The sequence below is a fragment of the Rhinoderma darwinii genome, chromosome 6, assembly GCF_050947455.1.
Source record: "Rhinoderma darwinii isolate aRhiDar2 chromosome 6, aRhiDar2.hap1, whole genome shotgun sequence".
NCBI classification, from domain to species: Eukaryota; Metazoa; Chordata; class Amphibia; order Anura; family Rhinodermatidae; genus Rhinoderma; species Rhinoderma darwinii.
The window spans coordinates 50,303,251-50,447,429 of NC_134692.1; the positions used below are offsets into that span (position 1 = coordinate 50,303,251).

At 42.0% G+C, this 144,179-nt stretch overlaps 2 protein-coding genes across 3 annotated transcripts in view; one reads left to right on the forward strand and one right to left on the reverse strand.

Moving 5' to 3' along the window:
* Positions 1–5,573: 5,573 nt before the first annotated feature.
* On the forward strand, positions 5,574–108,600 carry TSPEAR (thrombospondin type laminin G domain and EAR repeats). Its single transcript, XM_075831198.1, has 12 exons — positions 5,574–5,667; positions 52,950–53,167; positions 54,719–54,957; positions 57,129–57,219; positions 59,580–59,739; positions 61,669–61,800; positions 67,365–67,597; positions 88,177–88,363; positions 92,025–92,254; positions 105,268–105,458; positions 107,054–107,155; positions 108,447–108,600. Exons 1-12 carry the CDS (start codon positions 5,574–5,576, stop codon positions 108,598–108,600), a joined length of 2,031 nt encoding a protein of 676 aa, XP_075687313.1.
* Positions 108,601–130,234: 21,634 nt separating this feature from the next.
* The window catches only part of LRRC3 (leucine rich repeat containing 3), a 27,412-nt gene continuing 13,467 nt past the window's right edge, over positions 130,235–144,179 (reverse strand). For both annotated transcript variants that reach the window (XM_075831199.1, XM_075831201.1), the window contains exon 2: positions 130,235–132,144. In XM_075831199.1, coding sequence (XP_075687314.1) covers positions 131,214–132,041 — 828 coding nt within the window. In that variant the 5' untranslated portion in view covers positions 132,042–132,144 and the 3' untranslated portion in view covers positions 130,235–131,213. The remainder of the gene's footprint in view (positions 132,145–144,179) is intronic.

Consider the following 144,179-nt stretch of genomic DNA (forward strand, 5'->3'; position numbering starts at 1 on the left):
AAGCACCCCTGGGATGAGGTCTATGTAGTCCTAAATTACATATATTACATGTATTTTCATATATATTTTTTGTCAATAATGGCATTGGATTCCAGCAGAGGGAAGTAGGTAAACCTTCTACAAAACAAGGGTTCTACTACTTCCCTCTGCTGTGAACTATTCCCATTCTTTGGCCCAAAAAAATATAGAGGGAAACATGAAGCAAAAATTATAAAGTTATACTGCTGGGGAATAGCTTTCTAACATGCCCCTCACAAAACTATCTGTCTTAGCATTGTGTATAAAAATACCTTATAATACAGCGCAAGTTTTATGTAAATTACCAGAGAAGATGTGGGTGGTCGCAGTCTCCTAAGGGGGCATGTAGTCCTGGCATGATTGACGTCCCACAGGCAAGGATACGTTACTGCAAGGCAGTTCTGTCAGCATCTGGAGCATGCACAAGGAAGTGAGGTGTACTGGGATCAGCTTCATCAGCGCAAGCCGTAGTGTGAGGACTGTCGTAGGGTGTATTCACACGCTGAATGGGTTTTTTTTCCTGCCGCATGTGCATGAATTTCTACAAGCACCATTCAGATGAATGAAACATTCACAGAAAGATGGCTATAAATTACGGTATATACTGTTTACTCACTTCACTTGTTACAATGAAACCAGTAGAACAAAAAGTCAAATATGTTAGATTCCTACAACTTGAGATCTATTGTGCAAGCTTGGCAGTGAGTTACGTTATTTTTAAAGCAAACACTTCAGCTCTATTTATTTTCCTCTCCTACTTACAAAGTGCTAAAAAGTTGAATTTAGGGCAAATCCACAGTTAAATGGTATCCAAAAATAATATTAAGCACAAACATGTCCATCTTTACCACAATTCCACCAAAAAATCACAGGATCACTAGAGCAGTTTCTTATTAGAGTATCTTACTATAAGCAAATCATCCAAGGAGCTTCTAAAATAACATGTTCTGCATGAATTGGAAGGAGTTTTTCTCAGATCCCAAGCTCTTAAAGTCTAATACGCTGTATCTCAAAACTCTTAGCAACTTTGTGCATTAAGAACAAAAAGTATCCATTCTCAAAAAGATGAAAAAAATAATCCTTCTCTCTTTGAGTCACTTTTGTTTGTTCCTTCTCTCATATTTACATTCTTGGACACTAATCCTTCTAGGATCATCTTGTAATACTCCGAGTTAGGACTTATTCAGATGAACGTGGTGAAACTCGGACGTGAAAAACTATAGTTTTTCACGTCCGTGTTGCCCCCGTGCAGGTCCCGTTTTCATGGATCCCCATAGACTTGAGTCTATGGAGGGATCTGTGAAAACAGATGAAAATAGGACATGTTCTATTTTGCAATGGACCCTTCACATGGTCCGTTGAAACAACGACTGTGTGAACGGCCCAATTGAAATACACGTTCGTCTGAATAAGGCCTAAGTCTCAACTCTGTTTATTAAGGAATTTGGTCCTTATCAGACACGATGGCTCACATTTGCCAAAAGTTGAAGCTAGACTACTTCATTGACATATTTTGCGACTGCCTAAACTCTTTTTGAATATAGGCATGACATTGAACTTACATTGTATGATAGATGTGAGATGATCTGACATCTGTTGACTTGACTTGAAGGGCAGTGGTGAATTTATTTTCTCTTCTCTATTATTTGATCTCTTCTACTCACAAAGAAAATTATTCTGATATTAGAAGTTTAACCCGTTAGTGACCGCCAATATGCCTTTTCACGGCGGCCACTAGCGGGCTATATTGTTATGCATACGCCTTTTCACTGCGCTGCATCAGGATAAATTATCGGCGCCGTGAAGGAAAAAAACTCCCTGCTCGGAGCAACGCTGCTTGAGCGGACGGATCGAAATCCGACCGTTTTACCCCTTAGTTGCTCCGCACAAATGCGAGCGCCGCATCTAAGTGGTTTTGGAAGGAGGGGGCTCCCTCTCTCACCCCACTAGTACCCTGCATGTGATCGCTAGAGGTATGACCTAGCAGATGCCTGTCAGTTTTACACTGACAGGCATAATACACTGCAATACAGAAGTATTGCAGTGTATTATAAAAGCAATCAAATGATTGCATAGGAAAGTCCCCTAGTGGGACAAAAAAAAAGTTGAAAAAAGTTAAATAAATAAAAACCCCAAAGAAAATAAATTTTAAAACCCACTTTTTCCCTTTTACGTAATGCTTTATTATGGAAAAAAAAAAAAGCAAAAAAGCTACACATATTTGGTATCGCCGCGTCTATAACGACCCCAACTATAAAACTATTATGTTATTTAATCTGCTCGGCGAACATTGTAAAAAATTAAATAAAAAACAATGCCAAAATTGCTGTTTTCTGTGCATCCTGCCTTCAAAAAGATGTGATTAAAAAAGTCGCATGTACTTCAAAATAGTACCTATAAAAACTACAAGTTGTCCCACAAAAAATTGTAACAACCCGCTGAATAAAGTTATTATGTTATTTATACCACACGGTAAACGGCATAAATTAAGGACGCAAAAAAAGAGTGGTGAAACTGCTGGTCTTTTTTCTATTACCCAAAAAGAAGTTAATAAAAGTTAATCAATAAATGATATGTACCCCAAAATGGTGCTATTAAAAAAACACAACTTGTCCCGCAAGTAAACAAGTCCTTATACAGCTATGTCGATGCAAAAATAAAAAAAGTTATAGCTCTTGCGACGATGGAAAAACGTAAAAAATATCTTGGTCAAGGTTTAAAATAGGCGTGTCATTAAGGGGTTAATGCTTACATATAATTCCTTATTACATATGTGTATTGTAGCTTCACATTTGGCTTACAAACTGTGCTTTAAGTTGTAATATGTCCTTATCATTGCTGATATAGTTAACCATTTCACTTTTCAGAGGATTTTTCAGGATTAAATGCTTGTTTTCTGTGATTCGTTTTGTTATCGACTTAGTATTAACCAGTATAACATGTGATCCGTTTCCTTTTACCGACCATGCTGACCTGAAACAGAGTCTCATACATATATGGGTAAGTCTAAATCTCATAAGCTGTTAATGTTTGACTTGAGAAGTGCGTGGTCAGATAGCAATGGAAATGTCGGCATTTCTTAAGTTGCTGGAGTAGGACTTCATGGCTCAGTGGGTCAACAAACATATCCGAGCTTTTCATCTCCCCTGCAGCCTGTATATAACCTGTTTGATATGGCATTAACTCTTTAACCGACTTGGCTTGCTACTGTATCTTAAAAGCTAAAATATACAAGAAACTTAATATTTCAGTATAATACACCAAGAATAAGTTTGCATAGCTAGAGATGATGCTACCGACATACTGCATACTACATGGCTCCATAGTGTCAATTGGGATAATGTTCATGTATGTAACATGTGATAGCTCATTGCAAGTATTCACAACATTCATAATGGCCAATACTGTATTCTATTCAAATGCGATGCTCATAGTACAACACAACAGTATACAATGGAATAAATATATAGAATCAAGAAGATGCTATCCATACTACATGCAATTCCATCTCCATAGTCACATATAGGTGAATATGTAATAATGCTCATATTTGTATTCTGAACAGTTATTTTACATTGATCTTTCTAGATGAGGGTATTAGCTTGAAACAGATGAATGTCAATTAACTTTTTTATTAATTTAAATCTGTATTCTATTATTTATGAGGAAGATAAATTATGGTAAGCAAATAATTGAATATTTATTTGAGGACATATCCATATTTCCTATTAAAACTTATAGTGCAGACTCACTAAAAATGACAATATTGGTACGCCCTAAGCATCTTGATGACCCATAGGTTAAATAAGTCAAACCTAGGAATAAAACAATTTATCCCTAGAGCGCATGATGTGTAATAAGAACAAAGAATAACTTGAATCAATCAATAAATCAATAGCAATATTCTGATCACATGGTGTAAATCACAGTAAAGTCACATATGGCAATATTCTGATCACATGAAGAAGGATTTATTAAGCCTGTAGGTTCATATACACATCTCTTAATAAATCTGTCGCACCTTTCTGTTGGCCGTGCAGTAATTGTCGAGTAACAACTGGGGACGAAGTGGCGGGCCCCATCCCTCTCCTCCCCCGCTCGAACATAAAATAAAAAAAGGACTCACCGCTCCGCTTCTCCCCCCCAGATCTTCTTAGGCTCCCACATCAGGCCACAGCGCATACAAAGTTCTGATGTTGAGCAGCATTAGGACATTATATGTGATGCAAACATGCAGCACACAATGTCCAGCGTCAGGATGATGACTGCTGCGTCACATATAAGACCCTGATTCTGCCCGTCGTTAGGACCTTGTATTCACCTCGGCCTGATGTAGGAGCCTGAGAAGTTTGGGGAAGGCGGGGCGGAGAAGCATATCGGTGAGGTGAGTCACAGGGTAAAATCTACGCAAATTAGGAGCTTGCCAAGATTTCCGCTGTACTTTACACCAGATTCTGTTGTAAACCATAATACATTTGTTGGGCCACAGGTGGCCATGCCCCTGTTCACTGAGTCACACCCATTTTTGTTGAAAAGCGTTGAAAGTTACGTAAACAGCCCGAAAGTCACATTTTGTCCCGCAAATTGCGACTTTTGAGTTGTTTGTGAGTTTTCTATGCCAGAAAACTGCTAAACAAAATTTGAGAAATTCCCCCCAGGGTGTGAATCACAGCAAAGTCACATTTAAGTAAGTCTAAAGCTAGGATTAGATTGGATTAGATTTAGGAAATACTGATGAGAAGCAACGTGTGTTTATCATACTGGAAACAAACAGATGTTAATAATAATTCATGGTCACATTTAAGATACAATTGTTACACCACTAAGATCACTGAATAGAGAACATAACTTCCATTCTGGTGCGATGTGATCTACATAGCTATCCCTTAGCACGGCATCACTGTATAATCCTATGCCTTTGTTGCTAAAGGAAAATGTACATTCCATTCATGTACCTATAGACTGGCCGTAACACAGACTCAGGTGCACTGCTTCTTTCTTGCTCCGCCTTTGTTAGTAATATATTCTTTGTAAGGGCAGAGTCATTTACAGTGGGAAATTCCTTCACCTGGGGAGGGCAGGGCAAAAGATGAAAGATCCTAGAGAGGAGAAAATGACTGGGAACTCATTTAAATGTCTGGATATTTGGCATGTGCCTGGAAACTCACCTGCTCATCCCTCAGACGCAGAGAGGCTCACCTGTTGTATCCTGATCAAACAGCTGTCTCTGCAACACCTATACATTACATTCGTTTGTCCTCTCTAGACTATCGAAAGACTTTCATAGCAGCAAAAGAAGGTGAATCCAGGGATGATACTCTATATCAAGGCATAGTTCTGTTGCTGTAAACTTGAGCAGTATGACACAATTTCTTGATACTGTGCATGTACAGTGGTAGTGCCGAATCATCATGAAGTAAATTTAACCAAGGAAGGTGCCAACTTTGATGGGCCATGAAGACTCGGATGCTACCCCCTAATTAAAGAGTTGGCTAAGCTAGTGAAGGAGATTTGTAAAAGTTGTACATGGACCCCAAGTTTAAGAAAGTCCACTGATGTCTGCCTTGCTGCTGGTCTGTTTTTGGGTTGTCTTTAGTGGGACTCAGATTATTCTAACCATCGGTGTGAAATCATGGACACCATGTACAGGTAAGAACATCAAGTTTTTCTATTTCAATGTTGTATGAATTTGGCTTCTCTGCTATTTATTTCATCTTTAAACATTGTAATTGCCATGAGATTCAGCTGAAGTTTTTAATGTTAGATTTGACAACTACGCATTACTTGTGCTCGCTAAGTGGAGAAAGACCAACACCACAAGGGTGCTAAAAGCAACATCATATTAATAAAAAGTCTGAAATGTCACATTGATAAAAAGTGCTCTAAGTTTTCAGCTCAGTGGCTCGCTACACGGTCGAAAGAGCTTAAGGAAGTAATTGCTATGCCTTATAATATAACATTTCTATAAGGGCATGTTACATATATATATTTTATCCTGAATTTCATTTTCTGGGAAACAGTTCAGTAGTAGTAGTAGTAGTAAAGTAGTATAGTAGCAAACATGAAGCAACTGCAACAAAATATGTAACATAAATTGTACTGTAAATATAGATGTTTGGCCCATAAGTAGCGCCCATGTATATTCTTCTCACCTCATAACATTGTAAGGGTATGTTCACACGAGGTCAACTGTCTCGTACTGAAAACATGATTATAGTACGGGACAGTTGTCCGGCAGCGAGGCAGGGACTCCTAGCGTCATACATAACTGAAAAATAATAAAAGTTATGGCATTTGGAAGGCGAGGAGGAAAACACGAAAATTAAAAACCAAAAAACGCCTGCGGTGCTAAGGGGTCAAGAACTTTACGCCAGTTCTCAGGTGTGAAAAAAAAATCACAAATTCTGCACAATAATATGCAACTTTTTGCCATTTTCCACTGAATAAGTCACTTAAAAAAATAAGTGGGGCTCGGTAATTCATGCCAAAGCACAGCTGCCGTAGATTTCAGTTTGTAGTGTACTGGCAGATGAAAATACAACAAATTTAATAATAGGTGTGCTTGAGAAAGTCCCAGTTGTATGGGGCAAAAACATCGCAAAAGGCCCCATGCTCACGACCATAGTTTTCATCAAATTGCAGATCCATTCATTTCTATTGGTTACGTACACCTTTCAGTATATTTACGTATGTGTGTCCGTGCCGTAGTAATGATCCGCAAAATATAGCATATGTCCTATTTTCAGGTGGATCCGGAGCCGTCCGTAATTGCAGAAGCATTGCTATACAACGCCAGGGGATTCCCCAAGATTCCTCCCTGGTCTTTTTTGCGGATCAGTAAATACCTATGCACTAAGAACTATAATTACGGATACCGTCCTGTATTTGTGGATGACTTGCAGATGACTACGGATCCGTACTTGCGGACAGTAAAAACCCTTAGGGTATGTGCACACACACTAATTACGTCCGTAACATACGGACGTATTTCGGCCGCAAGTTCCGGACCGAACACAGTGCAGGGAGCCGGGCTCCTAGCATCATACTTATGTACGATGCTAGGAGTCCCTGCCTCGCTGCCAGACAACTGTCCCGTACTGTAATCATGTTTTCAGTACGTGACAGTTGTCCTGCAGCGAGGCAGGGACTCCTAGCGTCGTATATAACTATGATGCTAGGAGCCCGGCTCCCTGCACTGTGTTCGGTCCGGGACTTGCGGCCGAAATACGTCCGTCAATTACGGACGTAATGACCTCGTGTGAACATACCCTAACTGTCATTAGATACATTTTTTAAACAGTTGCAAATATAATCTGTACATGTGAATATTCTATCCCTTTATGAGACCTCTTTACCTGATGTAGCTACTTCACGTTGCCTTGTTATAGGGAGCGAGCTGTCAGACAATCCGTAAAAGGCTGGTAATTCAGCAAAAATTCAGAGCCAAACTTGTCAGGATATCACTATTCATTTCACAAAGTGAACAAAACTTAGGCACTTGATGCTTCCACCCAGGGGCGTAACTAGGAAAGACTGGGCCCCATAGCAAACTTTTGACTGGGGCCCCCCCTCTGCTGGGAATCACACAACCCCCCCCCCCTTGTAGATAGTGCCTCCCTATAGATTCCACCACACAGCGCCCCCCTATAGATAGCACCATACACAGCCCCCTGCAGATAACGCCATACAGCCCCCCTGTAGATAACGCCATACAGACTCCCTCTGTAGATAACGCCATACAGACCCCCCCTGTAGATAACGCCATACAGCCCCCCCTGTAGATAACGCCATACAGAACCCCTCTGTAGATAACGCCATATAGCCCCCCCCCCCCAAAAAAACGGCCTATAGTTTGTCCTACAAAAGACATGCATCCCCTATCCACAGGATAGGGGATACATGTGTGATCGCTGGCAGCGATAAGGAGAACGGGGGACCGAAAGTCCCCCGAAGTTCTCCATGACTAACCTCGGACTTCCGGCGTCTGCGCAGTTCAATAAAAATGAAAGGAGCGCTAGTCACGCATGCGCACAAGCGCGACCGGCGCTCCATTCATTTCTACGGAGCTGCCGACACAGACCCCGGAAGTCTGAGGTTTGTCATGGAGAACTTAGGGGGGACTTTTGGTCCCCTGTTCTCCTCATCCCTGCCAGCGATCACACATGTATCCCCTATCCTGTGGATAGGGGATACATGTCTTATGTAGGAACAACCCCTTCAGTGGCGTCGCGCTGTAGCAGCCATAGCGGCTGCTAGCGGAGCCTGCGGCCATGGGAGGGGGCCGTGCCGGCGGGTGGCACGGGCCCCCTCATGCTGCAGGCTCTGTAGAAGTCGCTACGGCTGCTATAGCGGTAGTTACGCCACTGCGTATAGGTTTGTACGGCGTAAAACTACAGCTCCCAGCATGGCCTGAACAATGATAAGGATATGCTGGGAGATGCGGTTTCACAAAAAAAATCCTATCACCATCATCTCGCTGCAGATCATACAGTGACTACATTACTGATTAGAGGCAGAATAAACATTTACATTAAGTGACTCACCGGTGACGTCTCAGATTGTAGTTCTTTTCTTCTCCCTCCGGTTCAGACATCTATGATGGATTTCTCCCGGCCATGACCCATTTCTGCAGTTTTCCGTTCAGATGTCTTCAGCTTCTCACTTTTAAAACATTTCTGCTCCTATAAACAAAGTTAAAATTCTCAACACATCTAAATATAACTGTCACAAACACACAACATGCCCCCTGTAGATAGTGACCTACATAGAAGCCCCTATAGATAGTGCCCACATATGGTGTGATGGCAGGAAGGAGGTGAAGGGAAAGTGAGCCCTAATCTACCCACCGCCCTGTCCCTGCCTACTTGCAACGACCCGCCCTAGGCGACGAGGTACAACTGGGCGGCGGTCCCTACGCTGTCTAAGTGCACAGGAAAACAAACAGGGAACACGCAAGGGAAGGGGCAGTAGCCACGGAACGCCACGAGGAAACGGAGCAGCGAACGAACAGTCAGGACCAGGACGAAGTGAGTAACCCGAGCGGGCACGGAGACAGAAGCAAGCCAGGGGCAAAGCAAAGCAAAGCAAGTCAAGTCAAGGAGAACTGCAGCAAGGCAGAAGCACGGCAGAAGCAGGCTGGAGCAAGCAGCAGTGGGGCCAGGAATCCAAAAGAATAACAAGCAATGAGGAAGAGAAAACTGCAGGTATAAATGGACAGGGGGCGGAGCTAACTCTGACTGACCAGGCCGCGATAGGCTCTCCCACTCCTGAGCCTGCCACCCCGATTGGTGGGAGCCGGTGTCAGTCTAAGAGGTCTGGCCTCAGGTGTCGACTGATTAACCCTGGGAGTCTCCACAGACGTAGTGCCTGGCAGATCCTTTACAGTACTCCCCCTTTTATGAGGGGCCACCGGACCCTTACTAAGAGGACCCGGTTTAGTGGGGAAGAGAAGGTGGAACCTCCTGACCAATACCCCAGCGTGAACATCTCGAGCAGGTACCCAAGTCCTCTCCTCCGGCCCGTATCCTCTCCAATGGACCAGGTACTGGAGGGAGCCCTGGATCATCCTACTGTCCACAATCTTGGCCACCTCGAATTCCACCCCCTCAGGGGTGAGAACGGGAACAGGAGGTTTCCTAGAGGGGGACCAGGACGGGGAGCAGCGTTTAAGGAGGGAAGCATGAAAGACGTCGTGTATGCGGAAGGATGGGGGCAGCTCCAGACGGAAGGATACAGGGTTGAGGACTTCAATGACCTTATAAGGCCCAATAAATCGGGGAGCAAACTTCCTGGACGGGACCTTAAGGCGCAAGTTCCTGGACGACAACCAGACCAAATCCCCGACGACAAACCGGGGGTTAGCAGAACGTCTACTATCCGCCTGAATCTTTTGTGCGCTCTGGGACGCCTCTAGGTTCTTCTGAACCTGGGCCCAGACAGTGCACAGTTCCCGATGAACATCCTCTACCTCAGGATTATTGGAACAACCAGGGGAGACGGAGGAGAACCTTGGGTTAAACCCGAAATTACAGAAAAACGGGGAGACCCCTGACGAGTTACTGACCCGGTTATTCAGGGAAAATTCAGCAAGGGGAAGGAATGAGACCCAATCGAATTGACAGTCAGAGATGAAACACCTTAAATATTGTTCCAGGGATTGGTTGGTCCTTTCCGTTTGGCCGTTAGTTTCGGGATGGAAGGCGGAGGAGAAGGACAGATCAATCTCCAACTTTTTACAAAAGGCTCTCCAAAATAAGGAAACAAATTGTACCCCTCTGTCCGAAACGATATTGACTGGGGCCCCATGGAGACGCAGGATGTGTTTCACAAACAAAGAAGCTAACGTCTTGGCGTTAGGTAGCTTCTTAAGGGGCACAAAGTGGCACATCTTGCTGAAGCGGTCGACTACCACCCACACCACCGACTTGCCCTGAGATGGAGGCAAATCGGTGATAAAATCCATGGAGATATGGGTCCAAGGTCTCTGGGGAATGGGCAAGGGACGTAGTAGGCCCGCAGGTCGGGACCTAGGGGTTTTGGACCTAGCGCAAACCTCACAAGCGGCGACGTAAGCCCTAACATCTTTAGGCAACCCAGGCCACCAATAGTTTCTGGTAATGAGGTGTTTGGTGCCCAAGATGCCAGGATGACCAGATAGAGCGGAGTCATGGTTTTCCCTGAGTACCCTCAGCCGGTATTGCAGGGGAACAAACAGTTTGTCCCCAGGGACGTTCCCGGGAGCTGCACCCTGATCAGCCGCGATATCAGAAGCTAAATCAGAATCCGTGGCAGAGACGATTATACCAGGGGGTAAAATACAAGCGGGATCCTTCTCGGAAGGAGGATTGGCCATGAAACTACGTGACAGAGCATCAGCCTTAATATTCTTGGACCCAGCCCTATAGGTAACCAAGAAATTAAATCTGGTAAAGAATAGTGCCCACCGAGCTTGTCTAGGATTAAGCCTCCGGGCCGATTCTAGGAAAACCAGATTCTTGTGATCCGTAAGGACCGTTACCTGGTGTCTGGCCCCCTCCAGGAAGTGCCGCCACTCCTCAAAAGCCCATTTAATGGCTAGAAGTTCGCGGTTGCCAATATCATAGTTACTCTCCGTGGGCGAAAACTTCCTAGAGAAGTAAGCACAGGGGCGGAGATGGGTGAGGGAGCTGGTACCCTGGGACAAGACGGCCCCCACTCCCACCTCGGAAGCGTCAACCTCCACAATAAATGGCTCCTCTTGGTTGGGCTGAATCAGCACGGGGGCCGAGATAAAGCACTTCTTGAGAGTCTCAAAGGCCTGGACGGCCTCAGGGGGCCAATGGAGGACATCAGCACCCTTGCGGGTAAGGTCCGTAAGAGGCTTAGCGACGACCGAGAAGTTGGCAATAAATCTCCTGTAATAGTTGGCGAACCCTAAAAAACACTGTAACGCCTTAAGGGAGGCAGGTTGGACCCATTCCGCCACAGCCTGAACCTTGGCAGGGTCCATGCGGAATTCATGAGGAGTGAGGATTTGCCCTAAAAATGGTATCTCCTGTACCCCAAAGACACATTTTTCAGTCTTAGCAAACAGATTATTCTCCCGAAGGACCTGGAGCACCTTCCTGACATGCTCCACGTGGGAGGACCAGTCCTTGGAAAACACCAGTATGTCATCAAGGTACACAACAAGAAAATTACCCAGGTACTCTCTCAGGATTTCATTAATAAAATTCTGGAAGACAGCAGGGGCGTTACACAACCCAAAGGGCATGACCAGGTATTCGAAATGACCCTCGGGTGTGTTGAACGCAGTTTTCCACTCATCCCCCTCTTTGATGCGGATAAGGTTATATGCCCCCCGTAGATCGAACTTAGAAAACCATTGGGCTCCCTGAACCTGATTAAAAAGATCCGGAATCAAAGGAAGTGGGTACTGGTTCCTTACAGTGACCTTATTCAGGTTACGATAATCAATGCACGGCCTAAGACCACCATCCTTCTTCCCCACGAAGAAGAAGCCAGCACCTACAGGAGAAGTCGAGGGGCGAATGAAACCCTTGGCCAGGCATTCCTGGATATACACCCTCATGGCTTCACGTTCAGGACATGAAAGATTAAATATCCTACCTTTAGGAAGCTTGGCACCAGGCACCAAATCGATAGCGCAATCGTAATCTCTATGGGGGGGCAACACCTCGGAGGCCTCCTTAGAAAACACATCGGCGAAGTCCTGAACGAACTCAGGAAGCGTGTTTACCTCCTCCCGGGGAGAAATAGAGTTAACAGAAAGACATGACATAAGACATTCATTACCCCATTTGGTGAGATCCCCAGTATTCCAATCAAACGTGGGATTATGCAACTGCAACCAGGGAAGGCCTAAAACCAGATCAGACGATAATCCCTGCATTACCAGTACAGAGCACTGCTCCAAATGCATGGAGCCAACCAGGAGTTCAAAAACAGGAGTATGCTGAGTAAAATAACCATTAGCAAGGGGAGTAGAGTCGATTCCTACTACAGGGATAGGATAAGGTAAATCAATACAAGGCATCTTTAGAGACATAGCAAATTCCACAGACATGATATTAGCAGATGAGCCAGAATCCACGAAAGCACTGCCCGTGGCAGACCGGCCAGCAAACGAGACCTGAAAGGGAAGCAAAATTTTATTGCGTTTCACATTAACGGGAAATACCTGTGCGCCCAAGTGACCTCCCCGATGATCACTTAGGCGCGGAAGTTTTCCGGCTTCTTATTCTTGCGCCTGGGACAGGTGTTCAGTAGATGCTTGTCGTCCCCACAGTAGAAGCAGAGACCGTTCATTCTGCGATACTCCCTACGTTGTCGAGGGGACATGGAGACCCCGAGTTGCATAGGTACCTCCGAGTCCTCCGTGGAGGGGCGAGGAGGCGGGACCTCGGGGGGGGATCGCAGAAAAGTCAGAGGGGAGCACACTGAAGCGTTCTAGCTGACGTTCCCTGAGACGTCGGTCAAGTCGTACTGCTAGGGCCATAACCTGGTCAAGAGAGTCAGACGAGGGGTAGCTAACCAGCAGATCCTTCAGGGCGTCAGATAATCCTAACCTAAACTGGCACCTTAGGGCCGGATCGTTCCACTGAGAAGCTACGCACCACTTCCTAAAATCAGAACAGTATTCCTCAACCGGTCTCCTACCCTGACGTAAGGTCACCAACTGACTCTCGGCTAAAGCAGTCCTGTCAGTCTCGTCGTAAATGAGTCCGAGGGCAGAGAAAAAACGATCAACAGAGGAAAGTTCAGGGGCGTCAGGAGCCAAGGAGAAGGCCCACTCTTGGGGCCCTTCCTGGAGTCGGGATATGATGATACCCACCCGCTGGTTCTCGGAACCTGAGGAGTGGGGCTTAAGGCGGAAATATAGTCTGCAACTCTCCCGGAAGGAGAGAAACGTCTTACGGTCCCCTGAAAACCGGTCAGGTAACTTGAGGTCGGGTTCTAGAGGTGAGGTGGTGCGCCCAACCCTTTGGGCCAGGGCCTGGACCTGTAGGGAGAGGCCCTGCATCTGCTGGGTCAGGGTCTCAAGGGGGTCCATGATAGCGACAGCGTAGGAGAAATGGTAGACTAGGTAAGGGCTTGTTATTCTGTGATGGCAGGAAGGAGGTGAAGGGAAAGTGAGCCCTAATCTACCCACCGCCCTGTCCCTGCCTACTTGCAACGACCCGCCCTAGGCGACGAGGTACAACTGGGCGGCGGTCCCTACGCTGTCTAAGTGCACAGGAAAACAAACAGGGAACACGCAAGGGAAGGGGCAGTAGCCACGGAACGCCACGAGGAAACGGAGCAGCGAACGAACAGTCAGGACCAGGACGAAGTGAGTAACCCGAGCGGGCACGGAGACAGAAGCAAGCCAGGGGCAAAGCAAAGCAAAGCAAGTCAAGTCAAGGAGAACTGCAGCAAGGCAGAAGCACGGCAGAAGCAGGCTGGAGCAAGCAGCAGTGGGGCCAGGAATCCAAAAGAATAACAAGCAATGAGGAAGAGAAAACTGCAGGTATAAATGGACAGGGGGCGGAGCTAACTCTGACTGACCAGGCCGCGATAGGCTCTCCCACTCCTGAGCCTGCCACCCCGATTGGTGGGAGCCGGTGTCAGTCTAAGAGGTCTGGCCTCAGGTGTCGACTGATTAACCCTGGGAGTCTCCACAGACGTAGTGCCTGGCAGATCCTTTACATATGGACTCCAGAGCTGCAAGGCAATAGTGCTAACCACTGAGCCACCGTGCTGCCCTACATATAGCTTCCCCTATAGTTAGTGCTCCACGTATAGCCCACCTCTGTATATAGTGTCTCACATATAGCTCCCCCTGTATATAGTGTCCCACATATAGCCCACCCCTGTAGACTGTGCACTACATATAGCCACCCTGTTGCTAGTGCCCCACAGGTAACCCACCCCTGTATATAGTGTCCCACATATAGACCCCCCTGTATATAGTGCCCCACAGGTAACCCACCCCTGTATATAGTGTCCCACATATAGACCCCCCTGTATATAGTGGCCCACATATAGACCCCCCTGTATATAGTGGCCCACATATAGACCCCCACCTGTATATAGTGGCCCACATATAGAGCCCCCTGTATATAATGGCCCACATATAGAGCCCCCTGTATATAGTGGCCCCCACCCCCACATATAGACCCCCCTGTATATAATGGCCCACATATAGAGCCCCCTGTATATAATGGCCCACACAACCACATATAGACCCCCCTGTAGCTACTACCCCACATATAGACCCCCCTGTAGCTACTGCCCCACATATAGACCCCCCTGTAGCTACTGCCCCACATATAGACCCCCCTGTAGCTACTGCCCCACATATAGACCCCCTATATATAATAGCCCACATAAAGATGACCCCCCCCCCCCACTATAGATAATGCCATTCACATTTTTATGAGGGGAAAAAAAAAAACTTGACATACTCACATTCGCCGGTTCCCACGCTGTTCACTGGCGATGCAGACATGCTCTCTTCTGAGCATGTCTGCAGGAGCTGAACGAGCGTCCTCCAATGACGCCGATTGGCGGGGCAGAATGACTTGCCCCGCCAATCAGCACCTTCCAAGCATGGAAGCGGCGCGATGATGTCATCGCGCCGCTAGCCAATCAGTGTCATTGTAAGGCACTGGATGGTCAGGCACGGAACATGCCCGGCCATTCAGTGCTAATACATGTATTTGGCTGCCGCTAGCACTGGGGCCCCCTCCGGTGCTAGCGACACCTACAGGCATGAGAGGGCCTGTGTAAGGCTCGGCGTCGCGGGCCCCACAGTAGCGGCGCTACCGCTGTAGTAGCCATAACGGCTGCTAGCGGCGCCACCGGGCCCCCTCAAGCCCCGGGCCCCGTAGCAGCCGCTACTGCTGCTACCGCGGTAGTTACGCCACTGCTTCCACCTTAAAGTTGAAGGATAATGATAGTGTTCACACCCGTGAATCAGGCTACTATACAATTGCCGGGGAATACAATATATGATAATTATGAGGACTAGCAAAAAGATCATAGAAAGTTTATCATTTTACATCAAGTAAAGAAAGAAGAGGAAATTTTGCTGTGTAAGCTGATGAACTGTCTGTTACTGAAATGTTTTAAGCTAGATGTTTTTTTTTTTTATAAAGACTAGTCACCTTTGTGGTTTTTGTAGATAATTTTATAATACCCTACTTTGTAATTTAAAGCAATTAAAAACACAAAGGATTTACCATTGTATTTTAGATTAGAAGCGTATTCATCAAATCCAGTCCTCAAGTACCCCCAACAGGTCATGGATTGTAAACTTCCTTAGGGGCGTTGTGCAGATGTTCTACTTGTATACTGTTAACACTTTAAGTCCTCACGCTTTGAAATAATTTATGAAAAAGTGTCCGCTCTGACTGGCTGTAAACACAGGAGGCAGAGAAAAAGGGAATGGTTCAGTCCTGTGTCTTGTCATATGAACACAGGAGTGAGCTGGGAGCTGTTAGGGTATGTGCACACAACCTCTTTTCAGACGTAATGGAGGCGTTTTACGCCTCGAATTACGCCTGAAAAGACGGCTCAAATACATCGGCAAACATTTGCCCATTACTTTCAGTGGGTTTGACGATGTACTGTGCCGACGACCTGTCATTTTACGCGTCGCTGTCAAAAGACGGCGCGTAAAATTACAGCCTCGTCAAAAGAAGTTCAGGACACTTCTTGGGACGTTTTTGGAGCCGTTTTCTCATAAACTCCAATGAAAACAGCTCCAAAAACGGCCGTAAAAAACGCAGTGAAAACAACGCGAAAAATGCAGCGAAAAACGAGAGTTGCATAAAAAACGTCTGAAAATCAGGGGCTGTTTTCAAGGGAAAACAGCTCCTGAGTTTCAGATGTTTTTTAAGCCACTCGCAATTTCGCTACGTTTTTCGCTACATTTTTCTCTGCATTTTTTATGGTCGTTTTTGGAGCTGTTCGGGCGTTTACGGTCAGACAAATGTCAGAAAATAGGCCGTGTGAACATACCCTTATATAGAACTCTATGTGAGCAGATCTGTGCTCACAGCTGCAGGTACAGTGCTACATATATAGAAGTCTATGGGGTAATGTATATAGACTGGCGCTTCATTCAATATTTCATAATCTAAAGAGCGCTGAAGTACTGGAGAGCCCGCCTCGTAGTAAATTCGGCGCATCTCTGGCTCTCCGTGACTCAGAAAAGGAAATCTAGACCAGCAATGAGCTGTCGTAGATTTTGCTATAACATACGCCAGTATGTTATTCGGAAACACAGTGTATTTTTTAGATTGCGGGTGGTCCCACCCCCTCACGCTAAACTCTGACAACTATTTTAGAAAGTGAAGGAAGCAGGGTAAAATGACAAAAAGTCGGAAAATATTGTGCAAATATGGCATGCACCATAATTTGCAACTTTTATTGACGCAATACTGGTGTACAGCCATTGATAAATTCCCCCTATGTAACTTCTGCCTGAATGCTGCATGTGTAGGTTGGGGCAAAAGACTGAGCGTATCCTGCCATATGTTCCCATATGTTCTCTGCAACAGAAAATCTGCAGCGGAATCTAAAATAAAAGTAGGTTCAGTCACAGAAATCTGCAGCAAAAAGTACATAAGGACTGCACATATTTCTTTGGAAACGCTGCCGTATTTTTACAGTGGTTTTAAATGCAGATTTAGAAAGTTTTATGTGCAACCGCGAATATCCGGTGACTTTTGCTGCAACTCCGCTGTGCAAACACCAGTGTTTACGCTGTGCGAGAACCCGGCCTTATAGTCATTCAGAAAGGACACATTTTTTATAAATGTATATTAGAAGTTTGAGTACTAACACTACAATACATTTTTGAGAACTGCTGGTTCCTGTACAACCCCTCTAATATTGCACAGGTAGTTGTCGTGTGTGATCTTTTCATGGGTACACTCACACTCTCTTTTTTGAGGATTGGCTTCAATGGTTAGATGTTACATTGTAGTAAATAGGATTTGGAAAATTTGTCAAATAATTTGTGGTTTATAGACCATATTCAGTTTTTTTAAAACCACACCCTGCCCTATTCCTTGTGGTTTCCTTGTGTCCTTGTTGTTTTTTTCTGCATTAATTTTAATGGACTGTTTTTGTCAGGGGTTGTCCGATCAGGTATATGGACATTGCAGACATGCTGCTGAACATCCTCCTTCAGCCAGAACAGAGAGCTGTTGCAAAGAGCAGCTTTCAATCTTGAGGACTTGGCGCGACCATGTATTACATGGGTGCTCATTCAATTGTATAAGTATCACGCAGTGGTGTAGCTATAGGGGTGGCAACGGCCGCAGTTGCAACCGGGCCCCTAAGCCTTTGTCCCGATTCCAACTGTATCTGCATCATCAGAATCTCCTCCACTCGTCCTGGGAACGGGGATAGGTAAGTAATTATTTTATTATTTTTATATTAGGCACATATGGGGACATTATACTGAGCATGGGAGGGGCTGATATGGTGGCAGCTATGGGAGCATTATACTGTATGGGGGCATTATACTGTGTGGGAGTATTATACTGTATGGGGCAGCTATGGGTGGCAATATACTTTGGGGGCAGCTATGGGGGCATTATAGTGTGGGGCATCTATGGGGAGCATTATACTGTGGTGGTCAGCTATGGGGGCATTATATTGTGTGGGGTCAGCTATGGGGGATTATACTTTGTGGGGGGCAGCTATGGGGAGCATTATACTGTGTAAGCACAGCTATGGGGAGCATTATACTGTGTAGGGGCAGCTATGGGGAGCATTATACTGTGTAGGGGCAGCTATGGGGAGCATTATACTGTGTGGAGGCAGTATACTGTGGAGGCAGCTATGGGGGGCATTATACTGTCGGGGCATCCATGGGGGATGTTGGGCAAGGCGGCTGGACATAGGCGGTGGTGTTTCAGAGGGGTAGGGGGGTCCAAGTTGAATTCTTGCACCAGGGCCCATGAGCCTTTAGCTACGCCCCTGGTATCAAGTAATACCACATTTTTCCCTGCAGGTTCCCCTGATGCTTAAATCTGATTACTGAGGTTTCCAGCATATAAGCCCCCATGACCAGCTCATTGTTAGGATGGCTGCCACATGAAAAAACGTTGTCTTGAATGGACAAACAACTTTTGTGTTTGTTTCCCATTGTTTGTCTGATGATAACTCAGTATAGATTCCTGCCACACAACAATTCTTACATGTGAATGTACCCTAAAGGAAATCCCTAAACTATGAACTGTTGGGGAGTAATTGTGGACAATACTAGAGTGATAACTGAACTAATGCCCAATCTTCCGCCGGAGAGACAGCCCTTCTATCCCATTCCCCTCCCAAAATGTCTTACATTGCTTGGATATGACATCCAAAATTGTGGCTTGTGCAATCTTGTGGCCTGTAGTAACCTAGAATGCTCTTCTCAGTAAAACATAACTTGTAGGTGACGTTTTGGCCATACAATGGCCTCTCTCAAGCCCATACAGTCAAGGCGACATTTCGTCGCCTTATCTGTATCTGGAAATTGATATGCAATAAAGGATGTTTTATGCAAACCGAACTGGTGCAGTGGAAATAATCTCTACTGAATCTATATTGCTGGGAGTCCGTGTAGCCTGGAGCCACTTTTTATGCACGGTGCAATACTTGAGTGGTGCATTAGAACCAATCCTGCATTCCTGAAGGAGCTTTATGAGATTAGAAAAAAGCGTATGCTGCTCTTGTCCATGGGCTGGATACCGTATTGGAGCTCAGCCCTATTCACCATGCACAGCCCACGGAAAAGAGTGGCTTTTTTTAATCTCATGCAACCCACATACAACTATTTTGACAATTGTGATCGATGCTGCCAGAGGTAATATTCCATGCAATTCTTCCTTATTAAACGGATTGAACAATAATGCTGGTGTTAAAATGGGACTTGGAAATTTTAAATAGTAAATCTACAAAATAGCCATTGCTTAGTATGTACTATGTCTATGATCCGGAGCAAATCTGAGGCTATATTTGTGCTGCAGAGTTTCTATGAATTTATAAACTGATAAAGGTCGCTTGGAATAACACATAAAGTTATGTCATAATGAAAATTAGATACAATCTATAAGGTGCCATTCTCACTTTTTGGAAAAATGCATTTCATAATAGTCATTAATTACACCTATTTTTCTTTTCTTATTTTTGGTGGGTGCTAATGTGATATAAAACAAGTTTCGAATTATACTTAAGGGCCTCATTCACATCAGCGTTAGGGTTTCGTTGATGTGTTCCCTAAGACTTTCCATCAGAGGAACCTATCAACGGAAAGGCAAACGGAAACCAAATCTTCCGTTTGCATTACCATTGATTTCAAAAGTAATGCTTCCGTTGCAAATGGTTTCCGTTTGTCTTAGTTCCGTAAGTTTTCTGTTTTTCTGGCGGAAACAATAGCGCAGTCAAATGCTATTTCCCGGCCATCTAAAAGAAACAAATGGATTTTATTTCTCAGGTTTTTTTGTTCCAACCCCATGAAAACACACGTGCCAACATAGATAGTGCCACAGTGCCAACTGTAGATATTGCCCACGTAGATAGTGCCACAGTGCCCACTGTAGATAGTGCCCACATTGATAGTGCCACAGTGACTACTGTAAATAGTGCCCACATAGTGCCACATTGCCCACTGTAGATAGTGCCCACATAGATAGTGTCACAGTGTCCATGTAGATAGTGCCACACTGCCCACTGTAGATAGTGCCCACATGGATAGTGCCATGGTGACTGTAAATAGTGCCCAAATAGTGCCACAGTGCGCACTGCAGATAGTGCCCACATATAGTGCCGCAGTGCCCACTGTAGATAGTGCCAACATAGATAGGACCACAGTGCCCACTGTAGATATTGCTCACCTAGATAGTGCCACAGTGCCCGCATAGTTAGTGCCACAGTGCCAACTGTAGATAATGCCCACATAGATAGTGTCACAGTGCCAATGAAGATAGTGCCACACACAGTCTCCATGTAGATAGCGCTACAGTCTCAAGCCTGGGAAAGGGGGCGGACCCCTGAAACGTCGACCAGCGTAGCAAGATGCCAATCCTCTATCTTCGTGAAGTCTCCACACAGGATCCATAACCCATGGACTGAAATCCATTTGGAACCTTTATGGACTTTTCTGGCACCTTGGGTGAAGTTTAATTATTTATATCTTACTGATGTTGAATGAATTGTTTTTGATACAATAAGAAAAACCTTTTTGCAAAGAAAATAGAAAGTGTTACGTGCTTTATTCTATTGCTTCATGGATCTTAGAATTTGAAAGCTTCTCTTCTAGCACGCCAAACCCACCAAGCCACGATTAATAAAGGGTAAAAGTATTTATTATTGTCCCTGTAGATAGTGCCCAAATAGTGCCACAGTGCTAATGTAGATAGTGTCACCCCCTGTAAATAGCACCCCCCCTAAATAGAGCACCATATACCCTCTGTAGATAGCGCCATACACCCCTCTGTAGATAGCGCCACACTCACATGTCTCCGTTCTTGTGCCGTCCATTTCTCCAGCGGTGCGGGCCTGGTCAGAAGAGACGCAGGTGGCGCGATGATGTAATTGCACCGCCTGCATCACAAAAAGTGCCGAATTGTGGGGAAGGGAAGGGAATGCTTACCTTGCCTAGCCAGAACTGACAATTGATTCCGCGTCCTAAGGATGCAAATACAATTGAGTCCCCTTGTGAGGTCCAGGGAGGCAACCAATTAGTTTTTAATGGCCGTAACACAGATGACTTTCTGAAAACAGACGTTAAAGTGTAACTAAAGGTTTAACCAACTTCTGACATGTCATAGTGACATGTCAGAAGTTTTGATTGGTGGAGGTCCGAGCACTGAGACCCCCACCAATTGCTAAACGAAGCAGCTGAAGCGCTCGTGTGAGCGCTCAGCCGCTTCGTGTCTGTTCGGCTATTTCTGTAAATAAATGTATCGGCGTACGGGCTCATAGACTTTCTATTGAGTCCGTACTCTGATGCATTCATTTCCGGAAAAAGCCAAAGGGTATGTGCACACACACTAATTACGTCCGTAATTAACGGACGTATTTCGGCCGCAAGTACCGGACCGAACTCAGTGCAGGGAGCCGGGCTCCTATCATCATACTTATGTACGATGCTAGGAGTCCCTGCCTCGCTGCAGGACAACTGTCCCGTACTGAAAACATGATTACAGTACGGGACAGTTGTCCTGCAGCGAGGCAGGGACTCCTAGCATCGTACATAAGTATGATGCTAGGAGCCCGGCTCCCTGCACTGTGTTCGGTCCGGTACTTGCGGCCGAAATACGTCCGTTAATTACGGACGTAATTAGTGTGTGTGCACATACCCAAACAGACACGAAGTTGCTGAGCGCTCACACGAGCACTTCAGCTGTTTGTTTTAGCGATTAGTGGGGGTCTCAGTGCTCGGTCCCCCACCAATCCAAACTTCTGACATGTCACTATGACTTTTAATAATTGCCCTATACTAAGGAACTGCCACTTAAGCAAATCTCTAATACATTTGTGCAAGTTAACCAATGCTGTTGCTTAAAGAACATTTACATGGTTTAACGACTTCCTTGTATTTCTCGGAGCTTGTTTAACCTATTATATTGGAGATTAATGATTTACTGTAGTTGGAAGCATTCAACTTGCCAAACATGCTCCTAAATGAAGTACAATTATTCATGTCATTGTGCAACTCCCTGTTAGAATTGCCTTGTTACTTCTAAGTACTGGGAGTTGTTCTACTATCAGTGTCATACCTCAGAATTTACTGGGGAGAACCTATAGAGATAAAGAGAGAACACCCTCTGTGAGGAAGAAGACAGGCACCTTTCCAAAAGTGCCACAAGGTATTGTCCCCACCCTGCAGTGTGGTATAAATTGCCCTAATAACAGTTTCTTACTAGAACAGTATATAAAACAGTACCCTGGTATGGGGAGGAATGAGTAAATAATACAGATGTTGTCTTTTCTTTTTATTAAATTGAATTTTCTCCTAAATAGAAAAGTGGTTGTTCTTGATGTGTTTTCTAATATCAAGTCCGTATAACTGTATGGGGTTGTTTCTGCAGCATGCATGTGCATGGATTTCTGTAAGCCCCATTCCTATGAATGGGACACTCACAGAAATTTCTGCAAAAATATCTTCCAAGTGTGCATATACCCCAAGGACAGTTTCACAGGAGCGAATTACGGCTACAAAATCGGTCCCAAACGCAGATCGAATGACCCGAACTAACGGCATCTTCGGTCAGACCAAGATTTGCGGCCATAATACAACACAGAAATGCACCCATATTACGCTCATGGGAAACTGGCCAAAGACTGGATTCACACATGCAGTTTTTCATGCTGTACTTGACCTCATGCACACGGCCGTATTAAGGCTCCCTTTTGTACAGAGCTGTAATAAAGCACCCGTAGAGGTGCCTGGGGTCTCTACTGTACCCCCTTATGCCTCCTTCCATGTGACATTTATTCTCTGTTGGATTCGTACGTATAGCATTTGCCAGAGCATGGTACAGAGGCACATGAAGCCTTTTCACATACAGGGTTTAGGCCCCATTCACATCGTGTTTGTCCTGTCCGCCGAGTGTATACGTTTTTGTATAAAAACGTGGACCATTGAAAGCCTATACAAACTTGTAACATTTGCTGTTTACATCTGTTTTTTTTTTTTATAGCATGTACGTTTAGCCTATACTCATACGTCGGTATACGTTTCTGTCTGTTTTTTACCTAAAAAAAAGTATACTTTTCTTTTTAAAGTGAACACTGATAGAAAACCCCCCACCAAAAAAAAGCCGGATAGATTTACTGTATGTGAACGGATACAAACATATAGCATTACATTTGCATACATTGTCCATTGAAATCAATGCTAAAAAAAAATGTTACGTCGGGTATACGTTTTTTTAAAGTACAGAATAGCGTAGCAGACTCCGATTTTCAGTACTTTCAAAAACAGTATCCCAACGTAAACCATGACAAACATAGACCAAACGGATGCTATTTTGGTCTACGTTTGACCCATTATAGTCTATGTATACGCCGAGCTATACGTTTCAATACTTTTATAGTGATGTATACGCTCGACGGATAGCAGATACGCGATGTGAATGGGGCCGTAGGTGCGTTTTTAGCTGCATTCTTTTCTGACATTTTTCAAAGCCAAAAACGCTACCGCCAGATGTTTGTTGTTAGTCTATAGGAACATATGATTATTTCTGCACACATCGGGTTTGTAGTGTTGTTGTTTTTTTTGCTGTTTTTTTGGTTAGCAATATTATTTAGAAAACACAGCATGCTCTAGGTATGTCTTTAAAAAAAAAAAAAAAAAGAACCCATTGAAAACTTTGTGTCTAAGATCCCTTTAAAAGCAACTTACACTATCTATCTATCTATCTATCTATCTATCTATCTATCTATCTATCTATCTATCTATCTATCTATCTATCTATCTATCTATCTATCTATCTATCTATCTATCTATCTATCTATCTATCTATCTATCTATCTATCTATCATCTAATCTAATCATGCACAGACTTTGTCATTCTATGATACATTTCCTTTTCTTGCAATGTCCATACACTTTCCTAACGCTGACATTGTCCTCTAGATCTTTACATTTAACTCCTACCAAGATGTCATGCTTAATGTGTCTGTCATTTCGATCGGCTCACTTGAAAACACGAGTGTTTTGTTTTCATCTTGGTGTCCCTGGAAATGTCATTAGAGGTTTCTGTTTATATTCTTCAGTCTCTGGATTGCAGCCTGGAAATATACTAGATGCAGTTACAAAAGAAACATCTGTGCTAGCTCTATGCATTTCTAAGCAGTTGTGTTGTATTAAAAGATGTCTATCAAGTGTCACTCACTCAATGTGCAACTCCTTTTCCATAGAACAATAAATATTGCCATCTGCAAATACACAGACGTGTATATCTGCCATGAGAACACAAAAACCAGACCTGGGCAGAAGGCGAAATGGCATTTACATGAAGCAATGAATGTCCTGTCCAACTGTCCAGCAATCTGTCCAACAATCTGGGCCGTGTTATTAATTAAATGCTTGACCCAGGTTAATGCATCTACAATATAAATGGAGAAACCAAAAACAGGACATGTTTAAAACTTTGAATAGGAAGCTGTACATGTACTAATAAAAATATAACTCTACAACTGTACCAGCCAATCTTCATTTTATATAACAAGCCAATGTAATTATGGTCTTGGACAACTTTTCCAAAATCCAGTCTTTACGTAACCCAAACAGGTCCCGTATTGAGGTTTTTCTTAAAGTTAATTTTGACAGTCATGAGCTCAAAAGTGGCTGTTTGGCTTCTTTTTAGCTAAGTTCTCTTAGGGCAGAGCAGCCACAGTGCATAAAGAAGGTCTAAAGTAGTCTGAAATCCACCTCCTACCTCATCATCAGTGTAGGCCGCTGCCCTATGCCTCCCAACTGCAGATCTGTTTAGTTTAGATTGGCCTATCACAGGCTCACCAGGAAGATTACTGAAACACCAGCAAGAAAAAGATTATCGGGTAATTCTTATGGAGGGGTAAGAATACAGGGATGGCGGGAAGCAGCAGTGGTAGCCTTTAAACAGCTGTCAAACGACGACGCGTAAATTACAGGTCGTCGGCACAGTACGTCGGCAAACCCATTCAAATGAATGGGCAGATGTTTGCCGACGTATTGGAGCTGTATTTTCAGGCGTAAATTGAGGCATAATACGCCTCGTTTACGTCTGAAAATAGGTCGTGTGAACCCAGCCTAACATGTTTTCCTAAAATGAGCACAGTTGCTGATCAGTGATGTGCGTCACCAATCAACGCTCAGCGGCAGGAGGACGCACACTGGGAAATGGTGCGGTGTAAACATAAAAAACAAACAAAAAACCTGCATCAAAAAGTGTCCACAGATGCTGATCAGTGATGGTGGTCACTAATCATGCCTTAGTAGCCACAAGGAGATGTTGTAGGTGAAAAAGTGTCAAAAAAAATAATGTCCTGGGCCAAATATTGAGCACAGAAACCGATCAGTGATGGTTCTCAGAGGATGGGACCAGGGAATGTTGAAATAATGCTGCTGCTGATGATCAAAACAGACACAGCGGCAACAACAGCAGGAGGAGATGTCACAAAAAAGTGCAGATGCCATACTACAAAGCCCAGGAGAAACTAGCACAGCACAAAGGATCATACAACCGCTCTGGATGCTGTTCCTAGCCAGAATGAGCGATACGATGTACCTGTATGTCGGATGTCGCCAAGGGGTTAAAGTTATTCTTGCCTCTGGTTTACGTGACAGATAGAGCTTTTATTTATTTAATTTTTTTAATCATTTTTACAATGTTTTTTTAAAATAATTATAAGGCTTTTAAGGTTATACGTATTTTTCAAATTTAAACACATTTTCTTTTAATCATATAGAGAAACTTCAAAGTAGAATTTATATTTGTGTCGACTCGGACACATTGGCGCGGCGTAATTAGAGTTTTAGGAAAAACGCTGTTGCCAAATGTTAGCTGGAAGTCAATAGGGAATTATTTAATGCACAACAAACAGTGTGATTTTTCGTAGCGGTTTTTTCCTTTTGTTTTGCGTTTTTTTGGGTCAGTGGTATTTTCTTTAAAATTGCAGCAACAATTTAAAAAAATATGTGACTAGAAAAACACCACCCAAACTGCTTGTAAAAAACCGCATGAAATTCATGCCGATTTTTATTAGCCACAACAAAAAGTGTGTGTGAAGGAAGCCTCATGGCAGATAAGAAACTGTTCTACTAAGGGTGCAGTCACACGTGGCAGATTTTGTTGCAGCAATTTTTACATATGCAAATCAGTTTTATTCATCTGAATGTGGTTGTTTCTGCAACAGGAGCGTCGATATCTGCAAGTTCCATTCAGATGAATAGAACTTATTTTCAGTCGCAGAAATTTCTGCAACAAAATCTGCCGTGTGTGACTTCACCCTAAGCTGACATGGACAGAATTTATGGTACTTTCCTAACTCCTACTTACTTTTTGTGGAGTGATTGTTACACTATTGTGAATACTTATGCCCTAATTCATCCAGCTTTGCAAAGGGATTTCATCAGTATTTTTATCAACTGGAAATAGAAAGAAAAGACAAATTGTTCCTAAACCTGAGACCTGTTAGGATTTTAGCAGAACACACAGAGATTTATGAAAATCTAAGGGTTTATGGCTATAACCATGACTTTAAGACTTCTATTGTTTCCTCTTTGTCACTGACTCAAAGTTTTACCACTGTTGAGAGCTTTTAGGCTACATGCACACGTTGCATATTTTGCTGTGGAAAATACGCACTAAAACCCCAGCAATACACAGGAAATTCACAGGTAAAAATGCGTTTTTCGGTGCGGTTTTTACGTTTTGATGCGTTTTTTGGCGCGTTTTCATGCTGCAGCTCTTCGTGCGATTTTTCACCGCACTAGGCAGATACAATTTGCAAGCGGAAACACATGATAAATTGACATGCTGCAGATTCAAAAATTTATGTGCGGAAAAATATTGCAGCGTGTACATGAGATTTCCGGGAATCTCATTGCCTATGCTGGTACTGTATTACGCTGCGGTTTTGCCGCGTACAAATACGCGCATCAAAACCGCATGTAATATACGCATTGTGTGCATTGACCCTTAGGGTTTGTTCACACTGTTATCAAAATACGGCTTAAAATACGGAGCTGTTTTCAAGGGAAAACAGCTCCTGATTTTCAGCTGTTTTTTAAGCAAACTCGCGTTTTTCGCTGCGTTTTTTACGGCTGCTTTTAGAGCTTTTTTCTATGGAGTCAATGAAAAACGGCTCCAAAAACAGCTCAAGAAGTGACATGCACTTCTTTTTATGGGGTGTCTTTTTATGCACCATTTTTTGAAAATGAGGCGTAAAAAAACGCCCTGCCGGAACAGAACCCTGTATTTCCCATTGAAATCAATGGGCAGATGTTTGTAGGTGCTCTGCTTCCGATTTGTCAGCTGGTTTTCTGGAAAATAGGCCGTGTGAACATACCTTAAGAGTCCATATAAAGGGATTTCATTACTATAAAATGAATACAAAATATACCCCTTCTTTCTATGCTCCAGTGATTCCTATAGATTATGCATTTTATTTTTAAGGTTGATGACATGATGTTATGGTCTAATAGGAATAAAGGAATAAAACTACCTGGCACTAAGATCCGGCTTCCCTATCTGAGGGCAGCATGAATTAGCGACAGGGACATACACCATAGACCGTAATTTTAAATAACAAGAAAACAAGAAAAAACTGATGCATTTAAGAGATATCCTGCCTTACGCACTGGGTTGCGGCCAGAATAATTTGCCGGATTCTGGTACATGTGACTAATGGGTAGCTCCCCTCCGACTTCCCCCACCCTGCTCCATGTGACTATCATATCGCTCCCTGTACACCGATAGTGACATAATCCTTTTAAAAATAAATATTGAGCTATTAGTAAATTGGAACCTGTCTCGTCACCAGTTCTGCACTCATATTATATACTTGTGGTATTTGCTTGCCAACCATAGATGTATCTTGTATGAAGTGGAGTAACTATTTTTTTCAATTTTTTTCAAGTATATACTAATGTGTCTGTTCTGTTGAGATTAGTTTAGTGATGTATCCAAGAATTAACTTAATACCCAAACCCCAAGCATTTCCTTTTATGGAGCAAATGTGATCGTTCCTTATAGACTTTGTAATCCTCAAGGCTGCAAGACCACAAGAATCTCTCCTTAGCATGACATCAGAGAAGAAAATTTGTCAGTCTCAGAAGTTGTAAATTAGCCCCTTTGTACTTGCTGCTGGTTACTGATACTTCACACACAGCTGTTAAAATCTCACAAGTTACGTAGCTTAAAGACATAAGCGCCCTGCTTAACTGGTACTATGCCAAGGAGATAAGGACGGATATTATTTGATGAATTTCCGTTAATGTGAGGCTTGTTACAAGTGTTCATTATTGAAATACAATGCCAAAGTCATTCTAAGAACACCGTTTAAGACACTTCCAATCAAGTCTTAGCTAGACATCATAAGGACAAATGATTTGGATGAAGATAGCAACCAGTCTGGTAAATGTGATAAAGTCCTTTTTAACAAGGTTTCTTTTCATCTTTTTATTTCTCGCTTCTTATTCCTCCAACAATCCACTGTATGTTGTCTATAATCATATCCAGTGCGCAATAAGGAATACAAACAACCTACCTTCAAAAGAACGAAATTTTTTATAGTTGAGAAAACACTGAATATTTGTGGATAGGACGGACACGACAACCCATCCATTCTGCAGTCACTGGAGATAATAAATACTTTCCAAAATATGGCTAATTATGAAAAATGGATGTTATTTTCAAGCTATTCAATGGCTACGTATGAACTTACCTGCTGGTTGAGTCTAGTTTAGTATTATAATAAATACCACCATTTACGCATATGAGGACCATATACTGGAACATCAAAGTTAGGATGTTGTTGTGATCTAAAAATTATAAAAGGAATAGGGTCATTATTAACTAGGTTACTGTTCAACTGAGTATATTTTGACTTCAGATATAAATATTTATTTGATACAAGTGTCAGGATCTTAGAATTTTAGCCCATATTTACCATTTTGGAAGTGGACTTTCGGTGACTAGAACAAGAAACTATAAGGCTGGATACACAAAAAGTTATATATATATATATATATATATATATATACATACAAAGTGTTTCAAAAAGTATGGTGCAAAAATAAAGGCCTGTAGTTAAAGTAACATCAGTGGGAAGGTCAATCACCACAATGTTAGAATTTGGGGTTCAGAAAAACCATGTGCCCTTATCGAGCACACGAGGGACTCACCCAAAGTAAATGTGTCCTGCGCAATGAGCAGGCACAAATTCTACGGTCCCTTATTTTTTGCAGAGGATACAATCACTTGCCACTTCTACCTGTACATTTTAGAAGAATGGCTTATGCCACAGATAGACTACGTTTGACAGATTTTTCTCTATCAGCGGGATAATACACCTCCACATTTCCATTTGGATGTTCGCCGATACCTGAATGAAACACTACCGGAATGTTGGATCGGCTGCGCCGATGTATATATATAAAATCCGGTGCCTGTCCCGCGTTTTTAAGCAGTATTTTTCGAGGCTGTTGGCCCAACTTATTTAAGCCCTGTCTGGACCTTCCTCCTAAAGTAAATCACAAAAGAAATACGATTTCCCACACTCTTTGGAAGGGGGTATGGCCATTTCCTGACAGTGTAAGCTATGCTTTTCTCTCTCTTTGTACATATACAAGCGGTGCATGTCTCACTGCACCAATAGGAAGTAGAAGGGGTGTCACAATGGGGTATTATTTATACTAACTTACAGGTACATGAGAGGAGTGGGGGAAGGGGATGTCAAGGATAAAGCCGATGTCATCAAAAGAAAGAAGACTGGAAAACCAGACTGGAGCCCCATGAGCTATCAAGTTTAAAACACACTTTTAGGTTTTGAGTGATTAGACTGACAGGTCTGGAGAAAAAATGCTGACAGTTGCAGAAAATGTCTTTACACACTTACTACACGTGAACTCTGGAGCAATGTGACATTTTTATTTTTGTCTAGAGGTATGCCTTTAAGAGGACCTGTCACCGTGTCATATCAGTTGAACTGGTTAACTTACCTGAATAGCGTTGTTTACAGTGCTGTTTTTTTTTCTGGACCCCCTTTGTCCAGAGATATGGTCCACTGTTGTGTTGGCTCCTTCTATGATAATTTACTGTAGTTAACCAACAGGGCGTGAACTACCCTCAAGCAGTCTCGCTGATGGGTCAGCATCAGAGGCCGGGAAGCTAGCTCCACCCCGTTGGCTAACAAGAGAAAATTAGCATATACGGAGCCAACACAACAGTGAGCCATATCTCTGAAATGGGGGCGTCTAGGAAAAAAAATAACGCTGGAGTCAGGGTGACAGCGCTATTCAGGTCAGTTAACGAGTTCAACGTCTTTGACCTAGCGACAGGTCCTCTATAGGCTAGTTATGCATTTGGGGATGTTTCACTAACCTAATATTTTTTTTGACTGGTCAAATATTTTTAGATAAATAAACTCTTTCCAGGAGCAAATATGTTCCTAAAGTAGACACCTGGAGGACATAGGAATCCAGAGTTCAATCAAGTGTTGCCATAATACCACTGGAAACAAGCTTCACAATCGTATACAATTGAAAAGCAGTTGTTGCAATACAATTTTATGTATCAATAGGGTAGAGGTCATACTTGTATAATTATTCAACAAAACTTGTTTCCATTGGAGCATGGCGGTTAGATCCTTTCTATCTCTGGGGATACGTGGTAATTTCCAGTATCTACAGTTTGCATCTCTGGTGTCCGTTCAGAAGTCCAGTAAAAAAAAAAAAAGCACATGGATTATCTTTGTGCACATTGCGTAAATTGAGACAGATTTACTACTTTGTCTAATTCTAAAATGGGTCCAGAAATGGCCCAAATTTTTATGCATTTTGGCACATTTTATAACTATTAGGCCTCTTTCACGCGACCGTAAGGGATTTTGCTGTCCACAAATACTGATCCGACGGCTATGGGTACACATTCGTAGCCGTCCGTATTTGTGGAAGCGCCCATAGACTTCTATGGGCAAGTGTCTGCCGCAATTGCAGACACGAATAGGACATGTGCTATAATTTGCGGATAATTTCTACGGCACGGACACACATCCGTAAATATACGGAAAGCTGTCCGAGGCCAATAGAAATGAATGGGTCCGCAATTACATCCGTATGAATGTGGACCAATGTGTACAGTGGATATATTATATTTTTGCACTATTTTTGATTAGGGCAATTTGCATTTGAGATAATTAAATTTATATTATGTTTTGACTTGACTTTATAATATATTTTATTTCGAGAAAGTGTCATCTGAACTTCTTTAACATATTCCTTTACTTGTGAGTCTCCTTCATCCTTTTGCATCTATACATAAGTGGAAAGGGACAAATGGAAATCTCCTAGTTTTGGCTAGTTCACAAACTAATCTAATTTGAAATATTTCATGGATTGCTCTATTAACACCTTAAAGACTGCCCACTGTCTTTTGACGTCGAACGGTGCAGGTGCTTAGTCTGCAACAACAATTTTTGGGTTCGATGCAGAAGAGGCTCATGAGCGCTTCAGTGAGTTAATAACAGTTCCTATTCTTAGAGCAGCCACATGACTACGGCCAGAATCGGAGGAACCGCCGATCCCGGCCATTTAAAACTTCGATTTTGTAACTTGACTGTTACCCATTTGATCGGATATCCTGTTTTCCTGGTGACACGATCGGAGACTGGGGAATTCCTCTGCAGCCATCCCTGGGGACAAAAAAAGGACCCCAGGGCTGTGTGTTCTTTAAACCTGCGTGAGAGCAGCCTGTATCATAGTGACTCACATATATATAGAATAATGAACTAACATAAAGGTGTATGCTAATACATTCTAAATGTTAATAAAAGTTGTGAAACAGTAATCCCTTCATTGGATTAAAATAAATGTATTAAACAAATTAATAAAAAAACAATAAAAAAAATGCAAAAAACGTTCTTATTTTGTATAAAATATATTTTAGGGTAAGGCCACGCGGTGCAGTCACGATGCGTTTATGTTGCGTTTCTAAACTGCAGCAAGTCATTTTTCAATAGAAGTCAATGGTGACCTTTGTGTTAATGGACAGACTGCTGCTATTATATTACAATGTGTTTTTTGTGCAGTTAACTGCATCTTCATAATGTCCGACCGCATGCAGTTAATGACTGCGCTGCCAATGTTGTTGCTGAACTGCTTGCGTTTTTGCTAACAGTTCTGCAATGCAATGTAATGAACTATATACAGGAAGCACCGAACAAACTTCAACACGGGTGAAAACTATGTCCATCAATTATTTTCTTTAAAAACGCAACAGAACTGCAGCATTGCAGAGACAAAAAAACGCATGCAGTAGACCGCATGCGGTTTTCAAACGTAACAAAACCGCATCAACGATGCACTGTGTGGCCTTACCCTTATTGTAGATACATTAGATAAAAACAAAAAACCTACACATATTACGTATCCAGACGACCATAAGGGTAAGGCCACACGGTGCGTCGTTGACGCGGTTTGAAAACCGCATGTGGTCAACTGCATGAGTTTTTTGTCTCTGTAAGGGCATGCACAGACGTGGCGTAATTCTTCCGCAACTGTCCGCATCAATGCCGCACAGAATCTGCGTTGCAGATTCTGTTGTGGATCTGCCCAAAATGGGCATTAAATTGATGCGGACTAGCTATTGCGTATTGAGGTGAAAGTACTACCCTTCTCTCTATCAGTGCAGGATAGAGAGAAGGGACAGCACTTTCCCTAGTGAAAGTAAAATAATTTCATACTTACCGGCCGTTGTCTTGGTGACGCGTCCCTCTTTCGGCACCCAGCCCGACCTCCCTGGATGACGCGGCAGTCCATGTGACCGCTGCAGCCTGTGATTGGCTGCAGCCGTCACTTAGACTGAAACGTCATCCTGGGAAGCCGGACTAGAGGAAGAAGCAGGGAGTTCTCGGTAAGTATGAACTTCTATTTTTTTTACAGGTTGATGTATATTGTGATCGATAGTCACTGTCCAGGGTGCAGAAACAGTTACTGCCGATCGCTTAACTCTTTCAGCACCCTGGACAGTGACTATTTACTGACGTCGCCTAGCAACGCTCCCGTAATTATGGGTGCACACACGTAGTCACCCGTAATTACGGGAGCCCCATTGACTTCCTCAGTCTGGCTGTAGACCTAGAAATACATAGGTCCAGCCAGAATGAAGAAATGTCATGTTAAAAAACCAATACGCTCCGCAGCACACATAACATCTACATAACATCTGCGGACTTCATTGCAGAATTTTGAATCTCCATTGAAGGCAATGGAGAAATTCTGCAATGAGTCCGCAACCAGTCCGCCACACGTCCGCAACAACCATTGTATGCTGCGGACACCAAATTCCGCACCGCAGCCTATGCTTCACAGCGGAATTGTCCGCAACGTGCAAACGAACCCTACTAAAAAGCTGTGGAAGGCAATGGAGAAACGGGTCCGCTGCGGATTTCCGCTGCGGAGTGTCCGCAGCGGAATTCCAGAGCAATACCGCCACGTCTGGCCATGCCCTAATGCTACAGTTCTGTTGCATTTTTAAAGGAAATAATTGATGGACATAGTTTTCACCCGTGTTGAAGTTTGTTAGGTGCTTCCTGTACATAGTTCATTACAATGCATTGCAGAATTGTTAGGAAAAACGCAAGCAGTTCAGCAACAACATTGGCAGCGCGGTCATTAACCGCATGCAGTCAGACATTATGAAGATGCAGTTAACTGCTCAAAAAACACATTGTAATATAATAGCAGCAGTCTGTCCATAACAAACATTTCACCATTGACTTCTGTTGAAAAATGACCTGCTGCAGTTTAAAAACGCAACATAAACGCACCGTGACTGCACCATGTGGCCCTGACAACCTGAGAAATTAATTTAACATGTTATTTAGTGCGAAACGTTAACAGTATAAAAATTCCAAAAATAATTTTTTTTAAATATTTATGCTGTAAAAAAAAGATTGTATATATTTCACAGTCATTTATTTGAAACCCTAACTGCGTAGAAAAAATATTAAATTTTTCCTGCATAAAACAAGGCTTCATACAGCCACATCAATAATAAAAATAAAAAAAGTAAGCTGCTGAAATGCAAAACTTCAAAATATTAGCTTTAAATTATGTAACCCCTTAAATGGAACCTGTCACATTGAAAATGCAGCCCAATCTGAGGACAGCATGTTCCATAGAAGGGGGAGCTGAGCAGGTTGACAGATAAGTTTGTCAGAAAAGATTGAGTATAACTTGTAATTTATTTATTTATTTAAGCCTCTGCACATTCTGTGCTTAGGAGTCCAGTGGGTGGTCTTACTAGTGATTGACAGCCTTCCCTGTATGAGTGTGAATACAGAGATAGTTGTCAATCACTACATAGGACCGCCCACTGGACCTCTTAGCCTAGAATATCCAGAGGCTTAAATTAATAAATGATAAGTTATACTTTTCCTATCTTTTCCGACAATCCTATCTATCAACCTGCTCAGCTCCTCCTTCTCTATAACATTCTGCCCGCAGACTGGACTGCATTTTCAACAAGACGGGTTCCCTTTAAGGGGTTGAACAACTTAAAACTAATATTTTGAGGTAGATACAAAAAAAAAGACTAATGTTTCTTTCAAAGCCCCTTCCTTGACATTTCATTTATACTTGCATACAATCATTCAGATATAAATGTAAAGTCTTAAAGGAATATTCCACTAAAGTAAACTATATTTGGGACCATGCTCTGTAACGCTTCAACTTGATTTGGGTTGTGGTTAAAAAAATCAATGTATGTTTTATATTCTATATATATTTTATATATTTGTTTTCATATTACACGTGGTTCATGGTTCAGGTTGTACCCTCAGAATTTTGTTTCTAGGCGGAGGAATATCTTTAATGTACGATAGGGTGTAATTATTTTGTCATTACTGTAAAACATCGACTTGGGGAGAACACACTAGTGATATAAATAGGTATAATAACACTGTCATTTTTTTTTAATTATGAAAATGAGTTGCCGTGTTTGTATTCATACACATTTCTGAAATATGAAAAGGAAGTTTTGGAAAGGAAAAGAATATAATTGAACAGCACTTCAATTCTCCTGGCTGCATTAGGGTTCTGAAGGCAACAGCTAAAGATATTTTTCAGATGTTCCATGAAGCCCTCATGAACCCTCTAAAAAAAAAGGAGATATTCTCATGCCAGCCTTGCTGAAGATCAGTCCTTTTAGAGGATTCTGCTTTTAAGAGATATTTTCTCTTGATGTCTAGAAATACTGTACCAGCCGCCTCCAGAAATAGAACTGAAAAGGACCCCTGGGGGAACCTGGCAAAATGAGGCAGGAAAAAACTTAAAAAAAGAATAAAAAGAAAGGAGCTGTAACAAGACATTGAAAAAGAAACACTTCAAAGTATGGTGTGATCAAGGAAGCTTTATCCTGGTACAGTATATCAAGGTGATATAAGCGGAGACCAAGCAAAGTGAGAGGACTTTATTTACCAAGCAACATTCAGCCAACAGTTAAAAAAGGAGCGCAATGGTCCTATTATTGAAGACGTCTCTTTGGAATGATATCAGATGAAACTATATTTATCTTTTTTACAATTGTATGCCTTGGAAATTTGAAGTGGGTCAGGGAAAATATTTAAGTGTGTCAGAAGCAAAGAAGAGTTATTATTTTATTACAAAACCCTTGTATCAAGTGTATCTAAAGAAATGGTATGAACTAGACCTTCCCATAATGCCCACCATGATTAAATTAGACAAATGAATGAAATAAGAACATTTCTATGCAATTTGATCTATCAACTTTCGCACAATTCCTTGTCAAATAGACATTCATAGCATTTTAAAACCATATCCCTCCAGTTGTCAGACTGGGTTTGCAGAAAGTCCATCCTTATAAACAATAGTGCTTCAGAAAATTCTACTGTTTGATCCTGGGTTGACTGCTGTGCATTGTTTTCTTGCTGTGGAACCAATGCAATTACATAATAATAACAACCAGGTAAAGACACTGCCAAGCAGGAATATAACTTTCCATTACAGCACCCCATTATATTTGCTTACTTCCCTGCTATATAGCATCCTGTCTGCTTTCGTTTAGGGGCCATTCGATTTTTATACTTTTTGCTGCCACACTGGAAGAAAATGTTTTCTACGAGCCCCATGTTTCACATTAGCATGACATGAGGCTGTACAGCAAGCAGCGTCTCTATCTGCTGCCTTCATTACTACTATGTGACTGGAGTGTCTGTCTCCCCTGTGGCAGAGGTAGTGTGAAGCTGACTGCATATTCCTCAAGTGTCCCGGATTCAGTAAAACCATCTCAATTTATGGGCCAAGTCCGAAAGTCCCGTGTATCTTTCTCCTTTCCCCTGAGTCCTGAAATATCCTGTCAGCCGGGGGTCCATTACAACTCAAAAAACTGCAATAATTATGTTTCCTCTGTTATGGAGAAAATATAATTGGGGAAGGCAGCAGGTCCGAGCATCACATAGTGTTGCTGAAGTCTGAAATTGGTATGCTATTTGGGGGGTAGGACAGCTGTGGCTGGCACTTATGGGGGCTATGTAGTAGGAGATTGGAGCTCAACTGTATATTGGATGGTATATTGTTAGCACTTATGTAGGGCATGTTTCTGCACTGTATATGGGAGGACAAGTTAATGGCACTTATAGGGGACATGTGGCATACATTGTATAGGCTGTGAAAGGCGCTTTGTATGATGGGACATATGCCAGGCAATGGGTATGGTGTGGCATATGTCTGGCACGGTATTTGGGAGTCCTGTGGCTGTCACTTTAAATTGGGGCATGTGGATATCAACTAATCAATTACAAGAATTAGAAATCTGCCTGATGATGATGTTTTCTCTATCAACATTGATTTCCACCTTGAGGGCATGTGCTTCAATTCATGGTCTAGGAAAAACAACCTGTTACTATGAAATATCCCCAGTGTGAATGATCTAAAACATACCGTAGTAATACAAGCGCCGTGAAAAAGCACAGGTATGAGGCTGACACAAATTCCGTAATAGAGCTGGTGCCACTGGAAACATAAAAATGTTTTGGACCAATGCAAAACAAATGTGAACTGTAGCCCAAAATACATATAAGACCTTTACTGAAGGATGATGGTCACAGCAGTCTTATCTTTGTTAAGTGCCCATCAGCCAAGTGCCTTGAAATGTATGATACTCTTACTGTCCTGCCGGCTTCTCACTCCTGTTGTGTTTTGGTACGCCTAATAACCATGACATGACAAGCACAAACACAGTACTGAATTGGGTGAAATAAGAAAGACTTGAACACATTCTGGTCAAGGAGAAGAATTATAACTTTGAACTAGTGCCTATGTGAATGGCTTTGAATCTTCATGGCAGTGTTTTCCATGACCAGCTACATGAATAAAAGCACATGCCCTCAAGGCGGAAATCAATGTCCATAAAGAAAACATTATCATGAGGCCGATTTCTAATTCTTGTAATTGATTAGTTGATAGACATTAAGTAGGGTCCATATTGATTAGATTAAAAAAAAGGAAACATATTCTTATTAACATATCACTAGGTTAAAAAGGCAAGTAAATCATGTGATACATTAATATTAATGTTTCCTTTGCCTTATGGAGAGGAATATGATCTACACTGTAATACCTGTTTGGGAATGGTAGATTGAAGAGCTCACTTATAGGGGTTCTATAGAATTCTGGGTTTTCCTGTATTACTATTTAGAAATTTTACACCCAGGGGATTTTTTTTATTTTTTATAAAATGTGTATCTGGTCCCAGATCTTGTGCAACTTGCCCTTCATGCTGTTTATATCCGAGAGCTCCTCACTGCGGTCATGTTGGCTGTTTATGCTGAACGAGCACAAGAGGCAAACTATGTCTCCTCATCCTTTTTAGCATTTGTGCAAGGGTTCTTCTTTATGTGTGCTCCAGTTCACTGGTTTATAGCTGTATTAGTGCAGTAAAAATAGAAAGAAGATAATGGCATAATAATAAGAGACATGTAAAGATCCCCATAATTTGGTTTTGTTTTGGACTTTGGCCCGAGGTTCTGAGCTGTTTTTTTTGTTCTGAAAACCAGCTAAGCGCAAGTAAATAATATATTTATACAGCACATAGGTAATACTGATATACAGCGCATAGAAAATACCAGGGCATAGATGATATCACCATACATTGACCAAATAATACCTACATATGGAGTAAAATAATAATACCACCATAAAGTGTCTAAATATTTCTGCTGTACATTGCTTACATTATACTACTACTGTAGAGTGCCCATATAATACCACCACAAAGTGTCTATACAACAGTCTAAACAACAATTACATTTAATGACTCATGGTTGATGTCTTGTTTGATTGTAGTTCTTTGTGTTCTCTTTCTTCTTCATGCAGTCCGAACAGTCATAGAAGCTTCTCCCAGTGGTGACTTTCTGCCACTGTTTACCACATAGACATTTTTGGATACTGTCTTTTGCAGCACAACTCCTCTCTGACAGTATAGCTATCCGCCTTCCTTCTCTCTGGCAGTATATCTATCCTCCTTCCTTCTCTCTGGCAGTATATCTATCCTCCTTCATTCTCTCTGGCGGTATATCTATCCTCCTTCCTTCTCTCTGGCAGTATATCTATCCTCCTTCCTTCTCCCTGGCAGTATATCTATCCTTCCTTCTCTCCGACAGTATATCTATGCTCTTTCCTTCTCTCTGGCAGTATATCTATCCTCCTTTCTTCTCTCTGGCAGTATATCTATCCTCCTTCCTTCTCTCTGGCAGTGTATATCTATCCTCCTTCCTTCTCTCTGGCAGTATATCTATCCTCCTTCCTTCTCTCTGGCAGTATATCTATGCTCCTTCCTTCTCTCTGGCAGTATATCTATCCTCCTTCCTTCTCCCTGGCAGTATATCTATCCTCCTTCCTTCTCCCTGGCAGTATATCTATCCTTCTTCATTCTTTCTGACAGTATATCTATGCTCCTTCCTTCTCTCTGGCAGTATATCTATCCTTCTTCCTTCTCGCTGAAAGTGTATCTATTTTCCTTCCTTCTCTCTGGCAGTATATCTATCCTCCTTCCTTCTCTTTGGCAGTATATCTATCCTCCTTCCTTCTCTCTGGCAGTATATCTATCCTCCTTCCTTCTCTCTGGCAGTATATCTATGCTCCTTCCTTTTCTCTGGCAGTATATCTATCCTCCTTCCTTCTCCCTGGCAGTATATCTATCCTCCTTCCTTCTCTCTGGCAGTATATCTATCCTCCTTCCTTCTCTCTGGCAGTATATCTATCCTCCTTTCTTCTCTCTGGCAGTATATCTATCCTCCTTCCTTCTCTCTGGCAGTGTATATCTATCCTCCTTCCTTCTCTCTGGCAGTATATCTATCCTCCTTCCTTCTCTCTGGCAGTATATCTATGCTCCTTCCTTCTCTCTGGCAGTATATCTATCCTCCTTCCTTCTCCCTGGCAGTATATCTATCCTCCTTCCTTCTCCCTGGCAGTATATCTATCCTCCTTCCTTCTCTCTGGCAGTATATCTATCCTGCTTTCTTCTCTCTGGCAGTATATCTATCCTCCTTCCTTCTCTCTGGCAGTGTATATCTATCCTCCTTCCTTCTCTCTGGCAGTGAATATTTCCCTCTTTGCCCTCTTCAGGCGGCACATCCTCTCCTTTTCTGGTAGTACACTACTTCCTCTTTGCAGTATATTTTTCCTAGAGTGGAAGCCATCCACATTCATCTGGATGGCTTCAGAGGACAGAGCATACATAAAACAAGCAAAATCTACATGAAATAAACAAAGAAAGAAAACTGAAAAAAGTAAAGTATGCTTTATATCATTTTATTTTAGAACCTTTGATTATAATTATTTCTTTATGTAAATAGGTAAAAAAAAATCACCCACTGACAACCATACATAAAGACCATACTTTATAAAAGTCAAGGATGCTCAGAGCATACAGAATTGTAAAACTTAGGCCTATATAAAGTTGTATCATGAACAGTCAATGAGTTGTAAAAGACTAAGAACATATGTACTCCCTTAGAAATATAATTGTTCTACTAAGTTTTTGACAAAAAAATAAATAAAAAAAAGGTCCAGACAACAGTCCAAACCAAACCAAACAAAATTAAATAAAAACAAAACTAAACCTTACTCACAAGATCATACACTGGTAAGGAGAAATGTCTTATGTGTGAAGAGAGTCAACAAAGTAGCGAGAATCGGTCCATTTATCCCAATGAAGACATTGTGTTGCTAGGGTTCTCTGTTGATGGATCGTACGTTCCATGATACAATTCAGATTAACATATTGAATCACCTCATTCAACGTAGGAGTGGAGGTCTTCTTCCAATATTTAGCAATTAGTATTCTTGCGGAGCACAGCACATGGAAGATTACTGTCATATCATGTGAATGAAAATCGCCTAATCCCACATTAAGTAAGGCCAACTCCGGGGTACATTCTAGTGGAAATTGTAGGACATTGGTTAATAATTTATCTATTTTCTTCCAAAATGTCCTAAGAGCTGAACAAAACCAAAAAATATGTTTAAGAGTACCAACTTCCTTACAGCATCTCCAGCGCATATTAGAGGATTTAGGGTAAATAAGAGATAGGCGGTGAGGTGTCAGATACCACCTCTATAGAACTTTCCTAGAGGCTTCTAAATGATGAGTGGAGTTGGAAAGCTGAGAGGCCAGGGAGAAAGTGGCTTCCCAGTCAACACTACCCGTAGGCAACGATAGATCCGCTTCCCATTTATCAACGCATAAAAGGTTAGAGTTGTTCAAAATTTCCAAGATAGCCTGATATGCTTTGGACACCCCTTTTGCCGTTTTAGCTGGCTGGTGGAAGTATAATTCGTAAGGAGATTTAGGGGGAGGTGAAGTATTACACATTCCTAACAAAAAATGACGGACTCTGGCATATTTGTACAATTCTGTAACTGGCAGATGAAACTTAGTGGATAGCTCCGCAAAGGTAAGAAGAAGACCTTCACTCCACACGTCCCCAACATTCCCAACACCTCCCAATTCCCACATAGACAAGTTCATGTCAGGTAACAGGTATGAGTGATTCTTAATGGATAAATCCGCTAACCTTAGTGGAAACATGCCTCGTTTAACCACCATCAGTTTCCATGAAGATAGCGCAGCCCTGATGGTCAACATAGTTGGGGTGGGAATGGACTGTTTAAGTGCCATAGCCCATAAGTATGAATCAAGGGAGTTAACATTTTCCCGTGCCCTTTCTATGAGAACCCAATGCAAAGACTGTGTAGGGTGCAACCACTGTCTAACCTGATCTAAAATTCAGGCATGATAGTACGCTGTAATATGAGGGAAGCCTAAACCGCCTTGAGCGACTGGTAAATAAAGGACCTGAGCCGCAACTCTGGCCCTTTGTTTTTTCCACACAAATTTCACCAATAAATTTTGGAGTTTATGTAAATATGAAGCAGGGATCCAGATAGGCAAATTCCTAAACAGATAAATAATTTTAGGCAAAATCAGCATTTTAAGTGCTGCAATATGCCCTACCCACGAAACCTCAAATTTAAGGTGTTCTTCTAGTTCTATGGATATCTGGCCCAGCAACGGAGGATAGTTGAGAGCATACATCTGGGAGGCTGGGAAAGCTAGTTTAATCCCTAAATAGGTCAGCCCTCGAGACGACCATTGAAAGGAGTACAAAGATTGCAAGTTCTGAACTACAGGATCTGATAGGCCCATATTCATAATTTGTGACTTATTTTCATTTAGTTTGTAATAGTAAATAGCACTAAATGTGTTCAGGATAGTCATAATGTGCGGGAGGGAGGTACAGGGATCAGTCAGGATCATAAGGACATCATCGGCAAATAGACCTATTTTGTGTTCAGTTTGCCCAACATTACATAGTTACATAGTTACATAGTTACATAGTTAGTACGGCTGAAAAAAGACACATGTCCATCAAGTTCAACCAAGGGAAGGGAAAAGGGAAGGAAAAATTTCTACACATAGGAGCTAATATTTTTTTGTTCTAGGAAATTATCTAACCCTTTTTTAAAGCCATCTACTGTCCCTGCTGTGACCAGCTCCTGCGGTAGGCTATTCCATAAATTCACAGTTCTCACTGTAAAGAAGCCTTGTCGCCTCTGCAGCTTGAACCTTTTTTTCTCCAGACGGAGGGAGTGCCCCCTTGTTTTTTGAGGGGGTTTTACAAGGAACAGGATTTCACCATATTTTTTGTATGTGCCATTAATATATTTATATAAGTTAATCATGTCCCCCCTTAGTCGTCTTTTTTCAAGGCTAAATAGGTTTAATTCTTTCAATCTTTCCTCATAACTTAAATTCTCCATGCCCCTTATTAGCTTCGTTGCTCTTCTTTGTATTTTTTCCAACTCCAGGGCATCCTTTCTATGAACTGGAGCCCAGAACTGAACTGCATATTCTAGATGAGGCCTCACTAATGCTTTGTAAAGTGGCATTATTACATCCCTGTCCCGCGAGTCCATGCCTCTTTTAATACACGACAATATCCTGCTGGCCTTTGAAGCAGCTGATTGACACTGCATGCTGTTATTGAGTTTATGATTTACAAGTACACCCAGATCCTTCTCAACAAGTGAATCCGCCAGTGTAGCGCCCCCTAGGACATATGATGCATGCAGGTTGTTGGTACCAAGATGCATAACTTTACATTTATCTACATTAAACTTCATTTGCCAAGTGGACGCCCAAACACTTAGTTTGTTTAAATCTGCCTGTAATTCATGAACATCTTCCATAGTCTGAACTATATTACATAGCTTGGTGTCATCTGCAAAAATAGAAATAGTGCTATTAATCCCTTCCTCTATATCATTAATAAATAAGTTGAATAATAGTGGTCCCAGCACTGAACCCTGGGGTACACCACTTATAACCGGGGACCATTCAGAGAAGGAATCATTGACCACAACCCTCTGGATACGGTCCTTGAGCCAATTCTCAATCCAATTACAAACTATATTTTCTAAACCTATAGTCCTTAATTTACCCATTAGGCGTCTATGGGGGACAGTGTCAAATGCCTTTGCAAAGTCCAAAAACACTAAATCCACAGCGGCCCCTCTGTCTAGACTTCTGCTCACCTCTTCATAAAAACAGATTAGGTTAGTTTGACAACTTCTGTCCTTAGTAAAACCGTGCTGGCTGTCACTTATAATGCTATTTATTGTCACATAATCCTGTATATAGTCCCTCAATAGCCCCTCAAACATTTTCCCCACGATGGATGTTAAGCTTACTGGTCTATAATTACCCGGGGAAGACCTAGAGCCCTTTTTGAAAATAGGCACCACATTTGCCCTGCGCCAGTCCCTTGGCACTATACCTGTCACTAGAGATTCTCTGAATATTATGAAAAGGGGGACAGAAATAACTGAACTAAGCTCTTTAAGAATTCTAGGGTGTAACCCATCTGGTCCCGGAGCCTTGTGCACATTTATTTTATTTAATTTAGCTTGGACCATCTCTACATTCATCCAATTCAGTATATCAACTGATATATTAACAGCACTGGCACCGGCTACATCAGCTGCTCTTTCTTCTGTTGTATATACAGAGCTAAAGAACCCATTTAGTAACTCTGCCTTCTCTTGATCCCCTGTGATCAACTCCCCATTACCATTATCTAGGGGTCCTACATGTTCAGACCTTGGCTTTTTTGCATTTATATGCTTGAAGAATTTTTTAGGATTTGTTTTACTATCCTTGGCCACCTGCCTTTCATTTTGTATTTTTGCTAATTTTATTACATTTTTACAGATTTTATTAAGCTCTTTATATTTTACAAAGGCTACAGCTGTACCCTCAGATTTGTATTTTTTAAATGCCCTTTTTTTGTCATGTATTACCCCTCTAATTTCTGTGGTTGATCGTATGACCTCCGCTAATGGCTCCATCACCAGAGTAAAGATTAGTGGGGAAAGCGGACACCCCTGACGCGTGCCATTAGTAATGGGAAATGAAGAAGATTGATACCCGAGGCCAGCACCGTAGCAGAAGGATGAGTGTATAAGGCCATAATGATGTCTCGAGCCTTCTCCACGATGCCAAATTTGGTAAGAACAGCATCCAGGTAGCCCCAATGCACACGATCAAAAGCCTTCTCCGCATCCAAAGATAGAAGCAGAGAAGGCGTCCGACTCCTCCCTACCCAATCAATGAGATCCACAAATCTTCTTGTCCCATCTACCGAAGATCTCTGTTTAATAAAACCAACCTGATCTTGGTGAATCAATTGAGGAAGTATCAAAGCCAATCTCGTGGCTAGGATTTTGGAGTACAATTTTAAGTCTGTATTAAGTAAGCTAATGGGTCGAAAATTCTGCGGTCTATCAGCAGGTTTACCCGGTTTAGGTAGTGTTATAATTGTAGCTTGGAGCATTTCTGGAGGTATTTGGCCCGTTGTGTGAATATGCGTGAATAAAGATAAAATCTGGGGGCCTAAAATAGTGCAAAATTTTTTAAAATAGTCATTAGTAAGCCCATCAGGACCTGGAGATTTTTGGGACTTCAAGGAAACTATAGCATCTCCAATTTCTGTAAGTTGGAAAGGTTGGGATAAGGCCTCCAGCTGGGCTGGCGTGACACACGGAAGAGAGACAGAATCCAAAAATCCTGCAATGCCCGACGGGGAAGGTTGGGGAACAGCTGGGTCTTGTTTTAAATTATAGAGAGAGGAATAGTATTGTGCGATAGAGTTTGCAATATCTTGTGGATTAAATAAAGTTTCATTTTGCTGGTTGTAAAGGAAGGGAATTCTAGCTTTAAGATCCTGACGTTTTAGTTGCTGCGCTAAAAGAGCTCCCGCTCTATTACTATGTCTGTCATATTTGACTTTCAGTCGCCTCAAAGCTTTATCGTATTTGTATAAGTCGAGTTGGTGTAATTGTGTATGGAGATGACTGACCTCGCGGGCCCTACCTGCATCAAATGTCACCTTATTCACCTGCGTGAGTCGGATAATGTCTTCTAATAGTTGAATTCTTTTAGCTTCCCTGATCTTTTTGTCCCTAGCTGCTAAACTAAGGAAATGACCCCTCATGTAGGCCTTATGAGCACACCAAACCATTGTGGGGGATACCTCCGTGGATACATTAAATTGAAAGAACTCTTTCAAGTTGGTTACATGAGCATCTTGATATTTAGGGGAGTTAAGATGAAGTGGTTGATCCGCCAGGGGAATGAGGGGGGTTTATTAAAGTTTTCAGAAATTGAAATAGAGATAGGGGCATGATCAGACCACATAATGGGTCCAATTTGAGAGGAAGAGACCTTATCAAATAAATACTTATCCACAAAAAACATATCGATTCTCGAGTATGTACCATGAGGATGCGAAAAAAAATGTAAAATCCTTCTCATTTAAATGTTGCAAGCGCCAAACATCCATCAGACCCTCCCCCGACATAATTTTGAATAGATCCGAGGGAGAATGCACCGCTCCAGACGTTGTAGTATCTAAAGAAGGCCACATAACTTTATTGTAATCTCCCACTATTATAAGATGCCCTTTTTTAATCTGATGAATTTTTCTGAAGAGTCTATTAAGGAATCGGATCTGATGAGTGTTTGGCGCGTATATATTGACAATAGTATACTGTACATTATTCAAATGGCACACTAGAATGATATATCGGCCTCCGGAGTCAATATGTATATGATCCTGTACAAATGCAACCACGTGACTAATTATAATAGACACACCTCTTTTCTTTGCACCTGCTGGGGCTGTATATATGTGGGGGAAATGTTTGTGTTTTAGACTAAATGTGTCTGCCTGATTTAAGTGTGTCTCTTGTAAACACAACACAGATGTCTGCATCTTCTTAGCTTCAGCCCATAACATAGAGCGTTTGAAAGGACTATTTAACCCTTTAGTATTCAAAGAAGAAAATTTAAGTACCATATTGAAGGTTAAAATATAATTGCGTGAAGGAGCCTATCTCGCGGCTTAACAGCATCGCCTCTATTCTCAGTATAACTATGAGATCTAGTACATTATGACCTGTGAGTGTGAGTAACTGAACTACCGGATCCAACCTGCGGATCCATAAACAAAAAACTAAACATAGTGATCCAGGTCCTATCTGACAAGCAGACAGTACAAACCTAGAAGGGAGGGAAATCTGCATCAACAATAGCAGACATGACCCTTCCCTAGGCCATATCAATGAGAGCTCATCCCCTCAAAACAAGAAGCATAAAGCTCCTACAGCACTGGCATAGAATAACTGCCTCCATGGAGGCTACTTATACATGTAAAATGCATCCCATCAGTGTAAGTAATAACAATAAATGTGAATAAAAACCCCCGTTGAAATTAAGATAATGAAGACCGACGGTGGAGAACTTCGCGCCATTCCTCATCAAGGCGGTGAAATTTCTTAGATGGGGAGACAGCACGGAGCCGTGGAGGAGATCCCGACTTAGATAGTCCCCCAGCCTCCAAGTTCCACTTGGTGATGAGAGCCGCGGCTTTAGCCGGAGTATCCGCTACATGCTTGAATTCTTTGTACGAAATAACCAATTTAACAGGAAACCCCCATTTATAGGGTATCTGGCAGTCCCGTAGAACACGTGTTGTGGGACCAAATTCTTTCCTGCGAAGTAGTGTTGATGCTGAGAGATCAGCAAATAGCTGTATATTCTTAAATCTCTCAGGTAGGGAGGTTGCGTTCCTTGCTGCCAGTAGAAGCTTATCTTTAAAGTGATAAAAATGTATCCGGGCGATCACATCTCTTGGTGTCGAGGCCGGCAGCGATTTAGGTTTAGGGATACGATGCGCCCTATCTATCAGCAAATCTACCTGCGGCGTCTCCGGCAGAAGGGCCACAAAAAGATCCATTAAGTATTCCACCAGTTGAGCATTTGTTATGTCTTCAGGAATTCCCCTAAAGCACACATTATTTTGACGTGACCTGTCCTCCAGATCCCCGATTTTACATGACAACGCTTCCACTTGTTCTTCCAAACAGGTATTAGAGTCCACTAACTCATTATGAGCAACAGAGTACTCTGATAGCTTAGTTTCAATGTGAGAGGTTCTATCCCCCAAGGCCATGAAATCTTTCTGTAAATCATGAAATGCATGCTGAATAGACTGCTGTATAGAAGCATGAAAATCATGCAGCAGGTGTTTAAGTGCAGATTCAGTCACTGGTTTATCAGCCCCTGTGCTGTGCAGCATCTCGGACGCCATGTTAAGCACATGGTCTGGAGGAGAGTTAGCAGTACTCACTGTTGGGGAAGATGGCGGCCTGGAGGAGAACAATCCAGCTTGAGATCCGGTGTGCAGCAGTGAAGGATCCGAAGACCGAGAAAGGCAGGGTGAGGAGACTGCAAGGCCTGCACCTCTAACAGCCCCAGAAGACCTGCGTCCAGCTACAGGCTCTCCTGACATCTCTGAAGACGTCGATCCGGCGCCATTTTGGGACCTTGCCGCCGGGAAGAACTCCGTCATCTTTGCAGCGGCCGGCTTCTTACGAATCCTCCCCATTTTAACAAGTTAAGTATCCTGACGGTGTCCGGTTAACGGTGATGTTATTCAAAGTCACAGATGAGCACTGTGAGAGCCGATGTTAGCCGATTATAGCCTAGGAGCTAGGGAGCTGGAACAACACACGTCCTACTCCATGCGCTAGCGGCCACGCCCCCCCTTTAGAATATATTTTAATATGGGCCGGTTTTTCTCATTCCATTTATACAGACATAATATTCTGGCTGCCTGCAGCCTCCACTGGGGAAGTTTAGAAGGTTAGTGGCATATAGCTCCCATTAAACGCAATAATAAATCCACATGCAGTGAGGTCCCGAACTCCCTCTACTAGTGACTGCAGGAAGCAAGATTTACATCATTCAACTCTATAGCTATACAATGCATTTAACACTCTGTTTCAGAAAAATGCATCTCCAACCCTTTGAAGATGTAGCACAGAATTTGTACCTAAAAATGAAATAGTGTTCAAAGTGGACATTCTCCATAAGCCTTATTTATATGACACCATTGAACCCTTTTAGCACACAGGGCTATGTTTCAGTGAAGTTCTCACAATGGTATCACTGTTAATATAAAGAACTAAAGGGAACAAAACATAGAAAATAAAAATATTTGTTATTGTTTTTTTTAGCACATTGGTAGCCCTGGACTAGCAGCAAGTCAATATAAATATCCTCCTGGGACTCCAGGATATCACATTATCTATTAGGTATATATTTGTGGTTGACATATTTGGAGAATTTCTGCAGTGAGCTTTTGTGGAAATGGGGGTGTAGCATTTCTAAGACAAACACAGACCTAGAAGAACGGTTTATGTCATTCCTTATGGGCTGAGAATGTACTTAATGCCGGCGACTACCTTAAATTATAGTGAAGTTTAAGACCAGAAGACAGGAAAACTTGCAATTCTCCAGTACCATCAGGTTAAAAATATACTTTTTAGAGGCATCTTTTAAAAATACAGGATGCACATCCACAAAGAAAACACACGCTTACACGTTTCAAACTCGTGAAGGTTCTCAATTACAGAAGGTCAATTTACGGACATGTACATGGTTTTGAAGTGAGTGCGGCGGGGGTGACTCCTCCTTCATGACCCACACATCACCGCCACTCCCTTATTAAAGTCCATGGCAGAAATACTCGTAAAACGGCACCAATTACACATGATTTACAATATAAACAATACCCATAAGAAATAAATCAATAAAAGTACATCAGGTCCGACTTGAAATTTAACCACAAAGGCATTTTGGTTTCCATATTAACTATCAATAACACCTCCCTCATGAGTGAGATCTCTATCTCTTTTAGGTTTGTTAACCCTTTTAAATCCTGTGACTTTTAAAGCAATTAACATTACTGGCATGAATTTCAAGAAAATGTTGGGATACACCAGTTAAAGCTCGATTAGTCTTATGTACCCTGCAGAATGGAAAGTTTATCTGTCTACTGGTCTACATACTTACCTGAGAGCTGGCTCAGCATCTTTTACTGTATACTATGAAGAGTGGTGAGCTGATTGCTACTTTGGTCTGTTATTTTGTTTCCAGTAAAAGGTAAACAAGTCATTTTCAACAAATCAGATGTTTATGTTCATGTTGTAATGTAACATTTACAAGTGAAATGGAAACATCTGTTTTCTTACTTGTATCAATTCTCCCCATCACCTTTCCTAGACAGCACTACTCCGTCTTTTTATAAAACAGGGGATTCCTTTTTTACTATTTCAACATTGTGTAGATTAGTTTCAATAGTATAGCTGGAATTATATAAACATAAATAACTTACAGAATAGAACTTTGAAAGTCAGTATGATATTGTTTTTTTTTTTTTTTTTTTTTAGAAAGATCAATACTTTCCTGTATCTGTTAATGGCGTACCTGTCTTACTCTCACGTAAAATGTCACATGAAATTAAAACAGGCATTTACTTTGGTAGAAACCGCTGCCAGATTTAGTCAATGTAGAATGTAATATATTAGTATTTCAATAAAAAAACGGAGAAAAAGCTGAGGAATTCTTATCAGGCCTGGGACAAGAGTTAAGGTCCTATTACATGGCTCGAAATAGGCCGTGTAATATTAGACCTCACGCACACGACCGTAGCCGTGTGCACGGCCGTGATTTTCGGGTCGGCTGGCCGCGGAGTGTCACCCGCAAGCCGGCTGCAAATAGCGGGCCGTGAACATGGCCGTGTCCATTATTTTCTATGAGAATGGACCGCAGAACACGGCCGTAATAAGACATGCCCGTTCTTTCTGCGGTCCAGGCTCCTGGGCCACGCACGGACCATGAAAACCACTGTCGTGTGCACGGCCCCATAGATATGAATAGGGCCACAATTCTCTGGATTTTCGTGGGAATTGCGGCCGCAAAAGCACGTTCGTGTGCATGGGGCCATAATCTTATGACGTCCTGACGTTCTGCAGCCCGTTTCATCCCATGTGACTGCTGCAGCTGTCACATGGGATGAAACGTCATGCCAGGAGGCCGGCCTGGACAAAGAAGCATAGAATTCAGGGTAAGTATAGGATTTTTTTTTCCTGAATCTTTGCAGCGGAATCACATCTTTTCCACTGCAAAAATCGCAACATTTGCTATGTGAATTCAATGGGGAAAACCCGCAACAAACCACAAGTCAATCTCTGAGCGTTTCTTCCGCTTATCATTTACGCAGCGTGTGGATGAAATTTGTTCAAATCTCATCCACTCTGCTGCTACTGTATTATGCTGCGGATTTTCGGCAACTAAATAAGTCGCGGAAAAAACGCAGTATTTACGCAACGTGTGAACTCGGCCTAAGACTGCTGTTTAACATGCCAGTAAATATATTTTCCCCAGAAAGTTTATTGAAAATTTGTATAACGTTTCATTATACAAAGAATAGCATTTATTAGCTGAAACCGGAATACGGCTTTAATACATATTTTCTGCAACTTTATATATGATGTTTTTCAGTACCACGTAGGCTTCAATTTAAATTATTACCCAACTGTCTCTTGTATTTTCCTTTAATACGGCTTTAATGCAGCTTTACAGATCTATGTTAATATGCCTTATTCACTAACCCAAGCGATTACAACAGTTGTATACACACTGGCATAAAGCTTGCTATATAGTTTTACTTTGTAATTAATCTAAATTGTGTTTTGCACATTGGATTACAAGTCATCAGTATGCCCGACTTCCAAATATTAATGCGGATCAAAGTCAGCATTGTGCATTGTTTGGACCAACAGTACAACGCTGCATAGGACTGATAAGGCGGTTTCAGTCAGGTGTTTAGCAAAGCTGCGTATGATGGTCTCTGTGCAGCTGGCTATGGCTAGGGAGCCGCTGTCTCCAGCATAACCACTTGTTTTTGTTTGGCTGGTTTGCAGCTGTCAGATCTCTGCCTGAATGTGGTTTATTTGATCAGCTGAAGGCGCCTTTCATTTGTCACTGATGACGGACAGCTAACATAATAAGTGCCGTGATTCACTTTTATCTGCAGTATGTTACTATTAGAAAACCATAATGCTGTGCAGAGATGTCTTTAAATAGGTGTCATTGCATATATGTATGTCGCAAGGCTTTAGCAGATCTGCATAATCACGTTACTCATTAAAAGGGTTTTCTCATCAGAGACATTTATGATACATCCACAGGATATGACATAAATGTCAGATAGATGCGTGCCCTACCTCTGGGACCCGCATCTATCTCTAGAATGGGGTCCACTAAACCCCATTTTACTGCTTTGTGTTGTGGCTGAAGCGTGTGATTCCCGACCATGAGATTTACGGAAACAGCGTAGCTCACTAAGCTACGCTGTTTCTGTAACTCCCATAGTAGTGAATGGCAATTACAGGAGCAACGTAACAGGCGAGCTATGCTGTTCCCGTAACTACCATTCAGTTCTATGGGAGTTTCCGTAATTCATAGTCGGGAATCACACGCTTAAGCCACAAAACACAGAGCAGTAGAACGGGGTTTAGGGGACCCCATTCTAGAGATAGATGCAGGTTCCAGATGTGGGACCCGCATCTATCTGACATTTATGACATATCCTGTGGATATATCATGAATGTCTCTGATGGGAAAACCCCTTTAAGGACATTACTACTACTACTACTACTACTACTACTACTACTACTACTACTACTACTACTACTACAACTCTTTATTTATACATATTCTGTAGTCCATTACAATCAAAAGACGCAGTAAACATACAAAACTATAAATAACGAGAACAAACGAAAATCAATAGACAAGAAAGAACACTACCCGTAGTAGCTTACAATCTACATTGGCACACGGATTCCGTATGAAGCTTTGCATGCTGAATTGCAGAGGTATACTTAGTGCCTCACAATAGCACCATACAGTGGCATACGAAGTGCCTACAGGTCCATAATATGGACTCTATGTGCTGTTATGCCTTTAGATTGTAAGCTCTTACAGGTAAGGTACTGTCACTTTTTGTCTGTTTTTTGTGCATATGGCCACGTAGCAGCCCCTGGCCGCTGTATTCGTACAACATGGATCTATAATACAGCAATATGTATGAGATCTTAAGGGCTATATAAACCTTTGGGGGGCATATATTTTTGTACATATTTAAAAAAACATATTTGTAAGCTGCATTTCAGTGCATTAAGCCGCATCTATCTGTGAACTACACTGATTAACTTAGATATTATCGGTAATAGGGTTATAGAAGGCATAGAAGTGACACAATATGCGCTGATAGTCGAGCAATCAGTACAGTTCACTGACAGATGCGGCTCATACAGCCGAGATGCAGCTTCTACATATAGTGAAAGCATAGAAGCTGCAACTCGAAAGTAAAAACTATTTTTAATAAAAGATAGTTACAAATAAGTTATTTTTAATCGATAAATAAGTACAATTTTAAAAAAAAGCCCCTCAAAGGTTTACATAGCTGTTAAGTAAATAACAGCATTTTTCATATAAATCATATGAAGCATCTAAATAAAATGTATAGTTTTTAGTGTATTGTTGTTCACTTGTTTGATATTAGGCCTTTGTAGGTCTTGTTGATCATTTCAAGCACGAAAATACTTTTCCTTGACATATTTGTTTCCTCATTTAATGTATAAATGTGTTTTTATGATTATTAGATGCTTTTATAGCAGCAGCATCATCACTCTTGGATGGAATTAGAGACATAACTGTCTTATTGTCTTTATTTCTCCATAGATCTCCGGCCACTGGACTTGTTGTCAGAAGTGATCTCCCCCAGCAGATCCTTAGCTGGGTTACGGATGGTACAGTCTCAGGGAGCCCGTGGGTTTCGTCTTTCTGCATCACCACATGTGCTTAGTTTTCCATCATCACGTCTATTCAAAAACTGTCATGTCTTTCCAGAGGAGTTTTCCATTGTTGTCACTATAAAGATCCCCAGCCTTCCACCCAAGGTGAATTCCAACCCGTGTATTACCAATCACATGTCAATAATAGACTATAATCACTTGCTTCTAAGGCTTCATTCACATCTGCGATGGAACTCTGTTCATGGGTTCTGTCAGACCTTTCCGTCAGGGGAACCCATGTACGGCATCCAAACTGAAACAAACTAAAACCATAGGTCTCCATTTGCATCACCATTGATTTCAATGGTGACGGATCCGGTGCAAATGGTTTCTGTTTGTCACCGTTGTTTAACGAAATGAATAGCACAGTCAACCGACGGAACCCTTAAACAACGGTGACAAACAGAAACCACTTGCACTGGATCCGGAATCAATAGTGATGCAAATGGAAGCCTATGGTTTCAGTTTGTTTCAGTTTGGGTGCCATTCATGGGTTCCCCTGACGGAAAGGTCCGACGTAACCCATGAACGAACGAACGAACGAACGAACGAACGAACGAACGAACGAACGAACGCCCGATGCAGATGTGAACACAGGCTGACATGGTTAAATACAATCAAAGTGTCTTAGGCCCCATGCACACGACAGCAAAAAACCTCCGTTTTTGCGGACCGCAATTGCGGTCCGCAAAAACGGAGCCATTCACTTTCATTGAACACTGACACCTATCCATAGCACTACGGAAGGGTGTCAGTGCCGTTGAAATGTTCCGGGAATTATGGAACATGTCCGTTCTTTCGCATTTTGCGGGCCGTGCTCCCATACTTTGTATGGGAGCACGGCCCGAAAATGCGGCTGTCAGTCAGAGGCCGGCCGTGCACGCAATCACGGGCCGTGATTGCGGGCACGGTCGTGTGCATGGGGCCTAAATGTCAGGTTTTTAGGTTTTATTTAATTTGCCTAGAACTACATATTTATTATTATTTCTGGATACAGGAAAATATGTTGGATGCTTGGTGCCTGCAAACCATGAAATTCAAAACTGTTACTTTTCCAGACCATTGCACTACTTAGATGGCTTATATTTAGTGCACAGACAATTTTTGTTGAGTGTAGTTGAAAAAAGTTAATTTATAAATATAGGAATAACTAAGGCCTCATGCACACGACCGTAGCCCGACCGTAGCCGTGTGCACGCCCGTGATTTTCGTGTCGGCCGGCTGCGGACTGTCAGCGGACTGTCAGCCGCAAGCCGCCCGCACATGCACATGGCCGGGCCATTGTTTTCAATGAGCCCGGACCGCAACTCCGGACCATAATAGGACATGTCCGTACTTTCTGCGGTCCGGGTTCCCGGGCCGTGCACGGACCGCAAAAACTACGGTCGTGTGCACGGCCCCATAGAAAAGAATGGGTCCGCAATTCTCCCGTGGATTTGCGGGGGAATTGCGGACGCAAAAACACGGTCGTGTGCATGAGGCCTAAAACTGCTAAATGTAAACACTGACATTGTCACAAATCAAAGCTGTTCTTGATAAGAAATGATTGTCATATTTTATGAAATTCTAAATATTATACCTTCTCTTTTACAGTTATGTTTACTAAATGAGTGGCACCATAGTCTTTACATAGTTTTTTTTAATTTTGTTTTTAAGAAAAATGAATACCTGTTTACTGTGATAACAGAAGGAAGAGGAAATGTCCTTCTTGGCATGAGATATTCAGAAAACAAACTTCATTTCTTATTCTGGAATATGAAAGACTCCCAAGAATGGCAGACCAAAGTTACCTTTCGTGGTATCTCCCTGGCTAATGATCGTTGGCACACATTTGTTTTAGCGGTGTCTGGTATTTCTGTTTCTCTTTCCATTGACTGCAGTATCCCTATAGAAGTGTGAGTCAAATATAAAGTAACTTATGTGGTACATTTAAATGAATACTCATAACCTTCATGTTTCTTGCAAAAATGTTTCTTAAATTCACTATGACCCTGCTTTCATCGCCTGTTTTGACTGTATCTGTGAATTGCTGTGCAATAAAGGATTAAGTTTGATTCCAAATCCGGTGCAGTGGCGAGTACTCTTTTTATATCCCATATATCTTTTTAAAGGGATTGTCCTGTTTCAGCAAATTAATGGTATTTTTTGTATAATGAAAAGTTATTCCATTTTCCGATATACGTATATATATATATATATATATATATATATATATATATATATATATATATATATATATATAATTCAGTAGTAACTTTTATTGTTTCATTGTTTACTTGCAGTGGATACAATTCTGTCCATTGCCATATGATGGGCACACAGGTGCTGGGATCGTTAGGAGACACAGCTCTGATACACATACTGTAACTGTAACGAGTCGTGCACCTGCGTGTCCATCACATGACCATGGACAGAATTGTATCAACTGGTAGTAAACCTTAAACATTCCTACTGAATAAGGGCATGTTTACATCAGCGTTGCCCTTCTGTTGAGGGTTTCCATCGGTGGTTTCCGTCGGGTCAACCCCTCAACGGAAAGGCAATCTGAAACCTTAGCTTCCGTTTCCCTCCTTAATTCCTTGAGGAATTAATAAAGGAAGTGTATTGCAGATTTTTATTATACAAAATGTAACATTAATCTGCTGAATCAGGACAACCCCTGACCGTAAATGCTGCATGGACAGGCTGCAGGTGGGCCGCGGACTCTCACCCGCATTTTCGGGCCGTGCTCACATTATAAAGTATGGGAGCACGGTTCGTAAATGCAAAAAATAGGACATGTCCTATATTATGTGGGTCATTTTTACGGCCCAGACACACACCCATAAATACATATGGGAAAGTGTTCATGGCCAATAGAAATGAATGGGTCAGTATTTTATCCGCAATTACAGATCCATAAAGGCGGATAAAAATTACGGTCGGGTGCATGAGGCCTAGCTCCAGCTAGATTCTCCCATCAGTAAAAACCTCTTCTGTAACATTAGTTTCATATACTAATCCAGGTACTTACTTTTTATATAAATTAGCACATTTCTATATAAAACATGCAAAATGAAGTCATAGACAAACCTTACAGTAAGTGGGATTTTCGTGATATACATTTATGTATTGAAAGGGTCTCTTTCAATTTACCCAATGGGTGTTTTTATTTGCAGATGCAATTCTTTATTTACCAGTTAAAATTAATCATGTGCACAATTGTGGGGAAATAATTACAGTGAATGGAAACCGCAGCTACTTTTACCCACACAGACTATAAAATGCGTTTCAATAAATCTGTTGTGTTTCTCTGCTCATTAATGACTCCAGACACTTGCCAGTGTGTGTCTTAATTAGAATTGATCTCCCTGGGGAAATAAGATTGACAAAAATAAGATATAAGCTCTGCTTAGACACTACGTGATTTAAAGAGGCGCTGTCACCAGTTTATAACTGCCCTATCTTCTACCTAATCTAATAGGCGCTTTAATGTAGATAAGTAATTTGTTGTTTTTTTTAAAAACATTTATTTTTGACAAAGTTATGAGCATTTTAAGTGTTACGCAAATTTGTTCTTAATGCCCAAGGCGATGTCTGGTCATACACCCGTCGCTTGTGTGAAGGAACTACGGGGAGCAAGTGACAGCACAGCGTGATCTCGCGAGATCACGCTGTGCTGTGGATTAAACTGGACATGAATGAAGAGCAGTGTATGATGCTGATTGGTCAGTGTCATACACTTCTCTCTACTACGCCCACTTGGGCATTAAGAACAAATTTGCATAACACTTAAAATGCTCATAACTTTGTCAAAAATATTTTTTTTTTTTAAAAAACAACAGATTACTTATCTACAATAAAGCACCTATTAGATTGGGTAGAAGATAGGGCAGTTATAAACTGGTGACAGAGCCTCTTTAATGTGCATCACTTCAGTCAAGAGACAATATAATTTAACAATGAACTTGTGATACTTTGTCATATTCATTACTTGTACATAAATTAGAATGTTTATTCTTTGGTTTTCTAATGCTTGAAATAACTGTTTATTTACTTATAATACATCAGCCATTTTTATATTTAGTATCCTGGACAAACCATTTCCATCATCCTTAAACACCACCAACTCCCGGATATATGTAGGAAGCAGAAGGCGACGTAAAGGCTTTTTTTCTGTAAGTGTATACCTTGTACAAGAGGGGCTTTTTTTTTATCTTAGTAAAATTTAACTTTACAAGATCGTCAAAAATTAACCTTTATATATGTATATCTCTCAAAAAGAAAACAGCAGTACCTCTTAATATACAGAGAGGTGCATATTCTTTTAGGATAACCCACTCCGTGTCCCCTAATGATAAGCACAGTCCAAATATGAGGCAGCACTCCAAATGTGGTGTAGAATAAAGGCCCTATTACACTGGCCGATTTTGGCAGGTGCAGCGAGTACCGATCAGACATCGTTGATCGGCGCTTGTTTGCTCCTGTCACACGGAGCTATGGATGAGGACGAGCGGTCGTTACTCCGATCGCTCGTCCCCATAATTATTATCATGTTGGCAGCGTGTTTCACTGTGTACACAGGGAGCTATTCTGCCAGCAACGATAATATTTAACTTTTTTAAAACGATACGATCAGCAGGTGATTGAGCATTTGCTCGTTCATCTGCTGATGGCTGCCCTGTTTACACAGGGCAATTATCGGCAACGAGCGTTCTATGAATGCTTGTCTGCCCGAAAATCGCCCAGTGTAAAACCCCCTTTAGGGATCCTTTTTTCACCAAAAATGCTACAGCTCTACTCCATGTGGCCTTACTGAAGTACACTGAAAAAATATATATATTTGAAGTTGATGGAAGAAGGAAAAATGGGCAAATGTAAGGATCTGAGCAACTTTGACAAGGGCCAAATTGTGATGGCTAGATGACTAGGTCAGAGCATTTCCAAAACAGTAGGTCTTGTGGGTTGTTTTCGGTATGCAGTGGTTAGTAGCTACCAAAGTGTTCCAAAGAAGGACAACCAGTGTACCAGCGACAGGGCCCCGGGTGCCCAAGGCTCATTGATGCACGTGCGGAGCGAAGGCTAGACATCTGGTCCGATCCCACAGAAGACCTACTGTTGCACAAATTGCTGAAAAAAATATTGCTGGCTATGATAGAAAAGTGTCAGAACACACAGTACATCACACCTTGCTCTGTATGGGGCTGTGCAGCCAAAGACTGGTCCTAGTGCCCGTGCTGACCCCTGTCCACTGGCAAAACGACTACAATAAGCACATGAGAATCAGAACTGGATCATGGAGCAATGAAAAAAGGTGGCCTGGTTTCATGATTTACGTTTTCTTTTACATCATGTGAACGGCTGGATGTGTGTGCGTTGCTTACGTGGGGAAGAAATGGCACCAGGATGCACTATAAGAAGAAGGCAAGCTGGCGGAGGCAATGTGAAGCTCTGGGCAATGTTTTGCTGCAAAATCTTGGGTCCTGGCATTCATGTGAATGTTACTTTGACAATTGCTGCTGACCAAGTCCAACTCTTCATGGCAACAGTATTCCCTAATGGCAGGGAAGAATAAAGTGAAACTTTTTCAGTGGCCAAGTACATTACCCATCATCAACACTATTGAGTACCTGTGCGGAATTTTTAGGAGACATGTCCAGCAACACTTGCTATCAAGCATCAAGGTATTCAAGGTGATCCCTCAGGAGCGAAACAGGATAGACATGAAAATATGTTGTGAACTTAAAAGTAACTGAAGACAGTGCTAACTAGTGGAACTGTAATACAAATACAGAGCAGCATGATAAAATGGATGGCCCACATGCATGCTTCGTATGTTTTTTGTATAAAGCTTTTCATAACTGGCATTACACCAGTAGACTACCATGATCTTTTAGAAACATCATATGTTACATAAGTTTCCTTTTCTTGTATATAATAGGAAACTATAAAAAAGTATAATTCAAGTGTAGATAATTGACGTAAATTAGCCTTGACTACATTTGAATCACGTCTATTAGGTGCATAGTTGTAATGTCTCCTATAAGAACACAGTCATTACAGCATTTCTACTTGTAGCAGACCTCCTGTATATTAATACCACATATAAAAAATGTATTACGTTTTTATAAACCTGTTTCAGGACTGGTGTTTGAGCTTACAACAACTTAATGGATATGTTTAAGACTTTTTTTGTGTGACAGGTACATCTTCAGATTTTTATTTGCAGTTTAAAGGATTTCCTACTGAGAAATAATGCAATTCAAGTGGAATTCTCTAGGGAGGTAAAATGTAATTCTGAAACATCTTAATATCATAAGAATCCCATGAATAAAAGAAGAGGTTAAAGCTTCAACCAGATCTATGATTTCAAATCTAGAACAAGCAGCACTCTGGGAGATTCTGCAGCCTAATTCTCTGTTTCTATATGTACATCTTTCTAGAATATTCTATCTAAAGTTTTAACAAGTTCCCAGCTACTGAATAAAATTCCTTCTTTGAAAAGCACCTAGTTACATGACTGTTTTATGTATTCCAGGGCTTGTTGAGGCAACTTGTTCTTCTGCCAGGTTCGGATGCAACATCAACTATATGTCCTAATGCCAGACCAGGGCTTGCGGAGCTGTCCATTCCTGGGGTGCTGAAAGAGCTACCAGTTAGGACTGAAGGCAGTGATATTCAACTGATATACCCATATGGTTGGTAGACATGTAACCATTTCAATGTACAAACACAATTATGGTGGCAATAATCCAATATTCTTTTATCTCCTGATGTTTACAAATGATTATCAATTAGCTCCTGACTAGTACATTATTAAAAATAAAAAAAGGAATTCACGTTATAGGATTAAGTGTATTACATTTGTGTATTTACTTCTATAAATTCTAAATTGAAGTAATGAAGTATGCCGTATTTACTGTCACCATCAAGCTCTATAAGAGAAATATGGTTTGCATATTTTAAGATAATCGAATGCAGGCAGAAAATTTTACAACTCTAGATATTAACATGCATTTTACAAATATATATCTGCAAGAGACATCAATAGAATTATTATCCTTTCTTTTTATAGTGTGGACGTGTTTACAGTTTGGGGAAAAAGAATTACCATAATTCTAAGAGAGGGAAAAATTCTCAACAACTAAATTATACTGCTCCAAGCTAGATGCCTATATGCAGGGGAGTAGCTATAGAGGGTGCCGAGGTAGCAGTCACACCCGGGCCCTGAAGCCTGAGGGGGCCCAAGAGCCACTCAGCTGCATAAGAAGTGTATTATAAATAATATATATGGTAGGTAGGGGTCCTGTTATAGATTTTGCATTAGGACCCAGGAGCTTCAAGTTACGCCTTTGCCTATATGGTAAATACAATCCTGCCCACGCTGTCGGTGAAATATTCATAAATATAAGCTCTCACCTTAGTTTTCAGAAATCTAACATTTTTTCACTACTTTATTGCTGTAGAAAAAATAGAGACAAATGGACAAAAGTTTTTAAAATACATGCATCTGCAGCTATGCGTAATCTACAGAATGTTTGTTAGCAAGAAGTAGGGGACAGGTAAAAGGGACAATGGATCCACACTGATTCCTATCTGACTACACAGGGTTTGTTTGTAGTCTGTAACCATGGAGCTGTGTACTTTGCATTTTAACACCTAGTGCAAATTGTATAGGATATTTTGAATCAACACTATTTGCAAAGTTGCTTTTTATATTTTTATTTTAGATACATTGGAGCAATAAAAAAAAATGCTTTACAGACTGTTGTTAACCTTGTTCTTGCCTTCTCTTTTGAGATTATTATTTTTTAGTCTGATGACTCAATATGTAACTTATTTGACTTACTGCATGTTTAAAGTATTTCTCATTTTGTTCTCAAATATCCATGAAAGGGGTATTCCCATCTCAAATATTTATAGCATATTCATAGGGTATGCCATACATTTCTGATAGATGCGAGTTACCAGCTCTGGGACCCGCACTTATGTTGAGATCCGGAGTCCCCTGACCCCATCCACACCTGGTGAGATGTCAGCTGGCCTCTGCATCCAGGCGGAGACTGAGTGACAAAGTGGCCAGGATTACAGAAACAGCCGAGCTCGCTGACCTGCTTCCGTAACTCTCATAGAAGTGAATAGGAGTTATGGAAACAACGATCTACATGGTTTCTGTAACTTCTAAGTTCCAAATATAGCATAGCTCAAGGAGCTCGGCTGTTTCTGGAATCCCGACCACCTCTGCACCTATTCACCACCTGGATGCCGCAGACAGCGGTCTTCTCGCAAGGTGGGATGGGGTCAGAGGATCCCAGAACTCAAAATAGGTGTAAGTCCCAGAGCTGGAGCCCACATCTATCAAACAATTCTGGCATATCTTATGGATATGCCATAAATGTCTAAGATGGGAATACTCCTTTAAAGTGTGACATAGAAGGTAAACTGTTTCGTTTTAAAGAACATTTTTAAAGAACAGTTTTGTTCAGTACCATATATAGTATGGGGATATAGGAGGGAAATCAATGATCTAATAAAGAAAGAGCAGGATAATGTAATAATAATTTAGATTATTTGTGTTATTAAGACGCCGTGTTTTACTGTCATGAAGTACTTTATGGTCTTTCTAGAAGCTGATATGAAGGTGACGTTGGGTCCAAAGCCTCCATGCTCTAATAGTGAAATGTCCCAATTCTGGATGGATACATCTCTCAAGGGTCTCTTTATCTGTAATGGCATCGATTGGATACCAGTACTTGAAAGTAAGAATGTTTTCATATATGAATATATAGATGACTATTACTATCATCATATGACTATTACTATGATCTATATGACTATTACTATGATCATCAAAACCCTATAAAATTTGTTCCACATCAGTAATGTGATAGACTGAAATCAAATTCTATGAACTGCTTGGTTGCAATTGTTTCTGCTAATTACTGTGTTTAAAATGTTTTTCACATGGGTACATGTATAAAAGAAATAAAAGAAAAGAAAAGTGCTTTATAGGGTATCGTCTGTTACACTTACAGGAAGAATTTTTTTTTTTACGTATTGATATTTGATTATTTAACCTAAAATTAAAATAGTAAAAATAATAATAAAAAAAAAGCTGATCTATAAAGGCGCTTCCCTCCACTTCATCGGTAATTCAACAAACATTACGCAGATCCGGTCATGTGTCGATTAAATTGGATTTTATTGTGTTTAAAACAATGTAATAGCATTGGATCAGCCTAATGTTTGGGAATTATCTATGAAGTGGAGGGAAGCTAAGTTTGTTCCTTAAAGGGGTATTCCTAGAATTGACAATTATGACTTATCCTCAGGTTAGGTGAAAATTGTCTGATCACTGGGTACCCCACCGCTTGGACCCAAACCGATCGCGAGAACGGGGGTTCTGAATCCACCCGTTCTTCCCCACTGCTCAAACGCAGTGAGGAGCACTTTGAATGTAGTGACAGTGGAGTATGCATGCTGCCACTCCATTCAAAGTCTATGTGAACGACGCAAAAAGCCGAGTACAGCGCCTCAACTTTTTCCATAGACATTGAATGCAGTGACAGGTGCTGTTACTATGCCCGCTCCCTGTCAGTGCCTCCCTACCTGTTCCCGTTTTTCAGGTCTGGGCCGCTCTCCTCCTTTTTCCTCGGCGTCTGGCGGCCGCACTCTCCACAAACGCTCCACACTGGGTCCTAGTGCGCAAGCGCGCTGACCCTTGTTTTCTTGAAGGGCCAGTCTGCGCCAAAATTTAATATCCGCTGCTGTCCCTGGATCTTTTTCTCTGAAATCATTGCCAGAGCAATTTGGTTCTTCAAGTGTTCCTTGAGTACCAGATATCCAGTTTATTTATTTCTTGTTTTTGACCTCAGCCTGTACCTTTGTCCATTCCTGCCTGCCGCCTTGCCTGACCATTTACTATTATACCCATGATGGACCTCTGCCGCCTGTCTTGACCATTTGCTACAATACCTGTGACGAACCTCTGCTGCCTGCTTTGACCTTTTTGCAATACTTGACCATGCTATAGATACTACACCTGTTACGTTGCCCATTTCCAAGGGAGACTACTCTGGGGGTAGCGACCTGGAATTCCCCTGCAGCGAAGTCTAAATGCCTGTACAGTGGTTAGAGTGAAGACCCCAGGTTCCCCCTTAGACTCTGCTCCCTGGCTTAGCCCCAAGTTAAATCCCTAGATTACAAGGTGGGTTCACACCGCCCTCTGCTGGCACTGTGACAGAATAACCCACAGGCTCCATGACAGGTGCATGCTCGACCTCTGCTCCATTGAAATTCCTCTTCACTGTAGGGGTGCAGTGTGGAGGATCTGGGGGTTCAGAACCCCCATTTTTGTGATGGGTGGTGGTCCTACTTGTCCATCAGACTACACTGCAGCTGCCTGGCCATTTAAACCAATGCCATGAAGCTCCTACGCCACAGTTTTATTGTTTTGCTGATATAAATGAGGGTTGGAACTGTGCAGTTATTCAGTCAGCAGACCTTGTTGACTTTTATGCATTATGAGCCTCAGAACTCGGCAACTTCGCTTTAACTTTGCGCGGTCTGACACTTCGTGGCTGACTTGCTGCAGTACCTAAATGCTTTTACTTTGCAATAATACCACTAACAGTTGATCGTGATGTATCTGGGAAGGAAGAAATTTCACAAACTGATTTGTTGCAACTGTTACATCCTATTACAGTACCACGCTCAAATTCACTGAGCTCTTATGGGTAAGGCCAAATGGAGCGGCCCTGACACGGTCGCAATGCGGTTAATAACCGTGCCGGCACCATGTTCGGTGAGGCTGTCAAACAGCCTGTTAGTGGCCGCATGTTAACGCGGGTAAACCATCCCTTTATCTGCAAAATCGTGAGGCCATGTATTAATACACCCTTTATGGCCGCACGATTTTGCAAATTACAAGAACTCACCCCCTATTCATTCTCTATGGGAGCACCGGAGATAGCCGAGTGCAGTTTTGGCTATCTCCGGCGCTGCCATAGAGAATAAATAGAGCGGCAGTGCGCATGCACATGTAACCAGAATACCCCTTAACGAGGTATTTGACAGCCGCTCCTACATAGTGCCAGTGCGGTTGCTGGCCGCGTTGCGACCGTGTCAGGGCCGCTCCATGTGGCCGTACCCGTAAAATGACCCATTCTTTCACAAATGTTTGTAAAGGCGACTGCATGTCTAGGTGCTGGATTTTATACACCTATGGCAATGGGACTGAATTAAACATCTGAGTTCAAGGAATAGGAGGTGTGTCCCAATACATTTTTCTATATATTGTAAGACCACATATGGCAGTGAAAGGGTTAAAATCAATAGGATCAAAGTTCCTGGATAAATAATCAAAAATCAGGAAAAAGCAATAGAGCTTGTACTTCAAAGAATGATAATTTATTCATTCATACACCTTCACCTACTTGTGTAATGAAGATTATTTATTTGAAGATAGACTAGTCCTGTTGCTGTTACTGATTTTTAGTACATATAGATCTTAGTATATGGGAAGGTGTCCGTGGGCAATAGAAAGGAATGGATCAATACTTTGATCCGCAATTACAGATCCGTAATTGCGGATAAAAATTACGGTCGTGTGCATGGAGCCTAACACAACATTATTTATTATGCTATTTCATTATATAATGTGTTTTGTTAAGGATTTTATGAAACCTCTGATAATATACAGCACCTCTGAATATTTGGATTGTTAGCAGTTGCCTTCTCTCACTTGTTCATTTGGTCATTGTTATATTTTGCAGCAGAAGAGATAGGAAAAATAGGTTCTTGATGCAATGCAAGCAGGTTGTATTGCATGTAATCTTAATGAAAATCACATTATGTTCAGCAGCTTACTTGTTATGGCAGAATTAAGGAATGAAAGCATTTAATTTAAACTCACTAAACCATTGAAGTTAATCAGACTTTAGTAAATTCAGAGGTTAATAATATTTTTTATAATATGGATGGGGAAAAAGAGATTACAGCTTTTATCTACGGAACCTTCCATACTTAGTGTGATGTCTAAAAATGGAATATTTCGAAAAATTATTCTTGTTTTAATAGTGCATAAGCCATATAAACCTGATTAAACAGATTATTTGTGTGTTCTATAGGTATGTAAGCAGCAACCCCCCCCCCCCCTTGCATCCCTTTTAGGCTACTATATTCACACGAAATGAGCCCACCTCGGACTTGAAAATCTTCAGTTTTCCAAGTCCGAGGTGGACCCGTGCGGGGAGCGTTGTCACAGCTCCCCCACAGACTAGAGTCTATGGAGGGATGCGTGACACCCAGTAATATAGGACATGTCCTATTTTTCAACGGACCGTTTACACGTTCCGTTGAAACAATGGTCGTGTGAACGGCTCCATTGAAATACATAGGTCCGTCTGTCGGCAGTTGTTTTAACGGCCGTCACACAGACGAGATTCACGTTTGTGTGAATGAGCCCTTAGTCACCTGGAACACATACAGTGCTCTGTTGAACAGACTCTATGTACATACTAATAAAGAAAACATTTAAAGGGAACCTGTCACATTGAAAAAACAGTCCTATCTGTGGTCACCATATTATAGGGCAGGAGGAGCTGAGCAGATTGATATATAGTTTTGATGGAAAATATTTAGTATAATTTGTCATTTATTCATTCAAACCTCATTCTCGGCTTAGGAGTCCAGTGGGCGATCTTAATCAGTAATTGACAGCTATTTTTGTATGCACACTTATACAGGGAAGGCTGTCAATCTGTGATTAGGACTGCCCACTAGAGTCCTAAGCCTAGAGTAAACAGAGGTTTAGATCCGTAAATTCCAAGTTATACTAAATATCAATCTACTCATCTCCTCCTGCTCTATAAGATGCTGCCTGCAGATCAGGCTGCTTTTTCAATGTGAGAAGTTCCCTTTACTTAAAAAATATCTATTTAGAGGTATAGAAAGTTAAATTAAAGCATGTACTGCCTGCTCTCCACCGGTGAACAGGACTAAAACCGGAAAGATGGCCTATTCTTTGGATAAATAGGTGATATAACAGTATGGTGGGAAAACCCCCTCAACCTTTAGAATTATTATGTATGATGTGCTGATTCCAGATCCTGTTAAAGCATATCTATTGGGTTTAAATGAAGACTAGGCCTATTCCATACCTTCAATTTGTTTGTCCATATCCATGTATTTTGGATTATCATGTTGCTGCATGATTCAGTTACACTCCACTGGAAGAATGACTGGACAGTGTCCCAAAAATGTTCTTGCCCTTTGCAAAATGTATGGTTTCTTAAATAATAGGAAGGTCCTGCGGCTGAGTCAACAAAAGCATTCTAAGGGTATGTGCACACGCTAGCTGTCATTTACGTGTGAAAAGACAGACTGTTTTCAAGAGAAAACAGCTGCCTCGTTTCACACGTAAATGCTCCTCCTCGTATTATGCGAGGCATCTGAGACGCTCGTAAATCTTGAGCTGTGCTTCATTGAGTTCAATGAAGAACAGCTCAAATTACGTGGCAAAGAAGTGCCCTGCACTTCTTTTGCCGAGGCTGTATTTTTACACGTCGTCGTTTGACAGCTGTCAAACGACGACGCGTAAATTACAGGTCGTCTGCACAGTACGTCGGCAAACCCATTCAAATGAATGGGCAGATGTTTGCCGACGTATTGTAGCCCTATTTTCAGACGTAAAACGAGGCATAATACGCCTCGTTTACGTCTGAAAATAGGTCGTGTGAACCCAGCCTTACACATCACCAACTCTTCATATTATGTTTTTGTGATAAACAAAACCAATAATTTATGCTATAGCGTATGTTTAATAGCTTTTTTACATTACATGGAATAGGCAAACAAATGGCATTATCTGGTACAAAGCAATCAGTTTTGGACATCAAGGTCTCCGTGATTTTTGTGGACATGATTGTCTGATAATCAAAAATAAAAAGGTGATTTAATAATAATAATATGATTAAGCTACGAAAAAATGCACAAAATTCACGTAATAGTTGCAAATTTTCATAGCAAAGTGAATGCAAAAACATAAAATAGTGTTAAAATAATGTGTCAATAGTCTAAATTTTTCCCTACACAAATCTTGAAATGTTAAAAATTACAATTTAAAGTAAGTGCTATCGGAAATTGTGGACTTCTCTAGGCTTCAATAAGACATTACTATTTCAAAGCTTTCAGGAGTTGAGATAATTACAAATATTTTCTACAATTTAATGAACAGTCAACATAAAAGCAATTTATAGCAGGGCAGAATGTGTGCATGAATTGTATCTTGACTTATGTACTATTTATTTTTATCTACTACTAGAGAAGGAAAAGCTTGACTACCTGGAGGATTATCAAAACCTTGCCACTGCTTCAGAATCTATGGGGTTGGAGATCTTCCTTATCCCAAATGTGGGTCACTTTGCTGTAATGGCTAACAGGAACAACCAGCCTGGCTCAGCCCTGTATAAGTGGAGCAATGGAAAGTTTATAATTCATCAATACTTCTCCACCTACCAAGCACAAGCCTGGAAACACTTCACTATAGAAAAAAGGGTGAGTATTTAATGCAACTATAGGGCAAGTATATTCTATATAAGCTTTACAGTTGTGATACATAAGTCACTACATGTTAGCATGGAAACTAAAAACGTAAAAACTTTTAACCATTACATTTGAATTCAAGACCTGATAAGTTCCAGGTATTATAATGACAGCTTCCAGTAGATGAAACAAATTCAACCAGACATACATGATAACATTGTGGGGAAACTCTTTGGCTCATTGTTATTCATGAGCAACTGTCATTAGAGATCTTTCTATTTGATATCTATTTAGTATGGGATTCAATTCATTACTTTGGTATTGATTATCACTCCTAGTGACCATATGAACAGTATCTTTCTATTTGTCCTATTTGTTAATATGTAGTATCTTCTGTTTGGATCTTGGCCTTCTTGATTGAATGTTCATGATTACTTTTTGTATCCAGTCATCATCTTATGGTCATCATTTCCTTTTTTCTCTTCAACTCTTGACTTTTAAGGGATTGTCCACATGTAACGGAATTGGTGCAGAAAATGTCTGCAGCAATTCCGCCGAGACTAGCAGTAATTCTGCTGCTGAAAAACCACACCATTTCCTCTGTTTTTTACTGCAGAAAATGGTGTGGATTTTGCTACGTTTTTTGACATGCTGAACGAAAAAATACGCCCCACAGATGGATTTCTGCGCGGAAATTTTACGCAGCGTGTGGATGAGATTTGTTAAATCTCACCCACTTTGCTGCTACTGTATTCTGCTGCGTATTTTCCATCCGCAATTCCGCTACTTTATTGTAGTGTGCAAGGCTTGATTTGATGAATGATCCACTTATTTTCCTTCCCAATTTTTGTTGCCAATAGTCAAGGCTAAGGCCACTTTACACCGGCCAATTATCGGGCAAACGAGTGTTCACAGAACGCTCATTCCCGATAATTGTCCTTGTAAACAGGGCAACAATCAGCCGATTAAATTAAGAAACTATTATTGTTGTCGGCAGCACATCTCCCTGTATAACCAGGAATACAGGCTGCCAAAATGATAGAAATTTATGGGGATGAGTGATCGGAGTAATGAGCGCTCGTCCCCATACATAGCTCCTTGTGACAGGAGCAAACGAGCGCCGATCAACAAACTTTCTCATTGATCGGCGCTCGTTTACATGGTCCACGTCGGGCCGTGTAATATTACCATGAGGTAGCACTGATAAATGATATGGTTAATGGCAGTAAAACATATACTGTATGCTCTGTTATGTTCAGTGTGATTAGTAAAGCAAAATTTGTGATTATTGTATGATAAACAGTCAAAATGAAGCATTTTGATTACGCCCTATGGCTGGTGGTAGGAAGAGAGGCCCTAAAACTTTAACTCTTGATGCCATATGTAAGTGGTTTATATAATTACACGTTCGTCAATAATATACATTGACAAATGTTTAGCTACATTAAAAATTAGTTTCTGGTCTCATTACACAATTATTGAAGGGATGTATAAACAATAATGCAATTATTTATGTATTAGTGCAGCAACTCAGGGGGTGTGCGGTTTGAACCAGTGGAACAGTTGGCAAGCAAGACGTTGGGAGTAGTAGTCCTCTATCAGGGTCTGGTCATGGTGTTGATGGTGGCAGGGCGTCTCCACTAGACCTCTCACACTCCTAGGGCTGGTACACTGATGAGGGGGGTTGCACTCAGATGATGGTGGTAGTTGTTCCCCCCCGGGACACGCCCTGTGTATATATCTGCTGACGGGTGGCAGGTGGGGTGCCCTTGATGGTGTAGTGCAAATGATTAGCAGGAGACTGTAGTAAAGTTGAACTGAAAAATCTAGTTTTTTTTACATTTCAGCAAATTGCAGAACACTTCCAAGATGGACGCACACGGTCTTATAAAACAGTTTTCCAACAATGGGCTGGCTGAGCTGTAGCAAGGATTCCCTAATCTCAAGTTTTCTCTTGACTGTAACAATCAGTTTGTCTAATGCAATTGCTCAAATAGCAATTCCTCTGGCATGCAGTTCCCAAATGAGGGGTGCATAAATATCTTGTATTTTCTGCTATTTCTATCAGCGCGGTGCAGATATTTAAAAATATGCATCAATGTCAGCTACCAATGTTGCTAAGCCAGGCCAGAAACCTAATGTCTAGTCCTGAGCTGCGAGGCCCCGACCCTGTAACAATCTCCTCACAGGCCTGTCTTTAACTCCTCTGCCTCTAACTGCCACTGACTGGGAGGAGGAACACCAATATAAGTTTAGCTCCGCCCTCTTCAGGGCATACTATAAAAGAAATAGCGTCAACCTTCCTCTCCTGCATTAGCCTAAAATGGTTTAGCCCAGGTATTTAAGTTCACAGTCGCATATCATATCAAATACAGAACATTAATTTAAATCAGGTTTCCGACTGGAACAAAGCTGAATACATTCCTGTAACATAAAACAAGTTACATATCACATTTAGTAGTGTCCTAGTGGAACACTACGTTAATGAATTTATATGCACTTCTTATCTTGTATTCATCTTTTAATTTTTGTTAGGGCTCATTCAGACGGGCGTATAAGTTGTCCGTGTGATTCCGGTTAAAACAACGGCCGTCACACGGACTCGTGAATTTCAATGTGGCCGTTCACACAACTGTTGTTTCAACGGAGAGTGTGAAGGGTCCGTGAAAAAATAGGACATGTCCTATTTTCTTGCGTTTCATGCATCCCTTCATAGACTCTAGTCTATGGTGGATCCGTGATAACACGTCCTGCATGGGTCCACCTCGGACGTGAAAAACTGTAGTTAATAGGATTTTTTTTTTTACTTCCTCTGGATCAACATTTTTTGATAATACAGTAAATTACACTAAATAACATTCTTTCTTTTATGAGCCGTACTAATTATTTAACTACATACCATTAGCATTAGCTTTTAATAAAAATTATAAAAATATTCCTTGAGTCACAGAATATGAAACAACAAAATTAGAGCTATTTACCTAGTGTAAGTTTTATTTTATGATTACTTTAACTTGAAACCGGAAAAAAAATTGCAATATTCAAAAATAAAAAACATGCATATTTTGCATAAATTGGCAGTATATGTGAATATATGAAACGTTGTAATATATCCCAATAGGGTAATGTGTCATCATCCTCTCCTTCCAGCAGCATGGAGTTCCCTTCACCCAGCCTGCAGACTCTGCATAACTGGTCAGAAGCCTTTTTAGTCACCAAAATACAAAACTATGTAGTGTAAAACAGTAAATGGTAGACAAGGAGGAGGAGGGGGATGCGGCTGCAGCTTCGATTGAGGGGAGAGAGGGGTAGCAGCAGGGGGAGACATTTGATTGGCACAGACGAAACAGCACAGATTTTACATCACACCAGGAAATGCCCGCCTACTCAGTAAGGATAGAAAGAGAAAATGTACATTTACAGAAACCAGCAGAGGGAAGGAGAAATACATTACTGGCTGCACAACATCTAATATCTACCTAAAGGCCCTATTACACAGGCCCATTTCGGCCGGTGCAACGAGCGCCAATCAACGAGACAGTGTTCTGATCGGCGCTCGTTTGCTCCTGTCACCATTAGCTATGAATGGGGACAAGCCCTTGTTATTCTGATCACTCGTCCCCATAAATATTATCATGTCGGCAGCGCTGATGTTCTGCCGACAACGATGACATTTTACTGTTTTAAAACGATACGATCAGCAGAGGAATGAGCGTTTGCGCGTTCATCTGCTGATCACTGCCCTGTTTACACAGGGCAATTATCGGCAACGAGCTGTTAGGAAATGTCTGTTCCTTTAAGATCGCCATGACTACTAGTCTAGCTTCTGGGCGTTTCTGGTTTTACTTGTTGAGCCTATCCCACTTGTTTGTCTTTTTCAGGTATAAGGGTGGAGTATTTATACCTGGCTTCCTCCCCTTTTTCTTTGCTTGGACATTTACTGGTTTCCCTGTGTTTGATCAAGTTACTGACTATACCCTGTACCTTTTGGCTTTTGACTTCCTGGAACTGGACCTCGACTTGTCTCTGGATCACCCCTTGCTTTCTGATTTGGACTTTCTTATCCCGGCTGATTCTGACCTCTGCTATTCCGGACATCCCCTAGCTTTGTGATTTGGACTTTGTGTTTACCCTCTGGATGTCTTGTTACCTGTTCTGTTATTGCCTGCATTGCACCTCTTATCCAACACCGAACTCTGTTAAATCAACCTGGGTTCTATGCAGCAAAAACCGTCCTGCCTTGCGGTGGGCTCTGGCGAAAACCATAGAGTAGCCTTAGACTCTGTTGATCAGAGCTGTGATGAACTTGGGGTTGAGGATTTACTTCCGTGCTTGATCCTGACAGTCCCCGACAATAGGCCAGTGTAAAAAGGCCTTAAACAGTGAATGTGATTTTGTTTTCGAATAATAGTCACTCTTTCTGATAAAGCTGAGTGACAATATAGCTGCCATTACAGGTTTATATTCAGCATCTATAAAATGCTTAGAGGTATATAGAATAGCAGTTGCAATGGTCACTGTTTAGAGGAGTGAGTCACAGACTTGGAGGACTCTCCTCTAGAAGCGCTGCCTGAGAGGACTGAGCAAATGGCTTTTACAACCCCCCAAACTCTAGTTCAGGGAGCAGTACAGTTGGAGCCCTGTATTTGCTCTACTAACTCCCTATATGAATCGTATAGATGCCTGTATTCAAAGTGCCACTGATTTTTCAGAATGAGAATCTGAAATTCTCTATTTATGGTGGAACTATCTTTAACCCTTGCAGTTTAATTTATGGACTGTGAGACTGGCGTGGTCTGTTCCAGTAAATATACTTCATCTGAATATAAACTATAAATATTACCTACTTTGGTGTCTTTCCTCATTAATATTATAAACTTTTTTTTCGGAGTTTTTTCGAATAATAATGACCAAACTTTACCTGTTTTGAAGGTGAGTTTAAAGACATTCCAAAGGTAAAGTAAGAAAACATTAGCCCACATGGAATTAAAAGCCTTTGTATCCCTAGGACGTCTGCTCCGTGCTTGGCATTATCCTCGGCAAATATCCAGCTTTTAAATGATAAAAGAATTTACTCCCAGTTGGTTTAGACAAGATTCTGTCCCAGATAGAATCAATATGTAATAGGGATGTTGGCGTTCAATAAAGACTGTACTTTATAGCATTTGCAGATGTGGCTTTGTCATGTTCGCCTTATCTTTTCTAGGAAACATGTTTTGATAAACCTAGGTGCCGAGCTGATCTGCCACTGTACAGTTTGTTTTATGTTGTTTGAACATAAAGCAAGAGAAATGATGAAAAGATTTTGGTGCGATTACGAAACACCCCAGGAGGTATGAAGTACAGGCGAGGACATGCTGTGAATAAATTACCACTTTATATATAAACAGCTGTGTCAGGGGCTTATGTTCTACCAGCTGGGAGGTTACCGTCTTCCTCATGTCGGCAGAGAAAACGAAAGAAAATGCACAGTGGATTAAAAAAGAGCCCTTCAGTGTAGGAAGAAAGCATAAGGCTGAAGTAATGCAGAGCAGTCTGAGGCGGAGGGATACATCACGACGACAATGTTCATCTCACTGATGTCATTATGTCATTATTCATGTATACAGTCAGGGTATGTTCACACGCAATGTTTTCAGGCGTAATTCTGCCGTTTTACGCCGCGAATTACGCCTGAAAAAACGGCTCCATTACGTCTGCAAACATCTGCCCATTGCTTGCCATGGGATTTACGATGTTCTGTTCCTACGAGCCTTTATTTTACACGTCGCTGTCAAAATACTGCGCGTAAAATTATGGCTCGTCAAAAGAAGTGCAGGACACTTTTTGGGACGTTTTTGCGGCGTTTTTCATTGACTCCATTGAAAAACAGCTCTAAAAACGGCCGTAAAAAACGCAGCGAAAAACGCGAGTTGCTACAAAAACGTCTGAAAATCAGGAGCTGTTTTCACTTGAAAACAGCTCCGTATTTTCAGACGTTTTTGCTCACTGCGTGTGAACCACTGGCGTAGCTATAGGGGTCGCAGTGGTTGCAATTGCGACCGGGTCCCGAAGCCAGGGGGCCCACAGCCCCCCCGCACCATATCAATAAAAAGTTACTATAGTAACACGGGCCGCGGGCCCCTGTTACTATAGTAATAGACTGTACTTACCTTCCTGGTTCCGGATCGCAGCGGAGGTCCTGACGTCAAGCGCTGTGCGCAACGCATGACGTCACAGCGCTATGCGCCGCGCACAACATCGAGACGACAGAACTACCGCCGCGGCTGAAGAGGAAGGTAAGATTAGCCCCGACTGGCGGGGTCCGACTCCTGGGACCCGCCAATCAGCTGTTTTGAAGGGGCCGCAGCACTCGTATGAGAGCTGCTCCCCTTCATTCCGTTCACACTGTGAATCGGTGTCGGCGATTCACAGTGTGACCGAGTAGTGAAATGAAGGGGAAGCAGCTCTCGTACGAGTGCTGCGGCCCCTTCAAAACAGCTGATTTGCGGGTCCCGGGAGACACATCAGCTATTGATGGCCTATCCTGTGGATAGGCCATCAATGTTTAGGGACTGCACAACCCCTAAGCCTACGATGTAGCAGGCTCAAGGGGCCCATGAGACAGGATCACAGATTGTGTGATGCTGTCTGCTGGGCCCTGTATCTAAGGCAATCACATGGTAGGCTTAGATACAGGACCCATGTGTGATCCTGTCTGCTGGGCCCTGTATCTAAGCCAATCACATGGTAGGCTTAGATACATGGCCCATGTGTGATCCTGTATATAAGCCTACCACACTGTAGGTTTAGATACAGGGCCCCAGCACACAGTAATCTTATACTGTATAAGATTACTGTCTGCTGGACCCTGTACCTAAGCCTACGTTGTGGTAGGCTTAGATACAGGGTCCCACAGACAGTATCACACATGGGCCCTGTATCTAAGCCTAACACATGTGTTACTAATAGTTTTTCTTGTGTGTTTTCTTACAGGTTCGGTCGTTGGACTACGGAGGATTCCAGGACTACTTCGATGACGGCTTTTTTATTATTATTAATAAAATGGTTAATGAGGGTTGTGTGGGTTTTTTTTTTATTTCAATAAAATATTTTTTCTATGTCTTTGTGTTTTTTTTTAAACTATATTAGTACCGCCTTAGTAATGGCCGCCGGCTGATTGACAGCATCCATTGCTAAGGCGGGGCTTAGTGTTAGCCGATGCAGAGGCTAACACTAACCCCCTTTGTTACCCCGGTACCCACCGCCACCAGGGGTGCTGGGAAGAGCCGGGTACGATCCAGTACCTGACCATCTGTAGTGATGGTCGGCCACTGGGGTGGCCGCAGGCTGGTATTATCAGGAGGGGAAAGGCCAGATACAGTGGCTCTTCCCACCCTGGTAATGCTAGGCTGCTGCTGCTTCATTGTATCTGGCTGGTTATGAAAAATGGGGGGGACCCCACGTCATTAAAAAAAAAAAATAAATTATTGAAAAGAACGATGTGGGGTCCCCCCCAATTTTCATAACCAGCCAGATACAACACAGCAGCAGCAGGCAGCATTACCAGGGTGGGAAGGGCCACTGTTTTTGTCCTTCCCCAGCCTAATACTACCAGCCTGCGGCCGCCCTGGTGCCTGCCCGTCACTACAGATGGACGGGTACTGGTTCATACCCGGCTCTTCCCAGTACCCCTGGTGGCGGTGGGTACCAGGGTAATAATGGGGGTTAGTGTTGGCCTCTGCACCTGCTAACATTAAGCCCCGCCTTAGTAATGGAGGTTGTCAATCATCCAGCGGCCATTACTAAGGCGGTGATAATAAAGTTTAAAAAGATACAAGCACATAGAAAAAATATTTTATTGAAATAAAAAAACACAACCCTCATTAACCATTTTATTGAGAATAAAAAAAACGCCGTCATTGAAGTCCTCGAATCCGAAGTCCAACAACCGAACCTGTAAAAAAAACACAAACACACAAAAATAATCAGTAACACATAAAGAAGCAAAATTATTATTCTTACCTATCCTGGGTCCAGCGCTGGAGCCGCAATGTCAGCGAGCTGAGTCCTGTATCTAATCCAATCATGTGTGATACTGTCTGCTGTGCCCTATATCTAATCCAATCATGTGTGATACTGTCTGCTGAGCCACTGTATCTAATCTTATCATGTGTGATACTGTCTACTGGGCCCTATATCTAATCCAATCATGTGTGATACTGTCTGCTGAGCCACTGTATCTAATCCTATCATGTGTGATACTGTCTGCTGGGCCCTATATCTAATCCAATCATGTGTGATACTGTCTGCTGGGCCCTATCTCTAATCCTATCATGTGTGATACTGTCTGCTGAGCCGCTGTATCTAATCCTATCATGTGTGATACTGCCTTCCGAGCCACTGTATCTAATCCGATCATGTGTGATACTGTCTGCTCAGCCACTGTATCTAATCCTATCATGTGTGATACTGTCTGCTGAGCCACTGTATCTAATCCGATCATGTGTGATACTGCCTTCTGAGCCACTGAATCTAATCCTATCATGTGTGGTACTGTCTGCTGAGCCACTGTATCTAATCCTATCATGTGTGATACTGTCTTCTGAGCTGTGTATCTAATCCTATCATGTGTGATACTGTCTGCTGAGTCATTGTATCTAATCCTATCATGTGTGATACGGTCTGCTGGGCCACTGTATCTAATCCTATCATGTGTGATACTGTCTGCTCAGCCACTGTATCTAATCCTATCATGTGTGATACTGTCTGCTCAGCCACTGTATCTAACCCTATCATGTGTGATACTGTCTGCTCAGCCACTGTATCTAATCCTATCATGTGTGATACTGTCTACTGAGCCAATGTATCTAATCCTATCCATAGTTTATAGGGTCGTAGTGCTATAGATATGCTATGCTGTCTCCTATACACCAATTTTTTTTGGGATGGACACATATGTATTGGGGCTATTTCCACTGACATTTTAAGCCCTGAGGGTATGTTCACACGGCAGCGTCCATTACGGCTGAAATGACGGTGCTGTTTTCAGGAGAAAACAGCACCGTAATTTCAGCCGTAATGGCATGTGCAGGCGTCTTTCGCTGCGTCCATTACGGACGTAATTGGAGCTGTTTTTCCATGGAATCCATGGAAAACGGCTCGATTTACGTCTGAATAAGTGACAGGCACTTCTTTGACGCGGGCGTCTTTTTTACGCGCCGCCTTTTGACAGCGGCGGGTAAAAAAAATGACCGTCGGCACAGAACAACGTAAGACCCATTCAAATGAATGGGCAGATGTTTGCCAACGCTTTTGAGCCGCATTTTCGGACGTAATTCAATGCTAAAACGCCCGAACTACGTCCGTAAATAAGGTGTGTGAACCCAGCCTTAGTGACGCCCTGACTGCTAGTGCTGCATTGTTGGGTCACTTAGGAGACCCAGCGATGCAGCTAAAAGCTGCGGACCGTCGGCCATGAGGAGTTTGCGGGGGGGGGGGGGGGGGGCCAATAAGAACTTTTGCATCGGGGCCCATGAGCCTTTAGCTGCGCCCCTGGTGTGAACATACCCTTAACTGGCAGCATCAAAAAAACACTCCTATAAACACGGTTCTATGAAGATAAATCAGTACATTAGTTGTCGCCAGCTCTTGTATTACTGCATAACTAGGTTTGCTGTTCAGGATTCTAGGAAAGCTGAGAGGCAACCAATATAAGGTCTAGTTCATACTCAGTTTTTTGGCGCTGTTTTTGACACGGAAATCGTGCCACAAAACGGCCGAAATCGGATTCCATTAAAATGCGAGCAGAAAAAAACGCACGCAGGAAAAAAATTGTGACATGCTCTTTCTTCGCGCGGCGCTGTCTCTGACCTCCCATTGAAATCAATGGGAGGCAGAGAAAGTGTTTTTTGCTGCTTTTTTGCCCGCGGCCCTCAATGGCCCTGGCAAATGAAAGTGCAGGCAGGTCAAAATCTGCCTCAAAATTCCTGAATTTTGAGGCAGATTTTTCTGCCTGCAAAAAACTCAGTGTGAACAGGGCCTAAGGGTTTGTCCACACGTAGTGGAATTGCTGCAGAAAATTCCGCTACGGAAAAACCACACCATTTCCAGCGTTTTTTGTTACTGCAGAAAATAGTGCGGATTTTGCTGTGTTTTTTTCAATGATAGGAGATGGTGACATCTCTTCTGAAAAACGCAGCAATTCAGTCTACTTTTAACATGCTGCAGTCCGAAAAATACGCACCGCAAGTATTTTTCTGGTCAGAATTTTTACGCAGCATGTGGATGAGATTTGTTAAATCTCACCAACTTTGCTGCTACTGTATTCTGCTGCGTATTTTCTGTCCACAATTCCGGACGGAAAATACGCAGCAATTCCATTACACGTGGACGAGCTTTAGTGTGGACACATTAGTTGTCACACGGCTTTCCCCAGATATGAAGACGAAAACACTGAATATGAGGCCCTGTTCACACAGAGTTTTTTGGCCCTGATTTCGACGTGGAAACTGCGTCGGAATCAGCGCCAAAAAACGCCTCCCATTGATTCCACTGAGAGACGGAGGTGTTGAAAAAAGAGTGACATGCTCTTTCTTCCCGCGGTTCCGTCTCTGACCTCCGATTGAATTCAATGGGAGGCAGAGAAATCGTTATTCGCTGCATTTTTTGCCCTTGGCCCTTAATGGCCACAGCAGCAAAACGCTGTGAAGAGCGCCGCGACAACCGCAGCAAGAAAGTGCAGGCAAGTCCAAATCTGCCTCAAAATTCCTGAAGAAATCTACAAAGATTAAAGGCGTTGCCCAGTATCAGTGAATTAATGTTATTTTTTGTATAATTAAAAGTTATACAATTTGTCACTAAACTTTCTGTATTAATTCCTCATGGTTTTCAAGATCTCAGCTTGTTGTTGTTCAGCAGGAACATTCAGGGCATGACCACATGTAGCGGAATTGCTCTGGAATTCCGCTGCGGACGGTCCGCAGCGGAAATCCGCAGCGTACACGTTTCTCCATTGCCTTCCACAGCTTTTTAGTTGTGTTCGTTTACACGTTGCGGACAATTCCGCTGCGTAGCATAGGCTGCGGTGCGGAATTTGGTGTCCGCAGCATACAATGGTTGTTGCGGACGTGTCGTGTACTTGTTGTGGACTCATTGCGGAATTTCGCAATGAAGTTCGCAGATGTTATGTGTGCTGCGGAGCGTATTGGTTTTACTAACATGATATTTCTTCATTCTGGCTGGACCTATGTATTTCTAGGTCTACAGCCAGACTAAGGAAGTCAATGGGGCTCCCGTAATTACGGGTGACTACGTGTGTGCACTCGTAATTACGGGAGCGTTGCTAGGCGACGTCAGTAAATAGTCACTGTCCAGGGTGCTGAAAGAGTTAAACGATCGGCAAGTAACTATTTCAGCAACCTGGACAGTGACTTCCGATCACAATATACATCAACCTGTAAAAAAAATAGAAGTTCATACTTACCGAGAACTCCCTGCTTCTTCCTCGAGTCCGGCCTCCCAGGATGACGTTTCAGTCCAAGTGACGGCTGCAGCCAATCACAGGCTAATCACTGGCTGCAGCGGTCACATGGACTGCCACGTCATCCAGGGAGGTCGGGCTGGATGGGGAAAGAGGGACGCGTCACCAAGACAACGGCCAGGTAAGTATGAATTTCTTTTTACTTTTACTAGGGAAAGGGCTGTCCCTTCTCTCTATCCTGCACTGATAGAGAGAAGGGAAGCACTCTTCCCCTGAATACACAACGGCTAGTCCGCATCAATATAATGCCCATTTTAGGCAAAGCCGCAACAAAATCTGCAACGCAGATTCTGTGCGGCATTGATGCGGACAGTGGCGGAAGAACTCTGCCACGTCTGGGCATGCCCTCATTGTTTACTTCCAGGGGATAAACTTCTGTCCATGGTCATGTGATGGACACACAGGTGCTGGGATCACTGAAACAGGCAGACCGCAGCGGCAGGAGCGCACAGACAAGTGACAGGCTATAAAAGGCTGGGCAACTGACTGAGGCGCCGCACTAATAGGTATCGGCCGGGGTGCACGCGGCAGTGATAGACTATACTGCATGCTGCTGCCAAAGTGACTAAGATGCTGGCTTGAGAACTGATCCGGCTCTCTTGTGCATTCTCTGCTTTCTCAGCAGTGGAAAAGCAGAGTACAAGGCTGGGTTCACTCTGAGTTTTTTGCAGGAGGAAAATCTGCCTCAAAATTCCGTTTGGAATTTTGAGGCAGATTTCCCTCTCCCTGCACGCCGATTTTTTCGGCGTTTTTTGCGGGTTTTTTGCCCACGGCCATTGAGCGCCGCGGGCATAAAACGCTGCAAAATACGCTTTCTCTGCCTCCCATTGATGTCAATGGGAGGTCAGAGGCGTAAACGCCCGAAGATAGGGCATGTCCCCTCTTTTTCCCGCAAGTCTGTTTTTCCGCTCGCGGTTAAAAACCGCCTCCGCCTCCCATTGAAATCAATGGGAGGCATTTTTGGCCGTTTTTTGGCGCGTTTTCCGACGCGGTTTCCGCGTAAAAAAAACTCAGCGTGAACCTTATAACAGGAGTGGAATCAGTGCGCCGATAGTCCAAAGTTAGATCCGACGACACAGTGTGTTTTGCTGTGCACGTATCCTCTTCAATGCATCACTAGAATGACATGCATCTACCCACATGAAGAAACAGCAGGGGGCGCCATTCGGTGCTTGTAAGTTCAATAACTCGGGACACATACATATTTTTTAAATACTTTCAATGGGGGAAAAGAATTAGCCTCAAATAAGGAGTACTTTTAGGTGCACTTTCGTTAGTGGCACACCTCCTTTAAGTAACAGTGTTTTAGCTCAATAGTAGAAGACTTAAGCATCACTTTGTTCATCTTAGAGGGGAGTTTATTGAACTCTCTAATGGCTAGAAGCAAACATTTATACTGTCAAATACATTGAATAAATGACATCCATGATATAATTAGTTTTCTGCCGGGTCAAACAGCTGTCTATGGATTTCTCCTGGAAACTAAAACACCTATGAGATTTCACAAATAGCCATTAACCTAATTAACTAATTATCGGATCACATAACACGTAACATATTATGTAGCAAAGTATACTGTATATGTGCACGTACAGCGAGAACTTATAATCACAAAATTTTGTATTGACAGGCATTCTGTACATCCCTAAAGAGTAACTGTTGTTTCATAAAACTTTTGACATGTCAGACCCTTTGATCAGTGGAGGTCCGGGTAGCTGAGACCCCCACCGATCCCTGAATTGAAGGGGCGGGGTTTAGTTGAGCACAGTGCCTTTCAGCTGTAATGGGAAAACTTCGGCTCTTTTGATCTCTTTTTGGAAAGACGGAGTTAGCTGAAGACAACCTCATAGACTTCTGCCCCTTCATTTCAGTGATCGGTGGGGTTCTCAGCACCCGGACCACTACCAAGTTTTTTTAAAAGACAGTTACTCTTTAAAGTAGGTAAGACAATTCTACATTACCCCTAAAACTACAGTTTGCTAAGTTAGCCCACTTACAGCCAGCTGCATATGTTGGATGAACATGACCCCTCTGCCAACCCTCCTCCTCCCCAGTAGTCTTCTTTAGGAATGGTCAGTGCCACAAGGGTAGATGTGCAGATAGGTAGTATTACAGATGTACTGCTCCACTTATGTCACCAGAGTTTTATCCCTATTTGACACAATATATTAGGGAGCTCCTTAAGTAGAAATTCACTGATATAATGTTATTACTTGCAATGCCCCTGGAAGCTGCATGAAGAATCCAAAATACAGTAGAGCTGCTGGGGGGCTCTCAAGTTTCTTCTAGTTGCCCTAGGTATTTGTCGACAGATAAGGACTGATGTTTCCAACTGTTGAAAAACAACTTGCCACCTGCTAAAATTGAAATTGCTGTATTTTGTACAGTTTGTTTATTAGGCTTCATACACACAAGTCTTAGGCTTCGTTCACATCTGCGTCAGGGCTGCGTTCTGACGTTCCGTCTGAGGTTTCCGTCGGAACGGAGCCCTGTCGGACACAAACTGAAACCATAGGTTTCCGTTTCCATCACTATTGATTTCAATAGTGATGGATCCGGTGCCAATGGTTTCAGTTTGTCTCCGTTGTGCAAGGGTTCCGTCGTTTTGACGGGATGAATACCGTAGTCGACTTCGGTATTCATCCCGTCAAATCGACGGAACCCTTGCACAAGCCTTAGAAAGAAAAGCTTGGTAAACAAATAACGTATTAAAATAGGACATGCAAAGCGTTTTTTTTTTCTAATGCTGCCCAGAAGGCGATGAATGTTTTAACTAGTGATGGTTTTGGTGCCTTTAGTAGTTAGATTTGACAGACCTTAGAAACCACTTATTTTGCAACATGCATAAGGCCCTTAGTACCCCAGTTGTCTACATTTTAGTTCTAAGAATGCCTGTGTAACTTCAACCTTGATACATAGAGGTATGTGCCTCTATACACCCATAAAAGTGCAAGCCATAGTGCCCCTATAACAATAATAGTCCCAATACCCTAATCACAATCTAAGCCACAACCCTACCAGAACCCTGACAGCCAAAGTGTCCCAGCAAAGTGGCTGCAGAGATTTTGATAAGGTGGCTGCTGGGGAAATAGTACCAAAAGCTGATGAAATATAGTGAGAAAATGCTTAGTCATGTATACTGCTGCTTTTCTTCATGTTATATATACTGGGAGGTACACTTTAAAGTTGTTGTTTTTTTAACTAAAATCATGATAAAAATTCCTTTATTACTATAGTCAGTTAAAATACAGAGCATGCACTGAAAAAACTTATTAGTCTCTGAGTTTAGGGTTTCACAACATTTTCAGCTAGATGCCAAAATGTGACTATTAAATAACTGTCAACAACCTATAGGATGGTAGAATATGTTACATTTAAACTTTATGTCTGTAATGATAGGGGTAGGGAAACGGACAAGTGAGCCCTAATCTACCCGCCACTCTGTCCCTGCCTACTTGCAACGACCCGCCCTAGGCGACGGGGTACAACTGGGCGGCGGTCCCTACGCTCAGTAAGTGCACGAGACAAACATACAATACCAAACGCAGAGCAGAAGAGTAGTCAGAAAGCCAGGGTCAGTATGGAGCAGGATCAAATAGTTAGGAGCTGTAGCTGGGCCAGGAAACCACACGGAATGAATCACAAGCAAGGAGGAACAGGAAAGGCAGGTATAAATAGACACAGGGCGGGAGCTAGCTGAGTCTGGCCAGGCTGCGATAGGCTCTCCCACTCCTAATCCTGCCAGCCTGAGTGGTGGAAGCTGGAGTCAGTCTCAGAGAGATAGACTCAGGTGAAGACTGATTACCTATGGAAGTTAACCCCGAAGCTGTGCCTGGCAGATCCTTTACAGTACTTTTATGAGGGGCCACCGGACCCTTTCTAAGTGGACCTGGTTTACTGGGGAAACGAAGGTGGAACTTCCTGACCAATACCCCAGCGTGAACATCCCGGGCGGGTGCCCAAGTCCTCTCCTCAGGCCCGTATCCTCTCCAATGGACCAGGTACTGGAGGGAGCCTTGGACCATCTTGCTGTCCACAATCTTGGCCACCTCGAATTCCACCCACTCAGGGGTGAGAACGGGAACAGGAGGTTTCCTCGAGGGAGCCAAGGACGGGGAGCAGCGTTTAAGGAGGGAGGCATGAAACACGTCGTGTATACGAAAAGATGGGGGTAACTCCAGCCGGAAGGAGACAGGATTGAGGACTTCAATGACCTTATACGGCCCAATAAACCGGGGAGCAAACTTCTTGGACGGGACCTTAAGACGCAAGTTCCTAGACGATAACCACACCAGATGCCCGACCATAAACAAGGGGTTAGCAGAACTTTTTCTATCAGCCTGAGTTTTTTGTACGCTCTGGGACGCCTCTAGGTTTTTCTGAACCTGGGCCCAGACTGTGCACAGTTCCCGATGAACGACCTCTACCTCGGGATTGTTGGAACTACCACGTGAAACGGAGGAGAACCGTGGATTAAACCCAAAATTACAGAAAAAGGGGGATACCCCTGACGAGTTACTGACCCGGTTATTAAGGGAAAATTCAGCGAGGGGAATGAATGAGACCCAATCATATTGACAGTCAGAGATAAAACACCTTAAATATTGTTCTAGAGATTGATTAGTCCTCTCAGTTTGGCCATTGGTTTCAGGATGGAAAGCAGAGGAGAAGGACAGATCAATCTCCAACTTCTTACAGAAGGCTCTCCAAAACCAAGAAACAAATTGTACCCCTCTGTCCGAAACAATATTGACAGGGACCCCATGGAGATGCAGGATGTGTTTGACAAACAAGGTAGCTAACGTCTTGGCGTTGGGTAGTTTCTTGAGGGGCACAAAGTGGCACATCTTACTGAAGCGGTCTACTACCACCCACACCACCGACTTGCCTTGGGATGGAGGCAAATCTGTGATAAAATCCATGAAGATATGTGTCCAAGGTCTCTGGGGAATGGGCAACGAACATAGTAAGCCCGCTGGTCGGGACCTGGGAGTCTTGGACCTAGCACAAACCTCACAAGCGGCGACGTATGCCTTAACGTCTTTAGGCAACCCAGGCCACCAATAGTTTCTGGAAATGAGGTGTTTGGTACCCAGGATGCCTGGATGACCAGATAGTGCGGAGTCATGTTTTTTCCCTAAGTACCCTTAGCCGGTATTGCAGGGGAACAAACAGCTTGTCCTCAGGAAGGTTCCCGGGTGCTGAACCTTGATCAGCTGCAATTTCAGAGACTAAATCAGAATCAATAGAAGAAATTATTATACCGGGAGGCAAAATACAAGCAGGATCTTCCTCCGAAGGAGGGCTGGCCATGAAGCTACGCGACAGTGCATCGGCCTTAATATTTTTAGACCCAGCCCTATAGGTAACCAAAAAGTTGAATCTGGTAAAAAATAGCGCCCATCGAGCTTGTATCGGGTTTAGCCTCCGGGCAGATTCTAGGAAAACCAGATTCTTGTGGTCGGTAAGGACCGTTACCTGGTGCCTAGCCCCCTCCAGGAAGTGGCGCCACTCTTCAAATGCCCATTTAATGGATAAGAGTTTGCGGTTGCCAATATCATAGTTACTCTCAGTGGGCGAAAACTTCCTGGAGATGTAGGCACAGGGGCGGAGGTGGGTGAGGGACCTGGTACCCTGGGACAAGACAGCCCCCACTCCCACCTCGGATGCGTCAACTTCCACGAAAAATGGCTCCATTTGGTTGGGCTGAACCAGCAGCGGGGCCGAGATAAAGCACTTCTTAAGGACCTCAAAAGCCTGGACAGCCTCTGGAGACCAGTGGAGGAGATCAGCACCTTTGCGAGTGAGGTCCGTAAGAGGCTTAGGTGATGACCGAGAAGTTAGCAATGAATCTCCTGTAATAATTAGCGAACCCCAAAAAACACTGTAACGCCTTCAGGGAGGCAGGTTGGACCCATTCCGCCACAGCCTGAACCTTGGCGGGGTCCATGCGGAATTCATGAGGAGTGAGGATTTGACCCAAAAATGGTATCTCCTGTACCCCAAACACACATTTTTCGGTTTTTGCAAACAGTTTGTTTTCCCGAAGGACCTGGAGCACCTTCCTGACATGCTCAATGTGGGAGGGCCAGTCCTTGGAAAACACCAGTATGTCATCAAGGTACACTACAAGAAATATCCCCAGGTAATCTCTCAAAATCTCATTTATGAAATTCTGGAAGACCGCCGGCGCATTACACAACCCAAAGGGCATGACGAGGTTTTCGAAATGACCTTCGGGCGTGTTAAACGCAGTCTTCCACTCATCCCCCTCTTTGATGCGGATAAGGTTATACGCCCCCCGTAGATCAAACTTAGAGAACCATTGGGCCCCCTGAACCTGATTAAAGAGATCAGGAATCAAAGGAAGGGGATACTGGTTCCTTACAGTGACCTTATTCAGGTTACGGTAGTCAATGCATGGCCTAAGACCACCATCCTTCTTACCTACGAAGAAGAAGCCAGCACCTACCGGAGAAGTAGAGGGGCGAATGTAACCCTTGGCCAGGCATTCCTGGATATACTCTCTCATGGCTTCACGTTCGGGACAAGAAAGATTAAATATCCTACCCTTAGGAAGCTTAGCTCCTGGTACCAATTCGATAGCGCAATCGTATTCTCTATGAGGAGGTAACACTTCGGAGGCCTCCTTAGAGAAAACATCAGCGAAGTCCCGAACAAACTCAGGTAGCGTGTTCACCTCCTCAGGGGGAGAAATAGAATTAACAGAAAAACATGACGTCAAACATTCATTACCCCATTTGGTAAGCTCCCCAGTATTCCAGTCAAACGTGGGATTATGCAACTGCAACCAGGGAAGGCCTAAAACCAAATCGGACGATAATCCCTGCATCAACAGTACAGAGCACTGCTCCAAATGCATGGAGCCAACAAGGAGTTCAAAAACAGGGGTATGCTGTGTAAAATAACCATTAGCAAGAGGAGTGGAGTCGATACCCACTACCGGGACAGGTTTAGGCAAATCAATCAAAGGCATAGCAAGAGACATAGCAAATTCCACAGACATGATATTAGCAGAGGACCCTGAATCCACGAAGGCACTGCCGGTAGCAGACCTACCACCAAAAGAGACCTGAAAGGGAAGCAAGATCTTATTATGTTTCATATTTACGGGAAATACCTGTGCGCCCAAGTGACCTCCCCGATGATCACTTAGGCGCGGAAGTTCTCCGGCTGCATTCTTATGTTTAGGACAGTTGTTCACTTGATGCTTGTCATCCCCACAGTAGAAGCAGAGACCATTCTTCCTGCGGAAATCTCTACGTTGTTGGGGGGACACGAAGGCCCCGAGTTGCATAGGTACCTCTGAGTCTTCCCGGGAAGAACGAAGCAACGGAACCTCGGGAGGCATCATGGGGGAGTCGGAGGAGAAAACACATAAACGTTCGTGTTGTCGTTCCCTGAGACGTCGGTCAAGTCGTACCGCTAAAGCCATAACCTGGTCTAGGGAGTCAGAAGAGGGATAGCTGCTAACTAGCAGGTCTTTCAGGGCATTCGACAGACCCAACCTAAACTGGCACCTTAAGGCAGGGTCATTCCACCGAGAAGCTACGCACCACTTCCTAAAGTCAGAACAATACTCTTCAACAGGTCTCTTACGCTGACGTAAGGTCACCAGCTGACTCTCGGCAAAGGCAGTCTTGTCAGTCTCGTCATAAATGAGTCCGAGAGCAAAAAAGAAAAGATCAACGGAGGAAAGTTCAGGGGCGTCAGGAGCCAAGGAGAAGGCCCATTCTTGGGGCCTGTCCTGGAGCCGGGACATAATTATACCCACTCGCTGGCTCTCAGAACCTGAGGAGTGGGGCTTTAAGTGAAAGTAAAGCCTGCAACTCTCCCGAAAGGAGAGAAAAGCCCTCCGGTCCCCTGAGAACCGGTCGGGCAACTTGAGGTGGGGTTCAGGAGTTGAGGTGAGGGGAACTACCAAGGTAGCATCAGGCTGGTTGACCTTCTGAGCCAGGGCCTGGACCTGTAGGGAGAGACCCTGCATTTGCTGAGCCAGGGTCTCAAGGGGGTCCATAGTAGTGTCAGGGACCAGGGTAGACTAGGTATATGGGCTTGTGATTATGTAATGATAGGGGTAGGGAAACGGACAAGTGAGCCCTAATCTACCCGCCACTCTGTCCCTACCTACTTGCAACGACCCGCCCTAGGCGACGGGGTACAACTGGGCGGCGGTCCCTACGCTCAGTAAGTGCACGAGACAAACATACAAGGGAATATAAAGCAAAGGGAAAGGGGCAGTTGCCCACGGCAACACCGTGAGCAACAGAGTGGTGAACGAGCCAAGTCAAACCAGGAGAACACGGGGTACCAAACGCAGAGCAGAAGAGTAGTCAGAAAGCCAGGGTCAGTATGGAGCAGGATCAAATAGTTAGGAGCTGTAGCTGGGCCAGGAAACCACACGGAATGAACCACAAGAAAGACGGAACAGGAAAGGCAGGTATAAATAGACAGAGGGCGGGAGCTAGCTGTCTCTGGCCAGGCTGCGATAGGATCTCCCACTCCTAAGCCTGCCAGCCTGAGTGGTGGAAGCTGGAGTCAGTCTCAGAGAGATAGACTCAGGTGAAGACTGATTACCTATGGAAGTTAACCCCGAAGCTGTAACTGGCAGATCCTTTACAATGTCCTTGGCAAAAGTTTTCATTTCCTCTGGTCTAACCTTTGATAGTAATTATTTGTACAACTAATGATCTGTAATAGCTGAGCCTTATGAAATATCTAATTTTAATAAGTATCTCGCTGAATCTTGAAACTTATTCGTATCTGTGCAATGTTTGATTAAACAAATCCCAATTTGCAACCTGCAGACAAGTCTTTAAGAAGCTGAATTTCAATATTTCTCTAATTACCAGGATTTCATAAATTTACACATTATCAGAGTCATATTAAAGTGATGATAATAAAAGACGGGAAGAGAGGAAGCTTCAATTTGAAGTTGCTTGACTGTGGGCGATGATAAACACAGATGAATAAGTCTTATGCCGTATAATAACTACAGTTTTAGACCAGTTCTTGCTGAAATAATTCTCTTTGCATTCTTTCTATTAAGATATTTTTAGCCTTGGCTAACTTCGAAAAGAATGATAACGGGGAAGAGCTGTCAGTAATTTACAAATGGAACCCGAAGAAAATGAAATTTCTTCTGTATCAGACAATATCAACATACAGCGCTCGTGACTGGGAGGCCTTTCACATAGACGGAGAGACTTTCTTGGCCGTTGCCAATCACAGAGAAGGTATTAGAAGAGTAACATGTAGATTGTGCTGTTCTACATGTATTGGTAACTAATATGAAAAAAATTAAAGGAGTATTCAAGTTTGAGCAAATGAATGTTATTCTTTGTTACAACATTTTCTAATATACATTTTCTATTAAATTCTTCACTTTTTTAAGATCTGTGCTTGCTGTCATTCAATAGAAACTTTCAATGTTTATTCCCAGTAGATGAAAAAAATCGGTGTATGATTATGTCACAGGTGCTCGGCTCGTGAGAAGACATAGCTCTGATACACAAACTGTAAGGATATGTTCACATCATGGTTTTTGCCAACTTTTGACGTGAGGAAAAAACTCCCGACGTACTGTATATGTTAAACGTAGGCTTTGATGGATGTTAACAGCGACATTCATCACCATAGACTGTAATAGTATCAGTTAAATGGATATATTATGAACTGGGGTCATGAGAGTTCATGACGTATCTGTTAAACAGACACAATTATAGTCCATGTGTGACGGATGTCATTATTAGGAAATGTTTGATGTATCTGTCGCCTATAGACTATAATGGTATCCATTTAACATTTACATCATGAAAGACCATTGAAAAGCCCGCGACTTATACGTTAAATGTGTACCTGTCACGTATTCCATACAGTGGCATACACCACCCATATGCTACCATGTTAAAAAAAAAAGTATCACACGCGGTATAAGTTTTCTTTTTCGTGGGATCCAGTGGAATGGAATTTTGTCCCTCATAAAAAAGGTATACCGACGTATAACAGCCCGACGGAGGCCAAAAGGATACACAGCCCAATGGACACGTTTAGCGTGTACATCAGGAGCTTTCCCGATGTGACCTAAACATTGCCTCACCAGTCCTACACCTGTGTTTCCATCACATGAACAGGAAAGATTTTTTATCTAAGGGAACTCAACAATGAAGGTTTCTATTGAATGACATAAAGTTGAAAACTGTATATTGGAAAGATGTAACTTTTTATTATATAATAAATAAAATGCATTTACTAAAACTAGAATATACTCCTTTAAGGCTCATGGTACTAAAACTTATTAATGATGAAAGTGGATGTACTTTTTTATTGTGCATTTTAACTGTATTTCTCTGTCAAAAAAAGTTGCAAAAAACAAAGTTGATTTAAAGATGAACTTCAAAGGTTCAACCAATCAGAGCTCAGCTTTCATTTCTTAGTTTTCCTTCACACATAGATATTTTCTGGCGTTTGAACCCCCTTAAGGACACGGACATTTTTTTATTTTTCATTTTTGGTTTTCACTCTCCACCTTCCAAGAGCCATCATTTTTTGATTTTTCCATCAATAGAGTGGTGTGAGGGCTTATTTTTCGCGGGAAGAGTTGTAGTTTCTATTGGTAGCATTTAAAGTACCATATAATGTACTGGGAAACTGAAATTGGAATAAACTGTAATTCGTCCATTGTTTTTTGGGTTTTGTTTTTACGGCTTTCACAGTGTGGTAAAAACGACAACTTAACTTCATTCTGTGGCTCAATACGATTACAGTGATACCAAATTTATAATTTTTTATATATTTTACTGCTTTAAAAAAACAAAACTTTTTGTTAAAAAAAATTTGTTTTGTTTCACCACATTCTGAGAGTCATAACTTTTTTATTTTTCCAGGGATTGAGCTGTGTAAGGGGTTATTTTTTTTTGCGGGTCGAGCTGTAGTTTTTATTGGTACCGTTTCTTGATCACTTTTTGTTACATGTTTTTTAGAGCTAAGTTGATCAAAAAACAGCGATTTTTAGAGGTTTACATTAATTTTTTTTACGGCGTCCACCGTGTCTGTTAAATAGCACTATATTGTAAAAGTTCAGAATTTTACGGACGCAGTGATACAAATTTTGTTTATATTTTTTATTTTTTACATTACTTTAGAGGAAAAATTAGAAAAGTATTTTTTTTTAACTTTTAATTATTTTTTTTCACTACTAAAAACGTAATTTCACTTTTTTTTTTACACATTTTATTAGTCCCCCTAGGGCACTTGAACCAGTGATGGTTAGATCGCTAGTAAAATACACTGCAATACTAATGTATTGAAGTATATAGTCATTAATACAGGCAGGGCTTAACAGATGCAGAGTGAAGGCCATCCTGGGGGCCTTCATTAGGCCCCTGGGCTGCCATGACAACCATCGGCGCCCCACAATCGCCTTGTGGGTGTGCCGATGAGCTGTTGGAGGGGGCCGCCCTTCTCTTTATAATGCCTCAGATGCTGGGGTTGCAATTGATGGCAGCAGTTGAGGGATTAAACGGACAGGGACAATTGCTGTTTCTGGCCGTTAGTGCCGGGTATCAACTGTAAAACACAGCTGACACCCGCAGCGTATGGAGCACGCTCATCGCATGAGCGTGCTCCATACTTCTCCCCCTGCACCAGGACGTTCTGGCACGTCCTAGTGCGTGAAGAGGTTAAAACGCATGAAAAAAAATGACTTCATTATAGGACCTAAAAAAATGACATAAAAAAGCATGTACAAAATGACACCAAAAATGCCACTTAAAAACACTGTTACATTGCTGTTACATTTTACTAAACGCTGCTATTTTAAAATGCATTTTTTTATGCAGTTAAAAACACCAGAAAATATCTATGTGTGAAGGAAGCCTAAGGCCGGATTGACATGAGCGTGTTTGGTCTTTGACATACGGTCTGTATATCGGCCGCATTTCCTGGACCGAACACACTGCAGGGAGCCGGGCTCCTAGCATCATAGTTATCTATGACGCTAGCTGTCCCTGCCTCTCCGCGGAACTACTGTCCCGTACTGAAAACATGATTACAGTACGGGACAGTTTTCCCGCAACGAGGAAGTGACACCTAGCGTCATAGATAACTAGGATACTAGGAGCCCGGCCCCCAGCAGTGTGTTCGGTCCAGGAAATACGGCCGACATACATACCGTTTATCATGGACTGAACCCGCTCGTGTGTGTCTCCTAAGAAATAAAAGCTGAGATATGATTGGTTGCTATGCAGGTTTTCTTGCAGTTTTCAGGTGGAATAATTGAGAGCTTTATTTTTTTAAGAAAAAAATCTGTTTCTAACTTTACATGTCAATTTTGTTTTTCCACTGCAATATTGGGTGACCTCCTCCCACATATTACTATGAAGCACATTTAACAACTTGTATATACAAATTACATTCTTCATATTTACACACATCAGATTTTGTAGGGAAATTAAAAAATTGTTAAAAAATTGTAGTCTATTATGCTTTCTGAGGACAAAACAGTCCTTCCTGATATCTACAAACACTGTTACACTTTGTGTCTCCCTTATTTCCTCATAGAGTGTAAGCTCTTGCTCGCAGGGTCCTCACTCCTTTGGTTTGAATTGTAAATTAACTTTGTCACTATGTAATGTCTGATATTGCTTGTTTTATTTTCCCTCTAAATTGTAAAGTGCTGCGTAATATGTTGGCGCTATATAAATAAAGATTATTATTATTATCTACTGGCCATCAAAAAGTTTCTGGCAATCTGGGATCACAATTTTACAGCCGTATGTTCCCCCCTTGTAAATAGAACAGAAAGGCTCTAAAATTATATAGACTGATAAATGTATGTTAATACATTAATACAAAAACTACAAGAAACATTACAATGTTATTACTTCTATTGAACAGGCAATAACCACAATATCAACAGTGTTATTTACAAGTGGAACTCAAGAAATGGACTGTTTGAGATCAATCAGACCATCCCTACCTCAGGTGCTTATGACTGGGAATTCTTCAGTATTGGACCCTATTCGTTTTTGGTTGTAGCAAACACATTTAATGGCATGTCCACCAACGTCCAATCTCATATCTACATCTGGCTGGGGAGCACCTTTAGACCTTTTCAGTCTGTAATGGTAAGTGTCCAATAAAAACTTTTAAAAGAACTTTGTTTTTAACAATATTCAGAGCTCAATAATTATCTGGAGTCTGAGAGGTGTTGTCTGGTTTAGGAAAATCATTTTAAGGCCGGGTTCCCATGGGTTGGCTACGCTGTATAAAAATCCCGCAGCATGTCCGACCTGGAACCCGCAGTACATTCTGTCCGAAATACCTTACGTTAGAGTATGTTCACGCAGTGTTTTTAGGCGTATTTCGGGGCATAAACGCCTCAAAATTGAAAAATACCCCTTGAAAAACACAAGTAGAATGCCGACAAACAGCTTCCCATTGTAATCAATGGCAAAAATGTTGCTTTGTTCAGACGGGGTGTTTTTTCACGCCGCTGTTTTAAAAACACGGCACGTAAAAAGACGCTGCCTAAAAAGGAGCTTGTTGCTTCGTCAGCATTTTTGGAGCTGTTTTTCAAAGGTCAATTGAAAAACAGCTCCAAAAACGTCTAAAAAAATCTTTAAAACACGTTTTCTGCTTTAAAAACGGCTTAAAACCAGAGGCTGTTTTCCCTTGAAAACAGCTCCGTCATTTTAAGGCATTTTTAATTCTGCGTGTGAACATACCCTTATATACCCTAGTAGGGAATTAAGAGTTAAGGATTTTTTGTTTTCTGCAAATTATTTGTAATGTCGGGGTAGGGAGACAGACAGGTGAGCCCTAATCTACCCACCACTCAGTCCCTGCCAACTTGCACGGCCCGTCCTAGGCGACGGCGTACAACTGGGCGACGGTCCCTACGCTCAATATGTGCACGACAGACAAACAGACAAGGGTACACAGAAGCTAAGGGAAATGGGGCAGTTGCCCACGGCAACACCGTGAGCAACAAGAGTAGTGAACGAGCCGAGTCAAACCAGGAGTGTACGAGGTACCAAATGCAGAGCAGGAGCGTAGTCAGCAAAGCCAGGGTCGATATGAAGCAGAGGTTAGTAGTATTAGCAGGAACAGCAGAGCCAGGAAACAAGAGAGAATCACAGACAAATACAAGAAGCAAATGAAGGTATACATAGACCGAGGGTGGGAGCTAGAACCGTCTGGCCAGGCTGTGATAGGTTCTCCCACTCCTCAGCTTACCAGCCTGAGTGGTAGCAGCTCGAGTCACTCTATCAGACCTAGGAGCAGATGCAGACTGATTAACCACGGGCGTCGACACAGAAGCTGTGTCTGGCAGATCCTTTACATTATTGTTATGCATTGTATATTTAATAGTGTTTAATTCCAGTGGACACAATTCTGTCCTTGGTCATGTGACTAACACACAGGTGCCTGGCTCGTTACATTACCAGTATCTGTATCAGAGCTGTGTCTTCTAATGATCCCAGCACGGGTGTGTCCATCACATGACCATGGGCAAGAGTTTATCCACTGGAAGTAAACACTGAATGTTCCTACTGAATAAAAACAAGCAGAGATCTTCAAAAGATGAGGAATTAATACGGAAAGAATATTGGAAAAATGTCTAACTTTTTATTATAAAAAAAATAGGACATGCTCCATAATCCCCGACACACTTACCCATCTGTAGCGATCCGGAAAGGTGTCTGCGGCCAATAGAACTGAATGGCTCTGTAAAACCGCGGACTGTGTTACGGTCCGCGGTTTTATGGCCGTGTAAATGGGGCCTTAATGACCAGCTACATTTTTCAGTTTTTACCTCTCTGCATTTCAGCAGCCATAACGTTTTCATTTTTTCATTGACGTGGCCATATGAGGCCTTGTTTTATGTGGGAGAAATTGTATATTTTTTCAGACTTTGGAGGTAGAAAAAATTATTTTTACGCCATGAATATAGGAAAAAGCGATTCTCGCCATAGTTTTTCTTGTTTATTTTTTATCACGTTTCACACTAAGTAACCCTTCAGGTTATTATGGTAATTTAGATACCTAATATCTGTAGGTTTTTTGTTTTTATTTAGTGTAGGGGCAATAAAATATATTTTATGCAAAATAATGACCTTTTTTTTTTTAGACTTTTTTTATTTATTTAATTTTGTGTTACTTTTTTTAATACCATTAAGGGATAACTTTATTTTTTACTTATAATGTATTAGCATACTCCTGTATGCTAATACATTACACTGTGTCACTATGACACAGACTGCTGTTAGGGCAGCACATAGTGTGCCCTAACAGAAGGCAAACTGAACATACAGCCCCGGCGTCCTGTATAGGTACCCAGGGCTGACTGCAGAGGGATTCCCTGCTCTTGGATCACGTCACCGGGTTTCCAGTGACGCGGTCAAAGAGGGGAGTTCCCTTTGATCTTGCCACAGTCACGGACTTCTCTAAGATCAGGAGCTGTAAGTTACAGCTCCTGCTTAGAGGATGAGCACTCACAGGAAGGGCTCATCAGCCTCTTCTGCAGCGACGCCAAAAGATGTCGCTGTAGACTAAACACATGCACCACTGGTGGGCGGCCGTTTAGGGGTTAATATACAGGGGTCCCTTGTTCATAATCCTCATCTCTTGGCTAGAGTGGCGAGCTGCTATAAATAGTGTCTCTTGCTGTGGAGCACCTGTTCTGTCCAGCATTATACAGCCAATCCATTGATTTTAATCTGCACTGTGTAACGCTTCATTTACCCTGTGGTGGCGCTGCAGGGAAATTGAACACTTGCTGCTAGGTTGCCCCATAGATTAAAATTTAATGCTAGGAGTCCCAGCAGGCAGAAACTTTGTGATCAGTTTATTGTCCAGGGACCTTCTAACAAGTAGGGATTGTCTAAAATGGACAATCCCCTTTAAAAGGCTGAATATTAACAGACCAACAAACATTGGGATGGTTGCGTGATCAAATGTTTCAACATTTTAGGTGGTGACTTCAAATGATGTATAGGTTTTTTGCTGGTTTTCATAATGTAGACCACAAATGGAAAAGCGATGTTAAGGCTATGTTCACACTGAGTTTTTTTGCAGGCGGAAAATTCTGCCTCAAAATTCTGTCTGGAATTTTGAGGCAGGTTTCGATCTGCCTGCACACCGTTTGCTGCACTTTTTGCTGCGTTTTTCGCCCGCGGCCATTGAGTGGCGTGGGCAAAAAAAACGACACAAAATACGCTTTCTCTGCCTCTTATTGATGTCAATGGGAGGTCAGAGACGTAAACGCCTGAATATAGGGAATGTCACTTCTTTTTCCCACGAGACGGCTTTTCTGCTCGTGGGAAAAAAAACGCCTCCAACTCCCATTGAAATCAGTGGGAGGCATTTTCGGCCATTTTTGGCGCATTTCCGTGTCAAAAAACTGTGTGAACTGGCCCTAAAAATATTTTTTTTTAAATCTAAATTTAGTTTATTTTGATTCTCAATTTTAGCTGCACAGTTAGGGTATGTGCACACGAGAAGTGGCCTTTACATCTGAAAAGACAGACTGTTTTCAGGAGAAAACAGCTGCGTCATTTCAGACGTAAATGCTCCTCCTCGCATTATGCAAGGCATCTTTGACGCTCGTAAATCTTGAGCTGCTCTTCATTGACTTCAATGAAGAACGGCTCAAATTACGTTGCAAAGAAGTGCCCTGCACTTCTTTCCCGAGGCAGTCATTTTACGCGTCGTCGTTTGACAGCTGTCAAACGACGACGCGTAAATGACAGGTCGTCTGCACAGTATGTCGGCAAACCCATTCAAATGAATGGGCAGATGTTTGCCGACGTATTGTAGCCCTATTTTCAGACGTAAAACGAGGCATAATACGCCTCGTTTACGTCTGAAAATAGGTCATGTGAACCCAGCCTCAGAAGGCCACTCTAGGTCCAGTTCACACAGAGTTTTTTTGACGTGGAAACCACGCCGCAAAACACGCCAAAAAACTGCTGAAAATGCCTCCCATTGATTTCAATGGGAGGCGGAGGCATTTTTTTCCCACATGCCCTATCTTCGGGTGTTTACGCCTCTGAGCTCCCATTGACATCAATGGGAGGCAGAGAAAGCGTATTTCACTGTGTTTTTTGGCCGCGGGTGAAAAACGCTGTGAAAATCGGCGTGCAGGCAGAGGATAATCTGCCTCAAAATTCCAAATGGAATTTTGAGGCAGATTTTTCCTCCTGCAAAAAAACTCTGTGTGAACCCAGCCTTACAACGAATGCATCCCATTGAATGACTTACTTGAAATCTTTACAATATTAAAAGACGAGGTTATAGGCTAGCATGTTCACAATAGAGACTTGTAAGCATTTAAAGGTTAACTTACCCTAGTTTTCATGGCAGTAGCCTCTTAATCAGATGTTAATGGGAAGTAAATGTCAGCATTGAGAGAGAGAGGGCACAGAGGGCACAGACGTCATGTTGTCCTGCTACCATTCTCCAAGGACAGTTTCATGCCGTGATATTTGTAGTTGCTTTGGTTATTTTGTATTGACTGTGAGAGGGGCAGCATGTGTGTCAGATTGAGGAGGTAGAAAATTGTTCTTCCATTTATTTCTCAGGATAATCTGATGTAATGTTAACAGTCAACAGGAAGGGTAAGTTCACAGGGGTCCTTTGGGAATTCCGACCAAACGTCTGCACCAAATTGTGTTTGATGTCGTGCAGATTTTCTGCCAGATTGAGGGTATGTTCACACGCACTGTTTTCAGGCGTAATTCGGGACGTTTACGCCTCGAATTACGCCTGAAAAAATGGCATTATTACGCCTCCAAACATCTGCCCATTGCTTGCAATTGCATTTACGGTGTACTGTTCCCACGAGGCTTAATTGTATGCGTCGCTGTCAAAATACGGCACGTAAAAAGACGCCCGCAAAAAATAAGTGCATGTCACTTCTTGGGACGTTTTTGGAGCCGTTTTTCATTGACTCCATTGAAAAACAGCTCCAATAACGGCAGTAAAATACGCTGCGAAAAACACGAGTTGTTAAAAAAACGTCCGATAATCAGGAGCTGTTTTCGCCTGAAAACAGCTCCGTATTTTCAGATGTTTTTGGTTAAGCGTGTGAACATACCCTTACACAGCCCTTGAAAAACGCACAAAAAATGTGCACTATTTTCTATAGTAAAAAACGCATAAAATGGTGCAGATTTTACACAGAGGATTGTGTGCTAGTTGTTGCTTAAATGCTGCGTAAATTTTCTGCAGCAAATCCATTATGTGTGGACAAGCCCTAAGGAGCTCAAACTATGAACTGGCTGTCAGAGAGATTATTGGACCATATTAGGGCACATTCAGACGTTGCGGAATAGCTGTTGAATTCCGCTGTGGACAGTCCACAGTGGAATTCTGCAGCAGCCGTTTTTTACATTTGTTTCTATATATTTTTAGGAAACTTAGTTCAGACGTTGCGAAAATAACTGTGCGGAAATCAGGCTGCGGTGCAGAATTTTCCCTCCGCAGCATGCTCATGACGTTGCGGAGAAGAAGTGAAATTTCACTGCGGATTTCAGCCTTTGCAATGCAAAAACTGAAATCTGTGGAAAGTCCGCTGTGATATCTGCAACGTCTGAATTACCTGTCAAATATGCAAATGTTGGTGCAGATTCATTGCGGAATTGCCCCAAATCTGCACCAACATTTGCAGCGGAAAAATTCTGCTACGTGTGAACGTGGCCTTAAACTTCTCAGTTACATATTGTTTAACTTAAATCGCGAGTGGCTTAAATATGTCTGAAAATCAGGAGCTGTTTTCCCTTCAAAACAGCTCCGTATTTCCATACTTTTTGAGTTTGCGTGTGAAAATCACGCGCGGCGCAAGGACCTATGTTAGTCAATGGGGCAGCTCAGACAGGCCGTGATTTTCACGCAGCGTATGTGCGCTGCGTAAAACTCACGACATGTCCTATACGTGCCCGTTTGTCACGCATCACGCACCCATTGAGGTCAATGGGTGAGTGAAAATCACGCACAGCACATGGAAGCACTATGAATGAAAACATAAAAGCACCTCCTGCTTTTATGTTTGTAAACCTAAAAACAGAGTGTCATAGCGATGCCATATGCGCGAAAATCACGCAGACACGCACCAAATACTGATGCCACACGGAACTGCTACGCGCGCAAAACGCAGCGTTTTTTGCAAGCACAATACGCACACGCTCGTGTGAATAAGGCCGTATACTACCTTTGATTTGGCTTATTTTGCATGCATTCTTAGAGCACTTTTGTGCATTTGAATTCAAGCCCCCTCATTTGCTAAGCTGCGCCACTTTCCCAAATTGCGCCAAAATGCACCAAATTTGGGTGCTTTTTAAAAAAAAAAAAATTCGACTCAGACTTTATGGAAATTGTAGTAATAAATAGCGTGATTTACTATTTTATGTACATTTGCAGAGGAATAAACTAATTAGAAACAGGAACACCGTTCCCATTGTGTTTTATAAGATGAATAATATGTCATTTCTATTGAGGCTGAGGTATCAATAAAAATATCAGCTCCCACTGCTACAATGTTGTAATATGTCATATACTGTATATGCAACACTATATTAATGTCTGGTAGGGCAGACCTTTACCTAAGGGCTTATTTAGACGAACGTGATATACGTCCGTGCAACGCGCGTGATTTTCACGCGCCTCGCACGGACCTATGTTAGTCTATGGGGCCGCGTAGACAGTCCGTGATTTTTGCGCAACGTGAGTCCGCTGTGTAAAACTCACGACATGTCCTATATTTGTGCGTTGTTCGCGCATCACGCACCAATTGAAGTCAATGGGTGGGTGAAAATCACGCGCAGCACACGGAAGCACTTCCTTGTGACGCGCGTGATTCACGCAACAGCAGTTAAAAGTATGAATGAAAACAGAAAAGCACCACGTGCTTTTCTGTTTACAAACATACAAACAGAGTGTCATAATGATGGCGGCTGCACGAAAATCACGCAGCCACGCATCATATGGGGCTGACACACGGAGCTGTTAAGTACCTTTTGCGCGCGCAAAACGCACACGCTCGTGTAAATCCGGCCTAAGGCTCTGCTCACATCTGCATTGGAGGCTCAGTTAGGAGCCTCCATCGCAGATGCTGTCATGTTTTCTGGACAAAATAGCTCAGCATACAGTGCTATTTTGTCCGGCAAAATGACAGAAACCATGACGGAAACCAAGAGAACCAATTAACATCAATGGGTTCCGTCAGGCTCCTAAATCCGTCTTTCTCGTTATTCTGTTCTGTCGGAGGAAAAGCTAGCAACTATGTGAATAGAGTCTAAGCAGAATGCTAGGTTAACTAATATTGGTTAACTAATACCAATTAGATACAGTCAGGGTCGTAGCTAAAGACTCATGGGCCCTGGTGTAAAAGTCCTTCTTGGGCCCCCCCAACTTCTCTTTATTGCCAGCAGACGTGTGATACTGTCTGCTGGATCCTGTATCTAAGCCAACCACATGGTATGTTAGATACAGGGCCCCAGCTTACATTATTCTTATACTTACCCTCTTCTCTGCTGAGCCGGGTCATGACGTCATGTGCCGCTGAAAGGCGCCAGGACCCATGCTGTGCCTGGGCCCAACTTAGGAGCGAGGTTGGTAAGTATACTGTGAAGGGCAAATGGGATTTTTAAAGGGAGGTTTCCAAACCCATACTTTTCAAACCAAGTTATTTTAGTCACAATCCCGCTACCCTGTGTTTTTTATACTACAAGTATTGGTCTGCATGTATCCAGCAGCCGAGCCCTTTATATTACAAGTTCTAATAAAACTAGGGCTAGGCGATATTTGCTGACCACTACTGGTAGTGTAAAAACCAGCGTAGATAGTACAACAAAAAACCGCAGCAAATATGCAGCGATTAAGCAAATACAATTTGGTCCATTTCCGAGCATTTTTTCCGCTCAGTATTTACGCAGCATGTGGATAAGATTTGTCCAATCTCATCCACTTTGATGCTACTGTATTCTGCTGCATTTTTTCCATCCGCATTTCCGGACGGAAAAAATGCAGCAATTCCACTACGTGTGGACAAGCCCTTAGGGTAACGAGAAAAGGGCTTATTTTGCCTATGGACAGTGTGGTACTATTATTAATTAATTCGCCCGGCAGTTACCTGAGTCAAATTCCTTGTGGTAGTATGTTCTACAGGGGGCAGAGTGCGTGGCACTATCTACAGGGGGCACAATTTATGTGGCACTTTCTACAGGAGGCAATGTGTGTTTGACACTTTCTACAGTGGGCACTGTGTGTGGCACTATCTTTAGGGTGCATTACATGTGGCACTATTTACATGGGGCACTGTGTGTGGCACTTTATACAGGGGGCACTGTGTGTGGCACTATCTAAAGGGGCACTGTATGTGGAATTATCTACAGGGGCACTGTGTGGGGCACTGTCTACAGGAAGCACTGTGTGTGGCACTATCTATAGGGGGCACACTGTATGGAACATTCTACAGGGGGCACAGTGCGTGGCTCTATCTACAGGGGCAATGTGGGATTTTATCTACAGGGGGCAGTGTGTGTCACTATCTTAAAGGGCGCTGTGTTTACCACTATCTTCAGGGGTCACCGTACATATGCATTAGGCTTGAATCTGATACTGTAAATGTTGATTAAACCTTTGTATTCGGCGGTTGTGGAAAAAAGTCAGAACATTTGCCAAGAGGTGCTGCGCACACCGCTCTGCTCTTCACCCTTCTCACAGTGCACAGCCAAACTACATGGGCTGCACACACCTATGGTACTGAAAGTGCACGTAAAAGTCTATACGTAGCGGGTCAGTTTAATACAATAACTGTGGGTGCTGTAGGTAGGTTTGTGTGCTTATGTAATTATATACATAAGCATACAAACCTACCACACAAGATTGGAAAGCTTATGGGATAATACTAATACAAAAATATTTCTAACGATTTTAACATTAACATACAGTGTATTTAATATATTTGATTATTAGAGTAGGAATTATTTTGCATGGCGCGCTACACAACGCACTACACCGCAAATCCCCTCTACCCCTACCCCTGCAGGTATATCTTTGTCAGCCAAGTAACCTGTTAAAAATTTGAGTCTCACCCCTAACTATGGCCCCTTTGGAGTTTTACCAGTCACATCGCCATTCTTGTCTATGCACTGTGTCTGGTGCTGCAGCTCTGCTCCACTAAAGTGAATGGAATTTGACTGTATTGGTAACTACACATGATAATCATGTCCTTTGATTCTTGTTGTTTTGGAGAGTGTATAGACCTTATGACCATTTAGAATACATTCAAGTTAGTGCTTAAGAGTAAATATTCCTGCCTGAATATAATGAGTCCCTCAGTTACATACACACAAGAAAGGGTTTTACAGAGACATAATTACCTGGTTGGCTCTTGATGAGTTGAAACTGCTTCAAATGTTTCTTTAATAAAATGTAAATGCAAGATAGGATTGAGAGTCAGCCGGATCTATTCTATTATTTTATGCAAAAAAAAACGTTTTGATCCTTTTCAAACAAGAAATTGACGGCAAAAAAACTGCTCTATATCCAAGGCTGATTACCCCCATCTATGTCCTTCACAGTGCGGTACATGCTGGGACGTATAGTGCTCTGCCGCAACACCCATGATTGATTAGTAAGGGCAATTTACAACACGATCTTGCAAATTTCTACAAAAATGGTGATTCCGTAAATTATTGGTTTCGGAAAATACAAAACTGATGGACAAATGTTGGTTTCCAGCAGTTATCTCACCCGATTGTCGCATTGATATGAATTTTATTTTTATGGAGGTAGCATGGGGGAGCAGCTTCCAGAAACCTCCTGTTCTACTAGTTGCAGTAAAAACAATAGAGGTTCAATTGAAAGCACCAACTTCTGCCACTTCTACAGAACAAATGGTTAGAAGGCTCTACTTCTGACCTTAAATGCTACATAAAGTAGATTTTAAAATGCAGCTCCATCTGTATCATATCTTTACTATCTTATATATTTTAATATTTGTGTTTTATACACAAAGGGTGTTCAACCTGATTCTGTAATTTACCGTGCATAGTATGGGCTTTCATTATCAGTGTAGTTTGCCTCGGCAATAAGACGTTTTTATCACAAAGCTAGGTCAGTAATCACCACTGAAACTTGTAACATGTTACCTAAAGCATTAATAATACTTGGAGCTTTCTGTTGTTCTTGCCCCAGAGCTATCCAAGTTGCTGTGACAATATGTATAGCGGTGCTTGTGACAGGTGTCTGCTGTATGCTACATAATAGGGACTGACAGTGTGATGATGTCTTCGTTCTTTCCCCAGTAGAAACAAACATTAGATACATAACTTAAAAAATACAGAATATTGCATAATATAAAATGAACTGTATTTGATTCTGTTACATCCTTCATTAGTGTGGCATTTAAGGACTATTCAGTGTCATATGAAAATTGCTATGACTTGGGATTGACCTTAAATCGCATTTCAACTTAAAACGAAAAATTTTCCATTCCGTCAGGTTGTTGTTCGTTGCTTTCTTAGTTATATCCGTCTATGAGAAAGCTGAGGGACAACCAATACTGATATCAGTACAGCTCAAACATGGTATATCACCAAACTTGATTCCAATGGGCATCATGTAATGCTTCCTTTTTTCCTGCGGGGGTGCTGCAGGGGAATTAAAGGTCTTAAAGGTGTATAATAAAAGATGCAAAAACAGATGCAAATGTTCTAAAACAAAAAAAGAATCAGTACTCACCTCTTTTCCCCAGGAATCCAGCGCTTATGCTCTAGTGGTCCTCCTGGTGTTTGTTTACAAGCGGCCAGCACCTGACCACTGCAGTCAATCAGAGGCCTCAGCGGTCATGTGCCGTATTCCTGGCAACATGGCACCTATTGCTGAGCAGTGATACCATGAGTATGGCATGTTACCACTGAGGGCTTTGAATGGGTGCAGTGGTCACGTGCTGATTGTAAACAAAGTCCGGGTGCACTGCCAGAGCATCATTGTTGGATCGTCAGGGAAAAGAAGAATTGAGTACTGATTCTTTTTTCATTTTATAATATTTGTAGCTATTGTTTAAAGATTTTGACAAGTTGGATAACTCCGTCAAACACTTGCTGGCAGGTTCTCCCGCCAATGACTGCTGATCTCTGGTGATACCAGCATGGGAACACCCTATAATCAGTTTATCGTCTGTGGACCTTTCTAACTAATAGATGTTATCAGACAACCTTTTTAATCATAATATAATTGGGATTTTTACAACTTGCTCATAGGGGAAAACTCAATGACTAATATTTATTGTAGTTCTTTCGGTGTCATTTTAGGTGGAAATTAAATTTAATGTGGGAAATCATTGTTGGCCTGGGGTACATTGGCCCTAACAGAGCAATTGAAGGCTCACACTTCAACTAACAAAAACAGTGCATGTCACATAATAAATCGTGTGGAAGAACTAATAGGCTATTGATTATATTAACCTCAGTAGCAAGTGATCCATTTGTAAATGAGTCATAGAATTTAAATAGAGGAAGGATTACTAAATATCAGACAGTATGCGTTCTAGATAACATGATTTTATAGGCTATTTTAACTTGAATTGGACTAATTTACTTTACTTGGGTCCATTTGGTTCCCCTATTGGACTTTCATCTAGTATACAGCTGTATTCAGCTTGGAGTGTGAATATGCTTCATGTAGGACTTTGGTGCAATGTTGCTATAGATGGTATTGGTAAATTAGATTTTTCCATAATCCAAGATGTTAGCATGGCCTTCTATATACTCATAATATCTGTTAATGTAAAATGGACACATCTCATTCTTTTTGGGGAGGTTATACAAATGATCCAAATTTATTAAAATAAGCAGTTATTATTCAACTATTAAGGCACTTTGCAAAGTGGAGGATGACTCATTATTAGCCTTGTGATGGTAGTGTGTGCGAGTGAACTGGTGATTTCTTTCTATAGCCCAAAGAAATATATAGTACACACAAGAAATCAAAAAATCAAACATCGGCCCTCAAGAATCACACAAGAATGGTATTTAGAATTGTATTGATATAAAAAAGAATATATATAAAAGCAAACAAGCACAATATACTGAATAAAATATATACTACAATATTTATCAATGAAAACAAAATATCAAATATGTATCACAAACATCTATCATATTTTTTTTTAGGCCACTTACTTGTGCAAAACCTGAAAATTTGGAACGATTCTAACCCTCATGTCACACTCACAAAGGTTCCAGATAGTAATGATATGGATGTAGCCATCTTTATCTTGACTCTGATAACTTACTGCAGTGTGATATCACACAACAAAAGCCAGTCATTGAAATCACTGTATTTAATGCGTTAAAAGTCAAGATAAAGATGGCTACATCAGTATGTGGAGCTATTAGGAGGAATCCTCAAAGTTAACTGTCGCAGCCTCTGACATGGGCGGAATACTGTGGTCAACTGAGATTTTCCTTCCATGATTAATAAAATATTCCTCAGAGTCAATGAGTCAAAACAGGTTTTTGTTTAATTTGCAGAGCAAACTATTTTTTTTAAGTCAGGCAAAGAATCACTGGTGACGGGGAATTAGCGAAATTTTCAGGTTTTGAGGGGAGTGGAGCTGAATCAGCAGCAGCTTGGGCTTAATCTGGATCACCTTGTGGTTCAGGTTGAGAATTTAGATTTTTATCCCTAGTAGAACAAAACTTTAGGGCTTCCACAAATGCACATATTGCACCCATATTTAACTGTCCATATGATACGAGTAACACCCAGACCCACCTTGGTTCTACTGAACCAAACTTAAATCACCATAGAACCCTATGGTGATCTTAGTTTGCTCCAGTGGAACCACTGAGGGTCTGTTTGTAACATCTGCAATATGGACAGTTAAATATGGGTGCAATATGTCCATCTGTAGATGAACTTAATGATATTATTGACTTAATTAGTGAGATTTGTGTCAACAGTGTAACTTACAATTGCGAATTTGTGATTAAGGGGAGATTTTTTTATACAACTATGAACGGGTATAAAAACCAAAAAAATGTTGTTCTCTAGCCAGTATTATATGTCCTCTGGTAATGATAATTCAGCCTTAGGATGATTACTTTTGATCTTCCTTTTGACTTTTCAGACCTTTGGAGCATCTGACTGGGAGTTTTTCAGAATAAAGGATCGCTTCTTTCTGGCTGTTGCCAACAGTCACAATTATACCGTGGGGATAAAAATGCAGAAAACGGAAGAATATGCCATCATCTCCACTATTTATGAAATGAACATCACTGCACAGCAGTTTGTCAAATTCCAAGATATCCTCACTTACAGGTAAGGTTATTTTTTGGCTACTTAAGAGCAAATAACTATAAGTACAATCTCTATTGGAAGCCATTGAAGAAATGTAATAAAATTGGCCACCAGCTTCGTCCCAATTGCCTCTAATCCAAATATTGTAATTCAAGTCACTGCTAGCTATTGTTAAATAGTTGCTGCATGCTGGTATGTTAAATGTAAATGTACAAGGACTTCTGAAGTAAGAATTATGCTTCAAGTGGTGCGATTCTGCTGGATTGTTTTGCTCGTATTTCTAGGATTATCTTTAAAGGACTGTGACAAGCAAGAATTAGTCTGCGCGATGATCTAATATCCACTTCCCATTCTACATAATGTGATCGGCGCTGTAATGTAGATTACAGCAGTGTTTTTTATTTAGAAAAACAATAAATTTTGACGGAGTTATGACCTATTTTATATTTATGCTAATGATTTTCTTAATGGACAACTGGGCGTGTTTTACTTTTTGACCAAGTCGGCGTTGTGTAGAGAAGTGTATGATGCTGACCAATCAGTGACCAATCAGCGTCATACACTTCTCTCCATTTATTCAGCACATAGTGATCCTGTGTTGTTCACTATGTGCTGTCACATACTCACACACTAACATTACTGAAGTGTCTTGAGAGTTAATAGACATCGCATCCAACCAGGACGGGATGTCTATTCATCCCTGCCGACACTTCGGTAACGTTTGTGTGGAATTTACAGCACAGCAAGCGTAATCTCGCGAGATCACGCTTGCTGTCATTAACTCCTACACTAACGTTACCGAAGTGTCGGCAGGGATGAATAGACATCCCGTCCTGGTTGGACGCGATGTCTATTAACTCTCAAGGTACTTCAGTAACGTTAATGTGTGTGTATGTGACTGCACATAGTGATCCTGCGTTGTTCACTATGTGCTGAATAAATGAATGGAGAGAAGTGTATAACGCTGATTGGTCACTGATTGGTCAGCATCATACACTCCTCTGTACAACGCCCACTTGGTCAAAAAGTAAAACACGCCCAGTTGTCTATTAAGAAAGTCATTAGCATAAAGCTAAAATAGGTCATAACTCCGTCAAAAATGATAGTTTTTCTAAATAAAAAACACTGTTGTAATCTACATTACTGCGCCGATCACGTTATGTAGAAGATAGGGCACTTATAATGGGGTGACAGAGTCTCTTTAAATAGGGTTATTTTCAATATTCATGTTAGCTTTACACAGCAGACTTTGCTAGAACTAGCCCAAATGTCAATATTAATTGCTTGCAATGTTCCGAAACCAAAGACCATTCAGACATTTTTGCGCATATCCAGTCAGGATAGGTAGCTGAAAATGCAGGTATACTCCCCCTCACAATGAGGGCCATATTGAGGCAAAATAATGTTGGCTTGGTTTTTAAAATGAGCATATTTGTAATGAGCACTTCAAATTTTATTTCTGATTGGTTTCCCTCTTTTGTCCTCATTGTCTGTCTTGTTTCTACCTACTAATGTCTGATCTGTCCGGTAACTCATATATTATCCTCCATCATGATCTTTGCACTATGTAACACAAAGAGCTGAAGCCTTCTCACAAGGTTCTCTACTTCTTTCAGTGCTGTTGACTGGGAGTTTTTCACAGTTGGAGAAGACTATTTCCTAGTTGTGGCAAATTCTTATGATGGCAATTCCTTCTCTGTCAACAGTGTTATCTACAGGTAAGTAAAATAAATGTCTTATATCTCCATAAAGCAGCAGATATATATGATATTTATCTTTGGTATTGAACAGAAATAACTGCTTAACTCTTTTGGGCAAATTTTCAGAGGGTAAAGAATTGCTACACTACAAAATACATCTTGTAGTTAATGATTGTATGTTACCCCTTATCATATAGTGGCAGTAAAACTACCTAGAAGGAAATTAATCAGGTGAATTCAAAGTTACAAGTGATCAAAACATGTTCCTTTAAAGGGGTGTTCTGAAATCGGCAAAAATCTGGCCATGGGGGGGGGAGGGGGATTCCATAAAACAATAAAAAAAAAAACAATACTTGTTTAAAAAATCCCCCTGTGTTCCAGTACGGCCGCTCCAGTGCTCCCTGCTGCTCTTTGTTTTACAGTACTGCAACGATGCTGTGCCCATATACCCATGTGATTGCTGCAGCCAATCACTGGCCTCAGCAGTCTCATGACCTAGTGATTGGCTGCAGCAATCACGTGGGTATACAGGCACATGATCACTGCAGCACAGTAAATGTCAGTGAGCACCAAAGCGGCCATGCTGAAATGCCAACGGATTTGTAAGGTGGGTAAGGCCAACATCACACACAGTTTTGATGCAATTTTTGGATCTGTTTTTTTTATCCAAAATCAGAAGTGGATCCAAAAGGAATAAAGGTATAAAGAAAAGACTGATACATCTCCAATTTTTGTGACCAGTCCCCTGTTTGGCTAAAAAAAACTGCACCAAAAATTGCATCAAATGTTTGTGTGGGAGCCTGGCCTAATAGGTCTGTTTTATGGCATTTTTCCCTCTTAGACACATGTAGTGCCACAAAGCAAACTACAGCTACAATAAAGCTGAATAGTGTACTGACACCACAAATGGCATGTGCATGGCCATGCCATAGTTGCATATAACTTTTTGCCACTACAACATACTGACACATGCCACATACCATCATTTACATTATGGAGATTATCTTTACTTATGGGTATGACTCATTTGCCTAATTGATTCTAAGGATAAGAACTGTTTTACACACCCATAACACTTTAACATCCGTATTATGACCGCACCTAGAACCCTATCGCCGGTTGTGGTTGCAGTATGGATGCCAAATCGTGGTTACATAACAGGCTACTTGGTATTTAATTGTATTTGAATAAGAATGTTCAATGTACTTAAATATATTGTATGACAAAGCTTGGTATTGATATTTACATAATTGTGGGCACATCAAGGCACATGCTACAACTATTTATTACTTCATCTTTTTATTTTCAGGTGGCAGGGCTATGAGGGATTTGTGGCTGTCCACTACTTGCCTACCTATGGCTGTCGAGATTGGGAAGCATTTAAAACTAACAATGGCTCCTATATAATGTACTCCAGTGCCAAGGAGTCAACTGCGAGAGTGCTAAAGCTAAGAACTCTATGAATTCAGGACAGAAAAAGTATAATAGTTCCGTCTGTTTCGAAGATGGTATTTGGGAAAGCAGTTTATGATTACTGCATATGAAAAGGTGTTAACATTACAATTAAATATTAAAAGAAGATGTCTGTGTATAAACACCTTGTTTGTTGCATCTAATGCAATGGTGTATCACCTGGATAGGAAGACCTGGTTGTAGGTACAATTCTAAGGGAATGTTCTTGCACGACAGATTTGTTGCAGACATTTCTGTGACAATTCATTTGAATGAGGCTTGCAGAAGTCAATGCACATGCTGCAGAAGATGCATGGAACTGATTTTAAGTCACAGAAATGTCTTCAGCACATCGGACATGTTAAACATAACCTAATTCTGCTGTTAAAACAAAAACCAGCAAGTTGCAATGACTTGTCACATGGTGTGCAGGGTCAACTATCCTTATCTATAACTCCTAAAATCGTACATGAAGTTTCAATATCAGGGATATATTTAATGTCTACAAATACACATTCAAATCCTATAGGAAAGGGCCAGGGCCTCCATTTTCAGCGGTATGGTTCCTCATACAGCCCTGTATTACAGAGACATCAATAATAAAGCATCTAGTGGAACATGCTACAATTTTCTATCATTTGAAGTCAAACAGGATTCTGACAGAAAAAGACATCTGCATGCTTCCATAGGAAATCATAGGCATAGAGAAGTGGTAGGGCCTCCTACAGTGTTATTGGTGGCATAACATGGGTCTGTACAACCTGATGTTAGCTTCTAAACATACTGTGTGGATTTATTAACTTTTCTCCGCCATTTTTCTGGCGTATTAGAGACGCAAATGGCTGAAAAAAATCAACTTTTGAGCCATTTTCGCCGTTCTCGCCACTTTTCTAAAATGTGGGCGTGGTTAAGCAGAAAGAGCGGGCCACTCACGGCCTGACATATTTACTATAATTTACTCCAGAATCTGGCAGGAATTTCACTTTGTGGCGTGTGGACAGCTTGCTTCCTATTAAGACTTCCATATTAATAGCCAGTTTTAAGAATTTCCGCCCATTGTCTGCACCAATTTTAAAACTTTACTATATACAGTGTGGTAACCCAGCTTCATAAGTGTTTTCATACATATGACCCTATACTTTATATGATTTGGAGCAGGCTGTTTCAGTATTATTGGTAATATTGCTAATATGAACAGGATTATATATGACAAGCCTCCAGAATATAGTCCTATGATAGAGAATAAAAAATCCAAAACCACAATGAAAGTGAACAGTCAATGGATTAATAATAAATTGACAATACTATATATGCACATTTTTATAAGTGCCTCATGGAACAAGCTAATAATATAGCAGGACTAGAAAAACTGTCATTTTTATTTTGCCGTTTGATTTTGGGACAAACTCCAACCAAAGGTATGTTGGATAATTATATGCTCCACTACTAAGCCCGTGATGTTATCTGAATACACTAAGTCATCCTTGTTTATAATCCCCATCCAAGTAATGTATTATTCAGAAGACTTAAGTTGGTTTCCTAATTATACAGATCAGCTCAAAAGCCTTGTGATTTAAGGGCTATGAGGAATGTTCAGCCACAAGTATATCACTTCCAAAGTTAGTTCAATAAGAAGTCATGACCGTTGTATGCATTCCTTTCAACTATATTGTATCTTTATCAGGGGAGTAGCTATAAGGCTGGGTTCACATGAGCATGTTACGTCCGTAATGGACGGAATGTATTTCGGCCGCAAGTCCCGGACCGAACACAGTGCAGGGAGCCGGGCTCCTAGCATCATAAGTATGTACGATGCTAGGAGTCCCTGCCTCTCCGTGGAACTACTGTCCCGTACTGAAAACATGATTACAGTATGGGACAGTTATCCCGCAGCGAGGCAGGGACTCCTAGCGTCATACATAAGTCCCTGCAGTGTGTTCAGTCCACTACAGACGTAACATGCTCGTGTGAATCCAGCCTAAGGGGTGCAGAGACAGCAGTTCGCATCTGGGCCCAAAGATCTTCTAAGATGTCACCAGTATTACAAATGGCACATGTTACACATTTTTCATTAGAGCCCAAGAGCTTTGAGTTACGCCCCTCTAATTGAGCCTGTTTTTCTTTTCCCCAATATTTTGGGTGTGATATAATTTGAATTATTAGAAGAACTCACTTTAAGCACTATAGGGTCCAACATTGTGTTATTAGCCACCTTGTATTCTGGTGGTGTTTTAGTTTTTTGTGCTGTATGATTATTTTTGGTTAAAAGACTGATCATGTGCATGGTAAAGTTAGAAACACTTCAAAAAGTGGGTCTTTCTTACATTAAGGCCAGATAAACACGAGCGTGTGCGTTTTGCGCGCGCAAGAAACGCTGCGTTTTGCACGCGCAAAAGGTACTTAACAGCTCCGTGTGTCAGCCGCGTATGATGCGTGGCTGTGTGATTTTCGCGCAGCCGCCATCATTATGACACTCTGTTTGTATGTTTGGAAACAGAAAAGCACGTGGTGCTTTTCTGTTTTCATTCATACTTTTAACTGCTGTTGCGCGAATCACGCGTGTCACACGGAAGTGCTTCCGTGTGCTGCGCGTGATTTTCACGCACCCATTGACTTCAATGGGTGCGTGATGCACGAAAATATAGGACATGTCGTGGGTTTTACGCAGCGGACACACACTGCGTGAAACTCACAGACAGTCTGCACGACCCCATAGACTAACATAGGTCCGTTTTTCACGCGCGTTACACGGACGTATATCACGTTCGTCTAAATAAGCCCTCAGTCTTACGTGTCCCTATTTGATCTTTTAAAATACTAGGAGGTATGGCCAATATTTCTTTTACTCTTTCTTGTAGCTTAAACATAGTCGTGTCCCAATTGTGTGTCAGACTATACTTGAGTTAAGTTGCCTCCGCTGACATATCCAAGGTTAGGAAAATAGAACTAATAGTACAGGTTTTGAGATTACACATAAAGTATAATTTTGGCCACCATGGAATAAATGTTCACACATAAGACTTGAAGTGAGAAAGAACCAAAATATTTCTTAAGTGTCGCTGTTTGGCCTTTAGAAAAGCTGAAAAGTGCGGTCAGATGACCTTCACAAAATCCAACATTCGTTTTACATGTGGTTTAAATATAGTTGAAGAGTTATGTCCCTGTTGTGTCACAAAATGGTAGAGTTCATTCACCTCATGTAGCCAAGTTTAGAAAACAATGTGTGACAGTGCTGTCCTTAAAATATCACCATGAATAACTGATCGCAGGAATCTTAAAAGGTTATGTACACTTTCACAACTATATTTTTATATTGTTTCTGTACAACTAAAATAAGAAAATAAATATATTTTGCAAATAATCTTGCTTAAAAATATCCAACTGTTTTGTGTGCAGAGCTCCTATGCAGGCCTTTGTGTCTACATGGTAACAGACAACAATCAAACCCCGTGTAGTCTTATTCTCTACCTGTGCCCTGTTTCTTGCTTACACCCATTCTGTAGGTTATAGGACAGTAAGACATAGTAATACATGACTGCAGGATCAGACTACGCAGGGTCTCTTTGTAGTCTGTAACCATAGACACAAAATGGTAAATATTATTTTTTAATAAAAAGTTGGTTGCAAAAGTGTACATGATTTTGTCACTAATAACCTAATGCTATTTTAAAGAAGAATTCCCATAAGTTAAAGGTAACCACTCAACTACATATGAGCTCAACATGTGATAATATACAGATAAAAAGACATCGATTTTATATAGCTCTCACTTTTTTTTTTTTTTTTTACAATGTCCCCTCCTTTCCCATTGATGACTAAAGAGTTGAATAAACACTAGCTGTAAACGTCTTTGCATTCGGAGTTTAGCAAATGCAAAGAATGGAAACCTACGTCGATTTATTTAATTATAAACACTTGCATATACTGTGTTTGCACCCGGCATGTTATTTGTTCTCCAGGGGTAAAAGTAGGAATAAACAGTCTCTCGGCTTCCAAATTCCATGACTGAATAAGAATAGTGCTAGGTCTTCATTTACTGGTGATAAAGGTTCTTCCAGTGTTATTTACCTTATATAAGCTTCTTGTTTTAAAAGGATACTGTAGGTCATTTTGCATTGTAGTGATTTATTGGTCCAAGCTACCCTTATATTTACTTTTTTATGTTTATATATAACTATTATATTTATAATGTGTAAATCAATGAACGTATATTTAAATTGTATTAGTTTTAAATATTATCAATGTATTTATTTTCTATTCTTGACTGAATACAGCTGGGCTTGCCAAACAGATTTTATATGTATTTAACAATAAAATGATGTGAATGAAATTAGCTTTTAAACTCATTTAATTTAACTATTGAAATATATCCTTTCATATATAAAAAAAATGTGTATCCTCCACATGTGCTTAACCTTAGGGATGCATTATGATGCAACTCTATGGCAGTACATCCTCAGACTTTTGTTGTAGAACTGTGGACAGCAAAAAATTACCACTGAGCACTGTTTTATCACTTTAGAAATAAAATGGGCTTAAAGTGTAACTAAACATTCAACAAACTTCTGACATGTCATAGTGAAATGTCAGAAGTTTTAATTGGTGGAGGTCTGATCACGGAGACCCCACCAATCGCTAAAACGAAGCAGCAGCTCTCGTGTGAGCGCTCAGCCACTTTGTTTCCGGTGAGCTTTTTCCAGAAACCCGATGTAGCGGAGTATGGGCTCAAAGACTTTCTATTGAGCCCATAGTTCAATGCATTGATTTCCGGAAAAGGCCGAACAGAAACGAGGCGGCTGAGCGCTGACACGAGCGCTTATGCCACTTCGTTTTAGCGATTTGGGGTCTCAGTGCTCGGACCCCCACCAATCAAAACTTCTCACATGTCACTATGACATGTCAGAAGTTTGTCGCACGTTTAGTTAGGCCCCATGCACACGACCGTAAAAAACCTCCGACCACACGGTCCGCAAAAATGGACCCTTTCACTTTCATTGAACGCGGACACTTTTCCGTAGTGCTACGGATGGGTGTCCGTGCTGTAGAAATGTTTCGAAAATTATGGAACATGTCCGTTCTTTTGAATTTTGCGGGCCGTGCTCTCATACTTTATATGGGAGCACGGCCCGAAAATGCGGGTGGCAGTCGGCGGCCGGGCCGTGATTGCGGGCACGGTCGTGTGCATGGGGCCTTACACTGTAAGAGCAGTGAGACTATGGAAATCTCTGCCACAAGATGTTGTTATGGTTAATTTGGAATTCAGGAAGCACATTCGATTCCTTTCTTAAAAGATATATTACACGTTTTATGTGCTAGATTGCTGGAGATGCGTCATTGATTCAGGGATACCATATTTTGTGTTGGGATTGAATTCTTCCTCCTAATATGAAGCGATTGGCTACTGACTCACACAGGTTTTTACCTTTCTCTGGATAAACACTGTACAATTATAGGTTAAAATTGATGAATTCCCCACCTCTCCAGTGCATGATGCTCAAGTTGACCCCCACCAATTTACATTCGACGAGCAATGATGTACTGCTGGCTGCAGCGGTGATGAAACTATGTATGGCACGTGACTGTTGAGTCCAGTGATTGGCTGCAGCAGTCAGGTGCCGTTATGGCAAGTCATCTTTCTGGGAATTAAAACTAAGGCAAGTGGGAGACCACGGGATCATTGGTGCTGGAGCGGTGGGGGTTAAAACATGTGAGTACTGTTTTTTTTTATTTTACAAAATTTGGTGCTGCTAGTTTTTTTTTGTTTTTACTTTCGGACAACCCCTATAAAGCTCCCTGCACAACAGATGCGAATGCTGCAGATTTGCACATGTAAAACACCTGTGACATTTTCACATGTACTGGAGCCCTACAGGGAACCTACCAGCCCATCTCACTGACAAATCCATCCCTTCATTGATGGGATCAGTGGCGATGTCACCAAGGCAATGACATTGGCCCTCATGACATCATGCCCCCCCCCCTATCATCACAGGCTATGGTGCCTTAAAGTAGATGTCAGCAGCCTTGTGATATCATTAAACCCCTGCTTCATAGTTTAGCCACAGGTCTTGATGCTCAATTTATAGGGCCGACACCCCATGTGAAGTCCGACCACACACAGACCTGTAACAAACTTGCCTGTGACGGTTTTAGTAAGACCCTATGCACACGACCATAAAAATCGTCTGTAATTGCGGACCGCATTTACGGTCCGCAATTACATACACAATTTACATCTATTGTCCACAGACACCTTCCCGTTTATTTATAGGAAGGTGTTCGGGCCGTAGAAGTGTACCGCAGAAGATAGGACATGTCCTATCTTTTTTTTTTTTACGGTCCGTGCTCCCTTACTTTGTATGGGAGCACGGGCTGAAAATGCGGGCGGCTGTCCGCAGCCATCGGCGGCTGGCCGTGCCCGCAATCGTGGCCCATGTTTTCAGGCACGACGTGTGCATGGGGCCTAATTCTGTGGCCTGAAATATGGTATGGTAGAAAATATCCCTGACATTGCCTACTATGATAGTGTCACTTCTGTCAGGTCATCACCCCATTGGTGTTATCACTACATGCTCTGATACCCTACAGGTAACCCATCAACTTATGTCCCTGACAATACCCCTGATGAAGCCATCAGTGGTGACATCACCAAGTCAGTGATTTTGACTCGGTGAGGTTACAACTAGGGGCTCATGTGCCTGACAACGCCTTGATGACATCATCAGCAGTGATGTCACCAAAGCTATGACTTGTGATGTCAGACAGACATTTCTCTCACTGCTGCAGGAGAAATGTAGCATAACATGTCGGCAATTCCATTAAACGGCCCTATGGATGCTCATATGCCTGACAGGAAGGGGCATCTTGTGTTAGAAATTGAAGGCAGGAGAAACATGGTGTACAAACTACTAAGGTGGTAAGAGAAAGGCAATACTACTGCTGTTACTACTACTAGTAATAATAAAAATAATAATACATAAACCTTATCACTAACAAATTCTAACAGTTCAATATGTCCGTAAACAAGGTACAGTTAAAAATGGGAAATGTCAGCACTGAAGTATAGCAGAACTAGTACTGAGAAATTTCACACAGGAAAGCTAAAACATTAAGCGAGTACGATTGCCTTGTATTCTCACAATGTCTTCAAAATTTACTAGAACTCTGTTGGTTACAAGTCCAAAGACTCAGAATGTTCAGAATAGTTTTAATCACAGGCTTCTGCCTTAAAAATGTTCTTCAAATAAAAATAGTAACATTAAGCTAAGTCCTTATACACTGCTTGTGTCAGGTGTTTAATATAGAAATTGTGCACTTACTGCTTTTCCCAGCTGTGTCTTTCCTCCTAAGAGCTTAGCTATTACACACGCTGGCACTTACAAATACTATAAGGGTATGTTCACACGAGGGCGTCCGTTACGGCTGAAATTACGGGGATGTTTCAGCCTGAAAACATCCCCGTAATTTCAGCCGTACCGGCATGTGCAGGCGCTTGAACGCCGCGTCAATTACGGCCGTAATTAGCGCTGCTATTCATTGGAGTCAATGAATAGCGGCTCCAATTACGGCCAAAGAAGTGACAGGTCACTTCTTCTACGCGGGCGTCTATTTACGCGCCGTCATTTGACAGCGGCGCGTAAATATACGCCTCGTGTGAACAGACAAACGTCTGCCCATTGCTTTCAATGGGCAGATGTTTGTCAGCGCTATTGAGGCGCTATTTTCGGGCGTAATTTGGGGCAAAAACGCCCGATTTACGTCCGTAAATAGGCCGTGTGAACATACCCTTAGTCTTCACCACTCACCAGTAGACTTCAAATGACTGTCCTGCAATACATCTTTCCTGGCCATCCTCCGTGTGATGTAAATATGAGAGTGGGTAATAATTGGACTGCTTTTTGCTGTAGATACAGCATATGGACAAAAGTATTTGGACACACCTCTCAATCGTTGAATTCAAGTTTTTCATTCAGTCCCATTGCCACAAGTGTATAAAATCCAGCACCTAGCCACGCAGTCTGCCTTTACAAACATTTGTGAAAGAATGGGTCGATCTAAAGAGCTCACTGAATTCGAGTGTGATACTGGAAGGCCTTATTCACATGAACGTGTTAAACGTCCATGTGACGGGTGTTGAAACAACGTCCGTCACACGGACCTATATAATTCAATGTGGCTGTTCACACGGCCATTGTTTCAATGGACCGTGTGGAGGGTCCGTGAGAAAATAGGACATGTCCTATTTTTTCATGCTTCACGCATTCCTCCATAGACTCTAGTCTATGGGGGATGCGTGATATCGCGTCCCGCAGCGCAGAGCACAGATGCACCTCAAACGTGAAAAACGCCAGTTTTTCACGTCCGAGATGCGCAACACCCATGTGAATCTAGCCCAACAGGATGCCACTGTAGCAACAAGTCAGTTCGTGAAATTTCTTCTATCCTAGATATTTTACAATTAACTGTGAGTGGCATTATTGGAAAGTGGAAGCATTTAGGAATCATGAAAGCTCATCATTGAAGTGGCAGAAAGTTGCAGAGCTGGATCACTGAGTGCTGAGGCAAATAGTGCATAAAAGTCGCCAATGCTCTGCTGATTCAATTCCAAACCTCCTCTGGCATTAGCATCAGCACAAAAACTGTGGGCTGCGAGCTCCATGGCATGAGTTTCCATGGCCGATCAGCTGCATGCAAGTCTTACATCACCAAGCACAATGCCAAGCCTCACAGTCCAGTCACCTGACCTCACGTCACTGACTCAGGTCAGGTGACTAGACTGGTCCACTTCCGGGCCAGCACGCACCGGCCTCACTCACTGAGTGATGCAGCTGCCTATGCAAACGTCCATTCATCGTCTGATATAGCATCTTTTTTTTTGTGACCCAAAAAATGGTCGCTAGTTGGCAGCACAGCTCCCTGTGTAGATATGGTGATGGGCTGCTGACATGATGCAAATGCATGGGGGCAAATGGTCGTAGTTACCAACAATTGGTCCTTGTGAATGGATTTAACAAGCGCTGATGTTCTGAATCATCGATCTGCACTCATTTTCATGGCCAGCATCGGGCTGTCTAAAAAGACCCTAAAGGAATTGAAGGATCGAGACTTCATTGAAACTAAACTAACTGTTCCCTCCCAGTATTCAGAAGAATGTGTGTTCTCTTTATCTTATCTGTCTCTGTCCCTTAGCTTATTTCCTCTGACATAAAATTGTAGCTCTACAGAGTGAGCATTCTACTGTTGTATCTGCTGAGCATAGGCATCGGGAGCCTGCAGGGGGCAGATGCCCCTCCAACAGTCAATTGCAGAGAAACCGTATCTAGTGTCTCACAGGACTGGATAGGGAAACTATATGACAAGGGGCCGTGACTGAACATTTTGTATACTGCAGTTTGCTTGTTCTTATGGAGGACAACAGCGAGAAAATCAAAGAAAATGTGAATTCCAGGTAATGAAAGTAATAGGGAAATTTAATTAGATTTACAAGGCTAGATAATTGATGAGGAGAAGTGTTTAAATGGAGGTACACTTGGAGCACTAAACAGAAAAATAATTAAATCTAGCTGCCAGCAAACAAAGCCTTGTCTTCAGAGTCACCATCACGAATTTCTGGGCCCCATACAGCCAAAGAGTCTGGGCCCCCACCAGTACCGAGGGTTGGACAACGGAAAGTCGTGTGCTCATATTTGTACATTATGCACGTTAACTGATTTTCGTACTGTTGTCAATCACAGTGAACGAAACCATGGGTCAGGCACATGACCGGTTAATGCCCTGGATTTTGTTAAATTCAGCCAAAACGTATCCCACTGTATGGCATACAGTGGGATACTTCACCCGGGGGATGGCCCTGGGGAAACTCCATAAATGGACAGTGACGTTAGTAGGTTTCCAAAGGGCTGGAGTCCCTAGGCAGAGCTTCTACTAGCGCTCTGCCCGGGGAGACTCCGGCGCTGTTCCTGATGTCCATATTTGGACAGTAATGTCAAGAGCTTCTCCAGGGCCAAAGTCCAAGGGCAGAGCGATTGTGATGCTCTGCCTAGGGACTCCGGCATTGGGAAGCTCCTGACATCTCTATCCATATATTGTTGTCAGGAGTGGTATACGTTTTTTATTGCGGACTCTCTTGGGACTGAATAGCATAGTCTACTACGCTATTCCATCCTTCATAAAAAATTAAACCCCATTCACATGAGTTTGATTGTAACTTGTAGTGAATTTTCAGTATACAATCCGCACCGAAAATAGGAGAGTTTTAGCCATGTGCCAATTTAAAAGCAAATTGTTCTTCTATTACTCTTCCAACCTACATGTATTTGGTCTTTTTTTTTTTCTGGTCTTGTTTTCCTGTTTATCTATCATCTATCTATCTATCTATCTATCTATCTATCTATCTATCTATCTATCTATCTATCTATCTATCTATCTATCTATCTCATATCTATCATCTATCTATCTATCTATCTATCATTAAAAAAAAATGCTATCCAGGACATATCCAGAAAAGAGGTGAAAACCATTCCCCAGGCTACTGCCCAAAGTAAGAAATACAAAGACAATTTAAAATACCACCTGGCCAGGCATACAAAAAGGGTACAATAGAGTATATTCCATACATATATTTCACCTACAACCTTATGTATATAAACCTAAAAAGTTGGTACAGCAAAAAAGTTACTAAGCATGATCTAGATGAGAGAGAACAATTCTCGACATAAGGCTCAGGAATTAAATTGGCCTGTAACCAAAGAAAATGAATCCACTACACATGGTGATCAGCCGATATGACCTATCCATCCCATCGTGTATATTGAACACGTAGCAATCCAAATGCACAATTGAGTCCAGGGTTAGCCCATAAAATGTAACAGACACGTGCCAGTTATTATCTAAATGCAATTATTTTGCCAAAATTTTTTATACGGAGAAGCACATAGATGGTCAGGGAACAAATCCACTATATTCATCTGCAGATTATTTAATTCCATGTCCGGAACAGATACGACACTGCTTCTAAGTTCGGCAACCAGCAAAAGGCAATGTGCATTCGTCCACTTATTCGATGAACTCCAAATTCGAGGACAGATCATGCTCATAAAGAAATGGACTGCTATATCGTACACATGTGTCCACTATGCAACACCAGGTTTGTAGAGGCCAGTGTGACCGGTACAGCAGCGTGGTTTGCGGCGTGGTATAGTTTTCAACCACGCTGGAGGTAATTGGTGTGATGACATCACACACAACCGTGCAATAGGCTAACGCGTTTCATCCCCATTGGGACTTCCTAAGAGACAACCACAATCTATTTGTCTATATATCTAATTTATATTGATATATAGTATAGTTATAGGCTTGTGCTACACGGCGACTTTGGCTGCGACTCAGGTCGCACAGCAAAAGATTACTATTTTACGTAGCTTACATGTCAAGCAATGACAGTGAATGTGGTCGCAGTCATTTTGCTTGCGATTTAGGCTACTGGACAAAGCGATTTTTGGCCATTGGACCTGTGTCGTGGCTAAAGTTGTCGTGTAGCCCCAGCCTAGAACTATACTATATATCCATATATATGAGATAGATAGATACTCATTCAGTGGCGTAACTATAGGGGTCGCAGCAGTCGCTATTGAGACCGGGCCCCGAAGTCAGGGGGGCCCGCGGTCCCCTGCACCACATCAATGAAAGTTACTATAGTTCCTGGGGCCTATGTAATAAACTATACGGGCACTTGTTACTATAGTAACTGACAGTACTTAGCCTCCTCGTTCCGGAGTGCAGCTGAGGTCCTGACGTCACTGGGCTGTGAACAGCGCATGACGTCACGACACTTTGCCATGCGCACAATATACGTTCATACGAGCGCTACTTACCCTTCATTCCGGTCACTTTCTCATACTGTGAATCGCTGACACGGACGTGTCAGCGATTCACAGTGTGAGCAAAAAGGGAAATGAAGGGGAAGCAGCGCTCATATGAGCGCTGCACCCCCTTCAAAACAGCTGATTGGCGGGGGTCCTGGGAGTCGGACCCTGACCCATCAGCTATTGATGGCCTATCCGGATAGGCCATCAATGTTTAGGAACTGGACAACCCCTCTTTCCAATAAATAAATAATTGGAAAGAACAATGTGAGGTTTCCCCATTTTTATAACCAGCCAGATACAACATTACAGCAGTAGGCTAGCATTACAAGGGTGGCAAAGGCCACTGTTTTTGGGCTTTCCCAGCCTAATGATAACAGCCTGCGGCCACCCCAGTGCCTGTCCATCACTACAGATGGTCGGATACTGGATCGTACCCGGCTCTTTCCGGTACCCCTGGTGGCGGTAGGGACCGGGGTAACAATTGGGGTTAGTGTTAGCCTCTTCATGTCTAACATTAGGCCCCACCTTAGTAATGGGCGTTGTCAATCAGCCAGCAGCCATTACTAAGGCGGTAGTAATAAAGTTTAAAAAAATACAAAGACATAGAAAAAATATTTTCATTTAATAAAAATCCCACACACAACCCCCGTTTATCCATTTTATTGAGAATAAAAAAAATGCCGTTATCTAAGTAGTCCTCGAATCCAAAGTAGTCCAACATCCGAACCTGTAGAAAAGCACAATCACACAAAAATAATTAGTAACACATAAAAAAGCAAAACAATTCTTATACTTACCTTTCCTGGTTCCAGCTCTGGAACACAATGTCAGGGAGGTGGGCCCTATATCTAATCCTATCATGTAGACAAAGAAATGGCGACAGCACAATGCGAACACTAATGCCACCTAAGCCACTATAAATAAATATGCATTACTGCTAAATCTACTTACAAATAGGGAGGTTCTTAGTGCACATTTTGATCAAAAAGTGTTTGCCCACATGCCACGACAAGTCGACCCCTTTAAGGTGGGGACCTACTCTGCACATGCACCCAGAACTGGGACTAAGCCTACATATATATCTGGGGATGGTAGGAACCAGCATTAAACTAATTAAAATCACCCAGGGCAGAATGGGAGGAGTGCAAGAGCAAAAATGGAGGCAGTCACTAACCCCACATATATGAATCACATAAACACAACAAAAGTTTGAACAGCACATTCCAACAAAAGGATACAAAACGTGTTTGCAGGTGCAAGAACACCTGTGACTGCAAATATACAGCAGACAAAGAAATGGCGACAGCACACTGCGAACACTAATGCCACCTAAGCCACTAAATATAAATCCTATCATGTGTGATACTCTCTGCTGAGCCTATATATCTAATCCTATTCATAGCTATAGGGTCGTAGTGCTATAGATATGCTATATACATATACATACACGCACACACTTTTTTTTGGGGGGTATATGTATTGGGGCTATTTCCCCATATGTTTTAAGACCTTAGTGATACCCCTGGCTGCTATTGCTGCATCATTGGGTCACTTAGGAGACCCAGTGATGCAGCTGAACGCTCCGGGCCGTCGGCCATGAGAAGCTTAGGGGGGGGGGGCAAGAAGAACCTTAGCATCAAGGCCCATGAGCCTTTAGCTGCTACGGGGTCCGCAGCAGGAGGGGGCCTGTGCCTCCCGCTGACACACCCTCCCATGCCCGATGGCGCCGCTAGCAGCTGTTATGGCTGCTACAGCGGTAGCGACACCGCTATGGGCCCCACACCGCCAGGCCCCTAACATTTAAGGGCCAGGCAGCACGGACCCCCTCATGCCCGGTGGCGTCGCTACAACCAGGAGGGAGCAGATACAATTAGTTACTACAGGCTGCAGGCCACGTTAGGCCTGCAGACTATAAGGCACTGGGAAACTCCCTGCGCAGGCCAGCGTGATGACGTCACTGCATCACACTGGCCTGCGCAAGCGTCCCGCCCGGAGGATGTGCAGTGCTCTGTCCGTCGCAGGAGCAGGGCCTGGTAAATACAATTTTTTTTGTTTTTGGGGAGCGGTGTGGCAATATACAGGGAGGGATTGCTGTGTAGCACTATATACAAGGGGGCAGCAGGGTGGCACTATATGCAAGGGAAGGGGCTGTGTGGCACTATATGCAAGGGAGGGGGCTGTGTGGCACTATATACAAGGGGGGCTGAGTGGCACTATACACAACGGGGAGCTGTGTGGCACTATATACAAGGGGGCTGTGGCACTATACACTAGGGGGGAGCTGTGTGGCACTATATACAAGGGAGAGCTGTGTGGCACTATATACAGGGGAGGGCTGGGTGCCACTATATGCAAGGGTGGGAGCTGTGTGGCACTATATACAAGGGCAGGCTGTGGGGCACGTTATGCAAGGGGGGGGCTATGTGGCACTATACACAATGGCGATCTGTTTGGCCCTATATACAAGGGGGAGCTGTGTGGCACTATATACAAGGGGGGCTGTGTGGCACTACTACGGGGGGTGGTGGCACTATTTACAAGGGGAAGGGCTGTGTGTTGCAATCTACAGGGGGATGTGTGTGGCGCTATCTACAGGGGTCTGTGGGTGGCACTATCTACAGGGATCTTTGTGTGGCGCAATCTACAGGGGTCTGTGTGTGGCTCTATCTACAGGGGGCTGTGTGGCACTATCTACTAAGGGGGCTGTGTGCCACTATATACACGGGAGGGGGATTGTGTGGCCCAGTCAAAAGTTTGCTATGGGGCCCAGTCTTTCCTAGTTATGCCCGGGATAGATAGATAGATAGATAGATAGATAGATAGATAGATAGATAGATAGATAGATAGATAGATAGATAGATAAACAGGAAAATAAGACCAGAACAAAAAAAAAAAAAGACTAAATACATGTAGGTTGGAAGAGTAATAGAAGAAGAATTTGCTTTTAAATTGGCACATGGCTAAAACTCTCCTATTTTCGGTGCGGATTGCGTACTGAAAATTCACTACAAGTTACAATCAAACTCATGTGAATGGGGTTTAACTTTTTATGAAGGATGGAATAGCGTAGTAGACTATGCTATTCAATCCCAAGAGAGTCCGCAATAAAAAACGTATTCCACTCCTGACAACAATATATGGATAGAGATGTCAGGAGCTTCCCAATGCCGGAGTCCCTAGGCAGAGCATCGCAATCGCTCTGCCCTTGGACTTTGGCCCTGGAGAAGCTCTTGACATTACTGTCCAAATATGGACATCAGGAACAGCGCCGGAGTCCCCGGGCAGAGCGCTAGTAGAAGCTCTGCCTAGGGACTCCAGCCCTTTGGAAACCTACTGACGTCACTGTCCATTTATTAGATAGATATTTATTTGAAAAAAAAAAAAGTGTCTTATTATTACTATTACTGTTCTCACTCTTCTGACAGCCTGCCAGGAGAGGGGACTGTGTAGCACTATATACAAGGGAGGGGGCTGTATGGCACTATATACAAGGGAGGGCTGTGTGGCACTATATACAAGGGGGGGCCGTGTGGCACTTTATACAAGGGGGGCTGTGTGGCACTATACACAAGGGGGAGCTGTTTGCCACCATATACAAGGGGGTACTTTGTGGGACTATATACAAGGGGGGAGCTGTGTGGCACTATATACAAGGTAGGGCTGTGTGGCACTATATACAAGGGGGGCTGTATGGCACTATTTACAAGGGGAGGGCTGTGTGGCGCAATCTACAGGGGTCTGTGTGTGGCGCTATCTACAGGGAGCTCTGTGGCACTATCTACTGAGGGGGCTGTGTGGCACTAGATACAAGGGATGGGGACTTTATGGCACAGTCAAAAGTTTGCTATGGGGCCCAGTCTTTCCTAGTTATGCCCGGGATAGATAGATAGATTAGATAGATAGATAGATAGATAGATAGATAGATAGATAGATAGATAGGAGATGAGATAGATATTTATTTGAAAAAAAAAGTGTTTTATTATTACTATTACTGTTCTCACTCTTCTGACAGCCTGCCAGGAGAGGGAGGAGTAACGGCAGGTCTGCAGGGGGGTACGAGGGGAGGGCCCACAAGGAATGCCGCCTTTCCGACGGGCCCCTTTTTTTCAGCCATGTGGCCGGGTCCCTGACGGCAGTACCACTAGTACTGCCCTGATGGTGGCTCTGCTTGTCTCTATATGTCCCTGCTCAGAGGAAACTCCCTCAGGCTAGTTATCACGCCTATAATGAACCTTATTAATAGTATGTGTCAGCAAACACTTCTGTACAGAATAGAATCTGAAATTTTGATTGAAACTTCTAAACTTCTACATAAAAAAATTATATATTTATACTGCCCACAAAAATGGGCTGCTGATAGTCCATTGTATCCTCTGAAATAAAACAGTTGTGTCTATGTAGCAGGATGATGATCTTATTCCATTTATAATTTATTTATTACAAAAAGTAATTTTATTTATTTTATATATAATTAACCTATTATAATGTAAAAATATGAACTTTACTATGAATGAGGGAGAAACCTGTGTAGTTTCAATTCCTAATGGCTTCTGTTATTTCTATGAATAATAAATTTCCCAAGGCCACTAATTATTTTATAGTTGCCGTTGGTGAAATATTTTTTTTTTATTGTGTGAACAATAAAAAAATGCAAAGGTTCATAGCATTTACTTATAGTCTAATCTGCCTTACATTTTAAAATTGCTGTTTAAACATAGACCTTTTTTGGATATACACCATTTTAGGCCCTAAAGTTTTGTATTTCATGGGGAGAATATCCTCATCAGACTCTGTTCACACAATGCTTCCAGTGCATACATTGAACAGGTCCATAGACCCCCTATGGGTCTTTTTGGCATTTGACGGGCTTGTATACACCAGAATACCTAATTGTATAGGAAAGTGCAGCCTGCTTATGAGCTTTCATATGCAGCCGACCACTGCAAAAACCGTATACCACGCAAAATATTTTTTTCTAAAATGGTGGCCTATGGTCAATGTATATAGATGTGGGGCATACAGTTGCATAAGTCAAAGATTTATGTTTGCCACATACGTTAGGAGATTTTCCCAGCATTTTTGCCGAAAGTCTAATACAGCCAGGGCCGCCATCAGGGCAGTACAGCTGGTACTGCAGTCAGGGGCCTGACCACAAAAAGGGTCTCGTCCGCTTATTAGTAACTTTAAACATTTCTATCAGGGCCCCAGCGTTATAGTTACTTGGAGAAAGGAACGGACCCTTCAATGTAATAGGACCCATTCCTTCCTCTGAAGTAACTAACACTGAGACCCTGAGAAGACATAAGGGAAGCTGCCGCATGAGCAGCATGAAATCAGGAGCTCCGTATGGAGAGAGCCCTCCCACCAGACAGGTCCTTCTCTACACAGTCGACTAGACCCTGCAAGACTGGTGAGTGCCCCATACTCCTTAACATCCCTCCTGACCCCACTTGTATAAAATAAAGTGGGGTTTTTTATTTACCTTTTTTGCCGCTATTTTCGTAATTGCGGCAAAAATGGCGTGGTGGATTTGTCTCCTATTTTCTGTGCGGATTGCACACTGAAAATCCACTACAAATTACAATACAACTGCTTGGGCTTTAGGGAATTCTGCTGATTGTTAAATCAGCAGCATGCCTATTATGTTGCAAAATTTCTGCGCATTTCACCCTTTGCAATGCAAAGGGTTAATTAGCTGCAAATTTTTATCAAAATCTGGGTAAGTTCACAAGTAGCATAAACACTATGGATTTTCCACAACGGATTTCATGGTGGAAAATCCGCACCGTAATACAATAGCAGCAGAGTGGATGTTATTTGAACAAATCCCATCCACACACTGCATAAAAAATGCACTGAAAAGCCGTTGATAAATTGACCTGCGGTACGTTTTTTTAATCCACAGCATGGCAATTTATGTTGCAGAATCGCTGCTTTCTGTTGTGGGTTTTCTCCATTGAATTCAATGGGGAGGTTAAAACCCGCAACAAATAGCAGATGTTGCTAATTTTGCATCGGAAAAGCTGTAATTCTGCCACAAAAAAATTGCAACTCAGAAAAAAAAAAGCTTATACTTATCCAAAACTCTGGGCTTCTGCGTCCAGCCCGGCCTCCAGGGATGGCATTTCATCCCATGTGACTGCTGCAGCCAATTACAGTCTGCAGCGGTCACATGGGTTGATATGTCATCCTAGGAGGCTGGGCTGCAGGACATCAGAGAGACGCGTGGCATGGTAAGTATAGGCTTTTTTTTTTTAACCTGCCTTAGTGCTCCTTACATCCTTGCAAGTGCTTCACCTTCTCTTAAGGCACCCTCTACATCGTGTTATCTCCCTACGTTTATCTTGTACGTTGGAAAAGCTCCTTTTTTTTTTGTAGGATGGAATACCGTACTAGACTCTGCTATTTCATCATGAGAGATTCCACAAAAAAATGTATACTGCTCCTGACATCACTATATGGACAGTGATGTCAGGAGCTTCCTAATGCCGGAGTCCCCAGGCAGAGCATCACAAACACTCTGCCCGTGGACTTTGGCACACAGAAAGCTCCTGACATCGCTGTCCTTTTATGAACAGTGACTTCGGGATTTTCCCCGCGGCCATTCCCAAGGCGACATATTCCATTGTATGCCATGTAGTGGGATACGTTTTGGCTGAATTCCAAAAACTCCAGTGTATCAACCAGTCACTGACTGTTTCATTCACTGTAACTTGACGTCAGTAACAAAATCAGTTACTGCATATAGCGTACAAACGTGAGCGCTACACTTTCCTTTACCCACCCCCAGTAATGGACGCCGGAGGCCCAATCTCTTTGGCTGTATGGGGCCCAGAAATTCCTGGGGCCCTGAATACAGCATCCGATGCAGAATGCCATAATTTTTATTTCTGTTCAATTGGAATCAAATTTGAGAAATATGGAGGTACAATATGGCCGATTAGACTTCTATGGGTGCTTTATTAAGAATCCGTACTACTCAGAGCTGATTCTGTCATGTGCATGATCCCTTAAACTGGTTGTCTGGCATTAAAAGCTCAATGACGCCCATTCAAGCTGCCCTTGAAAAGACCCAAAAATTACTCAGATTTAGAAATCAACATATTCTCTGGTATTCATAAGCTGTTTATTCAATTGTGAAAAAAGAAACAAGAGTGACTGGAAAGTAATAATAATTTTCTAAATGAATGAACTAAAATAGTGAGAAATTATCATTCCAGAACAGATCGTGTTGGTAAAAGCATGATTAAGGCCACTGCACAGTAACTTTATTGTTGTGTTGTGTTGTATTAACTATGTATTGTTTGTCTTATAGATGTCATTACAAAACTGCATGTATTTTCTATGTATGTTCCATAGTCAATGATTATATTTTATAATGTTAAAGAGTTACAGATGCAGCGATCTTTATCTTGAACTTTAACGCATTAAATACACAGCGGCAAGAAACTTTAACTTGACTTTTCCAATTACTTTACAATGGCTTTTGTTGTGATATCACGCTGCGGCAAGTTATCGAGTCAAGATAAACTGTTCTACATCTGTACTGTACTTTCAGCAAATGTTTGATATGTCTAGAGACATATAAAAAGTTTGGATTAGTGGAGGTACGGGTGCTAAAACCCCCACCATTACTGAATCGACGGTGCAGAAGCAGAGCGCCCTGCATCTTCGGCTGTGCTCGGCACTCCCTGTTAGGCTGGGTTCACACTACCTATTTTCAGGCGTAAACGAGGCGTATTATGCCGCGTTTTACGCCTGAAAATAGGGCTACAATACGTCGGCAAACATCTGCCCATTCATTTGAATGGGTTTGCCGACGTATTGTGCAGACGACCTGTAATTTACGCGTCGTCGTTTGACAGCTGTCAAACGACGACGCGAAAATGGACTGCCTCGGCAAAGAAGTGCAGGGCACTTCTTTGCCACGTAATTTGAGCTGTTCTTCATTGAACTCAATGAAGCACAGCTCAAGATTTACGAGCGTCTCAGACGGCTCGCAAAATGCGAGGAGGAGCATTTACGTGTGAAACGAGGCAGCTGTTAACAGTCTGTCTTTTCACACGTAAATGCCTCTCATCGTGTGAACATACCCTTAGGCTGAAGACGGCTCACATAGAACTTCTATGACATATCAAAAGTTTGCTGAAAGTGCAGTCACTCTTTAATTCTGGACTAAGTTTTCTGCCAGAATTATAAGATAGGTCATTATACAGGACATTTTGCTACTTATTCTCACTGGCTTTGTTTAGTGTCATTTGTTTATCATTATTCACATTGGTTAATTTACACATTTATTGCTTCCAGGAGAAATGTATTATTTCCTGCACATTTAATGCGTCCAAATATTTTTGTAAAGCTAATTTACTTGTCCTGTACAACAGAACATCAATTATGAAACAAACCAACAACAAACTAAATACAATAAAAAACGTAAAAGCAGAAAATGGTTAATGGTATATTTAATGACAGAGAACCTATACTATCATGTACTCAAAAGACAACGGGTTCCACAGTGATATTTTGAAGGCATCTTCATCTGTGATACAGAGCTAAATTTTTGCTTAAAGTATAATGTGTCAGTTACAATGACATAGATAACCACTTTGCTCCTTGACTCTTTTCCAGTAGTCCTTCTACTGCATATAACATAATAATGTCACACTGATTTACTTTTCTATTTTAAAGATGATGGCAGGTGAAAGAGCCGAGCAATATAAATCAGTGTAGTGGCTATTTAGTATTATACCTACTCATATTGAGTTTGATTTATTAAGCTGCATATGGTATAAATATATGACTATAGATATAGCTGGAGAAACGACTATTGTTGGACTTGCAATATGCAATACAGTTTTGGTATTTCCAAAACTCAGATCCAATTTGATTGTTGGACCTTGATGTCAAATATATCACACTATAATGCCTATTCCGACTGCTTTGGAAATACTGTATATCTAAAGTGTTGAAGAACGAACATGTTGCACTGCTGTATATAGTATTATTGTTTTCAGAACCTATGACATTTATAATAGGAATCAACTAAGGATTGTTTCCAGTATTAGGGTATGTTCACACGACCAAGTTTCAGACGTAATTCGGGCGTTTTACGGCTCAAATTACACCTGAAAAGACAGCTCCAATACGTCGGCAAACATCTGCCCATTGCTTGCAATGGGTCTTATGATGTTCTGTGCAGACGAGCTGTCATTTTACGCGTCGCTGTCAAAAGACGGCGCGTAAAAAAGACGGCTCGTCAAAAGAAGTGCAGGACACTTCTTGGGTCGTTTTTGGAGCTGTTTTCTCATAGACTCTATTGAAAACAGCTCCAAAAACGGCCATAAAAACGCCACGAAAAACGCAGCGAAAAACGAGAGTTGCTCATAAAACGTCTGAAAATCAGGCGCTGTTTTCCCTTGAAAACAGCTCCGTATTTTCAGTCGTATTTTGTTAATCATGTGGACATACCCTTAGCCTGGGTTCACACGAGCACATTAACGTCCGTAATGGACGGACGTATTTCGGCCGGAAGTCCCGGACCGAACTCAGTGCAGGGAGCCGGGCTCCTAGCATCATACTTATGTACGACGCTAGGAGTCCCTGCCTCTCCGTGGAACTACTATCCCGTACTGAAAACATGATTACAGTACGGGACAGTTGTCCTGCAGAGAGGCAGGGACTCCTAGCATCGTACATAACTATGATGCTAGGAGCCCGGCTCCCTGCACTGAGTTCAATCCGGGACTTCCGGCCGAAATACGTCCGTCCATTACGGACGTTAATGTGCTCGTGTGAACCCAGCCTTAGACTGTAATTTCGCTTAAGCCAAATTGACGGTTTTCATTTTTTGGACCGGTATACAGAATTCATTATTATTATTATTATTACTACAATGAAATTCCTTCAATTCGACATTAAATAATCAAGAAAATAGGATCATTTAGCACTTGTTTAGTTCACATCTGTGTGGGGGGCTCTGATAGGGGCCTCCGTTGCGGATTCCGCTGAATATATCGGAAACAATAGCGCAGCATGCTGCGCTATTGTTTACGGTAAAACCACGGACACCCCTATGGAAAACCAACTGAACCCATTAAAGTCAATGGGTTCCGTCAGCCGCTGGTGGTGGCCATGGTGCAACTGAACTGGCGCTTACGGTAATTGCCTTGTATTGCTCCTCTGACTGAGCAAAATAATGGAATAACGAATGCAGATGTGAACAGAGCCTTACAGCACAAATCTTCAATATTACGTGGGATTTCTCAAGACTAGAGCCAGAAGTCTGAGCAGAGATATTCAATTTAGAATTTTCTCTGATAATCAAGAATCTCTATAAATCGGTCAGTTATCTAAGACCATTGACACCCAATTAAAGGAATTCTACAGAATTGTACAGATTTTTTGCAGTGTATCCTGCATGTCTAAATTTAAAAGTAGAAGAATGAGGCAATCTGCTGAATTGTGTTATAGCCATTTATGGCCATTTATGAAAATTAGTAAAAAGACAAACAATGGTGTTACCCACAGCAACCAAACAGGTGAAAGCTATTTGATTTAAAAACCGGACTAGAAAATGGTAGCTAGCCTTAGATTGCTTTCCATGGGCAACACCACCATTTTTTTCTTTAAAAAAATTAATAAATGTCTCCCTATACTTTGCAGCAGGGAAACGTTTAACAATTTAGTTTGTTTGTAGGTGGTTTAATTTTAGAGTAAAAAGCAACACGCTGTCTAATGTAATTTTTATAAAACCGTATCTACAAGATGGTGCTGATAGTATCAAAGTCTTTGGTTATCTGAGTGCTGGGCAAGGACTTGAGGTACTCCAGATGTCTTCTTGCGTCCTCTTGGTTGTGTCTCACATAATAAACCACATAGGTTATTACCATAGTAAACCAGCCAAACATAGTTATGAACATTGCCACATCTGTGGTTCTGTGGTGGATATTACAAAAATTGATGCCCGAGTCTAGGACCTGGATTAAAGGTCTCCCCACATATTCCTCCTGAACAGAGGTCTGGCAGGAAATATCATTAACTGTATCTGGGTCCAAGTTCAGTTCCCTTAGCATCTCCTGAAGAGAACAGTCACAATGTAAAGGGTTATTGGAGAGGCGGATTTTGCCTTTTAAATTGGCCAAAGATTCTTTGGGGATACTTTGAATCTGATTTCCAGACAAATCCAGCAGCCTCAGCCCATCGGTAACTCCTTTAAAAGCAGACAGTTCAATTTTCTCAATGGAGTTCCTGGAAAGGTCCAATTCTTGTAGATAACTCAAGTCTTTAAACGCATTGTTGGGTACCTGTTGAATCTTGTTTGCATCAAGCTTTAAGGAAACTGTGTCCATGGGAAGGTCTATCGGTATTTCCTCCAGATTTCTTGAACTGCATTGGACCACCTTGGCTCCACTGTTGTCTGAACACTGGCAGCTTTTGGGGCAAGATACGATGAACTGGAACTGGAAAAAGAGCAGCAGAAGACCTCTGTTGAAAATAAAGTCAGAACACCTTGATGTTTGCTCTGCTGGGTGCATCTTATTAAGGTACACATACATCGGATAGAATATGACTTCTAAACCCGTCATCTGTAAAGAACACACTTATTTCGTACTTGAACAGAATTGAGCAGTTGGCTCAGTAGGAAATCTTCTGTCATACACCATGATAAATATTCATTTCTTCAACAGTCTGTGAAATGAAAAGAAAAAAATATTGTCTATGACTGCAGTTTTTTGTCCCATTTAATCAGTATAAATGTATGCAGAACTTTATACAAGCCTATACATGACATTAAATGTATGTGTCTCTGCTGTCACCACGGGAAACATGGAATACAAAGATTAATTTAATAGCAATCAGTATGCTGCAATGGGACTATTTATCTAAGAAATATCTTAAGACACAGAAACATACTTGTTTACGTTGCTTTAGTAATGCAATGAATATTCGAGAATGAAATGTGAATTAAACCTTGAAAATGTCAAGTAGTAAACGAGGGACCCTTAAGATTTGGTTTCCAAATATGTTGTCTTTCCTGTCTTCAAGTGAGAAATACTTTGCCAGATGTATGCATATAAATCATCAAAAAACAATTTACACAGCTTAAAGTGCAGCAAAGGAATTCTCTAATCACATTACAAAACAACTTTTTTCGCTAGGAACAATATATTTCCGAAATGTTGTTATTATCTAAGAAACATCAACAAGAACAACATGAAATACTGGGATTGCAGGTAGCCAATAAGTCAATTAAATATTTGGGGATTGAATTAGGAAAGTCACATTAAATTATATTTTAGCGCAATACTTTAGAGGCTATGTTAAAAAACCAAAAAGAAAACGAGAACGTCCATTATCATTATTTTGAAGAGCTGAACTATTATAGCTGGTGAGCCTGCCAAATCTAAAGTACCCCATTCAAATGTTACCTTTATTAATAAAGAATAAAGATATTAGATCCTTATGATTGTCTTCACAAACTTGTGGAGAGAGAAAACGCATAGGATATCTTTGATCAGACTTCAAGGTAAAAAAATAATAGCAGTTTCATAACCTTGCATATCATTCCCTTCTATCTTAAATTAATTTAAAAGATTCAGACACCTTAGGCCCCATTCACATGACCGTATTTTTTCCCTCCCATAAATACTGACGTAAATACGGGTCCTTTGTCACCCGTATTCCACCAGTATTTACGGACCCGTGCCCGTAAATATGGGTCCTTTGTCATCCGTAGTCCACACGTATTTATGGACCCGTTTTCTCTTCTATATTGCACTGCACTAATCGGCAGCCCCTTTTCTCTATTCAGCACTGATAGAGAGGAGGCTGCTGATCAGTGCTGGATAGAGAGAAGGGGCAGCCCCTTCTCTCTATCTAGCACTGATCGCCAGCCTCTTCTCTCTATCCAGCTCTGATCGGCAGCCTCTTCTCTCTATCAGTGCTTTCGGGCAGAGTTTCTGCAGCGATAGAAAGAAAAAGAAGTTCATACGCACCCCGGTCGTTGTCTTGGTGACGCGTCCCTCTTTTGACAGCCAGTCCGACCTCCCTGGATGATGCAGCAGTCCATGTGACCGCTGCAGCCTGTGATTGGCTGCAGCGGTTACATGGGATGAAACGTCATCCCATTAGGCCGGACTGGAGGATGAAGCAGGGAGTTCTGGGTAAGCATTAACTTTTTTTGTTGCGGGTTTTAATGGAAACATTAGAAATCTATATTGTGAGCGCCGCGCATGGTACTCACTGTCCAGCGGTAGTCACTGTCCAGGGTCATGAAAGAGTTACTGCCGATCAGTGCAGCCCCTTCTCTCTGACTATCCCCTGACGTCGCCTAGCAACGCTCCCGTAAGTACGGGTGCACACACGTAGCCACCCGTAATTACGGGACCCCCATAAACTTCTATGGGCCTGCTGTTGCCATAATTATGGCCTGAAATAGGACATGTTCTATATTTTTCAACGGCACGGGCACCTTCCCGTAAGCAAACGGGAAGGTACCCGTGGCCAATAGAAGTCTATGGGCCCGTAATTACGGGCGTTTTTACGTTCGTGTGCATAGGGCCTTAGTCATTTTAAAGTGAACCTAAAAAAAACGAATTAATATTTCCCTTTCTAGATAAGAGATACTACATCTGAATCAACAGTTTCCATTTAAATGGCAGGGTTCCTCTATTAAATATCCTATTATTTAAATACAGTCGGATTTATCTCAATTGTATGAGTAAAAGTACCGTCCCATTGGAGAAAACAGTTGGAGATCTGGGAAAATACGACAAGAAGTCCTTGTCTTGGTTTAGCCGTATAAATGTTTTGAAAACGGACATAATTTCTCGACTATTATATATTATTCAGGCCCTGCCTATCAGACCTACATCTGTTTTCTTTAAACGTCTACAATCAGCTTTTAGTGGTTTTATTTGGAAGGCTAGCCATAGCATGATACGCTTTCGTACCTAACCAGCCCAAAACTGTCTGGACGGGTCAGTATCCCTGACCCAATGCTCTATCACACCTGGCAGTCCTGCTTCGGCTGCTAAATTGGAATTTCAATGGATCCGCAAAGCAGTTGGTTAAATTTGAAGCGCATCTGGTCTATTCCCCTTTTAACCCTATACCATGGATCTTGCCAGATGCAAGGCCTAACGGGATGAACCGTTCTTTTTTTCCAGCTGCTTCCTAGATACCTGCGATAAAGTAGTGGCCAAGGGTATTCTTTGAAAACGAAATGACCCACTGACCCCTCTCTTTTGCAATCTTTTTTTTTCTTCCTCCGGGATTAAACTTTAAAGAGGCTCTGTCACCAGATTATCAAATCCCCATCTCCTATTGCATGTGATCGGCGCTGCAATGTAGATAACAGTAAGGTTTTTTTTTTTTTTTAAAAACTTTAATTTTTGGCCAAGTTACGAGCTATTTTATATATATATATATATATATATATATATATATATATATATATATATATATATATATATATATATATATATGCAAATGAGCTTTGAAATGGACAACTGGGCGTGTTTTTTTTTATGTGGCTGCACATTGCTGCTGTGTAAATGAATGGAGAGGAGTGTATGATGCTGACTGGTCACTGATTGGTCAGCGTCATACATGTAAACACGCCCAGTTAAAAACACAATACACGTCCAGTTGGACATTCCGAAAAAAAAACACGCCCAGTTGTCCATTTCAAAGCTCATTTGCATATATATATATATATATATATATATATATATATATATATATATATATATATATATATATATATAAAATAGCTCATAACTTGGCCAAAAATGAACGTTTTAAAAAAACAAAAAAAAAACACGTTGCTGTTATCTACATTGCAGCGCCGATCACATGCAATAGGAGATAGGGATTTGATAATCTGGTGACAGAGCCTCTTTAATGCTTTCCTTTATTTTAAAATCATCTAAGGACATTCTCTTACACCATATTCTTCAGGTCTTTCTACATATGTTCAACAACCCAAGGTTCTTTTTTCCTAGCATCACCTACTCCTTCAAAGGCAATTTTCTTGGAACAATCGTCCCCGACATACAATATCTTAAGAATATACAGCTTGCTTTTGGAAGAGATCACCCCCGGGATTCATCATATATTAGAGCTTGGGAGAGGGACCTTTAAGTAACTATTACAACAGATGAATGGCAAAAGGTCTTTATTTCATCCCACTAAATCGAACTAGCGTGTAGAGCAAAAGAGCGAAATTACTATAATTACTTACCGTAATTACTTTAACAAAATTAGTTATTTATTTGATAGTATATATGTCCGTCACTTCTCCATCAACGCTATCCTGCAGTTTTGATGCTGAATGTCTGGCATCAAAAGGGTATACTTCACATATGGTGGGAATGTAAGAAAATTGAGTCATAGCATTTTCTGTATATATGACCCAGTGATTCAATTTTCTTTCATATATATAAGTTGAGTGGTTGTCATGTCACCTGTAGCTATCTATCAATTTTACCTGGTACACTTAAGTCCATTAAAAAGGATATTTTATCCCACCTTCTAGCGGCAGTGCGGGCCATTAACCCCAGACATTGGAAAACTACCAAGGCCCCAACCTTGGTAGAATGTGTCCAGGAGGTAAACATTATTATGAGAATGGAGGAAATATCTGACTGTGTTGCATCCCTGGATAGCCTACCAGAATACCCAGAAATACTGAGAAATGTTTACATAGATAGGGCATCCCTCACCTCTTTTTTCTTCTTGCTTCCCTTTTTTTTTCTTCTTCTTTCCTTCCTTCCTCCCTCCCCCTTTCATGTTACTGTTAATGCATCTGTTATAGCTTGGTATTAGTTATACTATACTAACACAAACATAACATCAGGAATTTCGCCTTCTTCCTTTTTTCTTTTTTCGTCTGAGGGCTATAGAATTGACTATCGAAGCAACTTTAAGGAGTAACTGTATTCAGATCCGGTTTGCATTTATAAGTGTGGGCTAATGAAGGTACCGAATTTTTCTAATACCAATAATCAGATACATTATAACAAGTCTTATTTTTTTGTGGGGCGAGCTGCAGTTTTTATTGGTACCATTTTGGGGTACATGCATCTTTTTGATTCCTTTTTATTCAATTTTTTTGGGAAGCTAAGGTGATCAAAAGGCTGAAATTATGTTGCTTTTAATTTATTTTTTTTACATTGTTCCCCATGCGGGTTAAATAATATTATATTATAATAGTTCAGACTTTTACGGATGCGACAATACCAGTTATGTTCATTTTTATTTTTTTTAACATTACTTTAGGGAAAAAATGGGAAAAGGTTTTTTTCTTAACTTTAGCTGTTAACTTTATTTAACTGTTTTTTTATAAGTACACCTGGGGGACTTGAATTAGCGATCGTTGGATCACTTGAACTATATACTGCAATACCAGTGAATTGCAGTATATCGTGATTTTGATAGGCTACTATTATGGAGCACAAAGATGGCAGACCCTAGGCTGCCATGACAACCATCGGCGCCCCATGATTGTGTCGCAGGAGAAGAGGCGATGGGTTATCGGAGGGGGCCCTCCCCTGTTTATAACGGAGACAGCCCCATTTTTCATAACCAGCCAGATACAACATAGCAGCAGCAGGCTAGCATTACCAGGGTGGGAAGGGCCAAGGTTTCTATCCTTTCTCAGTCTAATAATACCAGCCTGCGACCGCACCAGTACCGGACTGTCAATACTGATGGTCGGGTACTGGATCGCACACGGCTCTCTCTGGTACCCCTGGTGGCGGTGGGTACTAGGGTAATAATGAGGGTTAGTGCAAGCCTTTTCACCAGCTGACATTAAGCCACTCCTTAGTAATGGATGCTGTCAATCAGCTAGCCATTACTAAGGTGGTAGTAATAAAGTTTTAAAAGATACAAGGGCATAGAAAAAATATTTTATCGGAATAAAAAAAACCACATAATCCTCGTTAACCATTTTATTGAAAATAAAAAATAGTCGTCATCGAAGTAGTCCTTGAATCCGAAGTAGTCCAACAACCAAACCCGTAAAAAAATTAGTAACACATAAAAAAGCAAAGCAATTATTATCTTACCTTTTTCTGGGTCCACCGCTGGAATGTCAGCGAGATGGGCCCTATATCTAAGGCCCCATGCACACGAACGTAAAAACGCCCGTAATCACGGGCCGTAATTGAGAGCTCTTTGACCTCATGTTGTGGGTTCACAGCCACAGCAACAGCTTCCAAATACAAATGCCACCCCTGGAATCAACTTCAGACATTTTACCTGCTTAATCGATGATGGATTCATGAGGGAATAGCCCATGCAGCCCATTAAATAGCTTTTGAGATAATTGTCCAATTACATGTGGTCCCTTTAAAAAGAGGCAGCTACATATTAAAGAGCTGTAATTCCTAAACCCTTCCTAAAATTAAAGCTGAGAGTCTGAGCTTTAAGCCCATATTGATTATATAACCATATATTCAATATGTTTCGGTAAACAGCTAAAATGCCAAAACTTGTGTCACTGTCCAAATAATTCTGGACCTAACTGTATGTATGTATGTATGTATGTGTGTGTGTGTGTGTGTGTGTGTGTGTGTCTTTGTGCAGTTCAGGACTGATAGACAAATGGGCACTGTAGGAGTGGAGGACCATTTCCCTTGTCAGGATGTGTCCCTGCACAGTGTGATACTGTCAGCGATGGTTGGAGACTGTCAGTATGTAGGGACACAGGCATTTGACAAGGGGAATCGTAACACCCATTTGTTAATGCTTGCACAAAAAGGTAGTGTTAACAATAATTACTGCGCGGCAGGGCAACGGGGGAGAAGGGGGGTCCAAGTTTAGGTAACAGCCCTGGGCCAATGGTCTACTTAATCCGCCACAGGGTGTAGTTTTCATAAAATTACTCTTTACCAGTTGCAAGCTTCATTTTGTCTTATTTTTGGGTTCACACTTTGATATAAACACACCATGAAAAATATGTGCACATGGCAGAGGTGTAGCTAGGGGTTTAGCACAGGGGGGGGGGAAGAAACATATCTGAGTGGCCCTCAACCCAGTGGGACCCCCCTAACGCATGTTTACAACTGAAGAGGCGCAGTCTAATTATATACCAGCCATCATCCCTGATATACCAGCCATCATCCTTGTATATAACCCACTTCATATACCAGCCATCATCCCTGTATATAACCCCCATCATCACTGTATATACCAGCCATCATCCTTGTATATAACCCCCATCATCCCTTTATATACCAGCCATCATCTCTGTATATAACCCCATCATCCTTGATATACCAGCCATCATCTTTGTATATAACCCACATCATCCCTTTATATACCAGCTATCATCCCTGTATATAACCCCCATCATCTCTGTATATACCAGCCTGGCTAGTATATACACAGGTAAGATGGGGGTTATAAACAGGGATAATGGCTGGTATATACACGGATTGTGATATACTACCCATCATCCCTGTATATAACAACCATAATCCCTGTATATAACAACCATAATCCCTGTATATAACAACCATCATTCCTGTATATAAACCCCATTTTCCCTGTATACACCAGCCAGGCTACCCCTGCCATATAGGTTTGCAAAACTACTGCTACCCAATCAATGGTAAGTATATTCTGGGAGTTGTTGTTTCATTAAAAAAAAATCATACCACCCATCATCTCGCTGCAGATCATACAGTGGCTACAGTACTTATTAGAGGCAGAATAAAAATTTACATTAAGTTACTCACAGGTGGCTTCTTTTCAGATTCAAGTTGTTCTTTTTCTCTTTTCTTCTCCATCCGGTCCAGACCTCTATGATGACTTCCCCCGGCCACTCAGATGTCTTCAGCTTCTCACTTTTCAAACATTTCTACACCTATAAACAAAGATAATTCTCATGGTGCCACACACTACGCCCCTAAATATAATAGGGCAATACACTGCACCTCTAATTATAATAGCACAATACACTGTGTTGACGATTATAGTGGCGCCATACACTGTGTCCCTGATTATAATAGTACCACACAATGTGTCCAATGATTATAATAGCGCCATACACTGTGTCCCTTATTATAATAGCACCATACACTGTGTCCCTGATTATAATAGCACTATACACTGTGTACCGGATTATAATAGCACTATACACTGTGTCCCTGATTATAATAGAACCATACACTGTGTCCCCCACACACACACACACACACACAGTGCTCCCCGTAGATAGTGACACCATATATCCCCCTGTACATAGTGCCCACATACAGCCTCCTGTAGATAGTGCCCCACATATAGCCCCCCTGTAGATAGTGCCCCCAAAATAGCCCCCCCTGTATATAGTGCCCACATATAGCCCCCTGTATATAGTTCCCCACATACAGCCACCCTGTAGATCGTGCCCTACATATAGCTCCACCTCATAGATAATGCCACTCACACTTTTAAGTGAAAAAAAAAGCTTTACATACTCACCTTGATCCCGTCTCCACGCCGTCCTCTGTCAATGCAGGTCTGCTGGGGCTGAATGATGCTTGCATCATTGAAGGGCGCTGATTGGGAGGGCAGAATGACTTGCCCCACCAATCATCGCCTTTTAAGAACGGCAGCGGTGCGATGATGTCATCGCGCTGCTAGCGTCATTGAAAAGCGCTGATTGTCAGGGCAGAATGATTTCCCCCTGTCAACCAGCACCTTTCAACAACAGAAGCACTAGCGTCGTTGAAAGCCGCTGATTGTCAGGGCAAGTCATTCTGCCCTGTCAATCAGTGTCATTGTTAGGCACTGAATGGTTGGGCACGGAACGTGCCTGGCCATTCAGCGCTTCTGCATGTAATTGTATCTGCGTCCTATAGACACAGGTACAATTAGTGCAGGAGAGGAGAGGCAGGAGAGGGTAGCGGCGGCTGGTTTCAGTTGCGCCGACGCCCCCTCAAACAGGTAGCAGGCCGCCCTGAGTGGCGTGGCCATTGCGGGGGGGGGGGGGGGGGCAGCAGGAGCAACGGTCATGACAGGGGCAGTTGTGGTGAGCCCCACCATCACAGTGGGCCCCCCCCAATAGCTATGCTACTAGCATATGGTTATATAATTGGAGGAGTTCATTATCCGACCTACATGAAAATTCTACAGACCTGAGTTTTGTGCTCACTGCAACAGTAGAATCTTTAATTTTCTAAAGCTCTGCATGAAGATTCAGTGCTGGACATCCATCTAATTTGAGTAGAGATCTGGATGTGTAAAGCCACCGATTACCATGAATTCAGCATTATTTATTTCTTGAACTGTGCACTCCAGATAAAGACGTTTCTGTGAGCGCAAGTTCTAACATTAGAGGGTTCCTACAGCCTGCACTCCATAAATAATTAGATTTATAGCTGACTGACTGAACTTCTTAAACAAGAGAAATTTACAAAAGAAAAAAATAAATTTAATGGCCATGTTATTTTTTATCCTAGATTTTTGTAGTGTCCACTAGAATTTTGTAGCATTACCACTAAAGAAAGCTTTTTATTTAAGAGTTGTTACAGCTTAGGGCCTGTTTACTTCAGCATTTCCATCAGAGGAATAGATGAACGGAAAGACAGTGCCCATGTAGATAGTGCCACAGTGCCCCCTGTTGATCGTGCCACAGTGCCCAATGCTGTTAGTGCCACACAGTGCCCATGTAGATAGTGTTACACACTGCCCCTGTAGATAATGCCACAGATGTAGATAGTGCCACACTCACCTGTGCCCGTTCCAACACCGTTCTTCAGCGATGCAGACCTGGTCTCCTCTAACCAGGAGAAGGACGCAGATCAGAATAAAGTCTTCCTAAGAGCCTGCACTGCTCTACATTTCCCATCATGGTACGGCATTAGAATGGGATGTCATAGAAAATCCTGTGGGTGTATATACAGTGAAGGAAATAAGTATTTGATCCCTTGCTGATTTTGCAAGTTTGCCCACTGTCAAAGTCATGAACAGTCTAGAATTTTTAGGCTAGGTTAATTTTACCAGTGAGAGATAGATTATATTTAAAAAAAAAACAGAAAATCACATTGTCAAAATTATATATATTTATTTGCATTGTGCACAGAGAAATAAGTATTTGATCCCCTACCAACCATTAAGAGTTCAGCCTCCTTCAGACCAGTTACACGCTCCAGATCAACTTGGTGCCTGCATTAAAGACAGCTGTCTTAAATGGTCACCTGTATAAAAGACTCCTGTCCACAGACTCAATTAATCAGTCTGACTCTAACCTCTACAACATGGGTAAGACCAAAGAGCTTTCTAAGGATGTCAGGGACAAGATCATAGACCTGCACAAGGCTGGAATGGGCTACAAAACCATAAGTAAGACGCTGGGTGAGAAGGAGACAACTGTTGGTGCAATAGTAAGAAAATGGAAGACATACAAAATGACTGTCAATCGACATCGATCTGGGGCTCCATGCAAAATCTCACCTCGTGGGGTATCCTTGATCCTGAGGAAGGTGAGAGCTCAGCCGAAAACTACACGGGGGGAACTTGTTAATGATCTCAAGGCAGCTGGGACCACAGTCACCAAGAAAACCATTGGTAACACATTACGCCGTAATGGATTAAAATCCTGCAGTGCCCGCAAGGTCCCCCTGCTCAAGAAGGCACATGTACAGGCCCGTCTGAAGTTTGCAAATGAACATCTGGATGATTCTGAGAGTGATTGGGAGAAGGTGCTGTGGTCAGATGAGACTAAAATTGAGCTCTTTGGCATTAACTCAACTCGCCGTGTTTGGAGGAAGAGAAATGCTGCCTATGACCCAAAGAACACCGTCTAAACTGTCAAGCATGGAGGTGGAAACATTATGTTTTGGTGGTGTTTCTCTGCTAAGGGCACAGGACTACTTCACCGCATCAATGAGAGAATGGATGGAGCCATGTACCGTCAAATCCTGAGTGACAACCTCCTTCCCTCCACCAGGACATTAAAAATGGCTCGTGGCTGGGTCTTCCAGCACGACAATGACCCGAAACATACAGCCAAGGCAACAAAGGAGTGGCTAAAAAAAACCACATTAAGGTCATGGAGTGGCCTAGCCAGTCTCCAGACCTTAATCCCATCGAAAACTTGTGGAGGGAGCTGAAGATCCGAGTTGCCAAGCGACAGCCTCGAAATCTTAATGATTTACAGATGATCTGCAAAGAGGAGTGGGCCAAAATTCCATCTAACATGTGTGCAAACCTCATCATCAACTTCAAAAAACGTCTGACTGCTGTGCTTGCCAACAAGGGTTTTGCCACCAAGTATTAAGTCTTGTTTGCCAAAGGGATCAAATACTTATTTCTCTGTGCACAATGCAAATAAATATATATAATTTTGACAATGTGATTTTCTGTTTTTTTTTTTTTTTTTTATATAATCTATCTCTCACTGGTAAAATTAACCTATCCTAAAAATTCTAGACTGTTCATGTCTTTGACAGTGGGCAAACTTACAAAATCAGCAGGGGATCAAATACTTATTTCCTTCACTGTATATATATATATATATATATATATATATATATATATATATATATATATATATATATATATATATATATATAGGCAAAGTGTGTTTTTTTTCTGTAGCTGGGTTCCTTTATTCTTTAGCTAGTCTAAATATAATACCCTTTAACTCTGTTGGAAAATCAGTATAATACCAATTAATGTCCTTTTGCCTTTTCCAGGATTCTCTGGTCATTTGTATTCTGTGAGATTCTTAACACCACTCACTGTCTTACATCTGTTCTGTTGCAGCATCTCCTTAGAAAAGTCTCTGACTGTTGCCGTGTGATGTGCGCCTTCTTTATAAAATCCTGAGGCTGAAAGGAGCTCATTTCATTAAAAAATCTCTTGTCAGGCACTGTTTAAACAAACTCATTATAGACAGCAAAACAGTTCCCATTCTGTAGCCTTTCATGTCCGTGATAGGAAATTCTGGAATAATAAACCTGGATTAGATATGGCGTTCATTATATATATTTTTTTATTTTATAAGTAAAATAACTTACAATGTGAATGAAAAGCTGAACAACAAGAAAGAGTGAATGAAACCACACGGATCACTATCCTTAGGCCTCATGTACACAAACGTAAAAATCTTCCGTAATTGCAGACCCATTCACTTCTCTAGTGACTGGAATAGTGCCAAGGGACTGGCGCAGGGCAAATGTGGTGCCTATTTTCAAAAAGGGCTCTAGGTCTTCCCCGGGTAATTATAGACCAGTAAGCTTAACATCCATCGTGGGGAAAATGTTTGAGGGGCTATTGAGGGACTATATACAGGATTATGTGACAAAAAATAGTATTATAAGTGACAGCCAGCACGGTTTTACTAAGGACAGAAGTTGTCAAACTAACCTAATCTGTTTTTATGAAGAGGTGAGCAGAAGCCTAGACAGAGGGGCCGCTGTGGATATAGTGTTTTTGGACTTTGCAAAGGCATTTGACACTGTCCCCCATAGACGCCTAATGGGTAAATTAAGGACTATAGGTTTAGAAAATATAGTTTGTAATTGGATTGAGAATTGGCTCAAGGACCGTATCCAGAGAGTTGTGGTCAATGATTCCTACTCTGAATGGTCCCCGGTAATAAGTGGTGTACCCCAGGGTTCAGTGCTGGGACCACTATTATTCAACTTATTTATTAATGATATAGAGGATGGGATTAATAGCACGATTTCTATTTTTGCAGATGACACCAAGCTGTGCAATACAGT

Bases quoted from the DNA above. Each gene is read 5' to 3' on its own strand.
- TSPEAR (XM_075831198.1), top strand. From the start codon at position 5,574: ATGTCTGCCTTGCTGCTGGTCTGTTTTTGGGTTGTCTTTAGTGGGACT. The intron at 61,801-67,364 runs GTAAGAATGTTT...ATCTACTACTAG, and splicing joins TTGGATACCAGTACTTGAAA to AGAAGGAAAAGCTTGACTAC. The intron at 105,459-107,053 runs GTAAGGTTATTT...TACTTCTTTCAG, and splicing joins CAAGATATCCTCACTTACAG to TGCTGTTGACTGGGAGTTTT.